The 129,912-nt window shown below is 41.5% G+C and overlaps 2 protein-coding genes and 2 long non-coding RNA genes across 9 annotated transcripts; 3 read left to right on the top strand and 1 right to left on the bottom strand.

Annotated features, from left to right (window-relative positions):
* The first annotated feature begins 11,816 nt into the window (after positions 1-11,816).
* LOC112842054 (uncharacterized) lies at positions 11,817-14,684 on the top strand. Its single transcript, XR_003213646.1, has 4 exons — positions 11,817-12,871; positions 12,995-13,189; positions 13,553-13,641; positions 13,782-14,684. It is a non-coding gene; the product is annotated as an uncharacterized LOC112842054 (long non-coding RNA).
* A 965-nt stretch (positions 14,685-15,649) lies between these two features.
* Positions 15,650-115,958, bottom strand: hspa12a (heat shock protein 12A). Of its 5 annotated transcripts, none has more exons than XM_025897430.1 (12): positions 115,591-115,958; positions 57,979-58,055; positions 57,363-57,490; positions 49,146-49,332; positions 43,633-43,737; positions 43,081-43,197; positions 40,191-40,362; positions 28,335-28,424; positions 26,663-26,767; positions 26,327-26,585; positions 22,712-22,815; positions 15,650-19,754 (listed from the first exon to the last, which is right to left on the bottom strand). In XM_025897430.1, the coding sequence occupies exons 1-12, from the start codon at positions 115,631-115,633 to the stop codon at positions 19,123-19,125; spliced, it is 2,019 nt and encodes a 672-aa protein (XP_025753215.1). In that variant the 5' UTR covers positions 115,634-115,958; the 3' UTR covers positions 15,650-19,122. The 5 variants fall into 5 exon arrangements, with proteins under 5 accessions (XP_025753215.1, XP_005459566.1, XP_003455054.2 ...); XM_005459509.4 differs by having other exon boundaries at positions 57,363-57,487; XM_003455006.5 differs by having other exon boundaries at positions 28,335-28,421; positions 57,363-57,487; positions 115,591-115,957.
* LOC109204836 (transcription factor Adf-1-like) lies at positions 77,382-78,437 on the top strand. The gene is made up of 2 exons (XM_019366843.2): positions 77,382-77,974; positions 78,116-78,437. The coding sequence occupies exons 1-2, from the start codon at positions 77,845-77,847 to the stop codon at positions 78,376-78,378; spliced, it is 393 nt and encodes a 130-aa protein (XP_019222388.1). The 5' UTR covers positions 77,382-77,844; the 3' UTR covers positions 78,379-78,437.
* Positions 88,431-96,105, top strand: LOC106099022 (uncharacterized). 2 transcript variants are annotated; one of them, XR_002064358.2, is made up of 5 exons: positions 88,431-92,441; positions 92,531-93,100; positions 93,606-93,764; positions 94,202-94,297; positions 94,383-96,105. It is a non-coding gene; the product is annotated as an uncharacterized LOC106099022 (long non-coding RNA). The 2 variants fall into 2 exon arrangements; XR_003213452.1 differs by having other exon boundaries at positions 94,202-96,105.
* Positions 115,959-129,912: the final 13,954 nt, after the last annotated feature.

The raw sequence follows: 129,912 nt of genomic DNA, 5'->3' as shown, positions 1-129,912 counted from the left end.
CGAAAATTTCAGAAGAATTTTATGTGTGCCTATGCCGCTGCTAATCAGTGTAGTTTGCCATTCATACGGCTACAGAGAGCAAAACTCAGCAGAGCAGCCATTCTCCACCATGAATTATGATAAAACAAACACCGCTCGCGCCTCACAGATGACAGCTTACAGTTTTGGGTAAAGATGAGTGACTTCGTAGCCGATTGCAGACGCTGTGCACAAGGTTCAGAGCAGAAGTCCCATTGTATCACGCAGACCCCGACAATGTTTCCATGAACATGCTTTGAAGCATTACGTAGACCGACTTTTCACATGGTTGGTGTACCCACACAGGCAGCCGTAGCTTTTCAACTCATAGCCCAACACACACCCAAAAAACAGCCAAGAGAGCACAGACTTTACACCGTGGGTCCACCTCCCCTGCAGCGGCACTGCAGACCACGCCCCGACACACATCAAACACATAAAATAAATATGTATGCACTTTCGCATTCACTTTTTGTTTTTTGTTATTTTTACATAGTGTTCTGAATGATGAACAATGGTCTACAGCAATCTTGTGTATTATTATACAACTTTGGTTGTAAGATCAGATAACTATTTAATAAAGCTAAATATTTTATACAGGGAGTGCAGAATTATAGGCAAATGAGTATTTTGTCACATCATCCTCTTCATGCATGTTGTCTTACTCCAAGCTGTATAGGCTCGAAAGCCTACTACCAATTAAGCATATAGGTGATGTGCATCTCTGTAATAGAAGGGGTATGGTCTAATGACATCAACACCCTATATCAGGTGTGCATAATTATTAGGCAACTTCCTGTCCTTTGGCAAAATGGGTCAAAAGAAGGACTTGACAGGCTCAGAAAAGTCAAAAATAGTGAGATATCTTGCAGAGGGATGCAGCAGTCTTAAAATTGCAAAGCTTCTGAAGCGTGATCATCGAACAATCAAGCGTTTCATTCAAAATAGTCAACAGGGTCGCAAGAAGCGTGTGGAAAAACCAAGGCGCAAAATAACTGCCCATGAACTGAGAAAAGTCAAGCGTGCAGCTGCCAAGATGCCACTTGCCACCAGTTTGGCCATATTTCAGAGCTGCAACATCACTGGAGTGCCCAAAAGCACAAGGTGTGCAATACTCAGAGACACGGCCAAGGTAAGAAAGGCTGAAAGACGACCACCACTGAACAAGACACACAAGCTGAAACGTCAAGACTGGGCCAAGAAATATCTCAAGACTGATTTTTCTAAGGTTTTATGGACTGATGAAATGAGAGTGAGTCTTGATGGGCCAGATGGATGGGCCCGTGGCTGGATTGGTAAAGGCAGAGAGCTCCAGTCCCACTCAGACGCCAGCAAGGTGGAGGTGGAGTACTGGTTTGGGCTGGTATCATCAAAGGTGAGCTTGTGGGGCCTTTTCGGGTTGAGGATGGCGTCAAGCTCAACTCCCAGTCCTACTGCAAGTTTCTGGAAGACACCTTCTTCAAGCAGTGGTACAGGAAAAGTCTGCATCCTTCAAGAAAAACATGATTTTCATGCAGGACAATGCTCCATCACACGCGTCCAAGTACTCCACAGCGTGGCTGGCAAGAAAGGGTTTAAAAGAAGAAAAACTAATGACATGGCCTCCTTGTTCACCTGATCTGAACCCCATTGAGAACCTGTGGTCCATCATCAAATGTGAGATTTACAAGGAGGGAAAACAGTACACCTCTCTGAACAGTGTCTGGGAGGCTGTGGTTGCTGCTGCACGCAATGTTGATGGTGAACAGATCAAAACACTGACAGAATCCATGGATGGCAGGCTTTGAGTGTCCTTGCAAAGAAAGGTGGCTATATTGGTCGCTGATTTGTTTTTGTTTTGTTTTTGAATGTCAGAAATGTATATTTGTGAATGTGGAGATGTTATATTGGTTTCACTGGTAAAAATAAATAATTGAAATGGGTATATATTTGTTTTTTGTTAAGTTGCCTAATAATTATGCACAGTAATAGTCACCTGCACACACAGATATCCCCCTAAAATAGCTAAAACTAAACACAAACTAAAACTACTTCCGAAAACATTCAGCTTTGATATTAATGTGTTTTTTGGGTTCATTGAGAACATGGTTGTTGTTCAATAGTAAAATTATTCCTCAAAAATACAACTTGCCTAATAATTCTGCACTCCCTGTATGAGAGTAAGAAAGAAAAGTATATCTTTGTGTCCACCTTTCTCTGTTAATGCCCTACCTGGCCCCCTGGCAAAAGCTTTGCTAGATCCGCCCCTGCACAGTTACCAGCTGTCAGCTAAATAAAAAAAGGAGCTTGGTGTTTATTTCTCTCAGAAACAGTTCATAACTTCCCTTCAACTCATTCATGTCACCTAAAAAAAAGGTAAACCTGTTTCTCCATCACCAGTTCAGCTCTGATGATTCAGTAAGGTCATCTCCTGGTTTCGACCAGCCGCTTCTACAGCTGTGGCTCCAGCAAACATCAGCTGATACTAGAAATTAAAATCAAATGAATTCTAACAACAGCTGATCAAGCTTAACGTGCTGCTGTTGTATAGCGCGATAAACAAACAAGAGAGAAAAGCCGATCATTGATCAGTTTCATGACTGAAGTTTGAACAGGCGAGAGAATGACAGGGGAGGCTGTCATAAACTCCATCGTGCTAGCTACCACGCAGTACGAGTTATTATAACTGATTGTAAAAAGTCAGCACAACAAAAATAAACTACACCTAAACTCGGTTTATATCTGACCCAAATAGAGTGCAGGTCATAACTTCTTACCTGAAATTCAGTTCACCTCACGCTCCGACCGGCAGCCGCCTGCTTCTCCTGCCTTCGGTTTCCCTGATCCACGATCTACCACCGGTCGATCGGCGGTCGCCTCGCCGCCTTGTTCCCCGCATGTTCTTTCTGACACACACCGGTGGATAGCTGCCCTCGGTTGTAGCTCCGCGTCAGCGACTACCAAACAACTCAGTTATTTTTTCCACATCGACCAGCATCTGGACAATCCACCGCCTTTCACTGTTTGTACCGTTACTAAAAAAAAACCCTCATCGGCTCATAAAAACGAAAAATAAGTCCAGCTATGACCCTGAGTCAAAAAGACAGCCAGCTCGGGTTAGCTAGCTACCTGTCTAGCTCTTTGCAGGCACCGAAAACATCAGAGCTAATATGGGATGTCTTGGTAACACGAGCAGATATTGAAGTTTACATCTGGCCAATCCACCACCTTTCACTGTTTATACCGTTACTAAAATGAATAAATAAATAAATCATCGGTCCATATAAACGAAAAATAAGTCCAGCTAAAACACATACTGTCGGCGAGCGACCGGGTGCTGACACGAGTTTCACCCGCGTCAATATAAGCCAAGCCTGGGTGCTTTTTCACGAAGGGTCGCTAGCGGCGCTAGCTAGCCGGCTATCAGCAACACATAAGAGAATTGTCGCTAATATGGGATGTCCTGATAAAACGAGCAGATATTTGAAGTTTACACACCTACATTCTCGCCTGAAAATATCTTAAAAGTTTATTTTGTGACCTAGAAACACGAAAAAAAGCATTATAGAATCCAAGTGGTGTCCGCCATTGTTTCACTGGCAGAGGCTAGCAGCGCTAGCTAGCTAGCCGGCTATCAACAACACGTAAGAGAATATGGGATGTCTTGATAAAACGAGCAGATATTTGAAGTTTACACACCTACATTCTCGCCTGAAAATGTCGTAAAAGATTATTTTGTGACCTAGAAACACCAAAAAAAGCATTATAGAATCCAAGTGGTGTCCGCCATTGTTTCACTGGCAGAGGCGTGCTATGAATTGTGGATATGGAGTTTTCCGACAAGAATAAAGTTTTAGCCCGTACTACTCCGGTATACCACTAGAGAGAGCCAACACACCACAAATAAAGTCTGTTTCTATGGGGCCAAAAGTCATTTCTTTCTCAGGAGCCTAGAATTGGCCCAAATTTGCACTAAAATCTAAATATTTCAAAAACTATAAACGTTATAAACACCAAAAGTCATACCATACTAGCCCAGCTCCAGCCGCACAAAATGATGTAACATATGTAACCCTATTGTCAAAACTGTTTGGCAGAGGAGCGCGGGAAAATTTTCACTAAAATATTAATATTTAAAAAACTATAATATTCATAAACACCAAAAGTCATAGCACACCATTCCAGATCCAGCCGCACAAAATGAGGTAACATATATGAAGCTTCTCTGAAAACTGCGGGTCGAGATACGCTGCAAAATTTCAGGCGGAAAAAGGAAATAATAATAATAATAATAAGAATAATAAATCCGACGAATAGTAATATGTGTGCCTCTTGGCATAGGCACACATAATAACTAGAAAGGGAAAATTTCAGAAGAAATTTTATGTGTGCCTATGCCGCTGGTAATCAGTGTAGTTTGCCATTCATACAGCTACAGAGAGCAAAACTCAGCAGAGCAGCCATTCTCCACCATGAATTATGATAAAAACAAACACCGCTCGCGCCTCACAGATGACAGCTTACAGTTTTGGGTAAAGATGAAGTGACTTTGTACAGCCCCGATTTGCAGACGCTGTGCACACAGGTTCATGAGCAGAAGTCCCATTGTACCACGGCAGACCCAACAATGTTTGCATGAACACGCTTTGAAGCATTATGTTATGGACCACTTTTCACACATGGTTGGTGTACCCACACAGGCAGCTGTAGCTTTTCAACTCATAGCCCAACACACACCCAAAAAACAGCCAAGAGAGCACAGACTTTACACCCGTGGGTCCACCTCCCCTGCAGCGGCACTGCAGACCACGCCCCGACACACACATCAAACACATAAAATAAATATATATATATGCACTTTTGCATTCACTTTTGTTTTTGTTATTTTTACACAGTGTTCTGAATGATGAACAATGGTCTACAGCCAACCTTGTGTATTATTATACAAACTTTGGTTGTAAGATTCGGATAAGCATTTAATAAAAGCTAAATATTTTATATGAGAGTAAGAAAGAAAAGTATATCTTTATGTCCACCTTTCTCTGTTAATGCCCTACCTGGCCCCCTGGCAAAAGCTTGCTAGATCCGCCCCTGCACAGTTACCAGCTGTCAGCTACACAAAAAAGGAGCTTGGTGTTTACAGGGAGTGCAGAATTATTAGGCAAATGAGTATTTTGTCCACATCATCCTCTTCATGCATGTTGTCTTACTCCAAGCTGTATAGGCTCGAAAGCCTACTACCAATTAAGCATATTAGGTGATGTGCATCTCTGTAATGAGAAGGGGTGTGGTCTAATGACATCAACACCCTATATCAGGTGTGCATAATTATTAGGCAACTTCCTTTCCTTTGGCAAAATGGGTCAAAAGAAGGACTTGACAGGCTCAGAAAAGTCAAAAATAGTGAGATATCTTGCAGAGGGATGCAGCAGTCTTAAAATTGCAAAGCTTCTGAAGCGTGATCATCGAACAATCAAGCGTTTCATTCAAAATAGTCAACAGGGTCGCAAGAAGCGTGTGGAAAAACCAAGGCGCAAAATAACTGCCCATGAACTGAGAAAAGTCAAGCGTGCAGCTGCCAAGATGCCACTTGCCACCAGTTTGGCCATATTTCAGAGCTGCAACATCACTGGAGTGCCCAAAAGCACAAGGTGTGCAATACTCAGAGACACGGCCAAGGTAAGAAAGGCTGAAAGACGACCACCACTGAACAAGACACACAAGCTGAAACGTCAAGACTGGGCCAAGAAATATCTCAAGACTGATTTTTCTAAGGTTTTATGGACTGATGAAATGAGAGTGAGTCTTGATGGGCCAGATGGATGGGCCCGTGGCTGGATTGGTAAAGGGCAGAGAGCTCCAGTCCCACTCAGACGCCAGCAAGGTGGAGGTGGAGTACTGGTTTGGGCTGGTATCATCAAAGGTGAGCTTGTGGGGCCTTTTCGGGTTGAGGATGGCGTCAAGCTCAACTCACAGTGCTACTGCCAGTTTCTGGAAGACACCTTCTTCAAGCAGTGGTACAGGAAGAAGTCTGCATCCTTCAAGAAAAACATGATTTTCATGCAGGACAATGCTCCATCACACGCGTCCAAGTACTCCACAGCGTGGCTGGCAAGAAAGGGTATAAAAGAAGAAAAACTAATGACATGGCCTCCTTGTTCACCTGATCTGAACCCATTGAGAACCTGTGGTCCATCATCAAATGTGAGATTTACAAGGAGGGAAAACAATACACCTCTCTGAACAGTGTCTGGGAGGCTGTGGTTGCTGCTGCATGCAATGTTGATGGTGAACAGATCAAAACACTGACAGAATCCATGGATGGCAGGCTTTTGAGTGTCCTTGCAAAGAAAGGTGGCTATATTGGTCGCTGATTTGCTTTGGTTTTGTTTTTGAATGTCAGAAATGTATATTTGTGAATGTGGAGATGTTATATTGGTTTCACTGGTAAAAATAAATAATTGAAATGGGTATATATTTGTTTTTTGTTAAGTTGCCTAATAATTATGCACAGTAATAGTCACCTGCACACACAGATATCCCCCTAAAATAGCTAAAACTAAACACAAACTAAAAACTACTTCCGAAAACATTCAGCTTTGATATTAATGTGTTTTTTGGGTTCATTGAGAACATGGTTGTTGTTCAATAATAAAATTATTCCTCAAAAATACAACTTGCCTAATAATTCTGCACTCCCTGTATGAGAGTAAGAAAGAAAAGTATATCTTTGTGTCCACCTTTCTCTGTTAATGCCCTACCTGGCCCCCTGGCAAAAGCTTTGCTAGATCCGCCCCTGCACAGTTACCAGCTGTCAGCTAAATAAAAAAAAGGAGCTTGGTGTTTATTTCTCTCAGAAACAGTTCATAACTTCCCTTCAACTCATTCATGTCACCTAAAAAAAAGGTAAACCTGTTTCTCCATCACCAGTTCAGCTCTGATGATTCAGTAAGGTCATCTCCTGGTTTCGACCAGCCGCTTCTACAGCTGTGGCTCCAGCAAACATCAGCTGATACTAGAAATTAAAATCAAATGAATTCTAACAACAGCTGATCAAGCTTAAACGTGCTGCTGTTGTTTAGCGCGATAAACAAACAAGAGAGAAAAGCCGATCATTGATCAGTTTCATGACTGAAGTTTGAACAGGCGAGAGAATGACAGGGGAGGCTGTCATAAAGTTCAACATCAGTAACTTAGCGCGCACACAGCTGTATAGAAACTCCATCGTGCTAGCTACCACGCAGTACGAGTTATTATAACTGATTGTAAAAAGTCAGCACAACGAAAATAAACTCGGTTTATATCTGACCCAAATAGAGTGCAGGTCATAACTTCTTACCTGAAATTCAGTTCACCTCACGCTCCGACCGGCAGCCGCCTGCTTCTCCTGCCTTCGGTTTCCCTGATCCACGATCTACCACCGGTCGATCGGCGGTCGCCTCGCCGCCTCGTTCCCCGCATGTTCTTTCTGACACACACCGGTGGATAGCTGCCCTCGGTTGTAGCTCCGCGTCAGCGACTACCAAACAACTCAGTTATTTTTTCCACATCGACCAGCATCTGGACAATCCACCGCCTTTCACTGTTTGTACCGTTACTAAAAAAAAAACCCTCATCGGCTCATAAAAACGAAAAATAAGTCCAGCTATGACCCTGAGTCAAAAAGACAGCCAGCTCGGGTTAGCTAGCTACCTGTCTAGCTCTTTGCAGGCACCGAAAACATCAGAGCTAATATGGGATGTCTTGGTAACACGAGCAGATATTTGAAGTTTACATCTGGCCAATCCACCACCTTTCACTGTTTATACCGTTACTAAAATGAATAAATAAATAAATCATCGGTCCATATAAACGAAAAATAAGTCCAGCTAAAACACATACTGTCGGCGAGCGACCGGGTGCTGACACGAGTTTCACCCGCCTCAATATAAGCCAAGCCTGGGTGCTTTTTCACGAAGGGTCGCTAGCGGTGCTAGCTAACTATGCTAGCGGCGCTAGCTAGCTAGCCGGCTATCAGCAACACATAAGAGAACTGCTGCTAAATAAACTACACCTAAACTCGGTTTATATCTGACCCAAATAGAGTGCAGGTCATAACTTCTTACCTGAAATTCAGTTCACCTCACGCTCCTGCCTTCGCTTTCCCTGATCCACGATTGACCTCCGCGTTAGCAAACACCGGTCGATCGGCGGTCGCGGCATGTCCTTTCTGTCATACACCGGTGGATAGCTGCCCACTGTTGTAGCTCCGCGTTATAGCACCACCAAACAACTCAGTTATTTTTTCCACATCCAGCTGTAACTCCGATTCTGTGCGAGCATTTGCGAGAGACCGGGGAGGTGAAACGACAGAGAGAGTCCCCTCGCTATCCATTTGCAGCCAAGTGCGGCAGCTAGCTAGGTAGCCGGCTAGCTGTCAGGCAGGACCGACGTCGTCAGAGCACTGTCGCTAAATATGGGATGTCTTGATAAAACAAGCAGATATTTGAAGTTTACACACCTACATTCTCGCCTGAAAATATCTTAAAAGTTTATTTTGTGACCTAGAAACACGAATAAAAGACATATAAAACGAAGTGGTGGCTCCGCCATTGTTCACTCTGTAGAGGCATGCTATGAATTGTGGGATATGGAGTTTTCAACACAAGGATAAAATCTTTTCGGCTGTACTACTCCCGGTATACCACTAGAGAGAGCCAAGACACCACAAATGAAGTCTGTTTCTATGGTGCCAAAAGCAGAATCTTTCTCAGGAGCCTAGAAATTGGCCTAAATTTGCACTAAAATCTAAATATTTCAAAAACTATAAAAGTTATAAACACCAAAAGTCACACCATACTAGCCCAGCGCCAGCCGCACAAAATGATGTAACATATGTACCCCTATTGTCAAAACTGTTTGGCAGAGGAGCGCGGGAAAATTTTCACTAAAATATTAATATTTAAAAAACTATAATATTCATAAACACCAAAAGTCATAGCACACCATTCCAGATCCAGCCGCACAAAATGAGGTAACATATATGAAGCTTGTCCAAAAACTGCGGGTCGAGATACACTGCAAAATTTCAGGCGGAAAAAGGAAAATAATAATAATAATAATAATAATAATAAATCCGAGGAATAGTAATATGTGTGCCTCTTGTCATAGGCACACATAATAAATCCGACGAATAGTAATATGTAAATTTAGGCGGAAGATGGAGAATAATAATAATAAGAATAATAAATCCGACGAATAGTAATATGTGTGCCTCTTGGCATAGGCACACATAATAATTAGTACACTAAGGGGTAGGGGCAAAGCTGGTGGTTGTCCCATTCCTGTACCAAAGGAACCAATCAGGAGTAAAAATGGAAAACATATGGATCAATCATGTTGCTACACTGATGCAAGGTTTCATTGAGGGCAATCTTGGCTTATTGTATACATAACATCAATGAAATGGTAAATGGACTGCTTCTTATGTAGCACTTTTCTACTATGAGCACTTAAAGAGCTTGAAAGAACGAGCAAATTCATTTAAATTAATATGAAACTTCTGCTTTGTGGGATGATTGTGACGGCACTTATGAGGAGGAGAAGATGAGCTCTCAAAATGGTACAAAAAGTCACCTTTTATCCATATTTTGGGGCTTTCTGCATTTTTTATATATATATATATATATATATATTTTAAATATGAGACTGCTGATTCTACACATACATTTGTTACATACCTCCAGACATAGAAATGCAGGCTCTGTCCTCATTCATTGGGTTGAAATTGGGTTCAAAATAAGTGCCTCTGAAAATATTAAGAGCCTCAGAATTTCTGATGATCATGTTGCTAGGCAACAAACAGGGAAAGGCTTTGCAAGAATTGACCAGGTTTGCTAGTACTGGTTCTTATTGAAGAAATATTTTCACTGATTACTGTCAATCAAAACAATAGAGAAGGTTGCAGAATAGAAATAACGTTTACATATTACATGTGTAATAAAATAAGCATGAAAAACCATTTTTACTGATTACTGTCAACCTGAAGTGTAGATAAGTCGTTGAAAAAAATAAATATTATACATTAGATTATTCAAATAAATGTCTTTGTGACACTGTGGAGAATCAATGCATGTGATTATATTAACTGCTTTTAGACTGGAAGGTGCCAGTTTAGCTCAGTGGGCAAGCAGGAAAGTACCTGTGGCATGAAGTAGAGCCCTGCAACCTGCACCCTTTGCTTCCCCTCTCCTCACTTTCCTGTCTGTCTATCCAATAAAGAGCAAGCTAAGAAGACTGCACCCTGTCAGTAGCTTGTTTACAATTTTGACCTATATATGTATCTTGATTTAGTATTTTTATAAATCCAACAGTAATGGGCTTTAGTTCCTAACTATGTGAAATAATTATATATGGGTACATGATGTATGTGCTTTTTCACCTCATCTGTGTTCACCTCTTGTATGTTAATGCCATGACCTGTGGTGCTCTCTAATAGACGATAACACAGTCATTCAGTGAACACCAGCCTGTGTTTGGCTTCCTTTACAGGCGAAAACTTCCTGATAACTTAAGAAGGTTACACAGATATTCCATTAGATTGTTGAACTTAGATTCTGTCTGTTTTTAATAACAGGAACCATTAACGAGCACATGTGTCAAGCTGCCTGTTATTGTCCTGTGATTTCATTGGTTAGTCATATTGCTCTGAACTCTGCCATTAACTGCAAGAGAATGCATAAGTGAGAGGGCAGCTAAGCTGGCAACTAAAAGGCCATTTGGAGAGTTTGGGTCCCTCCACATTGCTGTAGCAACTACTCTGCTTCATTGTTATGTGAGGGAAGTTGGCCACACCTATCAGACTCTCTCACCCTTTCTTTCCAGTGCCCTTCTACTGACCCTGGCACACACACAAACACCATACCCAAGCTAAAAACAACCTTGCCCTGTAAAGGGTCGAGTAGCTCTCTACTTGCACTTGTGTAAGAATAACACACTCTGCATAAATGTATTCTGGTTACTGAATAAGTGGTTGTGTTTAGTTTTATATTCAGCTGGGTGAATCACTGGTGGTGGTGTCTGAAGGGAACTAAAAGAGAAAAAGCTGAATTTAATGGAAAATTGGTTCCTCTATGGAGGTTTTGTAACCTTTAAAGCACAGCAGAAACAACAGCTTGTTTTGTTCTTTCTTGTTTAGCAGTCAGATTTACTTACGACCATGTCTGTCATATTAAAACGGAAAATACACCCATGAGCCTTTATTCAGAGCTCCTCACATCTGTGGATATCGTGTAAATGTCAGTGTAGTCATTTTTGTCAGTACAGAGAAATGTAATGTTTTGGTTCAGATGATTGTATGCAGGTTGAAATGCTTTGGCTAACAAAGTCATGTTTAGGCTGTTAGATTTGGCCCCACATCTTAGCCTCCATGTCCTGTAAGTGCAACACAACATTATTACACTGGACTGGAATAGATTTGCCATATGAAAAGATACAAAGAAATACAATCTTGCCTTGTGGTGACAGTTGTGGTAATTTGGCAATACATGAATAAAATCAAATTGAAATAAACTTAATTTCTAAGACTGTAACATAACAATATCAAAGAATGCACACACACACATATTGAATTCAGTGAATTAATCAAAACGTCATTAGCTTAAACTCAAATTCATCTCTGCTACACTTGATGTTACCTAACTCTGCCCATGAACACAACAGCCACTGTGCAGCAGTGCAATACAGTGCTTTACTGTAAATACACCACAGTACTGCAAGCAAAACTATTTGTCCTGCACTGAACTGCTGAGTGTTTTGAATAACATAGTATATCTCAGTTTGTTTTGCAGGACATTTAACAATATTCGGTAATTGTTTCCATCCACTGCTTCCTCTGTCTTCCTCACAGTCGGTGGCCTCCAGGGTCAGGTCGGAGGGCTGTTCTTGACACCGAATTCACTACGCCTGACACGTCCATACCACCGTAGGCGCGCTTCCCTCACCTTCTTTTCGAATGGAGCAACTATGAGTTGTTCTCAAACAGCTTCATTGGTCACACAATCCAGGTGGGTTAAGCCCACCATCCACCTGAGCATCTTCATCTCCACCGCATTGAGGATCTGCTCATGTTTCTTGGTGGCTGGCCAGCATTCTGCTCCTACAGCTCCACCGGCCATATGACTGCCTTGTAGATCTTAGCTTTGAGGTGTTTGGGCATCCTCTTATAGCACAGGATGCCGGGTGGATTCACGCCATTTAAGCCATGCTGCGTTGACTCATGAGTGCACATCCGGGAGGGTCTCGCTGTCCACCCAGACCAGGGAATTGGGTGGTCTTCTTTAGCTCCTGGCCGTCGATCTGGATCGATCCCAGAGTCTGAGGGCCACATTTTAGATACTCCATTTTCTTGGTGTTCAGGTGCATTCCACTTTCTTCCAGCCGGTCCTTCCATTCCTGCGACTGCTCTTGGAGGGGCAGGTGGTCTGGGTCGGCAAATGCAAAATCGTCTGCGTAAAGGAGGGTCCAGGGTATTCATGATTGTAGGTCGCCCATCGCTGTGTCCATGCAGAGGATGAATGGCAGGGGTGACAGGGCTGAGCTTTGGTGGACGCCGATGGTGATGCTAAACGGTGACGAGGTACCCGCAGGGCATATGACTTCGCTGGTGACATTCTGGCAGAGTAGCTGCATCCATCGCACTTATTCTTCTGGGATGCTATGTGACCTAAGTGCTTTCCAGATAAGGTTGTGTGGGACGCAGCCGAAAGCTTTCTCCAGGTCCAAGAATGCCACATGCACCATCCTGTTCTTCTCCCTGTGCTTTTCCATAAGAAGTCGAGCAGCATGAATGGCGTCCGTGGTGCTGGAGCCCTTAGCAAATCCACATTGGTTTGAGGTAAGCTCAACGATATCACAAAGGTGTTTATTCAGGATTTGCTCTAAGATTTTCATGGCATGACAAAGTAGTCGAATTGGCGCATAGTTGGTGCACTGGCTGACATTCTCCTTGCCTTTCCAGATAGGCATGGTGGTGCTGGTTGTCCAGGCCTGGGAAGGCTTGTTCTCGGCTGCAATACGATTAAGGAGATCCGCTAGGAACGCTGAGCATCTCTGAGCATCTTCCATATTTTGACTGGGATGTCATCTGGTCCGGTTGCCTTTCCATTCTTCATCTTCTTCAGTGCCTTCCGCACTTCCATGGTCATGATCACAGGTACTGGGCCGGGGATGGGTGGGGGACTTTGGATCGGTGGGTGTGGGAATTCCTGATTGGAGATGCCAGCAAAATATTTGGACCAACGTTCTCGGTCGAGAATGACCAATCTAAGATCCTATGAGATTTTAAGATACAGATGGACAAAATGGTGATGGTCAACCAACCGGACATTGGTTAGCTAGAATCAAAATCAGTGACTTTTTGCTTGCCCAACAAATACTTTAAGTATTAGAAGGCTCAGACAAATAAATTAAAGACCCTTTAAAATTAGGAGAGAGTGGGGTGAGTTGTGCCAGTTTTTACTTTACAGTGAGGCCATGACAGTAATGCTTCCAACTAAAACATGTACTTATATTTCAGGATGTTTCAGGATGTTGTGCATCCCTGGGAACAATCACTGTGGATCTGAAACAAAGTGGTCTTGTGGCACACCTTGCCCCCAGTGTGAGGTAAGTTATACAAGCCAGTTGCGCCACATGAGCCCATCAAAAGTAAATTTTCTTAAACAAGGCCTAGTGCCACACGACCACATGTTCAGAACAAAATGAAATTCAAATGAAGATGAAATTAACTGCAATTGTCTTCACAGATTTGGCCTACTTCATAAAATCCCACGTGCTGATGCTACCCACTGCTCCCTTCTGGCTGTACCAAAAGTTTTTGTGATGTGGGTACTGATTTTATGCACATCTTCTCTAGGGATGACTCCATCATCATGTTCTTTGAAAGAGAAGATGGGCTTTCCATTCACAGACCTATTACTACTTGACCTTAAAAACTTTGCACCACTGTCGGCACCATCAACCATCTCAACCAATCCAGCGTAGTTGTAGGATTTGGTTTTGTCTGCAAAGTTCACAGTAACAATCACAACTACTTTCAGATTGAAGCTCTACGCTCTAAATAAGTACCCAACTTTGGTTCTCTGTGAACTATCTGCATTTTGATAACCGATAATGAGCATTTCCTGGGAAAATAATTATTAATGTTCTCTATTACTTTTTCTTAATGAATGCACACTTAACCCAACCTTCTTTTGCCCCTGATATCCCTGCCAGCTGTATCAAAATGGCATTTCTTTGTGCATACTCAAATACCGTGAACTGGCTTTTGAGTATGCACAAAGAAATGAACACATAAAGCCCGCTAGTGCCTTTAACTGATCTGCCAGTTCTTTCTCCATGTTTGTCAAAGACCTGATTGGCAGGTCTAGTTCTTTTATATCTTTATTTCTTTTCCATCTATCTTCTTCTTCTCAGTGTATCATTTTGTCATCCTGAATATGTTCATCTTCCTCTCCACCTGATGAAATGACTCAATCCTTCTCCACCTCATTCACTGTGTCCATGTCCTCTAAAGGAGTGGCAGCCCTGCCTGTCCTCTCTATTATAACTCTATGGCATGATGGTCTATTTCTATTTTTGGCCTGAAATTAAGAATGTCACTGTGAAAAACTGTAAAAGTACAATCTACAATAAAATAATTGTGCCAATGGCACAACTTAACCCAGGCCCCTTGACACAAATCCCCCAACCCCACTAGTTTGAAAAAAAAAAGCATCATCCAGCAGTTTTTAGCTAACATCATGTTGGGTGTATAGACTCATAGTGTTGCTTACCAAAGCACTAAAACATTTGTGAAATGTTTTCAAACTCATCTATAACTGTTCAGACAAAACAATCAAAAAACCTTAATCATAGAAATTTTACTTTGAAAGGCAAACAACACTTTTTGAACTTAAATGTGCTTCATTCTCATGCAATGAGACTCTCTTCTTTGCAGGATGAGTAAAATGGTTGACTCTTCAAAAATGTGCAGTCACATGACCAATTTCCTCTATGGTTTTCTAGGAACAAGGGGTGGTACAGATCATCCCACTTTTCCCTACACTTAAATACAGTCAAGTATTTTTAACTTGTAACTTCCCACTTCTGGTGCAGTGCCCATATCATCTCCTAAATAATTAACTAAATTCACTGAAAATGGAAATTACTTACAGCCATTAAAATGAGGTCTGCAGTGCTTTGAGAACTCATGTCAAAAATAACATGCTAGTCCTACGAGCAAACTTCTTTCTTTTATAAAGGTGGAGTCCTTGACGTTTCACAATAATAATAAAACCAGGGTAGAGCCAGCTCACTCCTCATTAGAGCCACTTGATGGCAGTGTTGCTTCACAAACATGTAGCCATTGTTCTTCAGATTTTGTCAGCTTGGCTCTAACAGACCATTACAGCGTTGGTCGATGTGTTAGGAAATACAAAGGTCTAAATCTACAATTAGATAGCTAATCATACATTTTTAACTCCAGTAACTTGCAGGCTGTGGTTGCACATGTTAGTGTAGATAAACACACTTTGCATAACTTTAACATTTAATTGTTGGTTGCCTTGGCTCTGCCACCAAGACCTATAAAATGACCCCATTTTAACTAAGCCGAAGAAAGTACAGCAAACAATTTGAAATAAACATTTTATTAGTGACAGTGAATATCTGGCATTGGCAAAATAATACACATAGTACTGCATGAAAAATAATAAACATAAAAATGTCTTTGCTTAAACAATAAAGTTTGCTTAGTTTTTGCGTTCCAGAGTGGCTGACGTGATCCTTACTACAAGCTCTGTGATTTTAGCTGTGAATTCCTGGATTTTCTAGAGAGTCTTAAGGAGATGCTTAAAGACAAGCAAGCTGACTAGAGTGCTACTCAAATCACATCCAAATAACCTGAAATCAGACTCATCGACTGAAAATGATGCTTCACACACCAAGAATAAAGTCAGCTAAAGTCAGATAGTCAGCTAAACATGTCTTCTGCTAACCTTGTTATAGCTTTAAGTAAAAAGCTGCTACATAACAGTACCCTGTGCATCACATAACACTCAAAGTTGTACAAAACACATAGCAATCGTCTAATATTAAACAAGAAAACCACGGTGCTATTAGAGCATTACATTTATACTTTGTGAACACAGAGATGTGTAAAATAAAAGGTTATTAGTTCAGTTATCAGTAATGTTTGTTATGAGCTGCCATCGTTTAAGCTCAAATACCAGAGCTCAAAAAGAGGACACTACCAGAGTAATTATGAGTAGTTAAGCGTGGTTGTGTGTATTAGTAATAGCAGTCATTCCTATGCGACACATGCAAAACGTGCATTGCAGAAAGAGCGCTGAAGACAGCAGAGGGCACCGAAGCTTGTGCAGCTTTGTACATTTACACTGAAAGGCGAGACCAGCTTTAATTCACAGTTTAAACAAAGGATCAAAGGAAATCAGTAATAATTCAGACTTATACATAACTCATAACTGCTGCATATATGGTCCATGGCAGTGAAAAAATGAAATTCAAAAAGTGCGATTATATAATCCAACAACCCAAAGGGAGTTTGTTGCAGCTGAGACTTTAATGGTAGAATGTTTGAGTGTTTTTTTCCTCCTAAATCTCAGATCATTGCCCCGTCCTGCTGACTCTGTCAGTGTGGCCCACAGGTGCCACTCTAATGATGGCACCTGTGGGTGCTGATGTATACTGAGTACACATCAAAGTTTTTCTTAAAGTATGTATTTGTAACTTTCCAAAGCATGAAATTTAAACAATAATATGGCCCTAATGCAATGACTGTTAAAGGGCAGACTGCCTCCTACATCTTCGCAACACTGAGACTAGAAAGGCCAACAGTTAAAGTTTGAATCTTACAGACGTTTCAACAAATTAATTTTAAGTCAAAAACAGGCTAAGCGATGAAATCGGGTTTTGCAAGTTCTAATTTGATCTTTTTCTGCTTATTCAAATATGGATCTTCCTCCATTGCAGGGACAAACTGATGTCTTTATGACCTGAGTTGCAGGTGACAGTAAGCACTGTATGTTCTTGGTGGTGACAGAATTTGAACATCACATTTATTCATGCTAGGCACTATCATGATTGAGACTTTTTTGTAGAATAATCTGGAGATTTTACCTGTATGATTATTGCTGACTGTGCATCACACTTTAATGAAGACCCAGCTGGACCGCACACGTTCAGATCATGGAACCATGTAACCCCACAGGCTGAAATATTTTTAAGGACAAAGGTATTCAAGTTTTTTTGTGTGATTGCAAAGTAACAGTAAGGTGATGCATCCAGCCTATGAAGGAACACAACAATCAAAGCCTATAACTCTCATGTTGAAGATGTCCGTGTGACAGAACACGAGCTTTCTTCTCTCCTTCATGTGCACGTACACAAAAACACAGACATATGCACTCTTGGCTTTGAAGCTGCTCATACAATGCTAAAAATCTGTACAATATTTAAATACTGTATTTACAGAAATAAATACACTGTTGTTTGCCTCAACTGGCCTGTTGCACTTTACGTGCAATCAAAGAGATCGAGTGGGCGGGGTCATTCTTTCTACAGCTGATAATCAGAAGCAAAAACTAATAAAGGCCACAGTTAAGCACATTGATGGTTGTTCTTTCTTTAGGATTGATCTTGCAGCACATTTCACATTACTGGAATCAGATATAACACTGGATTACATCAAGGGGCCAAGCTGGTGCTTTTGCATGATTCAGCCTAATGGTTAAAGTGGCTATATACTTTTTTTGGTTTAACATATCAGTAGAAATATAGTTGCAATAGAATCACCACACCTTCAGCCTTTACACGGGTTCCCTTCGTCTGTGTAGTACTGGGTCTAAAGGCCTGATCATGAAACCAAAGCATGAAGAGGACAGCACGTTTTTCCCTGGTAGAAGAAGCTTTCCACTTCAGCGATGGACAAAGGATAGTAAAAGTCAGCAACCTCAGTGAGTAAACCCATATTTCTACAGATGGTACAGTGATTACCATTAGTGCACCATACCCTACACACACGAGGCTGTAAACATAAAGTACGTTGCTAAAGGCGAAGCACAAATGTGATCTGTTATGTATGTAAGTAGATGTAATAATGAAATCTATGTGAAACTGTTTTAAATGAACCTGACAGTGAGAGTCAGCCCAATGCTGGAGGCTCTCAATCTAAAAATATGAACTACTCTCACATCTCCTATTAATGGAAAATGAGCAAAATGACTCAAATTCATATTTTTTCCGTGTGTCCTGGATGTATTAAGAATGATTTAGTGTATATTTTTAAGTTGAGTTTTGGTAAATGATAGCGAGTCAGTGTTGTTTCACTTTTAGCAGCTAACCAAAGATGTCACAGCATTTTTACATAGTAATGCTACTTACTTTTAAGCTTGTAATCTCACAAATGGAAGATGACTGCAAGTTGTCCAGTTGGCAGACTGGCCATATATAAGGAAAATGGTGTGTTTTGCCCTCGAGGGAACCATTCAAAGGGCTGAATATTGCAGCGATTTTATATAGAAGAACATTAACAGTGTGAAGATATTTTTGTGTAGCTCTTCTGAGGATGTATACTGACCTTTTCATAGTCTCAGAACAGAAAAACATTCTGTAGTGAAGCAACTAGACATGGCATGAGCTGACCAACAAACAAAGATGAATTCACTGTATGTGTTCCTCTCTGTGCCAGAGGCAGTAGATCTGCATAACATGTATGAAGAAGCTTCTGTCAGGAGCTTTTTAACCTGACCCCTGTGGCCTCATCACTGGGTTCAGGGGTTTCCTTGGAGGGAATGACCACTAGAAAGCTGCTTATCAGTTAAACGTGACAGATGTGGTGAAGTGACAAACCTAAAACATACTAAGCTCTCATTAGTGCCTCTCTTCTTACCTCGATGATACGCGGATTCTAAAGCTGAATGTCTGCGTTTAAGTTAAGTTTGCACACATCATCACTTTAGTGCTTAAATGAAGAGCGACTGAACCTTCCCAGTACACGCCCCTACAGGTATGTGTTTGTATATATGTGTAAGCTGTTAGTGTCCATCTCCACAGCTCCGGACTGGAGCATGAATTCTCTTTTGATACTTAATGGCTTAGGAAATCAATACTAGCTTTGACAGTGCGTCCGGTAGACACGTCCACTGCCATGGCTCGGATCTCTGTGTCGCCGAACTGCATGAGCGTCTGGATCTCTCGGCGTGCCGCTGTACTTTCCGTTCCGCTCACGTCTAAGCGCAGTGTCCCACACTTCCTGACACCGGGCTCGCTGATGAAGCCCACATTCTCCTTCTCAGAGCAGTAAACATGGATGACAATAACCTGCTGGGAAGGTTTAGCCGGCGTGTAGCTCCGCTTGACCATCTCACCAAGCGCCACAGACTGGTCCGCAGCTATGAAGGTGTCGAAGACATCCGTGCACCAGCGTGTTCCATCTTTAACCAGCAGCTTCTCCGGTGGGTGCTTCCCCTCCACAAAACGATTGAGGACACCAACCCCGTATGTGAGCGGCGAGCGGCGGACTTTAATCACACTGGGGTCCAGGCCAAACAGAACAGCGCCTTTCAGGATGGTTAGGCCAACGTCATGGGGAATGATAATGCGGCTGCGGCCCTGAAGCATGTTCTGAACGGCTTGCTGCAGCAAGGGAGACTCGGCAAAACCTCCCACTAAAAACAGGAACTTGATGTCACTGACTTCTGGCTTCTCGAAGAGCTCAGCTGTAGGAGAAACACAGAAATGCCTGTTATTCATACCCCGTGAGTGCACTGACACACAGCTGTTTATATCTTTTATTGATAAACAGCTGGATTTGAATTTTATGACCACCTTCCTTTCTTGACACCAGTCCCTGAGCCTGGTTCTGAAGGACGCCTTATTCTCCTCCCACTGTTGTCAGAGTGCTTGCTCATATGATTGTTGGGCTTTTCTGTTTATTGCACGGGGTTTACCTTACAATATAAAGCACCTTAAGGCAACTGTTGTTGTGACTTGGCGTTATGTAAATGAATCGAATTGAACCTGTCACGGTTTATGAAGCTTGGCCTTGCTGTTTTACAGATCCTAATCATCTGGCCATAGCAGCTTTCCTCTTGTAAAAGTCTTCATGCTTTCCCATTTCTAGAAAATCCATCCAATCACATAATCAATGTTATTTTCTTTCATCTGTCTGAGTGTTTTCGCTCATCAGTGCGATCTGCCTTCTATTCATACACATAATGATGACAGGAAGCTGTCATGCAAGGCTGAAAATTCCACTGTACCAGTACTTACTCATTTTAAATTGGTTCTGACACTAGAGCAAGAAATACAATTACAAATTTTGGTGTTTAAATTTCATTAAAGTTTTGTGTCCTTCGATTTCTTTCTTGAGATAATGTATGGATATTAGGCAGTTTGTTTATTAGATTCCTCACTTTGGGGCTTAATGAACTGACAGAGAGCAGATTTCTCCCATGTTAGCTTCTCTTCTTTGGCTTCCTGTTAAATCCAGAATTGAATTCAAACTCCTCACATACAAGGGTTTGAGTAATTGGGTAATTGGGCCCCGTCTTAAAGACCTCATGGTACTGTGCCCTCTCTGCAGAGCATCTACCATCGCAGAGTCCAGAGGAGAGCTGCCTCCATCCTCAAAGACCCCACACACCCCCAACACGGACTGTTCACACTTCTGCCCTCGGGGCGAAGGTTCAGAAGTGTGAAATCCAGAACATCCAGGTTACGTCCACATTAATGTGTTTTTGTTTGAAAACGCATCGTTTTCTCTCCGTTTTGGCCTCCCGTCCACACTGAGACGACGTTTTCCCCAAGGAAAAACGCAGCGTTTTGAAAACGCATACATTTCAAAACAGAGCTGTCCCGTCACTGTCTGGACACTCGAAAACGCAGACTTTCGAAAACGATGATGCATGTTGGTCATGTGATGCAGTCTTGTGACCACTTAAACCAAGATGGCAGACGCATCGGACAGCAGTTGTTTTGTTTGCTCAAAATTTTGGTAGTAGAGTCATCTTGTGTTTCACGCATGCGCAGAACTGCAACGTCAGTGTTTTCGGCCGTTTTAGTGTGGACGCACAACTCTTTCAACACGACTGAAAACGCTAGTGTGGATGCGGAGCATTTTCAGACGAAAACGCCGTTTTCAAATCTATCCGGGCTCGTGTGGACGTAGCCCCAGACTCAACAACTCCTTCTTCCCCACTGCCATCAGACTCTTGAACAGCTGACCTATTTTTGAACAGTAATAATAATTTTTTTTTCACATCAGGTCATCTTACATATTAAGCCAGCACATTAAGCTATAGCTCTTTTGCCCACATCTCTGTTTCAAGTCTCTATATTTTGTCTCCTTTTCTGTCTTCATTTATTTATTTGTATTTATATGTTCTATTTCTATTGTATATATTAATCAGCATCTGTGGGTGGACAGCAAAGAAAGAATTTCATTGCACAGAGAAATGCCTTTTCTCTTGTGACACATGACAATAAACACTTTGAACCTTGAATGTTGAATCAATAAATGGCCTGGTAAATGGCCTGTATTTGTATAGCGCTTTTACTAGTCCCTAAGGACCCCAAAGCGCTTTACACAACCAGTCATCCACCTATTCACACACACATTCACACACTGTGAATATAGGCCCCAATAGGCCCCTTCACTTTTGGGCTGCAGGCTGAATTTGGGTTCCCAGGGTATTTAAAAGCAGAATGGGACGCTCTAAGGCCGTCTTTTTTGGAACCAGCTCCCAGTTTGGATTTGGGAGACACACACCCTGTCTCCTTTTAATACTAGGATTAAAACTTTTAGGGCTGGTGACCCTGATCCTTACTTAGTGACACAGCAGTAGGTCTAGGCTGCTGGTGGATTCCCATGATGCACTGCAGCATTTATTCTTACTTCTTTTGATTCAGTCATTATTAATCTCTGGCTTCACTGCGTGGACAGGTCAGAGCAGATGGCCCCGCCCCTTGGTTCTGCTGGAGGTTTCTTCCTGTTTAAAGGATGTGTTTCCTTCCCACTGACGCCAAATGCTTGCTCATGGAGGATTGTCTAACTGCTGGGGTTTCTCTCCACTACTGTAAGGTATTTACCATTTGAGGCAGCTGTTGATGTGAGATAATACTTCATAAATAAATTGAATTAAATTCAATTGTAGCACTGTCTTTACAGTGTTTTAAAATTACAAATGTCACAGAAAAACAGCTGTGGGAGGATGCTACAAGGGTTTTATTTTATTTATGTTATGCTAAATTGCTATAATCACTATCTGTACTGAATCAGGTGCATCCATCCTTAAGAAATGCGACCTACTTTCATGTGGTTGAGGAAACTGTGGATTATCTAGGTTGTCTGGAGTTAGGGAGTGTCATTTTGAAACTGAGCAACAAAAACACATTGAACAGAATGTTACTGAGCCCAGTGAAGGTTTTTAATACTCATTGTTCAATACTTATATGATATATTGTACATGTAATGGCCATTTTTCCCATTAGTTACTTGAGAGTAGTGGCGCAATGACTAGAGGGTGTCTTAAAAGTTGCATTGCAGTTTTACTGCAAAACAAAAAAAAGTCAAATGTTTTATTATTAGCAATACAAATACTATTATTTACTTTGCAACTTGCTTGACTCTAAGGTGAGCGATACATGTTTATCCAGCTGTTATAATGTAGCTTACTGAGATGTTGGATGATGTGGTCTATGGTGGGCTTAAAGAGGGAGTTCATAGCATCTGGACTCATCCGCAGCATCCCCTGAGACGACCACTTAACAAAGTCCACACTGGAAAGGAGAGGAGAACATCTGTTACATACACTGTATTCATTTCAGTTCACAGGCAGATCATTAGTTAGTTGCAAGAAATGATCAAATCAAAACATCACTGAAGTGTCAAATTTCACAAAATGGTAAAGAATCATATTTATAAATGACAGCACAAAATGTAATTAATGATACCACGGAACTGTTGTTCACTTCTGTCATTTTATTCTAATCCAGACACAACATGTTTGTTACAAATGGGACCAAAAATGCAAGAGGCTGTTTATTAATGCAAGTCAGAAATAGAAATCAAAAAAAGACTTTTGCTTCAGGTGATGGTCCAGAAAATTAAAGCATTTCTTAGCCTGTTAACATGTTAGCACAGCCTAGTATAAAAACCGTCTTACAAAGCCACTAGCTACAGCGGTATGAAAAAGTAATTTCATACCGCTGAGTAAGTCCTTCGAAAGAAGTGTACTTAGAGCTACACTGTGGAACAGCAATCGCGTCAGCGAGCTGTCCCAGCGGTTCCTGGTTTTAGTTAGCGAGGTAGCCAACGTTGTGTAACTCGGGCTAACGCGTTACAGCGAGCTGTTCGTTCAGTGTCCGGCTAGCATTAACTTGTTAGTCGACCTAGGGTTCGGTTAGCATTAAGTTGCTAACGATATTGGCTAGCGGAGTGCAGCTAACGTGTCACGATGAGCTGACTCCCGTGGCGACTAGCTCGGATTTAACTCCCGCATCTAGTCCTAGCTACATACGGGCTAACATGTTGCGACGTGTAGCCTAGTCTCACCCCTTTCCGCTAACCATGTTTACGGCTCCTAGCCACGCCAAAAGGTCGGAACCGAAGGCCAAAGAGGCTGTATCCCGCCCGTGCCCCCCATCATGCGGTGCCACCATCTCGGGCAGGGACCCTCATCCAATGTGCATTGTCTGTATGGGTTCCAAGCATGCTCAGGCTTCACTGGGGGACCCTCAGGGATACCCACACTGTGCGCTGATGCCAGAGAAAGTCCTGGAAAGGAGGCTGAGAGTAGCAGTAACGAACAGTCAGGACCCCTGCCTGTCGGCCGCTGCTGCTACGAGTAATATCCATCATCCGTGAACCTCCACAAGCTGGGCGGATATGATGGAAGAAGAGTCCCCGCTCATGCCCCCATTGTTCGAGGACCTCCTCGATCAAAACGTGGGTGAGCCGGGTGGCGAGGACGCGGAGGGTGATGCCAACTCCGACCTCCTCGACCTAGAGGATATGGATGAGGAACAGGAGGATGACTCTACCTTTCCTCCCCAGCAGTCCAGGCCACTGAGTGGGGCACCCCCGGTGGACAGCAATTTCTACGAGGTCTGCAAACGGGCTGCTGCCAAGCTAGGCATCCCATGGCATAGCTTGATGGCAAGAGGCTCCCACCAGCCTTGCCGCCATCGAAGCAGCTTCTGCCAGCAGTCCTGGCCTGCATGAAAGAAATGAGTCGCTATTGGTCAAGTCCTTTTAAAAGCAAGGGCTGCTCTAAGCTTGAAATCCAGGGGATGGGTGAACTGGGGCTGACCGAACCCCCAGCAGTGGAGCCTTCAGTGGCGTATCACCTTCACCCTAACCGCAGGGCAATCTCAGCTTCTTCTAGCATTTCTTTGCCCAACAAGATGGATCGCCTCACGGCATCTATTTATCAAAGGATGTACAAATATGCTGCACAGTCAGTATGCTCGCTTAATGCAGTCACACTGCTATCAGCATATCAGGCAGAAATTCTGGAAGACATGGGCCATCAGCTTGACTCGGGTTCCCTGAACCCAGCCCTCTGGGATGAAATCTGCGTGGTTAATGATCTTATTCTTCGCTCCTTCAGGGGAGCAGTCCAAGGGTGTGGCCGTGTTATGGGCCTTGCAGTCTCGGGTGAGAGAGCCTTGTGGCTAAACCTGTCAGCCCTAGGCGATGCTCAGAAGGCTGAGGTCATGGACGCAGCCTATGACCCAACCAACGGTCTCTCTGGCCCAGCCCTGGAGAGAATGAGAGAGACAAGCACCCGCAGAAAGCAGGAGGGAGAAGCATTCATCCTCTGCTTACCCAGAAAACCTAACCCTCAGCCCCAGCAGGTGCCAAGAGCTGGTTTTGCAGCAACAGCAGCAGCTATGAGAGGGAGACAGAGTGGGGTCAGAATGCAGAGAGGAGCAGGAGGCCCGCAGTCTGCCCACCAGGCCGAAATAGAGAACCAAAGACCTTGGGGCAAGCATTCCTTTGCAGCAGATGCTGCAAAGAACAAGCCGTCACACCCCGGAGAGGGGAAGAAGAAGCGGTCAGCCTAGCACACCTGCAACATTCTGTGTCACCCCTCTCTTCTCCCCCAAAGAGAAGGAAGGTGTTAGAAGGGGTAACCAAATCACTCCAGGGTTCAGGGTTTCCGGAAGTTTCCAGTTCACCAGGAGCACCCTCTCAGTCTCCTCCTCCAGTTCAGGGAGGACAGACTTGTGGACAAATGGCGCAGTGTCACCAAGCACTAATAATAAAACGTGCATTACTGCAGCCAGGCAGTTTGCCAAGGGCAGAATGTCCCCCCAGTTTCAAAATAAAAACAAAAGAAAATCACTGCCATTTGTCTTTGTCCCCAGCGTAGGGTACGAGTTTCAAACTATCCCATTCGAGCTATCCTTAGCCCCATGAGTGTTCAGCAAATGTGTGGAAGCAGCGCTGTCTCCGTTGAGGAACAGCGGCATCAGAATATTCTCTTACATAGACGATTATCTAATATGCTCACGATCGCGCGAGCAGGCGATCAAAGACTCGAGGTGGTAGTGGATAACCTCACGGAGCTCGGTTTCACAATCAACCTGGAAAAGAGCCACTTGGAACCCGCACAGTATACAGAGTATCTGGGGCTCAGAATAGACTCTATCTCTTATCGTATCGCACTTTCAGAGCGGAGGACCGCATCCTTCACTCACTGTCTTTCCCGCTTTCAGCTGGGGAAAGTCGTGCGGTTCCAACTCTGTCTCCGCCTCCTCGGCCTCATGGCCTCGGTGATATCACTGGTACATTTGGGGCTTATGATGAGAGATTTCCAGCGGAATCAGGATTACTGAAGTTAAAAAAACTACTATGTGCAGAATCTGTCTTGATGGATGCTCAATCATCCAGGTCAGTAAATCCCAAAAGGTTGATTCTGTTCTTCTGGACGTAGCATTTAGTACTGAGGAACTGACCTCCCAGCCTATTGCTCATCAGTGGGCTGGTTTCAGTCATTGTGCAGATGTACTGTTTATAGAATTGGAAACCTGCAGTCAGCTGAGACTGAAGAAGTCACCTGATAATGATGAAACGTTTCTGAAAACGTCCAGATGAACAGAATCAACCTTTTGGGTCATGTACAGAATCATATGCATGTGATCAAGAAATATTGCAACTGGAAATCACAGAGTCAATATAATTCAGATTAAATCTGAATCAAAAGCAAACAAGCGTATCTTTTTGGTGTCAGGATTATATAGACGCTCATGTCAGTTCAGGATTGGGCTTTCTGTTTATACTCACTTGCTTTTGCGCAGAGCATGTTCCACACTGTGGCCCCTGAACTTCTTGTAGTAGTCAATGAAGGAGAAGGGCAGGTTAATATTGAGAGGATTGGTTCTGTCAGGGGCTGCGGCTCTCTTTCGAGACTCAAATGCAATCATCAGATCCACCCACGCAGCTGGCCTCTTTATCTTAAATTGGTCAATGAAATCCTGGCCAAAGATCTTACACAGCAGCTTCTCAAATTCATAGTCAATCCCAATGGACCCATAGGGGCCACCTGAGAAAACAGACAGCTGTGAGTCACATGAAAATGGACCGATGCTTTAGCAAAGTGTTACGCTACACGTCTTTTACCCGAAGCCTTGTAGAGCTCTTTTAGATGTCCTTCTGGAAGACGGATCTGATGGACAGTCAGGTCAACTGTTCCCCCACCACAGTCCACCACCACATATCGGTCACCTGTACAGAGAAGTGAGCAGGCGAGAGGCATGGCATAAGACAAATAAAGTGCGTGCACTGTGTGGTTTACAGGAACATGACTTTGTCTGGCACTACTGCTTCTGGAGCGACGCCACAGAGAGTAGTGCTGAACTAAATCCTTGTAAACTCAGTTCTGACGCAGTGTAGAAGGAAGCAAACCACTCAGGATAGGTGGAGCTAACAGTTTTATTAGCCTCTCTATTAACCCAGTAACACCCAACCCATCAAAAAATAGCCAGAAAATTCAGATTTTTTTAGAACTGAGATGTTTATTAATCCTTATGACAAAATCCACAAAATGTGTTTTTTGCTTTATCATGTTGTGTTTGATATGTTTTTATTATATATTTATTATGTATTTTTTGTATCGCATTTGATACATTGAGCGTTTTTGGCAACTTTTTGATAACAACAGTGTTAACTTTAGACAAAAAAAGAGTTTTGTCCATAACATTTTGAAATTATGGCAAATATTGATCATGTTGATGAGATAGAGGTCTCAGAAACTCATGTATCAAATATGATACAAAAAGTTAATATGTATCCATGTTGCAAGCAATAATTATAATCTTTGTATTAAAGTCAGTCTTCAATTTTTAGTAAGAACTTTTGAAGATGAAGGGTGTGTAACAGCACAGCCACTCGGCTGTGACATGGGAACAACACAGAAACCAAAGCTCCCGTGGTTATTAAAGCTCGCTAGCAGGACGGCGTTTAGCAGACTGATACTGTCAGCTGCAGGTAAGCATTTGTCCAGTGTTCAACAGCAGAGATGCTAATGAGCTATCAAGCCTGTAAAGCAGGTTTTCCAGTGGTTTGTGCTGTGATTGGTTATTTGCTAACCAGTCAAATGGTTTATGTGTTAATTTAGCTCCTCATGTGCTGCTGATGGGTATCCTGAATAAGCCTTAAAACCTCTGAAATGTGAGGGTTTCAGCTGGGCTCTTTTTCCACCTAAAAGGAAAGGTTTGTAAAAAATGAGCTCAGTTTAAAGTAGCTCTAAAACCACATGTGTGTGTTGAAGGGACAGACCAAACCTCTATAGAAGCTAATTTTACAGGGAGGCTGTAACATACTGTCAGGTGACTGTTTATTCTGATATGACCAACAACATAACAATCAACTACAGCAATGCGTGCCTCTGGCTGATCCAGCCTTTCCCAGTTAGTGGAATCAAATGAACTTATTTAGCAAACTGCATCAGTGTTTGGTGGCTCCATGCTGGACACAGATCCCCGCTGTGGTTGTGTCAGAAGGGTAAGAAACTGCCAAATCAAATGTGTGGACCTACCTTCTGCAAAGGCAGCAGCTGAATGATGCTTAAACTATGTCAGTGTTTGACATTTGTATCTGTAACTGTACACTTGACTTTTTCATTTCTTTATAAGTTTGGTGCCAATTCTCTAAATGTTAGGTTTATGATGCTGATTTCTTAATCAGCATCATAATTTCTTAATCTATGACAGGATGACAGTACATGAAACAGCAAAAGGAGGTAGCCTAAAGGAAAAGAGAACAGATGAGTAAAAGAAGAGAGAGACTCTACCTTCTTCCAGCTCCGACCAAAGCTCCCCTATGACATTTTCCACCAAAAACGTGCGACTCTGCCGGTTGCGCCGTACATGCTCCTTAGCTGCTTGTTAACAGAAAGAGAGTGTTCTGGTGAGTCTGATAAAGGCAGGAAGCGTTGCTATGAGAAGTTGTGGGGCTCATATAAAGTGGAGTGTGAGACAAGCAGCAGGCTGAGATGATACTCATCCATACTATGAGCAGGACTGTTCTATAGTGTAATCTCTATAGAGATCTTTTCAGGAACAGTTTAATTAAAATGACTATTAAATGCTTGGCCACTAAGTGCATACATACATACAGTCACTTCAGAGTGGATTCAGTCCTACTTAAGATAAAATATACAACGTCATGCACAGAATCTAAGTGGAAAATGGATCTATTCAGTCTTATATATATAGTGGCGAATCACAACAACAGTCACCTCAGGACACTTTAGCTTGTAAGTTAAAGACCCAACAAGAGTACAGAGAAAACCCAAACAATTGGACGACGTTCCACGAGCAAGAACTTTGGCGACAGTGGGATGGAAAAACTCCCTTTTAACAGGAAGAAACCTCCAGCAGAACCAGACTCAGGGAGGGGCGGGGCCATCTGCCATGCATGTTTGGGGGTGAGCAAGGGAGAGAGGACAAAAGACACGATGTGGAGAGAGCCAGAGTTCAAGAATAACTATTAAATGCAGAGGTGCACAGTGAGTGAAAACGGTGAGTAAAGAAGAAACACTCAGTGCATCAGGGGAAGCCCCCAGCAGCCCAGGCCCAGTGCAGGGGAACTAAGGGAGAATTCAGGGTCACCTGGTAGAGCCATAACTGTTGAAGAAAAGGTTTGAGCCTAATCTACCTCCCAAATCCATCCTGGGACCTCAGTAATATGGTACTGTATGTGATGATAAGGCCTGTATTTCAATTCTGATTTAACAGGGAGCCAATGAACAGAAGCCAGTACAGGAGAAACCTGCTCTCTCTTTCTAGTCCCTGACAGTACAGAGTGGGGGTCTCTGTTTTTTTAATATCTCTCCCTTAACTTTAGGAAACACCCGAAACACAAATAAATAGAAGGACAGAAAAGGTTCGCATTAGAAATAAAATAAGCAATAGTCACATTTATGCAGCTCAGAGTTGTATAAATGTCTGCTTTGTCCCGTATCTCTCTGAAATAAAGCTCATTATAACCTGACAAAACTCAACCGTCTTAACCAGTCACTCCCCTGTGATGCACCCTGATGCAGGCACAAGGAAGAAAGTCATAAGGACTGCAGCATGTATTCAGCATGTTATTCTAACTATACTGTAGATGAATAAACATTACTAAATATTATTTCAATTATTTAATTATGGCTGCATACATTATCATTTAAGTCTTATGAATGTTTCACATTTTCTCATTGTTATAAGCCTTTATTATAAATAAAGCTGAAATCACTCAATGTTAAGTGACAGTGATGTGGAACTTCAGTCTGGCAACAGTAATAATCTCTTAAAAATGCCCTGAGCCTGAGACTACAAACTGACACAATCATACGCTCGTGTCTTCAGCAATGCAATGTGCCAGGTTACAAATATGAAGGGGTGACTGGCCAAAGCTCTGGAAATAAGATGGTGCCGGTCAAAGGTTGTGACATCAAACACAACGTGCAACAGGGGCTGCACGGCAAGCATAAAAATACCATAAGACATGCAGAAAAGGTTCTTTCATCTTATGAACCACGCTCTGTGTCAGCTAACGTGACACATGGTGGTGGATGGATCAAGCATGGAGGTGTTTCCCAGCTGCCGTGGCAGGAACACTGTCAGAATTAACCTTAGAGAAAAGGATTTGACCTTAATGACAAAAAATGCTATAAAATATTATATAGTAATAATTTTTTCCACTTTAAACAACTCAGTCCTTTAAAAGTACTTCAGTCTGAAATATACATATCAAATATTAATTATACTTTAAAGTCCAGCTCAGGTGGAGCAGAAGCTGCAAATGGACAGATTGTGGTCTTTGCATTGAACTTGCCACATATGCAGCTGCAGCTCCTCTCTGTCGGTTTACTGTCCTTACATTTACTGATGACAGGTGCCTGCAGAGTTGAGTTGATTTATGTTTTTAATCTGTAAACAGTGAGCATCCCTACACAAGCCTACTGCTCCTCTGTTTCCATATTTCGCCATTGAGCATCTTCAATGCAGGCTTGTTATGGCCACAGTTTGCTGCAGGAGTTCATCTGTCAGTGACAGTTCAAAGCTAGGGGCAGAGTGCAAAGGTCCTGGGATCAAACTGCGACACAGCAGAGTGTCACAGTCTCTTTGGGGGACCAAAATATGAGGGTGGAGAAGTCCATCCCATCTTCAGATAAGACCTCCTCATGTCAGCCTCAGAATCCTTGTTGGAGGATGAGGAGCCATCTTCGCACTCTCATGGTCACAGTCTCAGACTGCAGGTTTTAGATCTCACCCTGGGCCAACACACCTGAATCAAATGATTAGTTCATTATCAGGCCTCTGGAGAACTTCAAGACATGTTGAGGAGGTCATTTAGCCATTTAAATCACCTGTGATGGATCAGGGATACATCTAAAACCTGCAGGACACCGGCCCTCGAGGCCTGGAGTTGGACACCACCGGTGTAGATGCTTCTTTGTGGTGGGTACACACATCACACAAGTTCTATAATATTCAGTCCTGTGAGACTCATTTAGGCTCTGTGCTGCCTGCACACATTTATCTCTGGCCACTCAAAGATATTTGTAGTGATTTATTTTAGTATTTAATATTTAATACGGAACTGTAAATTTGGTCTTTTCCAGTGTTTTATTTCAGTTCATATTCTTACATCTCACAGCACTGCATACACACAAGCAGGTTTACTTGGTGATTAATACTGTAGTGTAACCTTGTAGTTGACTAAACTGTGCTGTGAATATTAAAAATGATTTAGATGAGAGCTAGTTTATGTCATTTATTCTGGCCCAATACGTTTGGTAGTGACATTTACAGCTCAACAGCTCAGCATTCTCATGAGTTTCTACTGTCTACAGTTGAACTCTGTTTATGTATTTTCCATTATCACCACAGACGGTCTGTAGTGTGTTGGTGATGTCACCAACCCTGAACTACAGGTGCTGCATACCAATGGTTTTTGCATAATGGGGACCTTAGGTCTTATCAACCAATCAACATTTGCAGTCGCACACTTGATCCACTGCCAGCGACATGCAGTTGGGATCTGAAGTCCCACAGATGTGTCCATCCACACACGTTTAGTTTGGAATGAGCCGGAAGGACGATCAAAGAATAAAGCATGAAAATGCAGACTGTGATTTTTAACTCTCGCTTTCACTCCAGCTTTTTGTATGTTATAACCAACAACAGCACAAGTAAGAGTGGCAAACCAGCAGTAACACATGCTTTGTCCACTGCTTCCAAATGACAACAGAAGGCGGGGCCTGGAGCAGGGCAGCCACCTGAGCACTCTCTCTGCTAGACCATATATTTAGTTTTAGCCTGATGGTGCAAACCGACTCCGTTACAGGGGCCTCTTCTGTGTTGTGTCACCTACTTAGCTTAGACCATTCAGTTTCCCTGATGTATAATTCATGGCAATCATCCAGGCACTTCACCATGTATACTATATTACTCTGTGCCGGGTCCCGATCCGTCATGTCTGGACCAGTTTTGATGCACCGTGTTATGGGGTTCGAACAGTGATTAGAGAAAACGTCACAGCTGTTCCGATAGTCCCACTAAAGATTTTTCTGTGGGTGAACATCCTCTTTTGGTGGAATCTGTTTACCTGAACTTTAATTGTTTGCTGTTTTAGCTGTGTTTCAATTTTCACTTCAATTCAATTCAATTTTATTTATATAGCGCCAAATCACAACAAAAGTCGCCTCAAGGCGTTTCATGGTTGTTGAAATGGTTTTGTGGGATTTCAGCTGAGATTCTGATGTTTCTATGGATACCACACATCCATGTTTAAATAACAGATCTGATGGAACATCCTGTTAAACCAGCTGTTCTCCCTTTTGCCTCCGGTACCAAGGGGAACGGAGGTTCAACAAGTTAATTGTTTATTGCTTAATTACTTTGTGTAGAACTGTAAAACTTTAGAAAATATAGTTTAAGGTCCAAAGTTTATGCTTGTGCTTGTTTGTGGTGAGAGGCCAATCAAAGTTAAGTCTGTTAAGCTGAGGTTTAAGGCCTGGACAATTGTCAAACCTTTTGTTCTCCATGATGGAACATTGCTGACAATAAAAACGGTTATGACTTTAGCTAACTCCTGATTTGATAAATTCTGCACTCAGCGTTGAAGTCTCCAACGTCACTGAAATGCAGACAGATGCCACTCACTTTATGTTTTCGCTCATCGCCTTTTTCTGCCTTTTTCACTACACCTGCTGTCTTGGAATATCTGCCCCCCTTCCTTCTTTCACACAACGGTATGATTACAGTCTGTTTTTGCATGTGATTGGCTGCATGATATGTCCATCAAAGTCTCACCCTAACCTGCATGGGTTCTCAGCAGGGCTGAAGATTCAGCTCACACATAATAAATGTATCGCGTGAAACCCCTGACCTAGAGCAATATTTAGGTGCCTTCCCAGCTCTGACAAATGGTTAGGAGGAAAGCCTGGCCACCACACCTGACATCCATCACACTTCCCTATTTCAGAAGGTGGCGGGGCCTGGAAGAGAGAGATGTGCAGCTGAAAAGCTGCTATAAAGAAAGACTATGTAAAAAAAATCACTCATCTTGCAACACTGTGTGGATGGGTCCTTTCTGTGCTACAAATGGGAAGAAACAGGATCAAGCTCAGGAATTAGGCTCATTTGACACAACCAGCTGGGGAAGAGGGGCGAGGTCAAAAGACAAACTCTGAAACAGAGCCAGAGATTGGACAGTAATATAAATGTATGCTACGTCTTCTAATGATGCTGCCTAAGAGAAGCGTGTATAATGTAAACAGAATTGGTCCTAGCACTGAACCCTGTGGAACACCATAATTAACCTCAGTGTGTGAAGAGGACTCTCCATTTACATAAACAAATTGGAGTCTATTAGATAGATATGATACAAACCACTGCAGCGTAGTACCTGCAGCAACTTCCCTAATAAAATGTTATTGTGAGTAGTAACAAACACTGAGGTCTAACAGGAAGCTTAGACATTGTTCTATGATTAGCTGAGATAGCTAATGATGCTTTTTAAGTAAAGGTTTAATTCCTGCCACCTCCTGTGGTACTTAAGCCGTTAATAGAGAGACTCAGTGCTATCCGAGTTCATCTTTCTAAAAACATTTAGTCTAAACTCAATATTCAAAGACTAACATTTAAATTTTAGTTTTAACATTTATTTCTGTTAACTACACAAACACTTTTGGCTTTTAGTTTATTTTTAGTGACATAAAAAAAAAGTCTGTATTGCACAGCCCTGCCTGCTACACCCAGGAAGCCTCAACCAACTGGGATCCAGTGTCTATGTGTGAAAGGCCAATTTAAGACCAGTAACTCAGGTAGAAACCTTTTCAGTTCTCTTACAACAAGTCTTTTTATTTTACTGAAGCCACTGAACCTCAGGCTGACTGGCAAACAGCAGGCACAGGTGTCTGGCCCTCTTACACAGGGCAAATGATGCAGAGAGGGATGGACAATCAGTAGTTATGTACAAGAATCTCAATCTAAATAATACCTAAAAGATCAATCCAAACTGATCAATATAGAAATAGCATAAACATTACAAAACATGTCTTACAGATGTGTCATGTGGACTAAACCATGTGAGGAAGAATATGCTTCAGTGGGAATGCACATCCAAAGGAAACTGCAGAAGTCATGTTAAAGTTCCAATATTCTTTAATATTCTGACAGCTTATTTATTATGGACTCGTGTCTGTACTTTGAGATGAGATGCATGCACTTGGCTTTTCACAGGGATCCTCCACAATAGAGTGTTTGACTAATGGACTCTCCTCTCTCCAAGGAAAGCTCAGAAAATGACAGAACTGACACCCAAGTCTTTAAATCATCTTTAAACTATTGTTTCTAATAATACTACTCTGCTCCTCAGGAGCCTGAGACTTATTCACTGAGGAGTGACAGTCACCACTCACAGGACACTTTGTTAGGTCAGCCATTCTCATGGCAGCATCTGATTGCATTTAGGCATATTAATAGGGTTAATATTATTATTGTTATCATTATTATTTATTATTGTTGTTTGTACTGGGGACCATTTCCAAGGCATCCAGTTACAGCTAGAAATATGTTCTCCAAATGCAGTGACACTTGTTTTCTGTATGAACGATGTATTCATTGTCACTTGAATTTTACAGTCTGTTGCAAAAACGCAAATTTCAAAAGTCACTTTTCAATTGCTCTGAATCTTTGAAGCCCTGAGTGCTTTCTGCTTGAATATGACAAAACCAATGAATGATTTCTCTACGATTTCTCTACGAACTCATGGTACCGGGTCATTTGACCCAGCCTTTTGTGTTTATTATTATTATGATATATATCTTGTGTTCTAGTTCGTTCAGATTATGTTTTCGGGTTTAGACTTTTTAGTTCTCAGGGTTTTGGTTCTGTGTTCCCTCTGCTTTCTGTCTGTACCGAGTCTCTGAGTCCAGTCTGTGCATTTCCTGTTTTACTTTTAAGGTCTGTGTCTTATGTCTGTGTGTTCAGTTTTGTGCTCTCCTTGTCTCGTCTGTGTAATCAGTGTCAGCCGTGCCTCCCAGCTGTTTACCTCTTGTATTTAGGCCGTTTCTCAATGCTCAAGTACGCGAGTACGTACTCGCGTTCTCGGTGAGTACGTACCCGCCCAGAACGCACGGGAGTACGTACCCGCCGAGAACGCGAGCACGGACTCGCGATATGTACAATTGGAACACCTGCGTACGTGATGATGTCACAGGTCCAGAGTTTTTACTGCCGTCCCCTCTTAATTTAACTGTGAGTAACATGTTATGAAGCTTAACTGTAATCACAGCCAAACCGGTTTACTCAGGAACAAATAAAACACTGAAATAAACCAAACATTAACATTTAGAAGTGATCTAAGTGACTTATATATCATTTTTAACCTCAGTAGTGAAACCTCTATTAATAAAAATAGTGTACATGTACATACGTGTACATACCTTAATAAAAACAAGCAGGTGAGATGTTAGAACGCTTTTATTTCTATTCTAGTGGACACTCAATACTATAGACAGCTGCTGGGGTTTCTTTAACCTGGGGTGGGGGGGGTGTTTAAACCGATGTGCCGGGAGTCCGCTGTTGAGTTTTGGACGAAATGCATTCTGGGATATTTAGCTGTACCAAGTCCACACCGATGCATGCTCGATAAAAGGGGCGGAGCGAGAACACATCCGGGACTTTTTCGCGTTGTCAGCTTGATGCGTACTTCGAATTGGAACAGTACTTGGTCTCCGACTGATGACGTATCACGAGTACACGAGAACGCAAGTACGCACAAGTACGCATATTGAGAAACGACCTTAGTGTCTGCGTCTTCACCTGCTCGCTGTCGCGTCGTCCCTCATTCTACTCTGTGTTCTGTTTGCCTGCCTTTAGTTAGTTTTCTGTTCAGTCTGCAATCTCCCAATAAAGCCGGGTGTTTTGAGTTCACATTTTCCTCCGTGAGTCCAGCTTTCGGGTTCACTATTCCCTCCTGCCTTCACACAGCTATGACACAAACTCTGTGATTTTTCTATTCATTTCTGGGTTTTATAGCATGCCTGCCTGCAGCCTAGGTCTGAGCTGCAGGCAGTGCCAGCACTCACACTCTTCTATTCTGAACTCATGCTTGTGCTGTTTAGCATTAACCCTAGAAACTGAATGGAACATATGTTACTCTAAAGCTTTGATTATGCCTTCCATACATGCAAGTGACCTGTTACACAGGCACTAATGCAGCTTCATAGCAGCAGAGATGCAGCCTTTTGACCTGAGCGCTGATGATGAACATTTGCCCGTCTTTATCCCCAGAATCTCTGCCTCCCAAAGATGTTTGGGAGATGTTACTGACTGGTTAACAGTTAACCTAAGTAACTGCAAAATCCAATTCTCTGTGTTGCTGACCCAGACATGCTGCTGCCATCAATTTTAAAATCAGCTAATATTTTTCATTAAATAGTAAAATGTCTCATAGTATAGTAAAATGTTTACTATGCTCTAATATCAATAAACATTAGTTTATGGGATTTGGAAATCACTGCGTTCTGTTTTTACTTTACAGCTTTTTAGGAAGTGAGGTGTTAGAGTGATATGATGATGCGTGCTCGATCATCCAGGTGAGGAAATCCCACAACGCTGATATTGCTCTTCTGGACGTCTTCAGTGTCAGAAACATTTCATCACACATCCAAGACTGAGACTGAGACTCAGCTAGATTCAGGTTTCCCCCCATTATACACAATAAAATAGCACTATTTACTTCATGATGAACAATGGCTTCAATTTTATAATGATTGGTAGGCAAACTGTCACCATTGAAACTGCCATCTTCAGATAAACAGAATTGGTTTTCTGGTACTGTGATGCATGCAGTTTACATGCAGTATATTTGGTCTTGTGCACGTGTATAAAAGTGTTCTGCAAAGGTGTACAACAAGAGCAAACTCATTTGTGGCTCCACAAAAGAACCAACAACGCAAATGGAAACAGCAAGGCCAAAATGATTCTTTGAATCTGGAGTTTTTCTTTATGCAGACTAACGATAAGACTGATAAAACTTGTAAGTCTTCTGTTTTGGTTGTGGTGATGAACACATGCTTTGCACCAAATAAAACTTGAAGATGTGAGAAAGAAAGCACAGAGAGCTCACTGCTGTTGCTCCTTTTTGTTTAGATCAGTGAAGGTTTAACATTTTCACTTTGCACCATTGGCACACTGCTTGATTGACTAGAAATGATTCTGTTCTGATTTCTACAGGGAGTGCAGAATTATTAGGCAAATGAGTATTTTGTCCACATCATCCTCTTCATGCATGTTGTCTTACTCCAAGCTGTATAGGCTCGAAAGCCTACTACCAATTAAGCATATTAGGTGATGTGCATCTCTGTAATGAGAAGGGGTGTGGTCTAATGACATCAACACCCTATATCAGGTGTGCATAATTATTAGGCAACTTCCTTTCCTTTGGCAAAATGGGTCAAAAGAAGGACTTGACAGGCTCAGAAAAGTCAAAAATAGTGAGATATCTTGCAGAGGGATGCAGCAGTCTTAAAATTGCAAAGCTTCTGAAGCGTGATCATCGAACAATCAAGCGTTTCATTCAAAATAGTCAACAGGGTCGCAAGAAGCGTGTGGAAAAACCAAGGCGCAAAATAACTGCCCATGAACTGAGAAAAGTCAAGCGTGCAGCTGCCAAGATGCCACTTGCCACCAGTTTGGCCATATTTCAGAGCTGCAACATCACTGGAGTGCCCAAAAGCACAAGGTGTGCAATACTCAGAGACATGGCCAAGGTAAGAAAGGCTGAAAGACGACCACCACTGAACAAGACACACAAGCTGAAACGTCAAGACTGGGCCAAGAAATATCTCAAGACTGATTTTTCTAAGGTTTTATGGACTGATGAAATGAGAGTGAGTCTTGATGGGCCAGATGGATGGGCCCGTGGCTGGATTGGTAAAGGGCAGAGAGCTCCAGTCCAACTCAGATGCCAGCAAGGTGGAGGTGGAGTACTGGTTTGGGCTGGTATCATCAAAGATGAGCTTGTGGGGCCTTTTCGGGTTGAGGATGGAGTCAAGCTCAACTCCCAGTCCTACTGCCAGTTTCTGGAAGACACCTTCTTCAAGCAGTGGTACAGGAAGAAGTCTGCATCCTTCAAGAAAAACATGATTTTCATGCAGGACAATGCTCCATCACACGCGTCCAAGTACTCCACAGCGTGGCTGGCAAGAAAGGGTATAAAAGAAGAAAAACTAATGACATGGCCTCCTTGTTCACCTGATCTGAACCCCATTGAGAACCTGTGGTCCATCATCAAATGTGAGATTTACAAGGAGGGAAAACAGTACACCTCTCTGAACAGTGTCTGGGAGGCTGTGGTTGCTGCTGCACGCAATGTTGATGGTGAACAGATCAAAACACTGACAGGATCCATGGATGGCAGGCTTTTGAGTGTCCTTGCAAAGAAAGGTGGCTATATTGGTCGCTGATTTGTTTTTGTTTTGTTTTTGAATGTCAGAAATGTATATTTGTGAATGTGGAGATGTTATATTGGTTTCACTGGTAAAAATAAATCATTGAAATGGGTATATATTTGGTTTTTGTTAAGTTGCCTAATAATTATGCACAGTAATAGTCACCTGCACACACAGATATCCCCCTAAAATAGCTAAAACTAAAAACAAACTAAAAACTACTTCCAAAAACATTCAGCTTTGATATTAATGAGTTTTTTGGGTTCATTGAGAACATGGTTGTTGTTCAATAAAAAAATTATTCCTCAAAAATACAACTTGCCTAATAATTCTGCACTCCCTGTAATGTGGAAGTATAGAAAACATGCCACATGTTTAATTAGTTTACATTTTTCAGGCCTAATGAAACCATAACATTATTAAAGTAATTTTGCTGAGATAGGAGGTTAAAATTTCATGTAATTTCAACCCTAATTACTATTGCACAGATTTCAATTGCAAATGACATTCCTATATTTTGGGTTGGTGGGCGGCAACATGAGCAAGCATTTGGTGGTCTGGCCTTTGGTGGCCCGGCCGCAGTGGCCCGCCCGCGGGTCCCAGTCCCAGCCACGCTCAGCCCAAACGAGCCACATGGTTGTAGCCCTTCACACAGGAGGGGCTGTAGGGGACCAGTGCACTGTGGACCAGGCAGCAGCTGAAGGTGGACGTATTGGTGGTCCAACCCTCAGTTGCTGAAACTGGTTTTAGATATATGTGACATCAACTTTGTGGTGAGAGAGAGCCAACACTGGTGTTTGTGGGCGAGAGACACTGGCCCCACCTGATGACTCGACTGTCTTACTGGGAAACTTTAACACTAATGTGGAGGGGATGTGACTGCAAGGACTGACATGCTCAGCTGTGAAGCAGAGTGTTTTCTATCTAACATCCAACATTCACCCTGACTTTCCCAACTTTCTGTTGCAGTTTGCATGGCTGACATGCATCTGCAACACTGCAAGGTCACTGCCTCTGGATTAGCTGACCCTCTTCAAGAGGGGGTACCTGAGAGTGTGTTCCAACTTTTGGGACTCAAGCTTCTCAGCCCCCTGGGAAGATATGTGCCAGAGAACTGGAGCAGATCTATTAGTCAAACCTCAGATTCGAAAAGGAAAGGAGCCATTTCAGGCATCTAACCAGGATGCCTCCTGAGCACATCCTAGGTGAGATTTGCTGGGCATGTCCCACCAGGATGAGGCCTGGGAGCAAGCCCAGGTCAGACTGGAACAATTACATCTCCTGGCTGGCTTTTGAACACCTTGGTGTCCCCCAGAGGAGCTAGAAAAGATGGTGGGGAGAGGGAGGTTCTGGGCTCTGTTTAGACTGTTGCCCCCGTGACCTAGATACGTGGCAGCAAATGTACGGATCGATGGATAATAAATCCAAAGAAGCTGAATAGTACAACACAATTCTCAGAGAAGAAGCAAAAATAAAAGAAATGAGTTGGTATGCATTTGAATCGTTTTTGAAAAGTTGTGTAATAATTACCTGGTGACGCTATGAAGAAAACAACATAAGGGAAAACGTTATGTTATTATGCCAGTAACAATGTTGCCATCGGAAATCAAACACTGAACATGACTGTGTGTATGTATGAATGAAAACATGCTTGTGGTTTCAGAATAATCTGTTATATCTGTTAATGAGACATACCTTGGCTCATCCCACTGCCCACATTGTCAGAGGGGCTGAAGCCATTCTGTGTGGTCTGGGTGCCCAGGTCCACCATCTGGTGGAGGCGGAGCTTGCGGCAATAGATTGATGCTGCTTCAGGTTCTAAGGCAATGATCAGCTGCTCAGGGTTTTCCCGGGATACCAGACCAGACTAGACAAGAGCAGAATATGAACAACACATAACGCTTCAGCTTTAAAGGACAAGAAAATGTTTCTTTTGTCTTTTCAACTAACTTCTTCTACTGTGTCCACATGTAGTAAACACTGAGGTACCCTGTGTTTGCTGAATTATTAGTCACAACTGTACCTCACCTTTGACCCTGTGACAGGTGGGATCGCTTACAGCCCCCTGAGAAAATGGGTGGAACGACTGCTTTTCTTTTTCTTTTTAAATCTACAAGCTCCTCAGGTCTCTTATGCTTTGTCACAACTAAAATATTTACATTTAAAACCTTCCTCTTTTTAGTCTCACACTTTAACTGTTTCACAATATAGCGTATTTAGAAGTTTTTCTTCTGCTTATTCGTACATCACTACATCACTCCTGGAGAGAGCTGCCACAATTAAAAATCCACTGATCCCTAATAAAGCCTTTACAGACTGGTGTAAGTCACTAGACAAGCACATGGATTTTTAAAATAAAAACAAACCATCAAGAATAAAAGTTTAAAAACTCTACAAAAGCCAGATCACAAAGCTGGTCCAAGAACAAACACTCTGTGGAAACGTAACACTCTCTGATTTGCCTTTCATTAGCTTTAGCAGTAAGCACTGTAACTGGAATAAAGGTTTAGCATAAACACACCTCTCTGACAGACTCAGCTAACACCAACTTAGAACAATATATTGGCCAGAAAAAGAAAATACAGCCGCCCACCCCCACTAAGTAATGCAACTGATCAGTGGGGACCAGAGAGAAACAAAGTCATTGGTTTTTTGAAGAGGCAGAAGTTTCCTCCTGACTAATTTGATCACGCAGTAAATTTCTATATACATTGACACATAAGCAGTTTTTTGGTTTTCAGTTCATCAGAACAGTTTTCTTGGCAATGTATAAGGAAGTAAGGAGTATAAATGATGTATTTGCTTCCATATCTAACAAAGACATCATTTTAAATTGATTTCTCTTTCTAGTCCCTAAGAGGCACTGCTGGGTGAGGCTCTCCCTCAGTCTGGTTCTACTGGTGTTTTGTTCTTCTTATAGGGGAGTTTTCCTTCCCACTGTTGTTAAACACTGACTAATAGGTGTTTTGCACATGGTTTGATTATCTCTCTAACAATATGCCAAACTTTAAATACAGAGTTCATTGAGGTGCCTTGTGTTGTGAATCAGTACTGTAAGAATAAAACCGAACTGAAAATAAATCTTCAGACTACAGCTGTCCCAATTTAAATACAATAAAGTTCAATTAACAACTTTTTCTAATCACGGGATGCAACAGGCCAAGGAATGCAATGAATGCATAATATGGTGACTATACGACTATACTGCATTCAAGAGTCAAGAATGTGCTGTAACTAATGCAACACATTAGCTGTGATATAAAGCAGTGATTAAGAACTGCTGGTGAGGAATGACACTTGCAGTGTAACCACAGAACAGAAAATTGCAGCTGTTATAAATCACAGTCCACCAAAACAAAGATGAAAGTGATAAGAACGACTGTATCTCACATTTGTGTCATTATTCACATTTCTTTTAGTTTTCTTTCCTTACTTTATCTCATGGCTACTTTAAATGTACAAAATCAGCAGCTCTGCTTTAAACAGAAAGTCCAAAGAAGCTGCACTGAAGCAGTTAGAGAAGAAAGCCCAACAGCTTCAGTAGCTGATGAATTCTTTCTGATTCTCGTTCATTAACAGCAGGCCATATTCTCCTTTTCCTCGTCCATAGTCGAGCAGTAATTCTTTACTAGAAAGCAGTAATACTTTGAGCAGTAATAGAGTACTTTGAGTTAAAAAAAACCCTTTAAAGATAGTTTTAGGCTGATGCAAAAACTAGTACCTACTTGGATCGACTGAGCACGGTTTTCAGGGTTTCCATTAGGTCACAGTACCTGGTAGCAGCTACTAAAAAAGTACCTGGTACCAGGTACTTTTTTAGTACCAGGTTGGCTGGGGTTTCAAGCAATCCGAGCAGGTACTAAAATGTGACGTAGTTAGAGTGCATGCCACTGATTGGCTGGTCAGCTGTGTCACTAGATGAATCATGAGAGCGTCTCGTTCACAAAAATCAAAAACGCCATTTTTGAAACGCAGCAATGGGAGGAATGGTCCCTGAGTCTGACGACCGCGCAGCAGGTATATTCTTGCCTTGATGTCCACCTTTTTTGTGGCGTTTGTGTCACATATGAATTACATTGGAGGGTCACTCACTCACTCCTGAGAATCTACCCCTGGTTTGGTGCCAGGGTGGGGCCTCTGTATCCCTGTCCCAGGCAGGGTAAACTGGTCCTCTGATTTTGTCATCAAAGGAGGATTCTGACTGCTCTTAGTCAGGCCCTCACACAGGACCTGAGGTGTGAATTTTCTTAGACATCTTCTAAGTGAGGTGTTTTTGCCATGTCCAGCTGGCAGGATATAGATTCGGGACATGTTAGAGTGATTATATCTCTATGGTGACCTCAGTGTACCCCCAAGAAAAACTCCAGGAAGTGGCCAAGCAGAGAGAGGTCTGGGTATCTGTGATTAGATTCTAGCCCTTGTGACTGGGAACCCAGATAAGCAACAGAACATGGATGGCTAGATTTACAGGTATGAACAGAACGACACTCTACAGTACTTCTACTTAATGTTAAAATCACCATGAGATCCTATCTTCTTTCTCTAGTATGAAACACATTTGTGGGTGAGTGGGGTAGGAGTCTACCTTGTAGGCAGCTTCCCTCATGAACTGCTTTGCAGGCATTTTCCAGATGGCAGGAACTGTGATCACCCATCTAACATCACTGTTGTCAAACTCGCCGCCTGTCTGATCACTCAGCTCCTGTTGAAAGAACATTTAAACACGCCATTTAATCCTTATGCATTTCAGGTTTAACTGTGAGTTCATGCCATCAGTCAGAACCTCTGAGCTCAGAAGCAGTCATCTCTCTCTGATTGGTCCACTGTGCATGCTTTATCACTGTAGTACCCTTTAATTCACAATGTCACAAGTTTGTGAATTGTTTATGAATGGGCTTCAGGCTAAAGCTCAGTGTGTGCCCAACAGAATTACTAACATATTTCCATAAAAGCTGGGACACTACAATGCATAAAATTCAGAGTGAGATAATAAAATAGACCTGAAAGGATTTGCTAATCAATGGATTTTGGTTTGATTTAAATTCCACACATCTCCCAATGTTTGTCAGCAGAAGCTTAATCAAAGGAGAAAATATTACTTTGCATGAGTAAGAGAACAGAAAACATAATGCATTACCTTCAGTGCTTGTTCCTTAAAGAAAGCCAAAGCATAGGCAAAGATGTCCAGAGCTTTGACACGCTTCCCATTAGCTGCATGGAGGTCAGTGTTGATGGACAGGTTCTGATTGCAGAGAGAAGACATCACAGTCAATATATCACTGTTAGTATTTATTTCTATTCTCTTTGTGGATTGTCCACACACGTGTACTACCACACCACACCGTACAATCTACTCTGTCGAGTCAACGTGTCTCAATATGGAAATGGGCTGGCAACCATACATTCATAACGATCTGTCATCCATGACCAATTTAGACTCATCAGTTATTGTAACATGCATGAGTCACGGGGAAACATCCAAATTTGACAGCTGTGGTAAAAATCAGCAAGTGTCTGTCTGTGAAGTGACACCAAATATTCTGACACTGAAGGAATCACAGCCATTAGATGCACTCAGTTTCATAATGTATGTAAAAAAAAGGTCTCTATCGGATGCAACAAGATGTTTCAAGTAGCCACATATTTAAGCTCATGGTTGGCCGAATGCTAGTGGTCTTTTTTTTTCTATTTTTAAACTTCACATGGCTCACTTCTGTACCTGTACTTGCTGGGAAAAAAACAAACAGAAAGTGAAACATTTCTACATATCCCTATAAAGGGCCTATAACTCAGAAAACTCCTCATTATAAGAATATTGTAAAAAAAAAAATCAAGCTGATTATGAGAGACTCAGATGGAGAGACTCCCTGAATTTCCATGTAATGATCCCTTTACTTCAGTAACTGTTGACTGTGGTAGAAAAGTGTGTTGTAATTATGAGCAGTAACGGGCTCTGAGCCAAAAGCCATTGGCAGAAATACAGTGCACAGAAAAAAATATTTGCCCCCTGGTTATTTCTTTATTTTTTGCATTTCTCACACGTAATATTAGACAAAGTTGAACCAAGTTAATGCAAAATGGAATTTTTAAATAAGTTAAATAGAAGCTGTCTGAGAAAGTGAAGGAGGCTAAAGATTTTTCAGATATTTCAGTTATTGGCAGTTACTTCAGTTCATTCAAAATAAAATAAAGAATTTCATTCTGGAGTTTTTCAGTTTGTTAGTTCATTCCCCATCATCAAAAATGAACTAGAGTGTGATTAAAGTGGTGGGTGGGTTCTTTTACATTTTGAGAGAAGCCAATTGAGTCTAATAACAGATTAAATGCCATGTTGAGGCTGTCAATTTTAGCGTCTACATGGATGTTAAAATCACCCACAATAATGATTTTATCTGAGCTGAGCACTAAATCAGATAAAAAGTCTGAGAAATCAGAGAGAAACTCTGTGTAAGGCCCAGGTGGACGATAGATGATAACAAGTAAGACTGGTTTCTGAGTTTTACAGCTGGGGTGGACGAGGCTAAGCATCAGGCTTTCAAATGAATTAAAAGTCTGTCTTGGTCTTTGGTTGATTATTAGGCTGGAGTGAAAAATTGCTGCCACACCGCCCCCTCGGCCTGTGCTTCGAGGTTTCTGGTAGTTAGAATGACTCGGGGGTGTTGATTCATTTAAACTAACATAATCATCCTGCTGCAACCAGGTTTCTGTAAGGCAGAGTAAATCGATTTGTTGATCAATTATTAAGTCATGTACTAACAGAGACTTGGAGGAGAGAGACCTAATATTATTAAATATTTCACTGTTTTACTCTTTGGTTCAGATGTGGATGCTGTATTGTTCTTTCTTTGTGATTTTTTTATGTTTAAGTTGTTTATTGCTGGTTTTTAGTTTGTTTTTTGTCTGTTTGGGAGCTGACACAGTCTCAATGGAGATGGGTTTTTGGGGGGGTAGCAGGAGGAGAGAAGCTGCAGAGAGGCGTGTAAGACTGCAACTCTGCTTCCTGGTCCCAACTCTGGATAGTCATATTTTGGGGGGTTTAATAAATTGGTCCATATTTCTAGAAATGAGAGCTGCTCCATCCAAAGTGGGATGGATGCCGTCTCTCCTAACAAGACCAGGTTTCCTCCAGAAGGTTTGCCAATTATCTACGAAGCCCACATCGTTTCTGGGACACCACTCAGACAGCCAGCAATTTAAGGAGAACATGCGGCTAAACATGTCACTCCTGGTCTGATTGGGGAGGGGACCAGAGAAAACTACAGAGTCCGACATTGTTTTGGCAAAGTTACACACCGATTCAATATTGATTTTAGTGACCTCCGATTGGCGTAACCGGGTGTCATTACTGCTGATGTGAATTATGCTACAGGGGCCTGGCTAGCTATGGGTTTTCAAGGGTGCGAAGCCGAGTCTCCAATTCAGTAATCCTGGCCTCTAGAGCTGCAAATAGGCTACATTTGTTACAGGTATCATTACTGCTAAAGGAGGCAGAGGAGTAACTAAACATCTAACACAATGAGCAGGAAAGTGCCTGGGGGACAGGTGAAGAGGCCATGCTGCTAGCGAGTCGGCTACCAGCTAAACTAAGGTAGCGAAAGCCTAAAGAAACAGTAAGTGAATACTGTGGCTATAAATTAGTGTGTGAACACACAGAGTGTGCTTCAGAATTTGGATTTCCTCTACTATCACCGCCTTTCACCTGCCGAACCACTCACTCGGGTTAACGACTCTTCCCAATGGGAAAAAATGCTTATATGGGGTTTGGTTGAAGGGGCAGCAGCCTACACAGAGAAGCCCAGACCTGCCTCTCCACAGCCTATACAGGAGAACACTGACGCATTCGGACATATGCTCGGGTCCTCATTCTGTTGGCACATCTCACCCACTAGGTGCTCAGGTGACATTCTTATGAGATGCCCAAACCATCTCAACTGCTTCCTTTTGATGTGGAGAAGTAGCAGTATTACTCTAAGTCCTCTTGAATGACTAAGGAAGCCATCGACCCTTTGGAGAAAGCGCATTCCCACCACTTGTATCCACAGTCTCATCCTTTCCGTCACTACTCAAAGCTAATGACCAGGGTGAGGGTAAGGCTTCACCAACCGGGAGTGAGCACACCAACATTTTCTTGCTGAGGACCCATAGCCTCGGATTTGGAGGGGCTGATTCTCATTCCTACCATTTCACACTCCACTATGAACCAGTGCAAGCTAGAACCACATCATCTATAAAAATCACAGATGAGATTCTAAGGCCATCAAAGTGAAAGCCTTTAAAAATACTGGTGGTCGCCTGTTGATACACCTATGGCAGGGGTCGGCAACTGTGGGCACGCGTGCAGGTTAACTGATGGCACAACCATAGCTGGACTGGCCATCGGCCCACCGGGCAAATGGTGATTTTTCATTTTTACGGGTCGAAATTTTTTTTTTTTTTTTTGTAATGGTATAAACAATGAAAGGTGGTGGATTGTCCAGATGCTGGTCGATGTGTAAAAATAACTCAGTTGTTTGGTGGTGGCTGTGGCGGAGCTTCCACAGAGGCCAGCAGGTGGATGAGGGAAGGGGAGGCAGGAGGAGGAGAGACCCGAGGCGGCCGCCGGTCCGAGTGTCAGGTGAACTGAACTTCAGGTAAGAAGTTATGACCTGCAGTCTATCTGGGTCAGATATAAACCAAGTTTAGGTGGAGTTTATTTTCGTTGTGCTGACTTTTTACCATCAGTTACAATAACTCGTACTGCGTGCTAGCTAGCTTGATGGAGTTTCTATACTGCTGGGTGGGTGCTGTGATGTTACTAGTAGTGAACTTTATTTTATTCATAAGGTTAGTTAGTAGAGTTTCCAACCATCGTCCCGGAATTGTCCCGTATTCAGAGAAAATATGACGCGTTTCGTATTGAGCTGCAAAGGAACAGTTTGTCCCGTACTTCAGGTAGGATGGAAAAAGACACAAAGCTGGAGTTATTCTGTCTTTACGCTGCAGTTGTTTCTTCTCCTCTCATTCTCTCCCCTCCCTCTCCTGTTGCTACTTCAATCATGAAACGATCAATGATCAGCTGATCAGCTTTTCTCTCTTGTTTATTTATCGCCCACTTTGCGCCAGAAAGAGGAAACCAGCGGATGTCGCGCTAAACAACAGCAGCACGTTTAAGCTTGATCACCTGTTGTTAGAATTTATTTAATAATAATTTCTAGTATCAGCTGATGTTTGCTGGAGCCACAGCTGTAAAGCTGCTGGTCATGATGTCGGTTTGGTTATCTGGTGAGAGGGAAACATGAAGATGAAACCAGGAGATGTCCTTACTGAATCATCAGAGCTGAACAGCTGATGGAGAAACAGGTTTACCTTTTAGGTGACATGAATGAGTTGAAGGGAAGTTATGAACTGTTTCTGAGAGACAAATAACACCAGGATCCTTTTCTACATAGCTGACAGCTGGTAACTGTGCAGGGGCGGATCTAGCAAAGTTTAGCCAGGGGGGCCGATAGGGCATGAACAGGGAAAAGGGGGCACAAAGAAATACTTTTCTTTCTTATTCTCATTTAAAATGTCTAGCTTTTAATAAATAATTATCTGAATCTTACACCCAAAGTTTTAATCTGATGGATCTGAAAATGTATAGTCCATTATAAGTCCATTACTGTATATAGTAACTGTTAAGTCTAATATACCCTAGTAAGCTATAGTACTTTTTCCTTTGGGAAGGTACCATCTGTGCAGTCTGCAATTCTGTAGAAGAAAGATGTTGAATCTATTTAATTATTCTTGAAAAATTATTTATTTATTTTATTTATTATTATTATAATTTATTTCTGTGCATTTTCTTTTTCACACTGCATCAAATTAAAGTTGATTACGTCGATTAAGCATCATGAAGTGGAGGGTGGTTCCCTATTTTTTTTTTTGCTGGGAGTTTGCAACCATATTAGTGAGGTTAAGTACTGTAAAATACCAGAATAGGAAGGATGGAGTTTTTAAGTTTATTAGATTGATCAGTGTTGCTGAACTATGAAATATTTTGGGTGCAGTGTGTTTTTTACATACAGGTATAACAGAATAGTTTCAGTGTTGTTGTTTATTTAGACTGGAGTATGAACTTATACAAAATGCAGCAAGATATTAAAAAAACAGTTTTATTGATTAAAACACACACTATATCGGATTCATACCGGTATCGGCAAATATCCAAATTTATGATATCGGTATCGGTATCGGACATAAAAAAGTGGTATCGTGCCATCTCTAATCAAGACGGGGGAAAATGCTCATCACTGCACTGTACCTCCCACACTGGCAAGAAACAGAAACCCTCAGGAGCATGCTGCAATATTAACTTGCCCAAACAGCAGGACCGTCACATTTTCCATCAGCTGAGACAGTCACTGACTGATGATGATGGAGTGTGCCTGTGCAGATCCTGCCCGGAAGACAAGTGACCTAACAAGCTGCTATACTCATGATGTAATGTGTGTATATACTATGTGCTGGGCAAAATGCTGAACAATGAATTACTCTGAATTCCTCTGTTTTTGAATATTAGTGTGTGATTTTGTATGCATAGAATAATGCTAAAGACTAGCTATCCTTACTGTGAAGCAGTATGAGTGGTCAGAAAGACTAGAAAGTAAAATTTAATGTCAATATCCTTACTGCAGTGGTGTGGAGCTTCATCTTGAATTTTTCAAGGTAAAGCCAGTGTTTGGATTCGCTGGGGTCCAGGTCGTGGTAGAAGTCACGAGCCGCATAACCAAAACTGTGGAATTTTCTGTCTGGAGTGAGAAGGATGGTGGTCGGTGTCTTCTGATTGGATACACCGGGGTCCCCACCCTCCCAACGCCTGGAAAGAAAGACAGTTATCAATACATGTGCAATAAATCTATCTGCTTTTAAGTGAATAAAGTAGCTAAACTTTTTAACGATTGTCACAAATGTTGGGTAAGGATTGATTATTCAGGAAGAATTAAGCATCATTCCACAGTTCATGGTAAACTTGTAAACAAACCTTTGAAATTCAAACCATTCTTTAAGTTCTCTGAGAAAGGCCTTATGAACCCACTGGCTCACTAAATTGCCCCAGCACTTATGGAAAAACAGAGGACTTCTATTATTAGGGCCCTATTGTTCCTGCTCCTCTAAACCTTAAAGTGTGAAGGTCCTATTGTAATCACTCTGTTTTATTTTCTGTCTTTAATTGCCTTTTTGAAGGATTTAACATACTGACAAACTCATTAAATTTTGCACATGCCTCACACCTGTTCAAAGTTTTTTTATTATAAATTACGATTTTGCCATTACCAGTCATTGTACTTTTGCGAAGGGATTTTATCGGATCAGCTTCATACTTGGTCAGTCTAAAGCACAGCCCCTGAACACATTTCAACTGATTTATTTGACAGAAGGCACAGAGCCACCTAGTGGGAACAATAAATGCCATGTTTTACACTTTGGGGCACAGTTTTGAGGTGGTTGACCCCAGCACCTTGAAAATTGTCCAGGAAAGCCTTAAGGAGTTGGTCTTTGGTCACAAATTTTCATCAGAGGGCATGACTTATCCTCCGAGGTTGAGCCCATCCACCTCAAAATCACTCAGAATCACCCAAATCAATCAGAATGGGAACGCTTATCATTTCCACAATTGCTATATTTAGTATTTTTAGACCTCTTTCCCTGTTTCAGTAAAGCCCTCACCAGTGACTCTGGTCTCTCCCCTGGTCCTGTGATTAAGTCTCCTGAGAAAAAGATTAAATAAACCTTGCATTCCTTCCCATCTGTTCAGTCTGCTTTTGGGTCCACCTTTTCCCCTTTGACCTTCGGACATATCCAAGCTAAATGCATACAAGTGTTTTCATTTTCCTTTATATATTCTTTCTGCAGCGACTGGTTCTACTGGGGGACCAGCAGAATTTGGGTACAAGTACAGATCACACTTTTTTCTGCTGTTTGTAAATGCCAACAGGCAACGTTGGTGCAGCTTGGAAAAATAAATGTAATCCCTGGTGGCGACTAGTCTAGTCAAAGTGCTGTTCAGCTGTTACGGCTCTCGTAATACATGCATACAGTTTTAAACACAGTAATTATTGTGTCTCTAAGTCAAGGACCTTAGAGGTTTAATGGTCATTCCAACACATGTACTCAAAGTTGAAAAGTGCTTGGTTTTTTTATTTATTTATTTTTAGTTTTCACAAAATGTATTTTATTGGTGTTTTCATACGATTTTTAGGTGCCAGGAAAAAAATGCCAATCTTTTTGTATCTCTTTGTGTAATAAGCAAAGTTGTGGTTACAACTCTATAGAAATAGATTCATAGTAGCCTATTTAAATCCTTTTTAGCCAGACCACCAACAACAAGCCTGCCCATACTCATTTGAGCCTGCCCTCACATGATGGTAATGTCACGTGTGATTAGGGATGGGTATCGAAACCCGGTTCTTGTTGAGAACCGGTTCCCACTGTTTCAATTCCTTGGAATTGTTTGCCATTTTTGCAAACGATTCCCTTATCGATTCCAGTCCCCCCGAATGACATCACCACGTTGCGGAGCGTCATTTACCTGGCAGGGCGCCTAAGCGGCTCAAACGCTCAAAAGTTTGGTTATACTTTACGAGAACGGATGACAACAGGGCAACTTAGTATTTTAAATCTGTTGTTACAAACCTGGGTTTTAAGATGGACAGTGATTTTAAATTAGACAGTCAAATTAGGGCTACTGTCAAGTCCAGTTTTTATCATTTAAGGCGCTTGGCAAAGATAAGACCTATTTTATCCAGGCCGCATCTTGAAACGGTAATCCATACTTTTATTTCATGTCGTCTAGATTACTGTAATGCACTGTATTGTGGAGTTAGTCAGCATCTTCTCTCTCGTCTGCAGTTGGTCCAGAATTCTGCTGCACGACTTTTAACCAAAACTCGTAAAAGAGAGCACATAACTCCCATCCTGGCTTCACTCCATTGGCTGCCTGTATATCTTAGAGTTCATTTTAAAATCCTCATGTTTGTGTTTAAATGTTTAAACGGTCTTGCCCCAACTTACCTCTCTGAGCTTCTGCATCCTTACTCACCCCCCAGGTTTCTCAGGTCAGCTGACAAGCTGCTCCTGGAGGTACCCAGGTCCAAGAGGAAGCTCAGAGGGGACAGGGCCTTCTCTATTGCTGCTCCTAATCTGTGGAACAATCTGCCCCAGCACATTAGAGAGGCCCCTTCACTGTCCACTTTTAAAACACATCTTAAAACCCATTTTCACTCCTTGGCATGTGACACAGTCTGACCCTGATTTGATTGATTTTATTGTTTTGATCTGATGTGCTGATTTTATTGTTTTAACTGTAATTCTCATCATCATTTTTTATACTATTTTATTATTGTCTTTGCTATTTGTGCTAATTTTATTTATTTTAATGTCATTTTAATAATCATTTTTATATATATATTTTATTTATTTTATATTATTATTATTCTTATTTTTTAACATGTTTAATGTATCATTTTGGCATGTCAAGTGTACAGCACTTTGTGTTCAGCTGGGGGCTGATCTGAAAGTGCTATATAAATAAATTGCTTGCTTGCTTGCAACTTGCAATACTTGCAAAGTAGATATTTCATTTAAGGGAGGAAACACTACGAATATGCAAAAGCATTTGCTCACAAAACACACGATGACCTTAAATGAATGTCGTGTTTATAATTCCGCTCCGGACTCGTGAATCTCAACCCAGCAGCAGCGGTAACGTTTGCACGTCCTCTCCCTTTAATGCGGCAGGTAAATAATGTGGGGATCAGGGAAATATTTTACTGATGTTTAGGCATATTGGCACCCAATTAGCCTGTATTACAGGTGCAGTTATAACCACTTTAAACTGTTGAGTTGACCTTATAATCTTAAATGCTTTTGAATGCTTTTTATAATCTTAAATGTTTATGTGCAGATTACATTACTTATAAAAGAAAGGCCTAACTCTGAGTACACTCTGTGCCAAAGTAGACAGGAAGTGCAGGCTTTTGAGCGTACTTGTGAAAGTGAAACTAAAGCAGAATCTAAGTGTAAGTTACTTTGAGGAGCTGTTTGGATGATGCTATTTGAATAACTAGGTTATTCATTATTGTCTTCTATTAACATTTATTCAACAGATTACATATACATAGTTTCAGTTAGGTTATTACACATATGAGAGTGGCTTCTGTCTCTCTGTTTGGTAAAAGGTTATGGGCAGAGGTGCGAGGTGAGACAAAGTGCAGCTGAGGTCGAGACATACACACACAGACACACACAGTAGATAGACTCACTTATAGGTGAAAGTTTAATCATATTCTGCTTGTGACTGCAAAATTGTGCCTGCAAAAGAACAGTTTGTTGCAGAATGTGCGTCTGCTGTTCCAGACATAAGCGAAAGTGGGTAGTTCGACAGGAAGCATCTGCCGTCGAGATGGAGACAATGTTCTTTTTAATTGTGTCACAAGTTGTCAACAGAACATTTGTGGTTTTAACTTGCATGTATTGTATCGGATGACGTATGAGGGGGCATCGGTAAATATACCCTGATGTTATAAAACCATTCCTGTGTAGTTATTGGGCGGAGATCCACAGCTGAGATTGTGCAGTGTACATCTCCCCATGCGTGTTCATTAAAAATCATCGTTTGACTCCACCCGGCCGGATCAGTGTTGTTATTTGGATTTCCTCCTATATCCCTCCTTAATATTTGAACCCTAACAATAATCAGCTAACAGTGTATATTATGTTAGCGCGATCTGCCTTATTACAAAACCTGCCATTACTGTGCATTTAGGTGACCATGATGAGACAGACAGAGTCTGGCTGGCAGTTCTCGCTGCAGTCTACCGGTAGCGTCTCCTTTCAGGCCAGGATAGACGAATGTCACCGAGCAGTGACTAAGTTTGTGGTCAAAGGCTTGCACCCATTTGCCCCGATTTTCGGTAAGTGAATGTGTTTAATTGTAGGCAGGGACATTACTGGATATTCTTGTGTAATTGCTACAGAATAATTTATGTTATACTTTGTTATTGCTACAGAAGAATATTTATTTTATTATTTTACATTTACAATTTTTCCCTGGGGACCCTGTGACACCCCATTGAAGAGCCGTAGGCTGTGGATCTCTTAAGATCTCACTGTTGGGTTTGTAAGGCCATGTTACTTCTAAATTTCTATCTTGTTCAAAGAGAAGATATAAAACAGTTCTAAGCTAATCGACCTTAGTGTTCTCCTTTTTTAAAAAATAAGAATCAATAAAGAATCGAATTGTTAAACAGAATCGAAAATGGAATCGAAATCGTGAAAATCTTATCAATACCCATCCCTACGTGTGATATAGGATTTCTTCAAAGGTCCGTACTGTTTTGTTTGACTTCTGTGTATTCAGTAACACATATAGAATTATGTGGTAAACAAGCTAAAATATGTTTTGTATCTGATTCTTAAAAGTAATCATTGTTTCCAGTTTACCTCATTAAAAGGGAATTTCTTGTCTTCTGGCTGCGTCTTCTCTGTTTAATTCAATTTTCTTGTGCTAGGGTAGTGTTTGTATATAACAAATAGCCCTATTCAAATAATAATTACTTAGTACTTAGTAATATTATTTACTTATAGAACAACTCCACCAAATTAAACAGAAATTAAACAGAAATCACAGGTTACATCTACCCAAGGACAAGATCAGTAAGTCCAGAAAAGTTCAAGAGCTGTGAAAAAAAATCCATTCAGGCTAAAAGATGCAGAAGATATTCAACATTTCAAAATGAATTTAATATATCAAAATGTTAAAGACTTGGTGAATGTTTTATCTGAACTTTTAACTGTGTTTGTTTATCAAGTTTTGTGATTTATTCTCTTTCACGCATAGCTCTCTGTTTCTTTTTTGGGGGTAAGTACGTATGTAATTTTGAGGGACATTCAACATCTTCTATAAACCTTTGTATTAAACTGAAGACATTTCACTGTGTTGTTGTGGAGTTACGACCTGACCATCATCATAATAAAACTCCTTGTATTGTTACTTTTAATATTTCATTAACACATAATGAAATGCACGAATTTATTATGTCTTAGTTTTACACGGCTTTGCTTCAAAGCTGACAATCCAGTATCCAGAAATATTTATAACTTTCTAATATGAAGTTGTGCTTCCAAAAATTCTGGAGTCTGCCAGTGCCAAGCTTTAAGCGTCCTAAAAGATGCACGTATAGAATCATTTGACAATCGGAGGTGACTTCCTGCTTGAGCTTTCACATTCACAAGATTTTCAGAAAACATAACCTCTGACCTTGACCTTGAGTACAAGACTCACCCGAGACCTGGTAGCGTCTCCCCAACAAAAATTGGTCCTGGGTAAGAGGTTTTCATAGGAAGCTGGAAGTCACTCATCCAAGGGACTTCCAGTGTTCCTCTCTCTCCAGGATGTGTACATCCTTATCACTAAAAGACTGGCCACTAAAGAAGTCACTTTGATGAGCAACGAAACATTTCTCCCAGATGCAGAGAACTGAGCATGCATCAAGACACCTGGTGGTGCATTGGATCAGGTAGCTGGGGAGAGTCCTGGACAGACCAAGCATAGCATACCTAAACGTATAGTGATGGTATCATAAGGAGATCTGGAGTGGTGTCTCTGGACTGACAGACTGGGGTGACAGTTCCTATCTTTGAATAAGGGCCTGGAGTATGTGCTCCAACTACAGGGGACCACACTCTAAGGCTCTCTGAGAAAGTCTATGCCAAGGTGCTGGAAAGAAGAGTTTGTCAGACCTTGGATACAAGAGGAACAATCCAGTTTTCATTCTGGTTGTGGAACACTGGACCAGTTCAAAAGGATAATCGAGGTAGATTGCCCAACTCTCTACATGTGTTTTGTTAATATGGAGAAGGCACTCGACAACATCCCTCAGAGTATCCTGATGGGGTGTTTTGGGAGTATGGGATGGCCAGCACGTTGCTACGATCTCTGTACAATGTTCCCACTGGATGTTGGACTTCACCAGGGCTGCCCATTGTCACTGATTTTTCATGACGGATTTCTAGGCATAGCAAGTTGGTGGAAGGGTTCCACTTTGGTAGCCTCAGAATCTCATCTCTACTCTTTGCAGATGATGTGGTTCTGTTGTCTGCATCAGGTGGTTGACTCCAGCTCACTTTGGAGCACTTCACAGCCGAGTGTGAAACAAAAGGAATAACAATCAGCATCAAATAATTCCAAGACTATGGTCCTCACTATGGTCCTATGGTCCTATGCCCACTCCAGGTCAGGGACGAATTGCTGCGCCAAGTGGAGGAGGTCTTCTTCACAAGGGGTGAGGGGATAAGGAGACTGACAGATGGATTGGGATGGATGTACCAGTCTGTCTTGGTGAGGGGGGCACAAAAAGTAAGCTGTTGATTACAGAGCTCAAGCATTCGAGCTTTGTATAGTGACTGAAAGACCGAGATCATGGATACAAGCAGCAGAAACAAAGTTTCTCTGAAGGGTGGCTGGATTCTCCCTTAGAGATAGAGTGAGGGGTTCAGGCGATTGAGAGGGGCTCAGAGGTGCACCTCCACATGAAAAGGAGTCAGTTCAGGTGGTTTGGGCATCTGATTAGGATGTGTGCCTCCTTGGTGAGATGTTCGTGGCATGTCTCAGTGGAAGGAGGCTTCAGGGCAGACCCAGGACATGCTGAGGGGATCTCCCAGTTGTCCTGGTCTTCTCCCAGATAAGCTATGGAAGGTGGCTGGGGAGAGGGAGGTCTGGGCTTCTGGTTTAGGCTGCTGCCCCACAACCTGGCCCCGATAGGTGGAAGAAAATGGATGGCACCTACGGTACCAACATGAAAATCCTAGGTGACTTCCTTTTTAAGTTATCACCTCTAGGTCAGACATACATATATACATATACATCTATATATTAGGAATGTGCGTTACTAGTCGACTAGCCAACTAATCGGCATAATTGTCACTAGTCGATACAAGACTTACTAGTCATTTAATCTAATTGTTAAAATTTTAATTGATGCCCAATGCCAGTAAATTATTGTGTCTGGTGCCTTCTGCCCCAGATGGTGCATCATTGTTGAGAAACACCATAAATCTGTTTATCTGGGCTTGATCTTTTTGTTAACACTATTAGAATGAGATTGTGGATACAAATGGAGGAAGCTAGCTTTCTCCGAGAGGTGAATAGGCTGTCCCTTAGAGATATGATGAAGAGTTCAGTCATTCAGGGGCTTAGAGTAGAGCCTTTGTTGTCTGAAGTATAATGTTGATAATACATGATGTGCGGTACCCCATGAGACATTATTGAAGAATTGTGATAAATGGTTAAAAGAATCCTTTTTTGACACTCAATATTGCATTCACCAGTATTCAGTGTAACAGCATTTTGTTGAATTGCCTGTTGATTATTTTTCATTAATGATGATTTTACTAGCAATGAATTGGAAAGTAGCAATGCTATTCAAATTGCTAGTTGTAATGACTACAGCCATTAGAGACAGACGACCTATGTGCGCACAGTCTCACTGATTAAACTCCAACAGGCAAACAAAAGCAATGTTTTTACCTTTAAGCTGGATGTTCATCATGAAAAGAATCTCTTAAGAAATTCTGTGCACAATCGATTTAACATTAAAAAGTAACTTCAAGTTTATATTCTTCCTCCTTTTGTCCGTGTTTTGCTGACACTTTTCTGTGTCACGTGTCCAATTAGCTAAATTTAGTCAAAACTCAGCTTGTGTTTTCATTTGCCTACCAGAACATCTTGCTTCAGCCTTGGTGATAAAAGATGGTTTTTTAATTTTTGTTCACAATCAGCCGAACTGATGAAACACCACCAGCCCACCATCACATTCCACCTCAGTTTCCGTTGCAGTGTCAGCCTACCTCATGGTGTGAATGCACTCTGGTTCCTTAGCAAAGGCATAAGCATAACCGCTAGACGTGGTGCCAAAGTCAATGGCAACTACGACCACAAAGGAGGGCCCTGACGGTACCTGGTCTGTATCATTCTGCTGTGCACAAAGAGGAACAGACAGTTTGATGGTGTTAGGACATATGATGAGTTCAAAACAACCAATCAATATGTGTAAATAAAAAATAATAACATAAAAATGGTAAAGACATATCACAGGTTAGTAAATATCTGCAGGATGTTCAGTGTTCACTTTGAATGGCACAATGATGATGGAGACTGCAGTTTTATTTCTGCATTTACTCAGTCTTGGTATCCTGCTGTTATGTAACATATATGAGTGAAGACATAAATGAAGAGCAGACTGGCCAGACTGTCTTTACCTAACAGTTTGTAAGGACTTTGCTGTTACTGCTGTAGAATACATTAAATAGACCATGACTCTCCAAAGCCAGGTGTTGTGGTACAAAGGTAATCAGATTACCAGAATGACAAGAACAATTTGAGAAACAGGAGAACAAATGTGTCAGATCACACTTGTCCTGTAGGAACAATAATTACAAACATGAACACATGACAGAGAGTCACCTGAGTGTGTGAAGGAGAGAGAGGTGTAATTCCAGGGTCGCCCATGCTCTTTGCTGGAGAAGGATCAGCCATTGCATCTGTACATGAAGACAGTAAAATATTTATTATGTAGTCCTACGGTGCAGTTCATTTTCTATTGATTTTTTATTTAAAGTGACACGTTGTCGTGTCATTTTTAAAGCATGTCTTTAACATTAGTTGAACATCAGTAGGAAATGTATTCCTTTTATAGAGAAGCATTTTGTCATTTTATGCACCTTGTTTTTATGCCGTGCATTTGTGCAGCTGTAAGCTTTTGCTACTGTGTAGTGACCAAGGACTACAGATCTGCAGGTCATCATTTATACATCTATATGCAGTGTTGGGGAATAACGGAATACATGTATCGGTGTTACGTATTAAAAATACAAAATATGAGTAACTGTATTCTGTTAAAGTTACCGTTTAAAATGGTGGTATTCAGTGCCTGTATCTCAATCTTGTGCCCCATGTCACCTCTACTTGCAGCCCGCATAATGACGTGAAGAAATATTTTGTAAAGTATAATTCAAAAAATTATTTAATATGAAGGCAATAGGCAGAGTGTTACAGGCATAGCATGTATGAAGCATGTAAATATAATAATAACCACTGCAGCCAAGAAGAGTGCCTGATGAGCCCAGCTGTAAGTAAGCTGTTAAGACTCGACTGTACACTGTGTTCGTGTTTTCCTCCGGAAAAATAAGTTCCGTTGGAGCCTTTCAACGCCTCTCTCTGTCTCTCGCTAGCAAAGTTGACCCAGACAACAAAGTAAAGCTAGTTTTCGTCTACGAGCCCGACACGAACCCGACGTATTAGCCAGAGGTCCCTTTACTACAATTCGGAGCCGCAGACCTGTTTTATATACGGGTGGAATAGTTTTCTATACGAGAACGTGCAGCCTTACCTAATGTCCACCTGTTACTCATTTTATATTAAGATTTAAAAATCTAGCTGGTATTGGTATGGCGAGTAGCCTTCAGTAATAGTAATAAATCACACAGCAATAGTACATCCATGTAGTTGTAAAAAGCTTGATAATAAGCTTGATAAGTAATTCAAAGTATTCAGAATGCGTTACAAAATACATTTTGGGGCATGTAATCTGTAATCTGTAGTAGAATACATTTTAAAAGTAACCTTCCCAACACTGTCTATATCATATAGAGCTAGTTTAAATGAACATTTTTATGATAAGTGTTCCCTTTCTTCCCTGCTCATCTTTTTTTATCCCAAACTAAAACATTTAATCTATCTTCTTGTATCTTCTGACCTTTCAAATTACCCACAAACGAGCCTCCAAGGCTGAGGCCATAAGCACTCTTTTTTAAACGTTACATTCTTGGAGACAACCATTCATTCATCTACAAAAATAACATGCACACCATGCTTCCTGCATCAGTCGACTCCTGGCTGACTGATACAAGACGTTCAAATCTGCGATGCAGCCATGCTCCTGTTATGGTACAACTTTTAGATATTATTTTATTTAAAAATGACAGACTTATATTTACTTAGTAATTAATACTTAATTAAACCTGAAAATAAACTTCCTGTTCCACTATTAGCGGGGGTGTCTTTAATCCTGATCTCAGTGCATCCAGATGGCACCATAATTCAAAGGGCAATGCTAACAGAAACCTAGCTTAAGCACTACCTTAAATTAGCTCCACACTTTAAGCACAATACTGCGATAAACAGAACAAATTGTTATCAAGGTCAGCTGACTAAAGATGCCCATGGTCACACTGACTGTTTTTCTTGAACACATGTACAGATGATAAGGCTCTGAAACTAAGACATGCTGCTTGCATAGTTGGTAATGGCAGCACCAAAAAATGACCCAGAACACCAAAGAAAACCATGTTCCTCCGCAGGCTGCTGACCATGAACTCTGTAAATGGCCCAGAAGTGAAAGGATGCTGCTTTGTGGGTGTCAAGCAGCCAAATGACAACATTTTCTGTGTGGAAAGTGCAGAAAATGTCTGTTACACCTGTCTTCAAAACAAAATGACATTTCAGTAGAATAGGAGATTGTCTACCCATTTGCTTCCATCATTTTCATTAGTCTGGCTTAATAACCTTCAGTGAAAGTGTTCTTTGAATGCATACAATAATAATACTCCCCAGACATATTGTAAGTGTCTGGCAGAATTGTCTCACGGCGGGACATCGTGTTATCCATCCTATTTTTCCAGCTCATTCACCCTTTTCTCTTCTCATCCCCTACAGAGTGGATGAGTGGTCTGAAGACCAATAATACACTTTGCCAGGCAATTACAGTGCAGAATTACAGACCACCTGTGGCTAGACTCCATCTAGCCACAGTCCACTCCCCAAAATCACTTTACAACCTGGACTTTTATTCCCAACAAAAGGTTGAAAAATCTGATCACAATTAGCAAAGTAAAGTAACGGTAATCTTATAATAAATAATATTTCAATTGCCATTCTTTGTGTACCAGCAGAGTGTTCACTTGTCTTCGATGATTCATTTAATGTCTAAGGCATGTTTACACTGAAAATTCTAATTCTTACCTCCACCATTCATCTGTTCTCTCATCCATAACAATCACACAATAATTTAAGTCATCCTGCGGCACACCGTGTGTCTTCCTTACAGTGATAACACTGCTGGGTTTGTCCAACCAAATCATCAGTTCTGTGTTTTTTCCCCCATTAATCACATTTCCATACTATCTATATGAACACTATTGATTGAAAATATTTGAGACAAACAAACATGATGGACTGTTAGTGCACAATAAATTAAACTGCATTCAATCTCAATCCACTAAAAATAATTAAAGTTCATTGAACTTTTTATAGAGTTCATCTCGCTGAACTTTAATTCACAAATCTATCAATTTTAAGGCAAAATAGAAACTAAACTTTAAAGCTAAAAACAAAAAGTCTAATTTATTACATTTACTCTATATGATGTTCAAACCTAAGATTTCATTTTCCAAAGTAAAGGTTAAACTATTAGTCAAGCCCTGCCCTCATATTTCCAAATGATCAAACAAGAAAATGCAAAAAGTAACATTTAATCCTTCATCCTCCTCCTAAACAAACAGACAAAAGTCTGGTAAATTAGTATGAAGAGTCCACACAGAGTCAAGTTGTAGTGGATGACTGGGTCAAACAAGTGACAGGGGACTGAGATCCACAGATTAGAAATATGTTTTTAATCATTTCATTTTCATTTTCTTAGTTTCCTGCTACAGTTTGCTTAGGTGCCATTCAGGAAAGACTGTGGTCAGGGTTAGACCTGTTCAGAACAGTAAATGTGCATCTGGCAGAAAACCCTCCAGATGACCATGCTTTATTCAAGCCTGTCATTCAAGCCAATGACAATGAACAAGACACATCAAGTTAAGTACAATGCAGGTCGGAGTGTTCCTGCTTTTCCCACACACTTTTTTATGCCATTGCCCTTTTTGGTAAAATAAAAGCACAAGAGCAGAGTCTATATCTTTATTGTTCTCAGGGAATACAAGCTCAATTATTTGTTTGTCATAATGCCAGGCGTTCTGTAAACAAGCTTTCATTGTCATAAATTTGTTTAGTACATATTTCTGGATTGTGAGAGTTGAGACAGTATGAGCACGATTATCCACCACACAAAGGAAAGATGTTTAAGTTTGGTAAATGAGAAGCTACCAAGTAGGTGTGCAAGTATCAAATATATGTTTATCATAGTTATCTATACATGCCCCTGAAAAGAAAGCCGCATGTAACATGGCTTAAAATGTTACTAACTTGTCGCAGTTTTGCATTAATGTGTAACACAGTTCCTGTATCACTATCACCGAAACAAATTTCCATAAAAACAGGTGAATATGGAGAAAACAATATAGCTAATCATTTATCAGATGACAGAAAATAAGACAATGAAAACACATCAGATCTCAATGAGAAATAATCATGCTGGATATCTTCACTGCTATGGATTGAATAATGTGTGAAGCACGCCACATCATTTGATGGAAATGATAAGTATCAGGCTACAAAGGGCTGAATTCAAATATGTTTCAGAAACAGAAATTCAAAATGGTACTCTGGTCAGTTTTAATGGAGGGATTGGCCGATTACGTCCGAGTCGAGATGGCTGGATGTGAGGCTCCTGAGACTGAATGAGACAGTAGATCTGATATACCAACGAGTTATGTGACGACCTTGAAGGGTTCACTTCTGCTTCCAGAGAGCTACAGCTGCACCGCCTCTCGCTTCCGGCTTAAGGTAACGTTTCACCTGAAACATAAACAGTTCTCTCTCAAGGCTCTCCGAAACACAGGGCAGCTGAAAACTCCACTGACCAAAATCTAGCTTCTGTTAACCCCGGTCGGCCGTTTCACTCCTGTCACTTGAGCTGAGTGTGTTACACTGAGTGAGAGCTGAGTGTGTTACAGTGAGTGAGAGCTGAGTGTGTTACAGTGAGTGAGAGCTGAGTGTGTTACACTGAGTGAGAGCTGAGTGTGTTACAGTGAGTGACAGCTGAGTGTGTTACAGTGAGTGAGAGCTGAGTGTGTTACACTGAGTGAGAGCTGAGTGTGTTACACTGAGTGACAGCTGAGTGCGTTACACTGAGTGACAGCTGAGTGTGTTACACTGAGTGACAGCTGAGTGCGTTACAGTGAGTGAGAGCTGAGTGCGTTACACTGAGTGACAGCTGAGTGTGTTACAGTGAGTGACAGCTGAGTGCGTTACAGTGAGTGAGAGCTGAGTGCGTTACAGTGAGTGACAGCTGAGTGCGTTACACTGAGTGACAGCTGAGTGCGTTACAGTGAGTGAGAGCTGAGTGTGTTACAGTGAGTGAGAGCTGAGTGTGTTACAGTGAGTGAGAGCTGAGTGTGTTACACTGAGTGACAGCTGAGTGTGTTACAGTGAGTGACAGCTGAGTGCGTTACAGTGAGTGACAGCTGGGTGCGTTACAGTGAGTGAGAGCTGAGTGCGTTACAGTGAGTGACAGCTGAGTGTGTTACAGTGAGTGAGAGCTGAGTGCGTTACAGTGAGTGACAGCTGAGTGTGTTACAGTGAGTGAGAGCTGAGTGTGTTACACTGAGTGAGAGCTGAGTGTGTTACAGTGAGTGACAGCTGAGTGCGTTACAGTGAGTGACAGCTGAGTGAGTTACAGTGATTGAGAGCTGAGTGTGTTACAGTGAGTGACAGCTGAGTGCGTTACAGTGAGTGACAGCTGAGTGCGTTACAGTGAGTGAGAGCTGAGTGTGTTACAGTGAGTGAGAGCTGAGTGTGTTACACTGAGTGAGAGCTGAGTGTGTTACAGTGAGTGACAGCTGAGTGCGTTACAGTGAGTGACAGCTGAGTGCGTTACAGTGAGTGAGAGCTGAGTGTGTTACACTGAGTGAGAGCTGAGTGCGTTACAGTGAGTGACAGCTGAGTGTGTTACAGTGAGTGAGAGCTGAGTGCGTTACAGTGAGTGACAGCTGAGTGCGTTACAGTGAGTGACAGCTGAGTGCGTTACAGTGAGTGAGAGCTGAGTGTGTTACACTGAGTGAGAGCTGAGTGCGTTACAGTGAGTGACAGCTGAGTGCGTTACAGTGAGTGACAGCTGAGTGCGTTACAGTGAGTGACAGCTGAGTGCGTTACAGTGAGTGACAGCTGAGTGCGTTACAGTGAGTGACAGCTGAGTGTGCAGTCTAGCTCACTTTAAACCTTCTCAGGAAGAACAGTCTCCATTGTGCTTTTCTTAGTGTGATACATTCAATGACCATGTGAGATCATTGGTAATGTAAGCACCTTTGATGTTATGCACACTCTCCACCCTCTTCATTGTTTTTGCGAAGTGTGGATTTTTTAAACTTCATCTTCATTGAAGTGTAATATTCTACAAGCAGCATAAAAGAAAAAAGTTACAACATTCAGAATACAAAGTTACATTTGATTCTACAGTTCCACCTTTTTATCACCATGCCTGAGTCAGGATAAGAAGTGTGCCTTTGACAAAAGAAAAAAAGGAAAAAAATGGGGGATAAAACTGTCTTCAGGTGGAACTGTCTTGTATCCAAAGAGAAACCATAAAACAAATACATTTAAAAAACAGAATAAATCATGAAGCATCCATCTAATAATGTTACAATTGCTAATTGTTACCATTAAGTTTATTGCATCAGTAACATTATTGCTGGTTCCCAACGTTTATCAAACACACTAATTTGAAGTTTTCCATTTGTTACAGTTCCAAACTTTTTGTATCTACATATTATAGGATAGAGGCTCTGACCATTCAGCTGTTATGCATTTACACTGATAGTTGACCTTGGTTGGTCCCTCTGGTGTCTGGTGTGACACCCATCTGTGCTAACCTGGGCTCTGGTGGTATGTTAACTTTAAACACACCATTTGGGGCCATTGTTTTTGAGTCCAAGGCATAATTAAAAGCTTGTAATGATATAGGGGCTCTAGCAGGTCTTTGAAGCATTTATAAAGCCATCAGTACCAGGACTTTCATTGTTTTTAAATGTTGCCTGCTTTATCGCAGACTCTTTAATTGTGCTTCCAGTTGTTTAGCAGATGGTTCTTTCAGTTACTTATATTTGACTGAGGAAGTTTAAAAATGTTGTCTCACTGGAAAAAGTGTTTATATCTCAAGATGGCGGCGTGAGCAGTCGCAGCGGCCCGGTGCTCTCCTCAACTTAGCGGTTTTCTTTTTATTTTGTGTATTTTTGCTTCACTTTTACTCTGATATGCAGGAGCACATATGCAGTACAGTAAAACTGAACTGCTTGTGGTTCTAAACCACAAAAACCTGCACACCTTCACTGACAATGACTGGGACTCAATTCCCCTGAGATCCGGAGGGTCTCTCCAGACCGACTCTAATTTCACCATACCACCGCTGAAGTGGCGTAGGCGACGGAGGCACAGGAAACAGAAGAGAGGGAAGAGAGCGGGGCTGAAGGCTAGGCTACGTGCTAACCCACACGGACCGGCTATTCCGAGTCTCTTCCTCACCAACTCACAGTCACTAAATAACAAGATGGATGAGCTACGACTGTGGATCACCTCACGCTGTTTGGATTACTGTGTTATGATCATCACAGAGACTTGGCTGGACTCTTTTACCCCAGACACTGCGATTGAGCTAGCGGGCCATGCTACGTTCAGAGCGGACAGGAACAAAGAGTCCGGTAAGAAACGCGGGGGAGGTCTGCTAGTGTTTGTAAACAATAACTGGTGCACCAACAACACAGTTAAAGTCGTTCACTGCTGCCCAGACATAGAATACATGATGGTTCAGTGTAGACCCTTCTACTTGCCGAGAGAGCTCACAGCGATCACAATAATAGCAGTTTATGTGCCGCTGCAAGCTAATGCTAAGTCAGCCATGGAGCTACTCCAGCGCTCCATTAATAAACAGCTAACAACGCACCCGGACTGCGCTGTGATCGTGGCAGGAGATTTTAACCACACAAACCTGAAATCTGTCCTGCCTGGATTCTTTAAAGACGTGAGCTTTCCGACGAGGGAAAACAACACAATAGACCAGGTCTACACTCAGCTTACAAGGCCACCCCCCTGCCTCATCTCGGACTCTCTGATCATCTCTCTCTGTCCCTGATCCCTGCTTATAAACCTCTAATTCAAAGACAAAAACCATCTGAAAAATCAGTAAGAGTGTGGACCGCGGAAGCCACCACGGCCCTACAAGACTGTTTTGATAACACGAATTGGAGTGTATTTGCAGAAGGATCAGACTTGGAGGGCCACACATCTGCCGTACTCTCATACATCAGCTTCTGTACTGAGAGCGTAACAACAACAAAGACTGTTAAAGTATTCCCAAACCAGAAGCCATGGCTCAACAGTGAGGTGAGAGCCCTACTAAGAGCACGTGACAGCGCCTTCAAATCAGGAGACCAACAAGTCTACAAAGAGGCACGCCAATCTCTGGTTAAAGGCATAAAAGAAGCCAAGCGCAAATACAAACAGCGCATCGAGGAACACTTTAACACAAAGAACTCCAGAAACATGTGGCAGGGGATCAAGACACTCACTGGCTACAAAGACAGTCGCACACAAACCAACTCCCCAGACATCACCTTACCTGACACCCTAAACCATTTCTTCACCCGCTTTGACCAAGAAAACAGGGACACCATCACCCATCCTGCTGTTACAGAGAGGGACGACGCTCCCATCCAGCTGGAGCAGCACCAGGTCAGAGCCACACTGCGCAGAGTCAACGCGAGGAAAGCAGCTGGTCCTGACGGTGCAGCCGGTAGAGTGCTTAAAGCATGTGCAGACCAACTAGCAGAGGTTTTCACCACCATCTTCAACCTCTCACTGCTACAGTCTGTAGTACCATCCTGCCTTAAGTCAGCCACCATCGTTCCAGTGCCCAAGAAGAACACAGTGAGCTGCTTGAATGACTATCGTCCAGTTGCTTTAACACCCATAATTGCCAAATGTTTTGAACAGGTCATCATGTCACACATTAAAGCTGCCATCCCTGCAAACCTCGATCCATACCAGTTTGCATACAGGGCAAACAGGTCGACAGAGGATGCCATAATAACAGCTCTTCACACAGCCCTCACACACCTGGACTGTAGTATCACCTATGTGAGAATGCTATTTGTGGACTTCAGCTCTGCCTTCAATACAGTTCAACCCCACAAACTGGTTAATAAACTAAGCAACTTAGGACTCAGCAGCTCACTGTGCAGCTGGATACTGGACTTCCTGAGCAACAGACCCCAGAACGTCAGAATGGGAGAGCACACCTCCTCCACCCTCATTCTGAATGTGGCTGTTCCACAGGGGTGTGTCCTCAGTCCCCTCTTATACTCACTTTTCACCCATGACTGTTCACCAATCCACACCAGTAACACCATTATAAAATTTGCTGATGACACCACTGTCATAGGACTGATCGACAACAACGATGATTCAGCCTACAGAGAGGAGGTTCAGCATCTGAAGCAATGGTGTGACGACAACAACCTGCATCTGAACACAGCCAAGACCAAGGAGATGGTGATCGACTTCAGAAGAACAAAGCAATCCGAGCACTCTACCCTCTACATTGAGGGGGAGGAGGTAGAAAGGGTAGAAAGTTCCTCGGAGTCCACATCTCGGCCGACCTTACCTGGTCCACAAACATCTCCCACCAGGTAGGGAAAGCACAACAAAGGCTGTACTTCCTCAGGAAACTACGTCAGGCCCAATTACCCCAAAGACTGCTAGTAAACTTCTACCGCTCCACCATTGAGAGCCTTCTGACTTACTGCTGCACACTCTGGTTCAACTGCTGCACCGCGGAGGACAAGAGGAAACTGCAGCGGGTGGTGAGGGCAGCAGAGCGGGCAATCGGCACTTCACTAACAGAGACATCTATACTGGCAGACTTCAGCAGAAAGCCAGCATCATCATTAAAGACCCCTCGCACCCTGGACACTCACTTTTCCCCCCTTCCCTCTGGTAAACGCTACAGGTCCATCAGGTCGAAGACAAACAGACTCAACAGAAGTTTTTACCCACAGGCTGTCATACATGCCCTACCTCCACCCTGATTGGAGGATAACTGCACCGCCAACACTCATGGACATTACACCTTATTTATAAATCATATTTCTGTTTATACTTCAATGCAACCAACACCCCTACCTCTTTAAACTGTATTTATTATAACCTTATTTAGTATAGTTCCAACAGCACCCCCCCCCACTCAATGTGCAATATCACTGATCACACTGCACCTCTCAATGCACCTGATGGCATGTATGTGTATGTATATAGATGTAAGCGTGTATGTTGAAATATGTGTGTGTATGTATGTACGGATGCAAATATGTATATATACATATATGTATGTATGTGCGTGTATGTTTGCAGGTGTATGTATAACTTGTACATATCTTTCTTGTGTAAATGTAAATTTGTCATTGTGTAAATACTTACGCTATTGTGTACTTCACACACATGGAGAGATGCCAAACTGCCTTTCACTGTTCTTGTAACAGTGACAATAAAAAGCTATTCTATTCTATTCTATTCTATATTCCATATAGAATAGAATAGGTTTTTGTAGAATTTTGTGAAGGAATTCCTTTTGTGACGAAAGAGTCTTGGACTTTTATTGTTTGTATTGTGTTAGTTTTGTTGTTTTCTTAGTGTATATGCTAATAATCTGCTTGCTTTGTCTCCATATTTGTAATATCTTTGCTTAGTAAGTCTTAAATTCCCCTCTATTCTTCACTTAAACCAGCCTTTAAGTGATGACATATGAACTTTCCTTTGGGTCCAAACTGCTCTGCATTTATTAAGGCTGTGGTGTTCCCATATGGAAAAGTGATATATAAATCTTATTAAGTTTGTATCTGTCTTGTGTGAAACTTGTATGAAAAGCATACAAGAGTGAAAACAGATATAAGATCCCTTGAAAAATTATATAAATGAAACTTGTATGTTTTGTATACTTACTAAAACAATATATGAAAGTAATGAGAAAGTGGCCACTTTCATGAGTAAATCATATAAGCCTTATATGATTCACTATATGAAGTAGGCCACATCTTATGCAAGTCTTTTAAGTTTTTACTATTTCTTTTCCATATGGGTTTTTAAGATGTTTTAATGCTTTTTATCTTCTTTTCTTTAATCTGAACAAGACCCTAAAAAAGTGGCCTTACGATTTAACTACAGCCCAGCCCATGCAGAAGTATATTAACGACTAACCTGGTATTGTGGATGGATTATCTCAGTTGTTCTCCTGACTGAAGTTTGGTTCATTTGTCGCATCATGCCACGCAATTGCATTTGTCCCTAACCATCGGGAACCCTCATGTTAACTTTTGAGTGGAAAAAAAGTTAGCGTTCATCCTCCAGCTTCACTGTTTATGTTATGCTAACATAGCTGTGTAAGTAAGTAAGTCAGTAAAGTTTATTTATATAGCACCTTTCACAGACGTGTCACAAAGTGCTTTTGTAGCCCAGTGGCAAACAGATGCAATTAGAGACTGTTTATTGTAATTATTATTAAAGGTGTTTTATTCTGTTCAGTTAAAAACACTCATAATTGGAGAGAGACTCTAAAGGAAAAATCCAAATTATTTTGTATGGAATTGTATTATTTATGTTATTTATTTATTTATTTTTTGTCAAAGATTATTTTTTGACCTGGATGCAAATGCGGTTCAACCAATGGGATTGTTTGTCCCACGCGCCATAGCTGTACGTGTGGGGAAAACGTGGTAGCTGTTGGTGTCTGCTTGATTAGCCGCCAGATTTGGATAGCCGAAGCTAGTTTTATGAATACGAAGTGCTTTGCACTGGTGAGTAACCGAACTATTATAGCCGCTGATCGGCATCCTGAAATGTTAACGTTGTTCGCTTCAAAAACAAACGCTAATGGTGACGGTACTATGCAAGTAGCTAGCGGGTACTAGCTAAACTCACACTCCCGTTGTTAAGTGTTGTCTATCTGTTGTATTGAAATGTTTTATTGTGTTACTTTTATTCATCACTGTTGTTACTTGACAGTGAGCAGAGTATATTGAGTTTGCTGCTTTTAATGAGCAGTGTCAGTTGCTTTAATGATTGGTGATGGCTACATTGCCATGTAATGAAAACCCTTTTGAATTTGATTAGTTGTACAACATTAGAAATAGGACTTGAATTTGAAACAGATTTTGTTCATGCTTTATACCTTAAACAGAAGTGTTGTTAGTTAAGTGTGAACAATGTTCATCTGAAGTAATTCTGACCTCACTCTTAGGTCAGGTTTTTTGAGTTGCAGAAAGGAGCCGAGACTCCCCGGAGAACTTTGGATTACAGACTTTGTGGAAATCAGCAGAAGAGGAATAATTTTCCATTGCAATGGATGGCGAGCCACAGCCCATTTGGAACTGAATCTTGAAGTCTGGTTGCCTGAACTGTGGTAGGACAAAACTGTGCAAACCATACATCGATTGTGGACTGAACTCACACCAATAAATCACCAGATCACCAAACAGGCCTGATCTGCATCCTATTGACACTTTAAAAGACCCGGGTCTAACATTCGTTTCTTTTTTTATTTTGGGTATCTGTGCGAGCACACACAATTTTGGTTATTATTGTAAATGCAATACACTGCACAAATTTCAAATACAGTTGAACCATTGCTTCATCATTTGCGGTTGTGTTTTCATTGTGGTTACCCATCCTCTGGGCTCCTGTCGTTCCCGAAGTCTTCTGATTTGCCCATTGTTTATATATTTTTGTTACATACTGGTTACACTTTACAATGTAAAAACACAATACAGTCATAAATACATCTTAAAAACCCTGGTCTAATTGAAAGCTTTTTGAAATAAAAATGTCTTTATTTTTTGAAGGTCTCCACCGAGTCCAAGCACCGTAGAAATAGGGGAAGTGCATTCCACAGTCTGGGTGCAACAGCTTGGAAAGATTGGTCCCCTCGGGTTTTAAAACGAGTGTGGGGGACCACTAAAAGGTTTTGGTTTGATGACCTCAGGTTACGAGAAGAGTTTTGTGTACGAATCAAATCGGCAGTATGGGGGGGGGGGGCTGTCCCTGTAATGCTCTAAAAGTTAAAACTAGAATTTTAAAATGGAACCTAAATCTGATTGGTAGCCATTGCAGCAACTTTAACACGGGGTCATATGAGCTCCCTTCTTCGAGCGGGTCAGTAGCCTCGTTGCAGAGTTTTGAACAACCTATAGACGAGCTAGCCCTTTCTTGTTTCGACAAGTAAACAGGCTGTTACAGTAGTCGAGTCTTGTAGAGACAAAGGCATGTATTATCATCTTGAGTTCACTTGTAGACACATGGATCTAAGTTTTGAAATGTTCCTCAAGTGAAAAAAGCAGGTTCTTATAATCTGATTTAAATGTCCCTCCAAAGAAAAAGCTTCATCAAAAATAACACCCAGGTTTCTAAGGTTATGTTTCTGTGAGGAACCTAGATTCTGACATGATCTGGTTTGCAGACACACTAAAATTCCTTTCAGATATATTAGATGAAAACCAGTCTAGAACAGAGCCAGACATCTCAACCAGGTCTCTGTCTGTTTATCAGGATGGTATGATTGACTGTATATCAAAGGCTGCGGTAAGGTCTAACAAGACTAGGACTGTGTATTCTCCGGAGTCTGCTGACATCATAATATCATTAGTGACTTTCAGTAGTGCTGTCTCAGTGGAATGCAATTTTCTCAGTGGAATGCAATTACGGAACCCAGATTGGAAATGGTCATAGATGTTGTGTTTTTCCAAGTATGCTGTAAGGTGGACAGCAGCTGCCTTCTCAAAGAGTTTTGACATAAATGGGAGTTTGGAGAGATAGGTCTTAAATGTTGAAGTAATGTTGGATCCAGGTTGGGGTTTTTGAGCCTTGGTTCCACAATGGCATTATTAAACCCCAATCCTTTTGTCCCCATGATAGAACAGAGAAAACCGACTCATAGTGTGTTAAAACATTTCTTTTTATTCAATCATCTTCCGGAAGAGAGAGACTCCTGCACAGCTCAAACACCAGTTGCAAGAGCTCTAACATTGGAATCATAAACTGTGCCTCATATAGGTGTTATTTTGGTACTTTACACATCACACAGTCTCAAACATTGCTTATATGGAAAGTTCCTCTTTTCTGTGTCTTATCTATTAATATGCCTGTGCACTAAAACTTCCTGTTTTTCAGTCTGGCTGAGCACTTAGTTTGTGAGTTAAAAGTGGCCTTCATTATTAAAGTACATAAAACAATATATTAGGAAAATAAGGATACTAAGGATATTGATTTCCTGACAGCATGTTTTAAAAAGCTGGGGAACACCCCAGTCTGAAGAGAAACATTAAAAGGGTTCACAACCCAAGGACCAATGGTGTCAAAAGCATTGATGAAAAGCTTAGTGGGGATAAAATCTGAGCGGCTTGAGGATGGCTTCATTTTGTCCACCAGGGCTGCTATTTCATCATATATTACAGTTGTAAAAGTTGACCAGGAGTACAAAGGGAGTGCCTCACTCGGAGAACAAGAAAGCTTTGGGGAGATTTTAGCATTGATTTCTTTGATCTTATCAACAAAAAATTGGAGGAGTTTATTACTATCTACTTTAGAGTGTACATCTAAAGGTACCACATCTGGGGATACAATAGCACTGATTTTGTCAAAAAGTTGGGATTTCTCTTGTTTTTTGATATGAGTCTAGAAAAATATTCTGATCTAACAGTTTTCACCGTATCATTTAAGGAGAGCATGAGACCTCGAAGATGGAGCCTGTGTACTTCAAGTTTGGTTTTCTTCCATAGTCGTTCCGTTTTGCTGCATATTCTCCTTAAGTTTAAGATAGACTAATTTATCCAAGGGCATGTCTTCTTTTGTAAAGCCGAGCTTGTTTTAAGAGGTGCCACTTGATCCAAAATGGATGTGCATTACCTACTAAAGGACTGAATAAGAGTATTTGCATTGTTTCCAGTAAAAAGTAGAGAACTGTCAAACATGACGGAGAACCTCTCAGCAGTAGTCTCAGTTATTATGCGTCTATATTATGCGTCAGGTGTTTGTTTAGAGCTAAAATTGAGTTCAACAAAGACACAATTATGATCACTCAAATGTAAATCCTCAACAAACACATTGCCAATGTTGAGGCCCATGGAAAAGACAAGGTCCAAGGTATGGCTTTTTAGATGGGTTGGACCAGAGACATGTTGGACAAGTAGGAGCAGCCTTCAGGACGCAGTTCGTTTAGGTGAATAAACTCGCCATCCCTCTGCCATGTTTCAGTGAGAAACAGAAAATCAAGAGTGAGTATACTTGGGGAGTATGATTGTGTGTACAGTGTCTATTTATGTCTGTCTCCATGTTGGGTGAGTGTGGAGTAATTGCATATGAGAGCATGAGGGTGGGAATGGATGTTTGTATCTGTGTGTGCCTGTTTGTCTGTGTCTATATGTCAGGTTGGGTATCAGACACCACCTCTCTGGGGACATCTCAGGCCCTCCAAGGTATGGAGGCCTATCTCCCCCACCACTCCCCCTGCCAGTGGCAGACGCCCTCAGACATCGGTGCATTGGTGGTTCTTTGTGTCCGGGGATGGGCGTCCAGGTACACACCGGCTCACTCCTGGTGGCTGCTTGTCGGGGCCTGGGGCCTGGAGCCTGGGGCCTGGAGCCTGGGGCTCGCTCGGGCCCCTTCAGGGGTGGGGTGCCCTCGGCCTCTCGGTCTGGAGCTCGGTCACTCTGACACAGCTGGCTGCTGGCGGAGCTCACAGGCACATCACTGCAACCCCCCTGGCTTCTGCTCCGCGGCTGCTGAGTGACCCCTCATCTGGGGCTCTCCTGAGCTCTTTCCGGGAGAGTGTCGCGGCTGCCCCTCCGTTGGTCTTCCTTGGTCTCTTGTGCTCTGGGGGTCTCTGGATGTCTGGAGCCTGGATCTCCTCCATACCTGCTTCATGCCCTGGAGGACGGGGCTATGGCTCCCCACACCCTCTAGCAGATCATTACATGAAGGAACCTTTTAAATACAATAAAGGTTTTGGGGCCTTTATTGTTCTTAATATATCTTCTCCCCCTCCAGCATATAATGGGCTCTTTTGAGGACATTTCTTATCACTGTTATGCTGATGATATTCAGTTGTACATCTCTTTTAAGCCCCAGGATTTATCTAAGCTTCAGCTTTTAAATGACTGCTTAGATTCTATTAAACGCTGGATGGCTGTAAATTTCCTCCAACTCAACGAGGGGAAAACTGTCGTATGTGCTCTGGACAGATTTGTATCCCAGATAGTGAAAGCCCTTGGTCCTCTTTCTGTGTATGTTAAATCCTCTATCAGGAATTTAGGTGTCACTTTTGACTCGACCTTTACATTGGATGGGCATGTGAATTCTCTGGTTCGGTCTTGTTTTTAACATTTAAGAAATGTGGCTAAGTTAAGCCCTATTTTATCTCGCCCTGAACTGGAGATAGCTATACATGCATTTATTTCCTCACGCTTGGACTATTGTAACTCACTGTTTATGTGTCTAAGCAAAGGTTCTCTGGATCGTCTGCAGGTTGTGCAAAACGCTGCAGCTAGGCTTTCAAGTATTCTCATGTGACACCATTGCTGTTTCACCAAAAGCTGAATCTGTTCATCTGGACGTAGCGTTTTGTGGGAGAAACGTTTCGTCACTCATCCAAGTGACTTCTTCAGTCATTGCTATTTCAGCTACACTGGCTTCCTGTTGAATTTAGAGTACATTTTAAGATCCTGGTCTTGACATTTAGAGCCTTGCATGGACCGGCACCTCCCTACATCTCCGATCTGCTACAGCCCTATGTCCCTAGCAGGTCCCTGAGGTCATCTGATCAGGGCTTACTTGCTATAAAGCAGACTAAAATGAGAACTAAGGGTGACAGAGCTTTTGCCACCGTGGCCCCGAGACTGTGGAACTCTCTCCCTCATACATTAAGAACTGTGGACTCGGTAGTTGTTTTAAAAAAACAACTCAAAACTCACCTTTTTAAAACTGTTTTTGGTTAAATTTCTGCCTGTTTTATATTGTCTGTTTTTACCCTTTTATTATTTGTTATCTTATGTGCAGCACTTTGTGATTCTGTCTAGAAAGGTGCTATATAAATAAAATTTTATTTATTTATTATTTATTTTTAAATACAAGCGAGCTCATGCACACAGGTGTACACACGGGTGCTCACAGACACAAACTACACCCTTTTTGGCTCCTACCTCAAAGCACACTGTGCGCTGTCGATCCAATGTGCGGCACAATAATATTCAATATTTAGTATTTACTGTTATATTCACATAGATCATCGCAATGATGTTGTTTATTATATTGCTCTGTTTTTTTGCTTGTTGTCTCTTTTTTCTTTCTCAACAGGTGATCCAGGTGATTGATATATGTATTTTTTGTCTGTTTGTTTTGTTGGTTTTTGGGGGGGTTTTGCCCTTTATCACCGTCCCTCTTCCCCGCTGTTTTTCTTTCCCTCTTTCTTTCTCCCTTTTCTTTCCCCCAGTCATGTCAGTGTGTAGCAAGCAAAAATAAAATAAAATAAACAATAAAAGCAAAGGTGAATCAAATAGACCAATACGGCAAGGCTGGGATGGTCCATTTGGTAAAGTAAATCCGTTGGGCATCTTTCTTTGCCTTTAGACAATAATTCTGATGGCAAAAGAACCAAACGGTACAGGTGAAAAAAAAACAAAAAAAAACTTTATAATTGCTCTTATAGCACTTCTGATTAGATGCAAACTGTATTTCGTTACACTGTATTTATACATGTGTAATGACAATAAAGTTGAATCCTAATCCTAAAGATACCACACATAAACAAATTCAAGTTATGTTGTTTATTGAACTTTAAGGTGGTTAAAATCCTCCTCTTTCACATAGTTCTGCCACCATTAAATCTCTCTGATTACACTGATGACACTGAACACCAGTGTTGGTCAAGTTACTTGAAAAAAGTAATCAGTAACTAATTACTGATTACTTCCCCCAAAAAGTAATCCCGTTACTTTACTGATTACTTATTTTCAAAAGTAATTAATTACTTAGTTACTTTTTAAAAACACAATTTACAGCCTGAATAGATAAAGCGATAGATCTTTCAGCCCAATTCTACTTTTTCTGCATAATCCATCATACAAAATGTAATCAAATGGAAAAGTCTCTTTTTAAAACTTTAAACTTTAAATCTTTTAACTTTATGCATCAAGGAAAAATTTAATTATATGCAACAAACAACGCAGGCTTCCTGTCACAGTCAGCTGATCGGAGCAGCTCAAGGAGCGATCACGTAGCACATCATTAGATACCAGCTAGCCCAGCTTCAGTAACCCTACAAACGTCACTGCTGTTTATTTTTCTGTCTTCATTTATGCTGAAAGTGATAACAGAGCTGTACGTTTGAATTTATTTCACAAATCTCTCAGTCAGAACATGCTATATCATGTTTAGGTGGAAACTAGCGAGCTAACTTCCTGCTAACTTCTAACTCTGTTAAATGTAATAAATTCTGTTTTGATTGATTGATTGATTGATTGATTGATTGATTGATTGATTGATCATACTTTATTCATCCCGAGGGAAATTGGGTTAAGGCTGCCAGCCGTGCCAGCGCCGTCTTACCCATCCGACCATACATACATTACACAAACATCACATGGGGAAGACAGGTCAGAGAGGTATAACATGGAAAAGCACAACATGAGGAAAGATAAGGAGAAAAAAATAACTCCTCCCAGACTGAGCTCCAACAGGGAGATCAGTTTGAGAACAGAAAAAAACACCTCTGCACATGAAAAAACTCTTAATACACCAAAGAAACACATGACAAGCAACAGGGGTGGGTAAAGGGTGAGAGACAGCCAGTGTAGACAGTACATCCGGGCCTGCAGCCTATGTGCTGGTCTCCATGATCCACCATCAGCATCGGAAGGGAATAAGCGTCGAAGGCGTTTGGAGGGGGGAGGGGGGATGAGTGTATGTCTGCATGTGTATATATGTCTGTGTGCATGTGTGTGTGTGTGTGTGTGTGTGTATGTGTGTGTGTGTCCAGAGTTCAGCTGAGACAGTGTCCTTCGCCCTGCCAGGCTAAGTAAACAGTCTTCCAGCCAATCCAGGTGGCCTTGCATAGAATGGGAAGAACAGTCTAAACACAGTCATTATCAGGGTGTTGTTGTTCAGCTCCAGCCTTGAGACCGCAGCTGGCGCCAAAGGGGTCTCCGCATGAAATGATGATGGTTTTTACTTTAGTGCGAACAGCTCATATGAATTTCCAAGCAGTTCTACAGTCCGACACTGGTCTCTCAATCTCCCGTTGGAGAGCTGTGAGCTTCGCCATGATGTTATCAAACTTACGTTCCGTGATGTTGTCATTCTTGTGCTCAAAGAGCCGATTCTGAGAACTCACGAACGCGGTGCGCTTCCCAAGATGTGATCCAGTTTGCGCTCAGAGGTCTTGTTCTGAGTATTCACGGCAGCCGTGCGTTTCTCCAAGATCTTATCCGTGCTGCACTCAATGAGCCCATTTTGAGAAACTCACGCCTCGTCCCATCGTTTCAATCCCAGCGGGCAGCCTTGTGGGGGTTTGAACAGCCGGTTCCGCTTCCTTAATTCTTCGATAAGCCAGGGCCAAGCCAGCTCCGATCAGCAAGAACCCTGTTATCATGGTTCCGAATAGGTAGATATCTTCAGCACTCAGGCTCACCCGAGCCCAGACTTCCCATTGAAGGGGTGTCAATTGCATTCAGAGACCAGTTGATCAAATCCATAATTCCTCTTTCAGGTTTTAGAGAACAGACTGTGAGAGAGTGTTCCAGGGAAAAGTAATACAGAAAACACGAGACTAGACAAGGACACAAGAGGCTAAGCAGGGAAGCTAAGGGAGAGGAGGAGGAGGAGAAAAGTGTGACCGCCTTCGTCAAGAGCTAGAGAAGGATGCCTGGATGTTAAACGTAATTGTTACACCTCGTAAAGCAGCAAATTTAGACAGTTTTTAACTCTCACGGTGTGTTCACACCGAACGCGATAGACGCGACCAAGAGCGTCAGGTTTATATGTAAAGTCAATGAAGAAGCGCGATGACGCTTGACTGGGGGTCCTGCGAAAATTCAGAAGCAGATTTGCGTCACGAAAACACGTCAGTCACGCGTCCAAGTAGTGTGACTGACACGTTTGACATGCGAATAAAAATACGAGCGTCAGTTTGTGTGGTGCATTTTGTGCATTCACGCGTATCGCGTCTACCGCTTGAGTTGGAAAAATCTGAACTCCAGCGTCAAGTCGCGCCACGACAACCAATCAGGAGCCTGGTGACATGCCCCTCTGACCTAGTTCAGAGGGGCAGGTCCAGCCAAAGCCCTTCATTCTTTATTCAATATGGAGGAAAGGCTCATCAACGCGGTTGCTAACCACCCGGAGCTTTACGATGCCAGCTCCTTTCTGTACCGAGACAGGAATAAAAAGGACCTAGCTTGGAGGAACATAAGTGATAAGCTCGGGCAACCTGGTAAGTTCATTCATTTCTCTTTTGAATCTTTTGACTGACCCGATGAAGCCGCGCAAAAGCTAGCAAGCCCGCCTACTGTCCCGCTATTTTCCCACTGATGTACAAATACCTTTCCGCTAACAAGATAATGTGTTTATTCAGAGGACATCTGCAGGAGAAAGTGGAAGAGCCTCAGGGACACATATAATAAGGAGAAGAGGACAGAGAAGGAGAAGAGGAGTCTGCAGCAGGATCGGGGAGGAGATGGAAGTTCTTCGCGGTCATGGGGTTTCTGGACCCCTTCCTCACCCCGCGGGAGACTAGCGGCAATATGGTGGGGACCGTGGAGAACATCCCCCCCGAGGACCAGGGACAGCCCGGAGAGGCAGCAGGGGAGTGTCAGTCAGAAGGTATGTTTACAATGAATTAATGTAGGCAGTTAATTTATGCGTGTTGTCATATAGGAATATATTTTGTTTAATAATAAACAGTATACAGTGGTCCCGCTGTTCATCCGTCACTGCCTCGCTTTTTCGCAGTTTTTTATTACACAACAATGCGTGTTGCATGCTGCAGCCTGATTGACAAATCTCCTCAGTGTCGTGTCTCCTGCGCTTGCCAAACTTATCATGTTTGGTTTTGATAATCATCATGTCCAATAGAAAAAACAGCAGAAAAAACACCCACATCTGCACTGGGAGGGAAAAGGCGCTCAAAAGTGGTGCGCAGACGAAGAAAAAAACGCGTCATAATAATACTTTTACGTTTTGAAATCTACAAAGGTTTGCACTTTGAGAATCAACTTGTGAGAACTGTGAGTAATGCTCGTGTGTGTGACAAAAAGTGTACAAAGTGTGTGGCGAGGGGCTAGTTATTCTGAGAACCCCTGCTGCAATAAATGAGGGACCACTGTATATACTTTCTCTATGACTATTGTTTAAAACCTGTTAACATTCAATATTGTCTTGACAGAACCAACTGATTCTGCAGCAGAGCATCCCTTGTTGCTTCTCCTGGCTCCCCAGTCCCTCCACTCCTGCTGCTGCACCCACAGGTATGTACATCAAGCACTGATAGCTTTTTACTCGCTTGGATTCCCCTGTGATCACCTTTACTAAATATCTACAACCAATCTGTTTATATCCTGTTTTTTTCAATTTTGAAAATCAATTATCAGCCTTCTCATTTCTTTGTGTTGTTTTGTGCTGTGTTTTACAGGCCCACAGAGGAGGACAGCTCAAAGGCGGTCGAGGGACGGGTCCCAGGACGGTCCATCGGCGGTGGAGCTGGCCGTCCTGGAGTCCCTGAAGAGGCCACGCCAGTCTCCAACGGAGCATTTCCTCCTCGGCCTTGTTCCTGCTCTGGAGAGCATGCTGCCTCACACGAGAGAATTTGTCAAATTTCAAATGTATAAATTAGTTTTTGAAAACAGCACACCTGTGTTAAATTTGGAAACATTGGACCCTAATGATCAGTAGTTTTCTGATGAGGCAGCAGCTCTCCAGGGCAGAAACAATGTTGTTATTTTTCTCCTCCTTCTCCCTGAGGCTCTTCCACTCCAAGCTGGGTCCTTTTTATTCCTGTCTCTCTGTAAATAGTTACATTTTATATATTTATGTTTAATGTTATTCTGTTTGAGAATTTTAATATTATTTCAAATAAATTTTTGTAATGACTAATGTCTCAGTTCTACTACACAGCAAATATTGGCACACAACTTGACGTATGTAGAATTTATTTCATATTATACTAATGACAAAATATACTAATATATAGGAACACAGTGCAGACCAATTATTTAAGAGAATAAAGAGAGGTTAGTTTATTTTGGAGTAGAGCTCCATTTATTAAGAAAATTTTAAAAAGGCAGGTTTGTGGGTGGCTCAGAGCCGTTGTGGGGAAGTCACTGGGTCTTCAAACAGGCTTTTCTTTTGGCTGTCAAGACGCTGCTCCCTCCGCCGAGAAGTGGGCCATGAACTTCTCCCTCACCAGGACAGCCTCTCTGGAGGAGTTGTTGGCTGCTACACAACCCAGGCCTTTTTTGAAAATTAACCTGTGATAAGACAGCATATCAAGATAGAATTGTTATTATAATATAACTATTTTATCTAGCTCTCAGTTTTAAAAAAGGCTGGTGACCCCTGTTATAGACTCTGACAGCTGCAGAGATTATATACAAATATTCAACTGGTTCTATACCAAAATTAAACCAGGTCTAAAAAAAAAAAGGACTCTATAAGATAGACCTTCTGAGTATCACTACAAAGATTAACCCACAGTGGTCCTCATACCACAGTTTGATATCAGCAAACACTGAGAGCATACATTGATAGACACCACAGCCATGCTATCATTGCTAACACTGATAACAGCATAAATTGAATTAAATCAGGACTTGATGAGAACTGTCGAGTATCACTAGAAATATTATAAACAGTCGTCTCCATACCACAGTTTGCTATCAGTAAACACCGACGGCATTCAATGATAGCATACCACAGCCATGTTAGCAGTGTATAAACGATAGTTTAGCATATATTAGCACAGGTATCAATAAAGGACTACCGTATTAAACACTTTTACTAACCTCAGGCAGATGGACAGGCGCTCTGCAGGTGGGATTGAGCGCTTGTAGTTGGTGTCTAGGCGGGCGATTCTGGGACCGACGCGGGACAGCAGGTCCTCAAACTGGGCGAGTGAAAGACGGTGATATCGCTGAAAGCGGCCGTCATCCAGGCGCAGCTCCTCGAGCAAATGGTTAAACTCACCAAACTGCTCACGCCTCTGGAGGACCTGATGGACCCAGGTACGGCGAGGACGTCCTTACCGCCGCTGCTCTGCTCTCCACAGTAAATAGAGGAGGGAGACTCTCTCTTCAAACGCTAGCTCGACAGCTGCCATCTAGCAAAGATACCGTCTGGCACAACTTCCTCCCACATTTACGCTTCATGCGCATCAAAATTGCATATTTTGAGGCGAGAATAATTCGCGTTGGACACGCATCGAGGTGCGAATGTGCACGCGTCAAGCTAGGGGCGTCTGGCGCTTTTTGGTCGCGTCTATCGCATTCAGTGTGAACACAACGTTACAGACCGTTTAAGTTACTGAGTTCTCTATGTGCTGTACTCAGTTCCTTCAGAATATTCGTTGAGCCCAGCTGTTTATGTGCATGATCAAGTTTCTTTCCTTGTTTTCCAATTCTTTTTGTTTGGCTTGTATACGGTATGATTCGTTCTTGAAGGTATGTTTTTGCACAATCCCAAATCATAAGGGGAGGCATTTGAATTTGAGCTCTGAATTTGAGCTGAAAAATAAGTGGATTCTGCAGGATCCGTGTCTACTTGAGTAAAACATGAAATCCCTTCTTTTAGGAAACAGAGCTCCAGACGTCCACTAGGCCTGCCTCTGTACTTTGATTTTCAAGCATTCTCCTCCTCTGTGATAAGGAAGCCCCTCCTCAGATCAATGCAGACCATCCAAAAGAAACATCTTACCACTGTGCTAACCAGCAAGGGTTTCTCCACCATGTGCTAAGTTGTGTTTTGAATTTTGAAATACTTAAAAAAAATCATTTATAACTTTCATGTAATGCATTTTTTCTGGATTTGTGGTTCCATCTCTCCACCATACTACATACCATAAAGAAATTAAAGAGTCTTTATTTCTTTGTAAGTGACCGAACTTAAGTTTCCCCCACTCTATATCTACATTCCTCATCATATTAGCTAGTTCTTTCAATTTTAAAATAGTAGTTCACAGTCCCTACAGGTAAAGTCACTAATGCCACTCTCCTGCCGTCTCATACTATTCCTCATTTGTCAAAAGGACAACAGTCTTCTGTGTGACCTAGCTTGGCAGGAAGGCTCGACAGCCAATCTTACCAACAACCTAACCTGACCATATTATGTGTGTTAGTTCACTTTTCACTGTCATAAACTCAAAAACAAATTAAAGTTTGCACTAAACAGAAACAGAAGATTCTTGATGGAAAATAGCAGCATATTAAAATGCAAAGATGAGACACACACAAAGCATGGCAGCCATTACAATAGCAGAAGGGGGACCTCATTAAATTCACTGAAGCAAACCAGAGGCCAAAAACACAAAACAAATCAGCTATCAAAGAGCCACATTCATCAGGGGCAACAACAAAATGAGCATGAGGAGAGAATGTGCTGTTTCTTCCACCATCTGAGCACACATTCATAGAAGCTATGCAGAGACCCCCACGCAGAGCCTTCCTGGTCATGCCGAAACAGCTTTTCAGCAATTACAGCCACTGCATGCTTCTACATACATGCTTCTACAATCATGTCCCCTTCCTGATTTCCTTTTTATATGTTTGTAACACTTAAATGTTTGAGATCGTCAAACAAGTTTAAATATTAGACAAAGATAACACCAACCACATTTCACTGTTGATATGATGTTCCTTTTCTCAATGTTTTTCAAACACGGATTGTGTGTGTGTGTGTGTACGTGAGCGTGTGTGTGTGTGTGTGTTTGCGTGCGTGCGTGTGTGTGTGTGTGTGCGCGTGCGTGCGTGTGTGCGTGCATAAGGGTTCATACTATCCTGGTGGGGACCAAAATCTGACATTTACTATACTGGTGGGGACTTTCTGCACCGTGGGGACCAAAATCCAGGTCCCCTCGGGGTTGAAGGCAATTTTCACACTCAAAATGTGGTTTTAGTGTCAGGGTTACAATTAGGTTATGGTTAGGTTTAGGGTAAGGGTTAGGGTTAGGCATTCATTTTTGATGGTTAGGGTTAGGGTAAGCGGCTAGGGAAAGCATCATGTCAATGGGATGTCCCCACGACGATAGCAAACCAGACATGTGTGTGCGTGTGTGCGTGCACGTGTGTGCGTGTGTGTGCGTGCGCTCGTGTGCGCGTATGTGTGTGTGTGTGTGTGTGTGTGTGTGCGTGTGTGGGTGAAGGTGTATTGAGTAAACTGTGAGTGACAAAGTTTTAAAGAGAAAAAGAAAATATTTCTATATAACTGGATTGAAAGGGATTGTATTGGCTCACAAAGACTAACTGATTAGCTCAGAGTAGGTTCATTAGATAAGTACACTTCTATGGAACGCCAGGACTGCCATAATGAATTAATTAAATGCACCGTTAAATAATTAACTAAATGTGGCAATAATTAATTAAAATTGGAAATAATTAACTACATAAATATTTATGACACGTAATTAATTATTGACACATTTAATTAATTAATAACACATTTAAATAATTATTGACAGTTTTAATTAATTATTTAATGATTTATTTAATTCATTCATTTTGGCACTTTTGTCCCCTTCATCTCAGTCCTTGAAATAATTTTATCTGTCAGCCTCACCCATCAAACTAAGTGGGCGGGGTTAACGCTGCCCATGCAGCTTCTCTAATATTTGATTGGTTGCCGTGCAAAGTAAGTCAAGACAGGTCGATCCTAGATAATCGATTGCTTGTGTGGACTTGGGGCAGCTGTTCCAGCTTGTGGCGGGGGGGGGGGGGGTGTTACGTTAACCGGTTTCTTTACATATTCCACTCTCCGTGTTCCACATGTTGCATTCGCAGATTCTCGTTTGCACCGAACGATCGTCTCTTCCCGCCTGGTCTTGTGTCTCTGTGCTTCTGTAACATAAAGAACGAGCTGACATTTTTCTAATGACACCAGCGATCAGCTCAACAGGCCCTCAGTTTACCTGCATGCATCCTCCTCCTCACCTGTCAGCTGTTTAACACCTGCTGCTAATTCAAGAAACACGCCCACGTTACCTGGTGATAGTCACAGTTTAACTGGGCAGCCGGTGCTCGATATAACGCAATGTCGGCGCATTTTTCTGCACAAGATAAGTAAATATAGTTTTTTTCCTGAGCGCAGAGCTGCTGGAGCTTGTTTCCCTACAGAGCATTTTATAGGCGAACCAGCTTTATCAGCGGCTGATGTCCAATCACCGGCACACAGCTTTGAAACCTCACCTGAGTTTTAGCTCTCAGTGGTTAAACACTGGACTTAATTCACTCAGGTTTTGTCTGTCGGGTCACGTTTACTTCGCTGTTTTATTTACAACTAAGCAAATCGGTTTGGCTGAGGTTAAAGTTACGTTTCAGAACTGCATAGTTTTACTGAAGCTTAATGGTTCACTGTGTTAGACTGAAACATTCGCTTTTCTTTATCTGGTGTGTTTTGGATTTGACAGTCAATTTTGAGATTAAACTGACTTTTAAAATGTTTTATACAAAGAGGAAAGAGAAGGCGCATTTCCACCGAGAGGAGCAGAGTTTGCAACAGCGTGTTCATCATGAAGACTGCAACCTGGACAGAAATATTACATCATCTGTTTTTTAATAGTTATTCAACTGTATTCTAAGCACCAGCTGTCTGTTAGAATTTTTAGAGTTTACTTAACTAAAACTAAATGAGGTTAACATATAATTTGTGGGTTTTTTTTCTTTTCTTTTTTCTTTTTTTGCTTTTTCGGTCATGTTATGTTTAACTGTCAAAGGCTTGTTACAAACTCTGAAACACATTGTGCAGACTTCTGGATGTTAGAAGAAAACTAATACTTAGGGATGCACCGATCCCGATACTGGTATTGGGTATCGGGGCCGATACTGTAAAATGTGTGCGTACTCGTACTCGTAAAAGTTAACCGATACCATGAACCGATACTTATGTAGCCCGGATGGGAATTTGGGAGTAGATAATCATAATTCCCATGGACTTGAACGCCACATAAGGTGTTCACAGTTCACAGAAGAGAACGGCATGGAGAGATGCACGAGGTTAGCTGAACCAAAGTGAGAGACTCGGCTAGTTTTACTGAGGTTAACTTGCACAAAAGAGTGTGTGACTAGAAAGCTAACCGTGTGAGAGCTTCGCAACAGAGTGTGGGTGAAGTGACTTTTTGTTTCAACGGTCGCACCACCGTGGAAAACTGTGTTTCCAGCCATGACCGCCGAGGCTAAAGGCTAGCCCGGACTGCTTGGCTGCGCCACGGAGGCAGCTGCTATGGACTGTCGGAGAGCTGGACAGTGACTCGCTAACGTGCTGTAGCAGAGACAGCATCGGGTCCGCAGGGAGTGGATTTAGTGTGGGACTGGTGAACGGTGACCTACCGAGCAACGGAACTGTAAGTCAGACTTTTGTGCTCTTACTGGGGAGAAGAGGATTTTTCTCCATCGTCCGGCGTGAACAGCAAACAGGCCTGCAACAAGTGTGAATGTGAGTGTGTGTGGGGCCCATGTGTGAATATTGTATGTTTAGTGGATTTATATAATGTGTTTTGGAGTGTATATTAGTGAGTCACTTACCAAAAGGTGATAACATAAGTTGGGTTGTTTAATATAATTTGAAAGGGAATTATTTCATTTATACAGTGTATTTCATTTGGTTAAGGAATTGGAATATCAATATCATAAAAAAGGGATGTGTTGTACAGTATTTGTCTCTGCCCTTACGTTCAGTAAACGTTTCGTTTGTGTTAAAGAGTTGTGTGGGGTCGTTTCTTTACTACCGGTTAAGTTTAACTTGTGTGTGGCAGAAGTATCGGTTTTTGTACTCGGTATCGGCAAGTACTCAGATCCAAGTATCGGTATCGGATCGGTTTGAAAAAATTGGTATCGTTGCATCCCTACTAATACTGCTCATGAATGAGACTAAAGGCAGGAAGGTGTCCTTTAAAACTAAACATGTTAGTAGGACCTCCCTATTTATATCATAGTTTATGATACAGCACGTGTATTTCAGTAATAGCCTACTGATTTCAGTGTAGTGGTGAACAGTCACACAGCTCCGTGGGCGTTATCTGTGATACTCCTTAACTATAATTTATCCAAGTTAACTTCAGTTAACCATTCAAACAATTCTTTTGCAATGACAAACATAAACAGCTGTGCCAGCTGTTTCAATTACAGCTGCTTATGCAGTAACCATGGTAACCACGGACTCTGAGCGGCTGGATCGACGCAGGTCAGACAACAATTTTACATATATGATCTTAAAACAGGACACAGCCACTGTACGTGCTGGCCTCATATCAAATGTGAACGCAGACTGAGTCTATGTTTGACGTTTGCTTTCTATCTAATCTTCCTCTCAAACATTTAAACAGCAGCGAGTCTGCAGCTGAGGGAACACAAACTCAAACTGTCGGAACAGGTTTGCTCGTTTCTTGCGTGTATTAATTTAGTGATTTATTAAATCACCAAAATGTTATTCTAATCTGCCGCTGAGTCTCTTACGCTGATAAAAACGCAGATAACACAGATCACGAACACCTGTTCAACCAATCACTTTCATTCCACTTTGATCTGCGACAAACTGACGGTTCATCTCTGTTACAGTGTTGCTAGACTGCTGTTTTTTTGTTCTTTATGCTGTAGATTTTCACATCTCTGGAATAGTTGACAGTAATAAGGATGATTTTCTGTAAAATCATATTGATATGACCTGTGAATTATTCATAGATCACAGTTTGATTAGTCAGCTGGGAAACTGGGTTAACTTAGAGAGCTGAAGATATCATGGATATGCTGACCTCGCTCCGTGGTGTACAGGGCCGTTTACCCTCATGATTAATATTCACAATTAAAATATTAGCCAAACATCATGAAGTCTGTATGTGTTTCATAGTGTCGAACCACCTTTGTACAGTTAAAGCCAGCAGTTACTACATGACGGAAACACCAACGTTTTCTCTTTTATGCGTTTATACGCAGGTCACGCTGATTACTGAACAAAATCCCAAAGATCAGCTGTTAATCGAATTGATTTGCTCTCTCTCCTCCTTAAACATGTTTTTAATGTTAGTTATAATTCAGAATTGGCGACTGAAACACGTAGGACACATACGAACATCAGGAAATAAAAACCTGATAAATATAACCTCAGTAAAAGAAGTCAGTGTCAGCGGGGGCTATTACAGCTGTGTACCGGGGCCTGCGCTTTGTCGGTGGTAATAACAGCTGGAATGCTTGCGAGGCGAGCGGGTCTGTCCCACGCTTTGCCGTGCAGCACTGTAAAAAATCAAACTTGCAGTTGTTGAGCTTACAGTCATTTCTTTCACAATTCAACAATAAAAGTTGAGTTGCCCCATAAACTCAAATACATTAAGGGTTTCAACTAATCCTTTAACGTTTTGGAGCAAAAGTTGGTCTCAGATGAAATTTATTGCTGTCAAAATGAATGAATTCAAGTTTTACATGAGTTGAAGCTGTTGGCGCCTTTCTGTGCCTGAGCACACATGCGCATCTCATATTTTTGGATACTACAGGGTCTACTTTGCGCTTTTGCAAGGACTGAAAGCCACCTGGCCATCTGCCTTAATGAGAACGTGAGGCTTTTTATACCAGGAGCTGGATAGATCGTTCATCTCAACTTTCTAAAGGCAAGTAATGTTTCTTTTATTATATCAGACAGTATATGTTTGAACAGTCTCAATTTGTCTTTTAGAAATATCACAACTGAAGTTCTTCGTATTTTTCCAAAGCTTGGCATAGCATTACTTTCTAGGCTAAGAAGCCTTGTGGCTTATGGGTATGTGTTTACTATATCATTTAAGATTCCATGCCACAAACTACGTCACATGTCACAAAACAATGAAAATCCGACAAACATCGCTACTAAAGAGGCGCGCTCATATCTGACAAGCCTCCGCGACACCCCCTATGTATATTTCATGAAGTGCAGTCTGTGGCCGCCATACCACCGAACGAAACAAAATAGGCTGTCTCGCTCATGACCAACGGGCCCCCCCCCGCTATTTAAAAATAAATTTTGGGGGCGCCCGCTGCCATGTCGTTTAATTTGTTCGAATCACTTTTAGCCAATAAAATGTGTGCTTTAGTTTCTGTGTGAACGGGGTGGTGAAGTCCTCACGGCCAGCGAGCTCCACCAAACACACAAACAGGAGGGAGAGGAAGATCAGAGAAGCAGCTACAGAGCAGTAAATATGGGGGTATTTTAAATACGAAGGCCTACTAGAGTCTGCAAGAGTCATATCAAACAGACTTTAAATAACTTAAAAAACACAGATGCATCTGAACTATGCATCCAGTAATGAAGCTGGAACAAAACAGATGAACAAGTGATATCGAGTTTCTAAATATATTGATATATTTTTATACGAGATATGAGATGTAACAATATCATTATAATGGGGTGACCGTGGCTCAGGGGGTTGGGAAGCGCACCTGTAACCGGAAGGTCGCCGGTTCGATCCCCAGCCTTTCTGTCCTGGTCGTTGTGTCCTTGGGCAAGACACTTTACCCTACCACCTACTGGTGTTGGCCAGAGGGGCCGATGGCGCGATATGGCAGCCTCGCCTCTGTCAGTCTGCCCCAGGGCAGCTGTGGCTACAACTGTAGCTGCCTCCGCCAGTGTGTGAATGTGAGCGTGAATGAATAATGGCATTGTAAAGCGCTTTGGGTGCCTTGAAAAGCACTATATAAATCCAATCCATTATTATTATAATTATACTTGTGGAGCCGCAAGTTTGCCTCTCTTTCGTCCACTTTTGTCTCTACGCCGCGTTACTCCGCTTCGGCTCTCTCCTTCACTGACACAACTCCCCCTCCCCCATCGCTTCACCTGCAGGCAACAAGATGGACACGGCAGCTATCAAAGAGGAGCTGGTCAGTAAAAAGAAAACATTTGAAGATTACTATTTTAGTGCTGTCAGCGTAAAGTTAATGCCATAACTGAATTAACGGGGCAAATCTCCGTTAACTAGTTACCGTGGATCACCGCGTGCGTGGAGCTGGGTGGCTCTAACGAGCTAACTGGGCTAACGCCTTGACACACGGCCTAAAATCCTTTCATTTTCTCAAAAATCGACAGTGCGCCTTATGTATGAATTCTGGTTGTGCTTACTGACCCCGAACCAATTTTATGTGATACACAGCTTAAAAAAATCTGTCAAAAAATGTTTTGGTACGACTTTGCTAAGCTATGAAGCTGCACTGCTTGATTGATTGTTGGATTATTACGGCTACCGAGGAGCCTCGCAGAGTGATACGTACTCTGCTTCAACGTAATATTACCGTATTATGTGTATAAGGACCATAAATGGCTCCTGTAAGACACACGGTTACAAAGAGGATTTCAAACTCCAGGCTGTCAGTCACGCAGTAGAACTTTGTCTTTGTTAATATGCTCAGCATCTTTTATTTTACATTTTGACTGCACAATTGTGAGCTTTTTGTTATGCACAAAACAACATTGTTTTGGTTTATTTATGGAGCATCATTAATAAATGCTCCGATAATTTAAACAGATGCTTCAGGAGTTTTATCCCACTCATACTCTCAATCCAATGTTTGTCATTCTAAGTTGTAAAACCAATCACACAAAATTATCCTTGGCATACATAATAGATCCGAGTACATTGTTGGTGCATTCCATGTAGAATACAATTTGTTAATAATAAATTAAATAAATTAAACATTTGATGTAATGTATGTTTTGTAAATTATTTGTTTTACTCTGTTTTACATGGCATTTTACAAGGCAGAATCAGCTCACTTTAGTGAGCCAAAACAATTAGGACAGGAGAAAAACATTCTTAAGTAATGTCAGGAAGCTGGAATTTTATTTTAAAACTAATTGCTATTTTTATTTATTTAGAGAATTAAAAGCCAACTCCAGACCACTGCTTGCTTGTCCTGATTTGTGAGGGATTGATGAAGAGTTGGTAAGGAGAGGAATCAGAACAGGAGCGCCTCCCTCTGCCCCCAAACACATAATCAGGTAATGTAACTTTGGTAATTTGAGATTAATTCAGGTTTCTTTTGAATTGTTGACACTGTCCTCTCCTCTCTTCTCATTATAGTTTTTGTATGCAGTGCCAGTTCTGCCAAGTTCAAGCCAAGAAGTACTCTTAAGACATCACCAGCTACGACATAGAAGAGGATTTCATTTGCCCTGTGTTTACAGTGACTGCGTCTGTTCGTTTAGGACACGAGGGGCGTTGAAGTCTCACCTCAGCAGATCACACAACAGGGCTAAGAAAAGGCAGGAGAGCTCAACATTTTTTTGTGATTTTTGTGAATTTAAGGAAAACTGTTCACAGCATACATTTATTTCACATATTTTAAGGCACTTAAAAAACCATCAGACTGTATCCTGTCCTTTCCAAAAATGTGACTATGATACCAACAATTTATCAACCTTTACGTCACACACAAGCAGAAAGCACAAAAACTCAAAAGATATAAAAAAAACTGTATTAGACTGATTTCTCATGCTGATGCATGTCCTAGTGAAAGTAGCTCCCCTGATGAATCCTTAAATACCTCTCAGGAGCCAGAGACATTACCAAGTGGTTCAGGTGTAGCATCCAGTGATAAACAGGACAATGAGTTGGTAGATTACCAATGTCTTGAACATAAAATAGCTAGACTTTTTCTATGCATGCAAACATTGTTACATGTTTCTAAAAGTGCTTTGCAGAGAATTATTGAGGAAATTAGTGACATTTTAAAATTTTCTCAGGTTCATTCATTTCAAAGAATCAAAGAGGTGCTTGCTGAACAGAACATTGAGGCAGATGATGATGTAATTAAAAATATAAATGATGCACTTTTCAAAACCAACCCATTAATTATCTCAACAGAACCAAAAGGTGCATTATCTACTGATTACAAGAGAAATTTTTATTTCAAGAATAATTTTCATGTAATTCAGCCTACAGAGTACACCTACAAAGCGAGAACTAGAAATACATTTGTTTATGTCTCAGTAAACCAGGTCTTGGAGAACTTATTGAAAGAGAAAAGTTTCTTTGAAAAGTTAGCATTTGATAAAGAAATTAGTGAAGGTTACAGATCATTTAGAGATGGGCAGTATTTCAAAAACAACAAGCTTTTAGGATTGCAAGATACTTGCATTAGTTTGGCTTTGTATATTGACGACTTTGAAATATGCAACCCTTTAGGAACATCTCGAAAAATTCATAAAATAACTGCCGTTTATTGGGTTGTACTCAACTTATCTGCAAGGTTTCGTTCCACATTGCCCTCAATACAGCTTGCTCTTCTTGGTAAAAGTGTAGACGTTAAACAGTTTGGGTATGATGCTTTTCTTTATCCACTCATTGAGGATTTAAAAGGTCTTGAAAGCACAGGGGTGTACGTTGAATCTTTAAATAGTTTTTTGAAGGGAACTGTATTTTGTGTCTGTGCAGATAACCTTGGGGCTCACAGCCTTGCAGGCTTTTTGGAGTCCTTTAATGTCGACAAGTTTTGTCGACTTTGTAGTATTGATAAACATCAGATTGCAACTCTTGATCCTACAGAATTTCCATTAAGAACTGTGGAAGAGCATAACATTTTTCTAGAAGAGCTTGAGGCTGGTCAAAGACAAAGTGTGTGTGGTGTCAAAGGTTCCTGTGCCTTAAGTGCGTTGTCCTATTTTCATCCAGTCACTGGATTTCCTCCAGATATATTACATGATTTCTTTGAAGGTGTTGTCCCTGTGGAATTGTGTTTGTGTCTTCAAGATTTAATCAGAAAGGGTTTTATCACATTTGAAGGACTAAACAAACGTATAAAATCATTTCCATATAAATTCTCTGATAAGCTCAACAAGCCACAACAAATTACGAAAGCCAGTTTTGGAACAGGAAGAGTGAGTGGCAATGGACATGAAAACTGGACACTTTTGCGTTTGCTGCCTTTTATCATTGGGACCCGTATACCAGAACATGAGCCATCATGGGAAATATTGATGGACCTTAAGGAGCTTGTTGAGATTGTTGTCTCAACAACTCTATCAGAAGAAATATTGTCATACTTGGACACCAAAATATTGGATCATCGACGACTACTGACAGAGACTTTTCCTGATTTTAATTTGAAGCCAAAACACCACTATATTGAGCATTATAGTCATCTTGTGCGTTGTTTTGGTCCCTTAGTTGATTTGTGGACTATTCGATTTGAATCTAAGCACAACTTTTTCAAGAAAACTGTGCATGATGTCCAATGCTTTAAGAATATACTACTAACACTTTCTTCAAAGCATCAACAAATGATGGCATACTTCTTAGATGGTCACAGTCTTTTTAAACCAAGTCTGCATGTTGATAATGTTGACACAGTTGACATCTGTTTCTTGAATGAAACTCTTCAGAAGTGCTTGAAACTGAAACATCCACAGGTAAAAGCTGTGTCATTTGCTAAATGTGTTTATCTGTATGGGACCCAGTATGTTAAAGGCATGATCATTTCATCAGGACAACTGAGTGGTCTGCCTGAGTTCTACAAGATACTGAACATTTTGGTAGACTCTGGGAAAGTGTCATTTGTTGCTACAAAGCTCTCCTCTTGGTTTATGGAACATTACAGATCATATCGGCTTGACAGCAGCTACAAAGATCTGGAAATACTTGACCCAGAAGATTTGAATGATTACCACCCTTTAGCTGAATACTGCGTAGCTGGACAACTGATGGTGACACCTGTTACGTGCCTCCTGCATTGAAAGTGATGGTATGTATTGTTCTTAAATAGTTTTCAGTTGATTACTTGATTTTGTTAATTATTTAGAATTGCGCCCTTTTTTTGGTTTGTCTTCACAGGCCCTGTTACTGCGAGTCCACGTCAGTCCAAAACTTACCAGAAAAATCCAACTGTCCACTGTTCCAGAATCTGTGAAGCAGCTTCAAGATGAACTACAAGCAAAGCTTGGACTTGAAGGTGACTTTGCAATACAATATGAAGACCCAGATTTTGGGAACGCACTTTGCAACCTGATGGATATTAATGAGCTACCTGCTGGACGGGCAGTGTTGCACCTCATTTGGGAGGAAAATGCATCAGCCTCGCCACCACAGACTCCATCTGATCATAGCGCCATCTCATCTGTTGATACAGCCATTGTGAGTTCAGCATCTTCTTTCAGCCCATCCTCATCCACCCAGACCTACATGCGTAGCACTTCACAGTGGCCAAATCCATTTCCTATCCCAACCTTTTCCTATGATGTAGAGTTAAAACTTCGCAAGGGCAACGAAGTATATGAGAAAGCAGGGGCAAATTTAAGTGTAACAAGAGACATCAAGATGGAAGTTCTAGACAAGATTGTGGAGATGCAGCCCTTGGTCAAGGAAATGCAGCTCAGATGGCCAGCTCTCTTCTTGAAAGAACAGGTTAGATAATCTCTTAAATATTTGAAGGAAAACTTCCATATTTTTTTCAGTGTGGTCTTATTTCTAGAATGGAAAAAGTTCATTTACTCACCCAGACAAATTTCAAGGCATTTGGAGTTGTTAGAAAGAAATTTTAATCCCAATGTTACGAGTTAGTCGTTTTGCAGGAGAGAGCTGAGCCACGGTTATGGGGAAAGGATTCACTGAGACAACTACAACAGTTGAAACCATTATTTTGTCTAATCAGCATTTGATTAGGTATTCTATATACTTAATGTAAAATCTGCTGATCAGATTTTTCTTGTTTCTTTTTTTTTTTAATGCGTCAGAATTTGTACTACCACTAAAACAGAAAAAAAGATCCAATCAAGACCTGACCAATAGATCAACCGAGACTAACTAAATGTTTTGAAATTAAGCTGTTTTAACCAAATTTGAAAACAATGTCATTTTTATATAATGTACCTTTAAAAGTTTTCTTCTATATTTTTTTGTTGCTTTGTAGATTTGTGCGGAATTCTCACGCATTACCACCAAGGATCTCATGGGGACCTTCATGACTGCCCTCGACACTTACTCACTTCGGCTGATTAAGCTGTATCGAATTAGAAAAGCTGCTTTCCGCAATGACATGGATTCCCTGTTGCAGAAGTTTGATGAACAGGTAATATATGAAAATGTATTTGTGTCTGGTTTATGAGGAACCTGAAGTTCCCACTGTAACGAAAGATATATTAACAATTTTTACATCAATTTAGTAAATATTTAATAGTTTTCAGAAAGTGTGTCCTGAATGGGATTATAAGCTAACAAGCAGCGCTGTGTGTTTGGCAGATGCCAGGTCATGACAGACAGTTGAACTCTCATCCCACTCATGGCACTTTTTGTTATACATGTTGTAATAAGTGTGCTACATTTCTTGCACATCAAAATTACTTTAAAAAAAAAAACTGACAAAACCATGAGCAATTATCTGGAATATCTAATTTCAACATCTTATTTCTTAAGGCTGTATTTTTAGCAACAAAACTTAATGTGTTTTAAAAACAAAATGGTAGGTTTATAAATGAGACTGAGTCTTATTTGATTTCCTTGTTTTAGGTCTCAAACATAGTCCAGCATCGACGAACCATCAGTTTGGAAGGGTTACCGAGATTTGTTCGCGACGACGAGACCAAACTCTTCTTAACATGTCTGGTGAGCATGCAAATCTACTCAATCTTCAGTTTTGGTTTTCAGAGACTTATATGTACTGTTGTTGTTTTTTTTAAATTTTGCATAGGATACAGATCCAGTTGAGAGGGCAACCCGAGGTGTTACGGTGGGCATCCTCACTGTTCTGGAGGACTACGTGGGACCCAACTCGCAGTCCACAGTGGTCAATACTGCCATTGTTTTGGAAGAGGACATTATTCTTGATGATCTGCCAGACCTTCCCACTGCCTTTGCCTACCTGTTTGGCCTACTTTATGGGCTCAACATGGAGTTTCCCAAAGAACTCAAGTACACATTTGAAGCTGTGCAACACATTTTTATGGAGTTGACATCTACCTGTTCCCAGAGGATAAGAAGCTTCAAAACCAAGCTCTTAACCAAAGTCTAACCTATTTGACAACATGTTCAACTCAAATGCAACTTGTGTAAAAGAGAATGCAGCAATTTGCTTTGATTTACAGTTTTTGGGTTTTGTGGTAAGTTGCTCTGAAAATAGTAAATTTCTGGCTTTAAGAAAATGGTAAGGTGCAGAAAATTTGAATCAATCTCTTCTGTTCTAACTTTACTTAATGTAGCTTGCATGACTGATTGCAGATTTCATGTATAACAAGTTTTTATAAAATGTTTTAAGTCTTTATTCTAACTTGAACTGTTTTAAAGAATTTTTATAATCTGGTTTTAGGTACATTTATACTAGTTTTATAACAAATGTGGCGCAATACTGAACTTCAGAGGAAATTAGTATTGATACCATTACTATTAAAAGACAAGTGGTGGAAAAAATTGTTTGAAAGTTGTTCGCTGTATGGAAACCAGATAGAAGTTGTTCACATCCTGCCATCTGATGTTTTGAATCTGTTTGTTAGTGACTATCTATCAAGATAGGTTTGAGATTCTGCCTGACAATACCACACCTTTAAAATAATGAGTAACATTTGTTACAAAAATTTGACTTTTTTGTGTTTTTGGATAGACTTTATTTGTGGCTGAATGTTGTCAGTATGTTAAAAATGGCTCATCTCAAAAGTCAACATTGTCAGTGGTGCAGTTGTGTTTGCACACAAAGTTATTTGAAAATCAACTCTGTAAACATTCATTGGTACAACAGGGAGCACCTCATGGAAACTATAAAAGATACTTTTTCTAAACTTTAGGAAATCGATTGGCAAAACAAAACAAAAAAAATATGTTGTGTAAACTTTAGGAAATACGTTGCCAAAACAATAAAATATGAGTTAAGAAAAAGCACAATTATTAATTTTGTAAACACAAAAACATTAGCTGAAGCAACTTTGCTCCTAAACTTGAAATTATAAGTTATCCATCAGAACCTAAAAACATAAATGCAGTGGGTTGCCTTGAGTTTTTAAGTTTTTGCAACGTTTTTTTTTTTTTTTTTTTTTTTTCACACAGTGTGGGCTGGGCAGACGTCTCCGAAATCATCGAAGCACTTTTGCAAAGAGGCTGTATCTTGACAAACCGACCAGACATCTGAAGATTAAACCACTACATTCTCGGCTAAAAAAATACTAAAACGGTATTTGGTGACACACAAACAGGGTTTTTCCAAAGTTCAGTTCTGTTAGTTTCAACATGCCGGTTGTTGTGTGCTAAAAACAATGGCCACCAGGCCAAAGCAATGGTTTTGACTCGATCAGCGTTAACTCCGCCCCCCTGGGTTTGATGGGTGAGGTTGACAGATAAAATTATTTCATGGTGAGACCTGAAGGACTCAAGTGTGCCAAAATGAATTAATTAAATACACCATTAAATAATTAGTTAAATGTGTCAATAATTAATTAAATGTGTAAAAAAAAAAATTTAATTATTTCCAATTTTAATTAATTATTGCCACATTTAATTAATTATTTAATGGTGTATTTAATTAATTCATTATGGCAGTCCTGGCGTTCCATACCACTTCAGGGGATTTAATCATTATTTTGTGACTATATGTCCCATCCTCTACACCCTGCAGACCCACGGTGTGTCGCCTCCAACAGGGATAACACCATACCGAAGTTCGCGGACGACACTGCAGTGACCGGTCGCATCACTGGAATGGACGAAGCATCTTATAGGAGAGAGGTGGCTGCATCTACCATCGCAGTATCCAGAGGAAAGCTGCCTCCATCCTCAAGACCCCACACACCCCCAACACGGACTGTTCACACTTTAGAAGTGTGAAATCCAGAACATCTCGTCTCAACAACTCCTTCTTCCGACTGTCAGACTCTTGAACAGCTGACCTATTTTAACAGTAATAATAATTTTTGCACATCAGGTCATCTCACATATTAAACCAGCATATTGAGCTCATAGCTCTTTTGCACACACATCTATTTAACACTTCAATATCTGTCACCACTTATTTATTTACACTATTTGTATTTTATCTGTTCTAGTTCTATTTGCACATATTAACCGGCATCTGTGTGTGGACAGCAGAGAAAGACTTATAGTACTCATAGTACTGAGAAAATCTTTCTTTGTACAGATGACAATAAACACTTTGAATCTTGAATTATTTGATTCTGCTTTTGCTAAATTTGCTAAATTACTTTAATAAATATCCTTCAATTAAAATCTAATCTGTGGACACTCCCTCCTGAACCCTTTGTATAACAGTAAAGGTAAAAACAGTATTAAAGGTATTAATCCTCATTAGTATAAAAGGTTAGTCCAGCACTTTAAAAGTAACAAGTTCTAACTCAGTTCTAATAACTATATTCATGTGCAACTGTTACGTTGTCTTCTCTTTTGAATTTTGCATCTTCATCTGATGATAATGTTGTAACGTTGAGGTCCTAGTCGTCCCTTTGTGGATTCCTGCTCACCGTGATTAAACAATTGAACATGTGGCTTTGAAGCAGAACGACTGTGAAAGACTGTAGTTGTCCCTCGTGACGGGGTGTGGCTCATCAGGAGAAAGTGCCTGTGTGATTGGGTGCATGAGGCAGGTCGTATAAAGTGCTGTGAGCGATCAGGTCGAGCAGAAAAGCGTTATATAAGAACCAGTCAATGAACCATCTCACAAATCATAACAAAGGCATTATTAGGTCTGTCCTCTCAGCTTGTAATGTATTTCTCTATCACTCAGTAAATAAGATGATGAACATGAGATTGAACATATCCAGATCTCCTGTGATGATGATCCTCAGGGCCCTGAGTCATACTACATGACATCATTATTAATGGGAATGATGAAACGAGCAACATGAGAGATTTCAGCTCCCATCTTCTCTTAGCAGCATGTCTCCATCCCTCACAGCTCCCTGAGTTTAGTTCCTTCCCATTTTAAACATCCCATGACTAATTTACTAAACAAACTAATCTGTTTGGTTCACGCTCACGCTCCTCTTTAAAATCTGTTTCTTTTTCCCATTTTTGTCTCATCTAAGGAACACTTAGAAAATAAGGTCTAGCTGGCAGAAGTGGAAACAAGTGATTCTCACATTTGTGTCATTGTGCTTTTTGTTTGGCTTGTTTGCTGGCTTGGAGAAATTCTCCTTCACACAGTGTTGCTACACTGCGCTCAGCCAGGCTGCAGAGGAGAACACAGGGGTGACATTCGCATAGATTTTAATGCTTCTCCTGCATCAGTGAGAAATGTGGCTTTTGTGCCAAAAACAAGGCCGGGATGATTGTGATGGAGAGCAGGTCAATAAATAACTTTAATGTACTGTTATTTTCTGTACTAAAATGAAACTATCATAAAAAAGAAACTGTTCCCTTTTTTGTAAATGAAATGCAAGTTAACAATATTTGATTTGATAAACTTTGAATAACTTCTGCTGCTGTTTTTAAAAAGCAGACTGACGTGCTTTGTTTTAGGACTGCTGCTGCACAGAGTCAGGAGAGACTGAGGACAACTGATGGGACAGGGACTGTCCATCTGATAATACTAGAGATGGACCGATCCGATATTACGTATCAGTATCGGCCCAATACTGACCTAAATTACTGGATCAGATAACGGAGAGAAATTAAAAATGTAATCCGATCCATTAAATATCAAAAAAGCACCTCACAAAACTTGCAACATGGCGTAACTCGGCTCATAACCGTAGCACGTCAGAGCAGTATGCATGACGTGATAGAGCGGCTGTGTGTATTTGTAGCCTCACTACCAAACCAGCATTTCATCTCCGAGGAAGTTATCCCAGAGAGAAGTAAAGCAAGTGTGTAAGTTCATATCTGCATGTTTGTAAAGCGTTCCCATGTTAAGCTTAACAACCGATATATGGAGCGACTGCCTCTCTCTCTCCCTCTCCTGCTGCTACTTCAATCGTGAAACTGATCAATGATCAGCTGATCGGCTTTTCTGTCGCGAGTCCGTCTCTCTTCTTTGTTTTTGGCCCACTTTGCACCAGAAAGAGGAAACCAGCGGCTGAACAACAGCAGCACGTTTAAGCTTGATAAGCTGTTGTTAGAATGTATTTAATATTACTTTCTACACCAGGATCCTTTTCTACGTAGCTGACGGCTGGTAACTGTGCAGGGGCGGATCTAGCAAAGTGTAGCCAGGGGGGCCGATAGGGCATGAACAGGGAAAAGGGGGGCACAAAGACATACTTTTCTTTCTTATTGACATGCAGGGGTGGACTGGGCATCTGTGGATTCTGGAGAATCACAGAACGTCTGGTACTCCAGGAAGGCTGGCGGTCCGGCCCACCACTCTCCACGCATGAATCAACACCTGTTTTTTTCCCCCACTAATCTCTTTCACACTCCAGTACTCTAGGGGGCAGCACTGCAACTCTAAGTTGGATGCCAGCTGCATTGGCTGTGGCTGCCAGGCAAGGAGAAGAAAAAGTCGAGTTGGAGGCAAAGACGGTGGAAAGAAACGATGCAAAACGCGGCTTCAAGTAAAACAAGGAAAGAAAAGGGTGGGGCTGAGAAGGCAAGAGAAAAATATTGCAGGCATTAGATGCTGAAGATGTCAGACTAACTGACATATTTAGCAGCACAGCCAGCAGCAACCATACATACAGATACAGGTACCTCCTTACTCTGCCTGTGACACAGGTAGCATGTGAGAGAAGTTTCTCTGTTCTCAAACACATAAAAAGCAGAATAAGAAGCACACAGTCGCAAGAACACCTGGAAGCATTCATGCTTATGACTACAGAGAAAGACATCCTCATGTCCCTTGACAATGACTTGGTCATAGACAGAGTTGCAGAAAAAAGCAAACTGTTGAAGAAAATACTTATCCTCCAACATTGAGTAAGGTGAGTATTCAAGTTAACCTGCATACTAAAACCTCTTTACTTTGTGATTTATCATAACTCCTACAGTACTATGTGTTATGTGTTTCAGATAACTGTTTTGTATTGGTTCAGCCAGAGGAACTGCAGTATGTTGAGACCTCCATTTCTATGTGAGTATTCAAGTTAATCTACTGTAGAATAATATACTTTTAATACAACATCTAGTCAACATCAGCACTGTTGCTATAATTTTGATGGTTTGATAGCATAAGCCACAATTAAAGTCTTGTAACACTCATGCCAAGCATTATTGTTGCCGGGTTTCCGCACGCCGATTACTTTGGGCCAGGCCCAGTCAAAGTCCAGGGCTGTTTTTTAGTCCCAGTCCATCCCTGTTGTCATGTCTAGCTTTTAATAAATAATTATCTGAATCTTACAACCAAAGTTTTTATCTGATGTATATAAATCCATTACTGTATAGCGATTGAAAATGTGACGTCATTCCGGGGTAAAACCGCAAAGGATTCTGGGAACGCGTGGCAAGCGGTACTAGTGCACGCAGGCTTTCACATGAAAACAGTCACACAGCGATAAAAAGAAACACAAAGAATGGCAAGAAGCTGTTGTATTATTAACTGCAATAGCCGGTCGCATGACAGCCACGGGAAGCCGACGGGTAAAGAGATCGGTTTTTATCGGATTACGTCGTGGAAGAAAAATTGTTCAAGCCATGTTTCCGAAGTAACAAAGAGGCGACGGATGACCTGGATTGCAGCCATTCGAAGACCAAATATAACGTCCCAGAACACTCCAGCTCACATGTTAGTCTGCTCCAAGCATTTCCACAAAGGTAAGTCTTCTGTTGTAGTTATTACGTAATTTATCATAACACAATTGTTGATGTAGGTTACAAATAAGTCTTATATTGATTTGAATTGAATTAGTTGCGCTATGCTGCTTTGTTCACTGTGGCTTTGCAGGCTAATGTTTGTTGTGTTTTGTAGGAAAACCAGCCTACAAAATGCTGGAATACAATCCAGACCGGGCACCTCTATCAGCCTGGGTCAGACCGAGTTTAAAGCTGCTACCACAGCCAGATTTGATCGGTTAAGAGAGAGAGCGACATCAAAACAGCCACGAAACGTCCCGCATATATGTGCCCAAGGGTTGTATTGAAGCAATCAAGTGATGAATAACTGTTTTCCAGTATGTTGTTTTGCAATGTTTTTTTTTTTTTTGGTTGCATTGTTGATTTGTTTTTTACCGAAGCAGCTAATAAAGCATAATGGATTTTTACAATTTTGCCTCTTTCTTGTAAGATTCTATAATAGAATGAAACAATAATGCCAGTTATAAATAAAGACAATAAACTGAATGAATTATGAAACACTCACTTTATTTCTATTAGATCTGAAAATGTTGTGTAATACTACAACCTAGATTGCGTTGGCCTGTACAGGAGATAAAGGAAAAAAATGTAACAACAGCTGTGAAATGGAATAGTCCAAATCACCAAAGTAAACTGGACCTGGGCTTGTTGCAGGGATCTGAAGTTACTAAACATCTTGTGAGTGTATGCACTCACACTTAGGTCCATATAATGATAAATATGTCCGTGATGAAAGTTGAGCAGCACGCTAACGTCCTTACTCCACTCTGTATGCTCGTATGGGTCTAACCCAGGGGTCAGCAACCTTTTACACCCAAAGAGCCACTTGGACCCGGTTTCCACGCAAAAGAAAACACTGGGAGCCGCAAATACTTTTTGACATCTGAAATGAAGATAACACTGTATATATTGTTTTTTATCTTTATGCTTTGTGTGAACAACTAAAGTAAGTAAGTAAAGTTTATTTATTAAGCGCTTTTCACAGACAGGCAGTCACAAAGCGCTGTACACAAATATTAAAATAAACAATACAATCAATAGACATTATACACAATGTAAAAGATCAAATGTAAATAATGTAAAGAATATAAAATACGTAGATCAACAAAAGGCTTGTTTGAACAGAAAAGTTTCACTGCTTTTTAAAAGAATCCACAGAGAAACTAAGGTGTGTTGCTTATAAAATCCATGAAGTGCTACAGAGAAAATTACATTTTATTTAATTTAAACTATTAAAGAAATATAACAAAAGGAAAGACACCCAGCTGAACTAAAATGATCCATGTAGCAAACAAAAACTGTTGTCAGCCGCCACCCTTATATCGCCTTTGGGCTGTTGGAGCCTTGACCTGACTCTTAAAAAAGTAATTGGAAAAAAAGCACTATGCTGCTGAAAAAAATAGATATTTGCAAAATTCTGCCTAAATATGTGTTTTACCTGGTTAATGTGTGTGGTGGGGCGTGGTCTGCAGTGCCGCTGCAGGGGAGGCGGACGCACCTGAGCGACACCCGCAATCACGCCTCGCCGCCTTAAAGTCTGTGCTCTCTCTGCTGTTGTGTTGTCGGGCTGTGAGCTGAAAAGCTACAGCCGGCTGTATGCGTACAGCAACCGTGTGTGAAAAGGGGTCAATAAAGAGATGCTGAAAAGCATGTTCATGCAAACATCGTCGGGTCTGCCGTGATATGTTTACAATGAGACTTCTGGTCCTGAACCTCTGCGCACAGCGTCTGCAAATCGGGGCTTTCATCTTTACGCAGGACTGTAAGCTGTCATCTGTGAGGCGGGAGCGTGTTTGTTTTTAACATAGTTCACGGTGGAGAACAGCTGCCGACATAATGTGGATCCGAAGATCCATAATTGGCCTACCTGGGGTCGAAAGTCTCGATAAATGCACGGCGTTTCGGCGGGTACACCGGCTTCCGCGAGTGTGACGCTTATTTTGAGCGATGAAAAAAATAATAAGATATCATTTTATTTTTACATTTGAAAATCACAATAATCTTCCAATTTAGAACTACAAGTTAAAAAAAGAACTAACATAAATAAAATACACTTCAGCTAAATACTTCTAATTTATTTTCCCAAACCACCTGGAGCCACAAAATAAAGACTAAAGAGCCGCGGGTTGCCGACCCCTGGTCTGACCCTTTCACTCCTTTGATTTTTTCCTCGTCCTTTTTTTTTTTTTGCCTTTTCATCAACTCTGTCTTTGTACGGACCTGCCGTGTTCTCCGTCGTTTTGTACATAACTGTTTTGGGGCAAATAAAATGCAAGTAGGGATTAAAACCGCAGAATTAATGGATTACCGGTGCTGGAAATACTAGCGCTTGATGCAGTGTTTTGATTTTGTTGCCACGGGTACCCACAAAGCAATGCGCGAAAGTCACGTGGTCTGTCAATCTCTATATAGGAACTATTAAGTGTAATTTATAACCTAGTCAGCTATAGTACTTTTTCCTTTGGGAACCATCTGTGCAGTCTGCAATTCTGTTGAAGAAATATGTTGAATCTTTTTAATTATTGTAGAAAAATAATTTATTTCTGTGCATTTTTTTTTTTTTTTTACACCTGCATCAAATTAAAGTTGATTACATCAATTAAGCATCATGAGGTGGAGGGTGGGGGGTGGTTCCCTATTTCTTTTGCTGGGAGTTTGCAACCCTATTAGTTAGGTTGCTTAATATTTCTGCTAAGTACTCTTTAAAATACCAGAATAGGGAGGATGGAGCAGGTTTAAGTTTATTAGATTGATCAGTGTTGCTGAACTATGAAATATTTTGGGTGCAGTGTGTTTTTTACATACAGCTATAACAGAATAGCTTTAGTGTTGTTGTTTATTTAGACTGGAGTATGAACTTATACAAAATGCAGCAAGATATTAAAAAAACAGTTTTATTGATTATAAAATACGTTATATCGGATTCATATCGGTATCGGCAGACATCCAAAGTTATGATATCGGTATCGGTACTGGACATAAAAAAGTGGTATCGTGCCATCTCTAGATAATACCACAGGGAATTTACCAATGTGTGAGGAAGAGGAGGAGGAAGAGCATCCAGGGAGCACCAACTGAGACATGGAGGACACGGGGAGTACAGACAGTTGTTCTCTGTAGTTCAAGGACTGGTGGAAACAGTTGCTTAAATATTTGTTTCCTCTGTTTCCTCCACAACTGACACTTTAATTAAAGGATATTTATTAAAGCAATTTAATAAAGCAAAAGCCAAATGAATGGAGCTACACTGATGTAATTAATCTACTCTGAGCTAATGCTGATTATTTTCTTGTTCTTTGAAGGAGAAAGGCTGGAGCAGGTCCAGGCCTGACGGTGCACCGATCTTATTAAATCTATAATCTAACACAACAAAGGTGAGCAGAAAAAGAGCGAAAACACACAAACACATCATCATTGTCCTCTCTCCATCTAGCTGAATTTTTCCTCATACATGATTTCAAATAAATACTGAAGTCAATTCATTACATTTTCTTCTCTTTTCTAAACACACACATTCCATCTCATCTGAACATTCAACCACATATGGATATAATTCACTTCATGTTTCATTTAGTTTGTGTCTTTACCACTTTTCACATTAAGATTCATTTTAACATAATCCCACACACAGACACGCACACACACAGACACACACACACAGAAACGCACACACACAGACACGCACACACAGAAACGCACACACAGACACGCACACACAGAGACACACACAGCTTCCACAGATGTTTCTAGAAAGGCTCCAGAGAGGCTGTTAGAATCATTTCATAGATCATATTTTCTTATTTATTATTTGGGTTAAACTTAATTATTTTTAATATACCTGATTATATTCTGATCAGTATTAAGCGTAATTAACTATGAGCAAAATCACATATGAAACATGGGATTCCTGCAATCACACACAATCTGCCAAAGCTGGATCGCATCCACACACACAAATGTCCGACACTAATCTTTTTAACGATTCTGTTTTAGACTCTGATTATTTTTAACACATAAGGCTGGATGTGAAGACCCTTTAACCCTGTCAGATGTGATGACAGGGGAAAGCCGGGGGACTTCCAGTCTCTCTGTGGCCCACCTCTCTTGACAACCTTCATTATTAGAGCACAAACTCAAAGCTGACATTGAATGTTTTTTTCAAGAAGCCATATTATATGAAAGGGTATGGAGAGAGAGCTGTACAACAGACTTTTTATCTTTTCAATACGACGCCCAGTGACATGACACTGTTACCACAACAGCCATGACACAGGCGGTCTGAGGGCTTCTTCATAGTGAGGAATCACACTGGTATTGGATCAGGTATTAGCAGATATGGCTATACTATCACACCTGAACAGGAAAAAGTTCATCCCTGTACCACTGCGTTTGGTATGATGACCCTTTACACTAGGGCTGCTCAATTAATCGAATTTTAATCTAAATTACGATCTGAGCTTTCAACGATCATTAAAAATGACTGAGCCGATTATTAGCACCTCCCTCGTGCTTTACTCTCGCGCTGCTCCATGTGGCAAATCGAGCGCACCACTCTGCGTTTCGAACACGCGTCACAACATTTAAGAGGACCCGAGGGAAGCTCGGAAAGCTAAGCAGAAGTTATTTGGAGAGGAGAGGATAATGGCTGCTGAAGAAAGAATGCCGCTGGTTGAAAAGAGGTAAAACGACTTCAGTGGTGTGGAAACATTATGGGTTCGCGGAGTCAGATGTGGGTCAAGTAGACATAGTGTGTAAACTTTGCTACAGTGTCGTAGCTGATCATGTCAATAGGCTGGTGTTTTTGGCTAAAAACCTTTGAGAGGTTGCAGGAACCATGTTTTGTTGAGCCATTTTGAGATTGTATGGGACTCGGGCATACTAGTTTTTATTTATTTCTTATAAAAGTTACTACTTTCAGTGTTTCATTTTATTTTTGTTCAGGCAGCAACTTCGTTGACATACCTCAATGTCACTTTGATGCAATTGTGCATTGTGCGGCTACACAGCTTGCCTTGATATTTGGTTATTTGTATGCATAAATATTGTGCAGTATTTTGAAGTTCACTAAACATAGATGTTTACATTTTTCATTTATTTTTTATATTGCAAACATTTGCACTGTTATCAGTATTTGCACACTATGTTATATTATTTTTTGACATCTTTAAAGCCATTATTCAATACATTGTTATTGTTAAATAAATATCGTCAAATAATCGAGATCTCAATTTCAGTGAAAATAATCGTGATTATCATTTTTGCCATAATCGAGCAGCCCTACTTTACACTGCATCGGCGATCATGTTTAGTAGGGCTGGCACCAACATCTCTAACTGATATGACTCATACCACCGGACCAAAGCACCCTCTAAGGCAGCGGTGTCGTGTAGGTCTGTGTCTCTGTGCCTTTAGTCTGGAGCAAATCCTCATATCCAACACCCACTTGCTTCCTAAGCCCTCCTGGCCTTAGCCCCTCTTAGCCTTTCACATTTTTAATTTTAACGTTTAAGTTTTCAGGTGACGTCCAAGAACATTTGGATCTGAATTCTTTTTACCAGGAACTTTAGCACCACCTGCTCAGTGGTCACAGTAATATGATTACAGACTGCCAACTACCCTTTACATTTCTTTTCTTACACCAAGTACCTTCAAACTTGATTCACATTTTAAAACTTAAAGTAGACACACACATCATAACCTTTAGTGTAATATTTAGATTTAAGAAACCTAAATTGTTGCACATTAGAATAAAGACTTCTAGAAGTAACAACATAGAAAGATGGCAGACAGAAAGAACGCAGCCTCCTGAAGAGGTCACACTAAGGAAATGCCTTCAAACTCTCTGCAGAACAATGGCTTTCCTTCCTGCCTGTCTGTAAGGGAAAAACTGAAGACAAAAAAAGCTGCACGCAGAAATATGGGCTGAACACTGAACATAATTCCCTACACCCAGGTTAGATAAAAATAGACTGCTGCTGTGCTGATATCCATTTCATCATTACCTGGAGTTATTTTTGACTCCATCAAACCTGCATTAGCAGGAGCCTGTTCATAGTTAGCATGTCTGGAGTTCTCTTATTGTATCACATGCATGTTTTTCAGATTCTGCAGCCCCGCGTTTCCTGGAATGTGTGCATATTGAAACACAGCATGAATTATTTAAGACTGAGGAAATATTCGTAACTAGGCAACGAGGCTTCACATTTTTGGGATAGATACGCAACGGCTGTTAGCTAGAGTAGTGTTAATGTAAAGCTGACAATATTTGTTGGTGCTCTGCTGTACTACAGAACCAAGAAAACACATAAACCCATAGCCACTGATTCTGTAACAATAACAATAGCTTAGTACACACGATGTTAAATGTATCCAACAGTCCACATAGACTAGAACCCGGGGCAGCATAAACATGTGATACCTGTGAGCTAAATGGTTACCCTAACCTGCTGATTAGTCTAAAGTATAGCCTGTATAGTTCTGAAAAACTTGTTATAGTATTAACATGAACAGTAGCTGCATGTGTAAAGATTATTTTCTGATGCGCCATATATCTACTGACAATTAAATGTTCTGTTCTAAAATGTAAAAATTTACAAAGCAATTTACAAAACTTGTTATTTTAGAGTTTATATATACACTACCTGTCAAAAGTTTCAGAACAGCCCAATTCTTCCAGTTGTTTATTGCAATTCAAGTTGTTCAGGTCCAATCAACAGCTTGAAATGGTACAAAGGTGAGTGGTGAACTGCCAGAGGTTTAAAAAAAACAGCTAAGGTTACCCCAAACTGAAAAATAATGTACATTTCAGAATTATACAAAAGACCTTTTTTGAACACATCATGGGTTAACTATTTAAAGCTGTTCTGCAGCAGTGGAGGTTGATCAAGTCTTGAAAGCTGCTGCTACTAATTCCTACAGCTATTCCAACTTTTCTGGATTACTTACACCCCCTCTGTCTGCATAAAAGCAGTGTTGGAACACACTGTGGTACCATACCCTTGTCAGCATCAGTTGAACAGTATTGTACTGCAGAAAGTAGTGTGACAAACATGGTGAGAAAAGGACAATTAACAATGGAAGAGAAACAGACCATCATAACACTTATAAATGTCGGTCTGTCCTACAGAGAGACTGCAAAGAAAGTCACGGTGTCAGTGAGCACAGTTTCCTTCACCATCCAAAGGCTCAGAAACAAACTGTGACAGGAAGAGGTCTGCAGACCCAAAGACACGACTGGATCAGAGGACAAGTTTCTGAGAGTTAACAGCTTGTGTGATCGGCGGCTCACAGGACAACAGCTTCAAGCAGCTTAATAGTGGTCGTAGTAAGAAAGTCTCAGTTTCTACTGTGAAGAGAAGACTTCGTGCTGCAGGTCTGACAGGACGAGCTGCAGCAAGAAAGCCAGACGTCAGAAAAAAGGATTGTCTGGGCCATGAAACACCAGCATTGGACTACTGAAGACTGGAAGAAGGTATTATGGACTGATGGATCAACATTTGAAATCTCCAGTTCATCAATTCATTTGTGCGCCATCGAGTAGGTGAAAGGATGGTTCCACAACAGTAAACCAACATTTACTGGACAGTGCTGGATAGATGCTTGACAACATGATACTTCAAACTGGTTTTTCTTAGAGGTTATCTACTATTAAAACATAATAGTGAAAGTATTACTATTAGTAAGGTTGGTGGTTCAATCTCTGGCTGCTCTAGTCTGCATCCCAAATATCCTTGAGCAAGACACTAACCCAAACTGCTCTCTGATTGGAGTGTGAATGTGTGAATGTTAGACAGACAAGAAAAAGGTGCCTGTATGAATGAGGCACGTTGTAGAAAGTGCTGCGAGTGCTCAGGGAGAGTAGAAAAGCGCGATATAAGAACTAACAAACTGATGATTTTTAGACATCAACAGGATATGAAACAACACATGAAACTGTGCATTTAATGTTGTATAGTTTGTAGAATCACTGTTTAACTGGACAGTGCAAAAGAAGACAGCAGAATGTTAGGATACATGTAAGAATACGGCACAATGCAGACTTCCTAACAATGTTATGTTTCCAAATGAGCGCTGTTTCCGCACTTCCTCCCGAAAAGTTACTATCTGACTGCCTGACAGAAGCCCCTCCCCCATCCTGTGACCCGCTCCGCTGCAGATGAGCCCCTCCCTCAACACATGGATTATGTCAGAGACTGAATCCTGGAAACAGCCTCTGGCTCCCATTTACTCTCCAACATTCCACGGCACATATTTATGGGAGTGGGATGATTCTCCTTCTCCCTCCTTTTGTTGTATTGCCCAGGCAGGGCGGTGATTGATTAACAAATGTCTTTATATGTATTGTGAGGTTAAGTTCCACAAAGCCCCTTCTAACTCAGTCCATATCACCGCTACATCCTCTCTCCATAGGGTGTGGCCTGCATTGGTCGACTGCAGGTAACACACTGGCTCTGAAAGCTTCCACACACATCCATCCATGCTTAGGAATGACTTATAACCGAGTGAACACTTTACCAAGTTATGGTTGACAGTTAAACATGAGAGAGAAAGGTGTAGTGTTTCTGACAATGTTTTCCACAAGCAGTAGCTCCCAGTGAGGACCAACTGCTTTTAAGTAAGATAAGTGATTTTTTTTCCATGTGAGAGTGAATATAGTTTTGTGTTTGTATCTTTAGGTGTGGCTATGGCTCCGGTTGTAGGGCCGTCTGACCCCTGGGTCTCCACACCTACATGTCAAAGTAACCTTGGGCAAGATACCCACAACACCCCGATGCATGTGTGTGATGCAGTTTGTTCCTACTATGTTCTTCATTTTTGGATTTGTTCTTAGTTTCACTTTGTTTCCAGAGTGAGTTTGCTTGTTTTAGTTCAGCTTTAAAAGTTTCAGTGTTGATTTTAGTCCTTTTAATTATTGTATGGATGGCAAATGCCTGGATTTAGGAAAAATATAGGTATTACAATAAAAACACAAAACTGTTTCAAAGCAGCTGACTCCCAGTCGGGTAACACCTAAAGTCTCAATAAAGATCAAAGCCACGGCTTCAAAATCACATCAGTTTGATTTCAGTTAACTAAAACGTTATTTGCACATCTAATTTTAGCTTTTACTTTATTTTTGGTTAACTATAATAACCTTGGTCCATGCAGTACAAAGGAACTTATTTGATTATAACATCTACAGGACCACGCGTCCATGTTGTAGCCGTGTAATGTCACCTGAGGGATGGTGGCAAAAATATTATATGTTCACAGGGGGCGTCTGATTTTGGGGGGTTTCTCCGTATTGTTGTAGGTCTTTACCTTACAATATAAACCATCATAAGGTGACTGTTGTTGTGATTTGGCACTAAATAAACAGAACTGACTTGAATAAACAGGTCAGCTGTGCTCAACTGGTATCATGGTCACTGTTAGGTTATGACGATATTAACAGGCCTGTGTTTTCTTACTCCTGACTGACAGCTGAAGGTTCGGGTGTGTCTCAGTGCTGACTGTAACAGTCTCATGTTTGTACTTTCTGTGAATAACACAGGGCCCTGGATTAGTAACTTTCTTCATCACATTCAGATGATACATACATTTCACACATGCACTGCACCTTTTTCAGACACTTCCAAATAGAAGTGATGAGGTGTGGGAACAGAAATGTCACAAATGAAGCATCATTGTTGAGAAATCTGTGAATCTAGGCCGGATCTTCCTGTTAACGCTATCATTATTATTAGTTGTTGAAAAATGAGGTTGTCTGTGTGTGTGTGTGTGTGTGTGTGTGTTTGTAAAAGTCACCGTCTGATGACTAATAATTTACCTTCCAGATGAAAAATACTGTTACAGTACAATGCATTATGGGATTTCATTGTGCTGGTGGACACTTCATTCAAAATGTTAGCACTGCAGCACAGTGATATATTACAAATATGTATATGTGCATCTAAATCCCAGACAGAAAACTGAATGTTGTTCAACGAGCAGCTCCTTTAGACTCGACACTAATTTAAAACAGACACACGTTCATCAACTGCACGTGTGAAACACATCCAACTCTGCTGACAGCCAACTACCTACATCTGCAGAAACCTACATGCATGTCTGATGCATCCACCAGACAGAGAACAGTGTAAATGGCAACACCAGTTATCCCAGCAGTTCTGGCCTGGCTTGAGTGAGTTTCCTTTATCTTCCTGTCTGACTGCTGATTCTGCTGTGAAGCTCTGTAAAGCCTACGATGTAACCAGCAGCATTAGAGCTGATATGTGCTGTTTAACATTCTGTAAAGCTGGGTAGGTCTACATGTGTGAGGTGCTTCTCTCTCTCCCTTCGCTCTCTCCAGGACCGACCTATCCCCACTAGTTATCCCTACTCGTTATCCTCACTCAGCACTGTCATAACAAACAGCCCACAGTGACCCCCACTGCACAGAGCTCAGAAAACTGATGAAATACCAAAAGGCCCACAGGGGGAAAGCGCTCTCTCAGCGATACCTCACTGTGTTGTGGGGCCAGTGAGAAAATGAAACAGTTCTGGGAGCAAAATGTATATGTGATCACTCAATGAATCAGACAGTTGTTTTGTAAAGATGGTCCTGCAGACTGACAGAAACACGATCAAGCTGAACTTCCATGTACAGATGTGTGTAATAACTGCACAGCGTTACCTCAGCCAACCTTCCACGGCATCAGCAGCAGATAGGCATAAGAGCCTTCATGGCAGAAACCCCTGTTTATTAATTCACACAGTGAGTCCAGGCCAGTGCTAGGCTGCGCATTAGCAAGTTGTTTTTTTGTCTAGTACATCGAGCCAAGACCCCACCCCAATATCATGAGGGAGCCACAAGGCAGCGTACTTTTAGTATTGCTCCTAAACCCAGCATGGGTTGTACCAGGAAGGGCATCCAGCATCTCTGACAAATCAAACGTGCAGATAATCGATAACATTTCCACGCTGGATCAGTCGAGGCCTGGGTCAACAATGACCAACATGGTGGAAACTGTGCTACTTTGAGCCAAAGACAAAGGAAGAGAGAGAGGGGAGGAGAAAAAGGAAATGCAGAGGGTTGGGGTGACAGCAGAGGATCCTAAACTATGGTGATATGGAGGCAGATAATCCAGTCCAAATTTACCATCATATGCATAAACATATTTCTGAAAATGTTCAACTCTGTCTTTAAAGTACACAGTCTATACTGTTTAGGGAAGTAAAATTGTAGTTAGTATGCCTGACGTGCCTGGGTGTGATGTCATGAGAACATTACCAACAGATAGCGCTGAGAAGGAGCTCCGATTTGTGCCTAATTTAGCTCCTGAAACTGAAAGTGCTACAAACAGCGGGAACAACGTCATAAATGCTGTCGAGACTGCTCTCTTATTCACCAGGAGTCACCACAGCAGGTAGTGCCACATGTTAAGGTTTTTTATGCCATATTCCTTGAATCGTAGCCCAAAGGGATTTGTGTCTCTTCCCTTTTTAGGTCAATCTGTAAACTACTGACTGAAATGACAAAAATCTTTATGTTCTTAGCAGGCTAGTGTTGTCTTTTTGATTCAGACACTTTACAAAGTGTTGTTTTCTTCCTTCTATCTTCTAGAGGAGCAAATAAGGCATCATTCAGCTGCAAACTATCATGGCTGAGTGAGACATGAAGAAGTGTTTGTATCTTTGGCATCCTTTCCATTTATTTTGAACTGTGCGAACCCACGAAAGTTCATCCAGTACAGCATCGTGAACCAAAGTGTTGCTGTGAAGATGTAAGATAAACACATGTTGGGCTAATGATGGACCAGGAACTGATTTCAAACATGAAGACTTTGCCAACTGCCTCTTATCCCACAGATACAAATCAACTCTCAGTTTACGCCATTTATGAAAGTCTTCCTTTACAAACAGCTCACACAGCTATTAACCCCTCTGTTTGCCATGATTTAAGTATGACTTTATTACCTCACAAGTTAGGAGATTAACTTTCACAAGAAGTAAGTTTTAGCTGTCAGAGTCCAAGCCAAACAAAGCTCTGATCCCTGTGAGACATCATCAGGGTGGAGTCTCTATGGCATTCATTCAGTGACGTTACATAAGTCTGGAGAGCTGCCAAGTCTGCACAAAGACGGTCCAGGCTTTTTTATTTTCTTTTGTTTTTGTGAGGAAAGAGCTTCTGCAGACGTCTAACCAGCCGAGCTCTGGAATTTCTGCCTAATTTAAACTCTTCACAACACAAACAGCACAACGTCAGCTAGAATTTCATATATAATATTAAAGCTGCAAGCAGCGATATGAGGGCCCTCGCACCCCCGGCGCGTCGAGCCAAGCCCAACACCTAAAACCAGCGCTTCCGATCTGATGTCACATTGATGGAATTCATGCATTTAACCACCAGCTAAAATTTCATCTCATTCAACCATTATTATAGTCGTCCCACTAGGTGGCGCTCTAACCATTGCTGACAAATGGCATAACAAACATTTCCGAGCTCGAGTCTCATCACGCCTGCGAACTTTGGGAGAGATTGGACATTGTGTTTTTGAGCGACAGCAGGTTACTGGTTTTTGGCGAGTGAGTGAAACTCCACGTGCCGCCATGACCACCCCGTTTCCCTGAACGTAAAAAGCTTCGCAATTTAACATCACAAAGGTCTTTAGATTCCACACACAGGAGATCGCGTAAATCTAATGAAATCCCTTGGAGGAGTTCGTCAAAGTATGAGGCCTGAAAAGAGGGGAAAATGTCGCCAAATTTACACATTAATTTTAAAATGGCTGACTTCCTGTTGGATTTGGGATATTGCTCCAAGAGACTTTTTTGTACATCTTGATATCTCCAATAAGCTTGCCAGGTTTCAAACTCATACATAAAACACAGAGCAGGGGCTGTTGTTTTGAAATTTTGTAGGGGGCGCTGTGGAGCCATTTTGCGCTCTTCAAGGAAAATGAACATATAAAAAGAAATCCCTCATCACATTAGAGGTGTGCGCCAAATTTCAAGACTTTTTAAACTTTTCAAGCCCCTCAAAAGCCACTTCATCTTTCATGGTGAACTGCGCTGCCACCAGGGTGCGCCGTTCAGTTTATAGTCACAATTTTCTCACTGAAGCATCAAGAGGGACTGATGGTGATATTCACCGCTTTTGAGGTGGCCACGATGAACCTGTGAAAATCAGTACAACAAAATGAAAGACATGACATTTCCTGGTGCCACTAGGTGGCGCTCTACGTATTCCTGACAATGGGCATATCAATCTGTTCAGGGCGGGTCTGACATCATCCCTGTAAAATGTGGTACTGATCAGATTGGATTTCATTGAGTTACACTAATTTGTTTCTTCATGGCGAGACCTCAATGTTCGCCATGCTGCTGGGGTCACACCCTTCAGCGAAAACTCACAGTTTTCTCTGTAACCCAAGACCAACTCCTTAAGGCTTTCCTGGAGAAATTTGAGGCTGCAGATGTCACCCATTACAATACTGTACCCCAAAGTGTAAAACATGACATTTCCTGTTCCCACTAGGTGGCGCTGTCCCTGGTGTCAAATATGGCAGTTGAAATATGTTCAGGGGTGGAGCCTTATCATATGTGTCCACTTTGGTCAAGGTCGGACAATGTATGACAGAACGAGAGGCAATAAGATTTTCATGGCGAGTCATCGAAATTCGCCGTGGCGCCACGGCCTCACAGTAACCCGAAAACTCAAAAGCTCCGCAATTTAACATGGCCCAGGTGTGTAGTTGACACTGACCAAATATGAAGCTTGTACGATGAAATTCCAATGAGGAGTTCGCAAAAGTTCGAGGCATGGAAATGGCAAAATTAGAGCCAAAATGTCACCTTCACTTCCAAATGGCGGACTTCCTGTTGGGTTTAGGACATGGCCATAATAGACTTTTATGTGCGCCTCCGAACGCTAGATATGTGTTCCGAGTTTTATACATGTAGGTCATACCCATCTCGGGGGCTCGCGTTTCTCATTTTTCTAGGTGGCGCTACTGAGCCAATTTTCCCTGGACATGTCTACGGACATTAAAATACGTAAATTTTCACCAGACCTGACGCGTCTGCAAAATTTCATGAGTTTTCGAGCATGTTTAGGCCCTCAAAAGGCCGATTCATTTGCCGAAATAATAATAATAATAATAATAATAATAATAATAATAATAATAATAATAATAATAATAATAATAATAAGAAACAGAGCAGATACAATAGGGCCTTCGCACTTTTGTGCTCGGGCCCTAACAAGAAATCATTAAAATGCTATAGGTACAGGACTGCTGGTGTGGGGGGGTACATCGTATAAAATGGTGCCGGATGACCCTACAGGTTGAAACTGTCAAAATAAAAGTCTTTCTTATATTTGTAAATCTGTAACATATTGTATTGTTAAATAGTCTATTCTGTTTCTGTTACTATAGTGGAGCAACTGTAACCCACATAATGTCCTTAGGGATTAATAAAGTGTGCTGATTCTGATAAATGTTGGTTGGTATGCTTAAATGTACATCTGGAGTGCAAAAGACAGAACTGTTGGCAATTATGTTATTTCAGCAAGCAATAATAAAATGACAGATTTCCCAATGCAAGCCACTGATACCAACTTTAACACAGCAGACTCTGTGCAGGCCGCTGACGTGAAACACAGCTCAGGACTCCAGCTCCATCACACGCCGTACCAGCTCCGACTGGGCGGGGATGAGCAGTACCTGAGGATGTGGTGCAGACTTCTTTTTTTGCTGCATTGAGTCACAGCTCCGGTGGGATGGGCCACGTGACCGAACCCCGCACCGTTATGGAGGACAGACCTGGTCTGTGTCTGCGGGAACGACCTGCCACATCGAGCTCGGTCGGAAAACACGAGCCAGAGAAAGCGAGAACTTTTAACATCGCCATGTTCTTACATGTTCCTGCTCGGTGCAAGTCAGCGGGCGAGGTCCCGCACAACACGAGTGTCCTTGGAAACCCAGGGAGGGTTTCATAGCTCACACAGCCTCTCTGCACTGCAGCAAAGGTGTCGCATACGCTTTTTGGCCAGAACTAGATCGAAGCGCAAAGTGCCACAGTCGGGCAAATATCAGAGTTCCGCGTCTGACAGGCGACTACACCGAAAAGCTGCTGCGTAACTGCTATCAGAGTACCGCAGCTTGTACCGACAAAGGTGTTTGTAGACGTTACGGGATATGCTAACTCACCTGTGATTATCTTCTCTGTCGATGCGTCTTTCTCGGTCATCATGTCCCGCAGTTTCACCTCCTCTCGAGCCTTCTCTCCGATACAGCTACACCAAGCAATTTTCCTGGTTGCTGAGGCACACCGGGCCAAAGTGGGGAAAAATCAAACAAAATGTGGTTTTCGTCACTAACGCGGTGCCACCCCGAGCTTCGCTTTACCGCCTATCGTTGTGTGCATAAGACCTGGAAATATTCGTGGACAGGGCTGAGGTTCGTGAGGGTCTAGAAGCAGAAGAGGTGCAGAAAAGCTTCAGCACAGAGGATGTTGGACCCCAGATTTGCTGCTGCTGCTCTGCCCGCCCCTCCCATCACATTCATGGCTGTCCTGACCAGGAATGCTGCCCCTGTCCGGTCTGACGCAGCTTTGCTCGGTGCAGCCGCAAAAGATGCAGTACTACCCACTGTACCCCACTACCGCTGTACCCCCCACTACCCACTGTACCAGCATTCAGACTAGTTTAACTGAAACCTCATGAAAAAGTTACCAAACGAGCGAATACGTGAAATACATTCAGGTTAGATTCATACAAGTCGATCATTTCCCCCCTCCAATTTAATACAAAAAAAAAGTATTTGCATGTCTGTTGTCATGGTCCCGAGTCTGCTGATTATTACTGTGTTTTGGGCTCTTCAGGAGGCCTGGGGAAGACCCGGGACACATCTCTCGGCTGGCCTGGGAATGCCTCAGTGTTCCCCAGACAAGCTGGAGGAGGTGGCTGTGGAGAGAGAGGTCTGGGCTTCTCTGCTTAGGTTGCTGCCCCTGAGACCCGGCCCGGATAAGATGGATGGATACTTCTGTTTTACTGTCTTTAGGTTTTGTTATTATTCTACGTGTGTGTGGTTCTCTTTGGTCCAGTTCACAAAACACAATCTGCATACCCCATGCAGATTGTGACAGTCTGTGTGAAATGGTATATAAGGGGGTTTAACATTATAATACAGGTGGGAAGTAAGGAAGTCCAAATACGTTGTTACTGCAGGTACGTTATTTTCATAGCTGTCTGTACTCGAGTATTTATTTTTCTCATGTTTTTCTACATCCTAGATTTTAACACAAATATCTATACTTTCTACTTTTTCAAACCAGCCTTAATACTTTGGGTTTCAAACATTTGAAGAGAGCGCTGTGTGCGGGTGGGGTGGGGTGGGGTGGGGTGAAGGGGCACAACACCGGAACGAGTGCAGATGTCCAAAAGTTCTAGTCGCAGTACTTCAGCATCTAGCTAGCCCTACAGAAGAGAAGGAGTAATGCTTCTTAAGTGGCAACATGTTGACATGACATTTCTTGTTTCCAGCAGGTGGCGCTCTAAATTATGCTGACAGTGGGCATATCAGTGTGTTCACGGCAGGACTGTCATCATGACTGTAAAGTTTGGACTAGATTTCTGTGTGTTATAGAAATATCGCTCTTCGTGCCGCCAGGGTCATGCCTTTTGCATAAAAGCTCACAGTTTACAGTGTAACACAAGTCCAACTTTTAATGCTTTTCTGGACAAATTTGTGGTTTCCGGGGGCGCCCACCTTCAAACTGTACCCCAACATGCAAAACGTGACATTTCCTGTTCCCGCTACATGGCACTGTGGCCATTGTCAAATACTGCAATTGAATTGTGTTGAGGGGGAGGACATTACCATGCATGTTTGATCAAGCTTGGACAATGTATCTGTGAGAGGCGTTAGTCTTTGCCATGGCATCCCGTCGCAAAGACTGAATTCAGTACAGCCCAAGTTTATTTTTATTGATCAAAGGTTCAGTTTACCAGCAAACATGGCAGCTCTGAGAGCACCAGTGGCCTCTTCGAGCAGCAAACAAAGAACCCCTTCTGCATCTGTTTGCAGGATGATTGGTTGTCAAAGTCAGGGCTGTGGAGAACAGGCTGGGGGTTTATGGCTTCTCTCACATTCCTCTGTTCAGTGTACCTTGTTAGGGCCCAATTTCTTGCTCAGGTCAGTCAACCCAACTTACTCTCTCTGCAAATCGGGACACAAATTCTTCTATACCATCCAACCAGGCCTCTCAGTAGTGGGAACAGGAAATGATTGGGTGGTGTCCGCATATCCTTTATCCAAACAGTCACCAGTTCTAGGATGAAAGTTAGAAAAGGCATTTATTTACCAGAAACCAATACAAAAATCTTTCTGTTTGTCGGAACAGTGCGGATGCACCACCAACTACTGGGAACTTTAGTTATTCCCAGCTCCAGCACTTTCTGCGGCACTGGTACCAAACTTTTCAGGTGAACTGGGGCATCCTCCTTAATCTGTATCTTGAACTGGAAGTGGTGCATTTGAGTGAACAGAAGACTATAAGTGATGGAAATTAACTTACATTTATTATTAAGATAACTATATGCATTTGTGTATAAACATTTACTGCACACTAACAATGACACTATGTTCTTGACTGCCCAAGAATTCTAATGTTTTATTATTAAGCCACATAATTATAGCTGATTAATTTTATGACTTTTAAGAGTTTTATTGGTTAAATGATTCAAAGTTATGGTTTTAGACATGCGGGAGTCTTACAGATCCTTACTGTGCAGCATTTATTATATATTTCCTTGTATTTTAACAGCTTTACATACTGTAACTACTAGTTGACCTGCTTATTTATGCTACCAAAGACAGTCAATTAAGGATTATAAGACACTACACACTGTGTCATTTGAGGAAAGTATTATGTCTTATTAGAGTATGGATGCACGTTTTACCAGGAAATACATTAATATGGTTACAGTGGGTGTGGTGTTTGTTTGTTTGATTTAGTCAGTGAGAAGGAAGGATGTAGAGGAGTGATTTCAGGTATTCTCATTGGGGAAAATCTTGAGGAAATGAGGAAAATGACCAAAGGAGGAGAGATCACTGGAATAAAAAGACTGAAAGCTTTTAGAAATGGAGGAAAAGTGGATGGTCTGTCAGTGCTGCATGAGTTTAAGTAACAGCCTACCAGAGAAAGTCGTGGTGGAATACATGAGTTTTAGTGTTCGTGTTTATGTTTTCACTTTTCAGGTGTTATAAGTGTCTGAGGTTTGGTCACATAGCCAGTGTGTGCAAAGGAAAAGTGAGATGTGGAGGAGAACATGCGTATGGTGAATGTGGCAGTAATCAGGTTAAATGTTGCATCTGTGGAGGGGCTCGTACAGCAGCATATGGTGGCTGCACGGTAACGAAGCAGAGGAAAGAGTATCTTATGTAGAAGCTTTGAAGAAGGTAAATAACAAGGAAAGAAGATCAGACAAAGAACAAGGAACAGACAGAGGGACAGATGGAAAAAGCAGTTTGTCCAAACGGTCAAACTTGTCATTAACGGTTCAGAACGAGCCAAAACAAAAACAGAAAAGATCAGTTCTCCAATATGAAGGATCTGTCCTGGGATCTTAGTCATCCAGAATGTTCATCACACTCCCAAGTTATACCTTAATGTTAATCCTTCAATAGAACGCCAGGAGCTTAACTGCAAACGGACAGGAGCTTCAGGGCATAGATGTGTGCATTACATTCAAACCCATCATATGTCATATCATGTGTACACAAGAAACATGGTTTAAACTAATTCTAGATTTTGTTGTCGAAGGATACTCAAAGACAGAGTTGGTGGAAATGGACGAGGATGTGCAATGTTTATTGAGTTAAGTATAATCAACTAACCACTGAAGTAGAATTAGAAGTAATGATTGTGGAGGTATGGTCTAAGCAAGGAAGCATCAAAGTAATCCATTTTTAAAATCCATGTAAAAAGTTAAAGAAGGGAGAAATGGAATGAATTGTCAGAGATTGGAGGGAGAACAGTTTGGTGTGGTGACTTTAACTCACACAGCACTTTATGGGGGCATCATAATGACAACATGGAAATGGAAGATGTTGATTTTGATCAACCAATTAATCAGTTAAACTTTAAAGTCTATCCTAGGGTCTATCCCAAAGAAAAGAGGTAATAAAAAGGAAAGGTTAATGTGTTACATTCTTGTGTGTGTGTTGGACACAAGAATGTAAAGCCATAATTACCACTAGGAATAAAGCATTTAAAACACTGATAATAATAATTATGTGTTAAACATGTAATGCTCTAAAAGGAAACAGGCAGAAGTTAGAAGAATAATTAAAACAGGAATAAGAGGGAATATTGGAATCAAATACTGTAACACCTTGGAGAGAGTCTGGACAACTAATAAATATATGTCTGTCTACAGAAAAGAATATGGTTATCCAACAATTAAAGATAATGAAAGATAAATAGTTGATAACAAAAGTAAAGCTGAAATATTGGCAGGAACATTTGCAAAGTTCACAGCATAGAAAGTTTAAATAATGCAGAAACACAAAGGAAACATTTGGAGGCCCGACAAGACTGATAACTGTCATGTTTTCAATAGCAGAGTTACATAATGCTTTAAAGAAAGTAATACAGCTCCAGCACCAGATCTAATTAGTTATTGCATGATTAAAAACCTTGGTAATTTTGGTAAGAGTATAATAGTAGAATTATTTAACAAAATGTGGGAAGAAAGTAAAAAAACTCAGTGAGAAAAGGCTGTTTTGTTACATCTGTAAACCAGGAAAGGATCTGAGCTTAGCTGAAAGTTACAGGCCGATAACTTTAACATCTCATTTGGAGAAAATAATGGAAACAATGGTGAATGAAAGATTATTTCTTAGAAACTAATGGTAAGATCAAATATCCTCAGAGTGGTTTTAGGAAAGAAGAAGCAAGATGGATCCAGCTCTGTGTCTACAACATGAAGTAAGGCAAGGAGAGTTTTTAGACACTGAGAAGACTTATGATAGGATGTGGAAAGAAGGACTCCTGGTCAAGCTGCATCAGATTGATATTAAAGGAAAAATGTAGAAATGGATCAGGAATTTTTGAACGAGTAGGAAAAGAGTTCAGTACAGGTTATGAGGTACAGATTGGTACTCCACAAAGAAGTATTGTTAGTCCAATAATATGTTCCATATTGATTAATGAGGTATTTAATAATATAGATCAATCAATGGGAGTTTCATTGTTTGCAGATGATGGAGTCATTTGGAAGAGAGGAAGAAATATAAGGTTCATCATGACTGAAGTACAGCAAGAACTACAAAAAGAGGAGGATTGGGCTCTGGGATGAGGATTTAGGTTCTCTGTTACAAACACAAAGTGGATTATTTTGACATATAAGAGATTAGCAGCTTAATGTCAAATTCTATGGAAATGAAACAGAAAAGGTTGATTTTTTAATGCTTAGGTATCTGGTGTAATAAAAGGCTTACATGGAAAACACATATTGGAGACATAACTGAGAAATGTAAAAAGGTTTTGAATATTTGAAGATGTTTAAAGGGCAGCGAGTGGGGTGCAGAGGGGACAGCATTAAAGGCTTTATATAAAGGTCTCATTAGATCAGTTCTGGTTTATGGTTCAGTGGCTAAAACATTGTTAAATGACTGTAAAATAAAATTTTGTATCAGGCGCTGAGGCTGTGCTATGGGGCCATTCAAACTACACCAGTGTCCACACTGTGAGTTTAAAATAGGTGAACAACTGCTAGAAACCAGAAGACACCAAACTGCTTTGAATTACTTGGTAAAGTTAAAAGGACATAGCATATATAGCACAGAGTATAAATATACCTAGTCAAGAAGAAGAAAGTGGACAAATAAACAGTTCTGGTTGGATTATAAGGGAAAAATAAATGAGAGACGAATTAGTAACAAAAATATTAGTCCAGCAGTATCATTCTCAGCTTTGCTGCCATGGCTATATGACCAAACAACTCCTGATTTTCATTTACTGCATACGGAAGAGGGCTGAATAAAAACCAGGTATATGATCATATAAGGGGAAAGTATTCAGAGCATGTGGAAATATATACTGATGCATCCAAATTTTTAGATGAAAAAGTGGATGTTGTGTTTGTTATTCCAGAAAGAAGCTTTGCAATGAATAAAAGGATTACCGATGGCAATTTTGTAATATGTGTTTAGAAGACAAGATATTGTTTTTGATATAATTCATTAAATACATAGAATACATAGAACAGACGGATTGGTGCTGCGGCTGCAGTGATGCGGACGCTGCACCGGTCCGTCGTGGTGAAGAGGGAGCTGAGTGTAAAAGCGAAGCTCTCAATTTACCGGTCGATCTACGTCCCTACCCTCACCTATGGCCACGAGCTGTGGGTAGTGACCGAAAGAATGAGATCGCGGATACAAGCGGCAGAAATGAGCTTCCTCCGAAGGGTGGCTGGCCTCTCCCTTAGAGATAGGGTGAGAAGTTCGGCCATCCGGGAGGGGCTCAGAGTAGAGCCGCTGCTCCTCCACATCGAAAGGAGCCAGTTGAGGTGGTTCGGGCATCTGACAAGGATGCCTCCTGGGCGCCTCCTGGGTGAGGTGTTCCGGGCATGTCCCACCGGGAGGAGGCCCCGGGGCAGACCCAGGACACGCTGGAGAGATTATATCTCTCGGCTGGCCTGGGAACGCCTTGGTATTCCCCCGGATAAGCTGGAGGAGGTGGCTGGGGAGAGGGAGGTCTGGGCTTCTCTGCTTAGGCTGCTGCCCCCGCGACCCGGCCTCGGATAAAGCGGATGAAGATGGATGGATGGATGGATGGATACATAGAATCAAACATAGAGGAATAGAAATACATTTTTTATGGATTCCTGAACGTACTGTATCTGTGTAGATGGAAATGAACAGGCCGATAAGTTTGCAAAAGTGCAATGAGAAGTAGTCATTTAGATATAAATATAAAGGTGAAGAAAAAGTGGCAGGCCCAATGGGACAGAGGAAGAAAAGGTATTCAATTCAATTCAGTTTTATTTATATAGCACCAAATCACAACAACAGTCACCTCAAGGCGCTTTATATTATAAGTTAGACCCTACAATAATACAGAGAAAAACCCAACAATCATATGACCCCCTATGAGCAAGCACTCTGGCGACAGTGGGAAGGAAAAACTCCCTTTTAACAGGAAGAAACCTCCAGCAGAACCAGGCTCAGGGAGGGGCGGGGCCATCTGCTGTGACTGGTTGGGGTGAGAGAAGGAAAATAGGATAAAGACATGCTGTGGAAGAGAGACAGAGATTAATAACAAGTATGATTCGATGCAGAGAGGTCTATTAACACATAGTGAGTGAGAAAGGTGACTGGAAGGGAAAAACTCAATGCATCATGGGAATCCCCGGCAGCCTACGTCTATTGCAGCATAACTAAGGGAGGATTCAGGGTCACCTGGTCCAGCCCTAACTATATGCTTTAGCAAAAAGGAAAGTTTGAAGCCTAATCTTGAAAGTAGAGATAGTGTCTGTCTCCTGAATCCAAACTGGAAGCTGGTTCCACAGAAGAGGGGCCTGAAAACTGAAGGCTCTGCCTCCCATTCTACTTTTAAATACTCTAGGAACAACAAGTAGGCCTGCAGTGTGAGAGCGAAGTGCTCTAATAGGGTGATATGGTACTACAAGGTCATTAAGATAAGATGGGGCCTGATTATTTAAGACCTTGTATGTGAGGAGCAGGATTTTGAATTCTGGATTTAACAGGAAGCCAATGAAGGGAAGCCAAAACAGGAGAAATCTGCTCTCTCTTTCTAGTCCCTGTCAGGACTCTTGCTGCAGCATTTTGGATCAGCTGAAGGCTTTTCAGCGAGTTTTTAGGACATCCTGATAATAATGAATTACAGTAGTCCAGCCTGGAAGTAATAAATGCATGAACTAGTTTTTCAGCATCACTCTGAGACAGGATATTTCTAACTTTAGAGATGTTGCACAAATGGAAGAAAGCAGTCTTACATATTTGTTTAATATGTGCATTGAAGGACATGTCCTGGTCAAAAATGACTCCAAGGTTCCTCACAGCATTACTGGAGGCCAAGGTAATGCTATCCAGAGTAAGAATCTGCTTAGATACCATATTTCTAAGATTTTCAGGGCCGAGTACAATAACCTCAGTTTGGTCTGAATTAAGAAGCAGAAAGTTAGCGGCCATCCAGGTCTTTATGTCTTTAAGACATTCCTGCAGTTTAACTAATTGGTGTGTGTTACCTGGCTTCACCTGTAATACCTACAGCGTGCTCTAATCGCTCTAATAGGATATTATGGTCAACAGTATCGAACGCTGCACTGAGGTCTAGCAGGACAAGCACAGAGATGAGTCCACTGTCAGAGGCCATAAGAAGATCATTTGTAACCTTCACTAATGACACGGTTTTGCCGACAGACTTACGCGCAGACGAGGAATCCTTTGCAAAAGTTGACAGGGTGTTTATTTACAGTGATTACACCAGGTGATAATATATACAAAGTGTTAGAAAAAAGGGTCTGGGGCTCCAGGGTCCAAGGGAAGAGCAAAAGGTCCAAAACACACTCCACTACCTCAGCAAAGTCCAACTCCTTTCCTCTCTCACTCACTCGCTCGTTCAATAATACACGGATGGGTCCAGGGAAGATCTACACACACACAGAAAATCCAATTAGTAATAAATCACACGGAGACTTACAGATTCTGATTTGCCGATTGGAGAATGACTGACGCTAATGCCTCAAGGATGCAGCGAAGAGTAGCGTAGGTCTCCCATCTTAAGAAGCTCTCCTGATTACTGGAATCAGCGACAGGTGCGATGATGAGCACAGGTGCGTGGGCCAGGGGTGGGAGCCCACAATGAGCACCGCCGCGGCAGGGGAGAGAGAGCGAGAGAGAGAGAGCACAAAAACAAAACGTGTTGCCTAAGTCGGAGTCAGCCGGCAAGGCACGGGGACCATGACAGTAACCACACCCCCTCAACCCCCTCCCGGTGACCCACCAGACTTATTGGGATGCAGACGGTGGAACTCCCGCAGCATGTGCCTGTCCAGGTTGGCCGCACGCGTTCCGCTATTCGGTAGCCCTCCCAATCGACCAGGTACTGACAGCCACGCTCCTGGTGTCGCGAATCCATAATGCAAGTGACTGAACTGGCAGGCAGGCCATCCATGAGCCGGGCGGGAGGACGGGGTCTGGAAGGAGGGCACAGAGGGCTGGACCGGACAGGTTTAAGTTGAGATACATGAAAAATGTTGTGAATCTTCATATTGCGTGGCAACTTGAGTCTTCCAGAAATCGGGTGGACCAGGGCTGAAAACTCAAACGGACCAATGTAGTTACGAGTGAGCTTTATGGATTCCGCCCTGAGGGGAACAAAACATGTGGAAAGCCATACCTTCTGTCCCACGGCATATTCAGGTGCTGGAGTCCATTTCAGTCAGCGTCAGAGTTAGAAAAACTTTATTTATGCCCAAGGGGAAATTAAGATAGATGATACCTTGCCGACCGTACATGCACAAACATCACATTGGGGAGACAGGTCAGGCTAGGTAGCACTGGTTGGTCGACCACACGAGCAGCGACCCGAACCAAAACAATGGAAAATGCACAACAGTGTAGGTCTGTGTCAGTGTACTTGCGTATGTGTGTGTGGGTGTTCCATGTTCAGCCGAGAGAAAGTGTGCCCTCCCCAATCAGTCTGGTCCCCTCCCCAATCAGACCAGGAGTGACATGTTTAGCCACATGTTCTCCTTAAATTGCTGGCTGTCTGAGTGGTGTCCAAAATACGATGTGGGCTTCATAGATAATTGGCAAACCTTCTGGAGGAAACCTGGTCTTGTTAGGAGAGACGGCATCCATCCCACTTTGGATGGAGCAGCTCTCATTTCTAGAAATATGGACCAATTTATTAAACCCCCCAAAATATGACTATCCAGAGTTGGGACCAGGAAGCAGAGTTGCAGTCTTACACGCCTCTCTGCAGCTTCTCTCCTCCTGCTACCCCCCCAAAAACCCATCTCCATAGAGACTGTGTCAGCTCCCAAAAAGACAAAAAACAAACTAAAAACCAGCAACAAACAACTTAAACATAAAAAAATCACAAAGAAAGAACAATACAGTATCCACATCTGAACCAAAGAGTAAAACAGTGAAATGTGGATTATTAAATATTAGGTCTCTCTCCTCCAAGTCTCTGTTAGTACATGACTTAATAATTGATCAACAAATCGATTTACTCTGCCTTACAGAAACCTGGTTGCAGCAGGATGATTATGTTAGTTTAAATGAATCAACACCCCCGAGTCATTCTAACTATCAGAAACCTCAAAGCACAGGCCGAGTGGGCGGTGTGGCAGCAATTTTTCACACCAGCCTATTAATCAACCAAAGACCAAGACAGACTTTTAATTCATTTGAAAGCCAGAAACCAGTCTTACTTGTTACCATCTATCGTCCACCTGGGCCTTACAGAGAGTTTCTGTCTGATTTCTCAGACTTTTTATCTGATTTAGTGCTCAGCTCAGATAAAATAATTATTGTGGGTGATTTTAACATCCATGTAGATGCTAAAAATGACAGCCTCAACATTGCATTTAATCTGTTATTAGACTCAATTGGCTTCTCTCAAAATGTAAAAGAACCCACCCACCACTTTAATCACACTCTAGATCTTGTTTTAACATATGGCATAGAAACTGAACATTTAACAGTGTTTCCTGAAAACCCTCTGCTGTCTGATCATTTCCTGATAACATTTACATTTACAATAATTGATTACACAGCAGTGGAGAGTAGACTTTATCACAGTAGATGTCTTTCTGAAAACACTGTAACTAAGTTTAAGAATATAATCCACCCACTGTTATCATCTTCAATGCCCTGTACCAACATAGAGCAGAGCAGCTACCTGAACGCTACTCCAACAGAGGTCGATTATCTTGTTAATAATTTTACCTCCTCACTACGTACGACTCTGGATACTGTAGCTCCTGTGAAAACTAAGGCCTCAAATCAGAAGTACCTGACTCCGTGGTATAATTCTCAAACACGTAGCCTAAAGCAGATAACTCGTAAGCTGGAGAGGAAATGGCGTGTCACAAATTTAGAGGATCATCATTTAGCCTGGAGAAATAGTTTATTGCTTTATAAGAAAGCCCTCCGCAAAGCCAGAACATCTTACTATTCATCACTGATTGAAGAAAATAAGAACAACCCCAGGTTTCTCTTCAGCACTGTAGCCAGGCTGACAAACAGTCAGAGCTCTACTGAGCCAACAATCCCTTTAACGTTAACTAGTAATGACTTCATGAACTTCTTCACAAATAAAATTTTAACCATTAGAGAAAAAATTACTCATAATATGTGATATTATCTACAGCTACTTTCAGTACCATTGATATTCATTTAGTCTTTTTCTCTAATTGCTCTTTCTGAGTTAACTTCAATAATTACTTCCTCCAAACCATCAACGTGTCTTTTAGACCCCATTCCTACAAAACTGCTCAAAGAAGTCCTGCCATTAATTAATGCTTCAATCTTAAATATGATCAACCTATCTCTAATAATCGGCTATGTACCACAGGCCTTCAAGCTGGCTGTAGTTAAACCTTTACTTTAAAAGCCATCTCTAGACCCAGCACTGTAGTCAGGCTGACAAAAAGTCAGAGCGCTGTTGAGCCAATCATCCCTTTAAATTTAACTAGTAATGACTCCATGAACTTCTTCACAAATAAAATTTTAGACAAAAAATGACTCATAATCATCTCACAGATGTAACATTATCTATGGCTACTTTCAGTACCATTGATATTCATATAGACTCTTTTTCTCCAATTGATCTTTCTGAGTTATCTCTAATAATCGGCTATGTACCACAGGCCTTCAAGCTGGCTGTAGTTATACCTTTATTTAAAAAGCCATCTCTAGACCCAGCTGTCTTAGCTAATTATAGGCCAATGGTTAATGGTAAATGGCCTGTATTTGTATAGCACTTTACTCAGTCCCTAAGGACTCCAAAGCGCTTTACATGTTCAGTCATCCACCCATTCACACACACATTCACACACTGGTGATGGCAAGCTACATTGTAGCCACAGCCGCCCTGGGGCGCACTGACAGAGGCGAGGCTGCCGGACACTGGCGCCACCGGGCGCCAATCTCCAACCTTCCTTTCATATCAAACATTCTTGAAAGAGTAGGCTTATTTGAAGAGTTTCAGTCAGCTTTCAGAGCTCATCAAAGAACTCTGTTATCATGGTTCCAAATAGGTAGATGTCTTCGATGTCCTCAATCAACAGTCCCGCCACCCATTTATCATGCATCCGGCAGGGAATGTCCCTCCAGGACAGTTGGGCTCTCCAAAACCCCAGACTCCTCATTGAGAAGAGAGTGTCAACTGCATTGAAGGACCAGTTGATCAAATCCATAATTCTTCTTTAGGTTTTACAAAACAGGACTGAGAGGTTCTTATGGGGGTTAGAGATCGACAAGACGAGACAGAAGACATGAGAAGCCAAGCAGGAAAGATAAGGGAGAGGAGAAAAGATGCAACCAGCTCCGTCAGAGCTGAAAGAACTGAAATGACATCCTCAACACAGCATTTAATCTGTTATTAGACTCAATTGGCTTCTCTCAAAATGTAAAAGAACCCACCCACCACTTTAATCACACTCTAGATCTTGTGTTAACATATGGCATAGAAACTGAACATTTACCAGTGTTTCCTGAAAACCCTCTGCTGTCTGATCATTTCCTGATAACATTTACATTTACAATAATTGATTACACAGCAGTGGGGAGTAGACTTCATCGCAGTAGATGTCTTTCTGAAAGTGCTGTAACTAAGTTTAAGAATATAATCCACCCACTGTTATCATCTTCAATGCCCTGTACCAACATAGAGCAGAGCAGTTATCTAAACGCTACTCGAACAGAGGTTGATTATCTTGTTGATAATTTTACCTCCTCACTACATACAATTCTGGATACTGTAGCTCCTGTGAAAATTAACGCCGCAAACCAGAAGTACTTGACTCCATGGTATAATTCTGAAACACGTAGCCTAAAACAGATAACTCGTAAGCTGGAGGGGAAATGGCGTGTCACAAATTTAGAAGATCATCATTTAGCCTGGAGAAATAGTTTGTTGCTTTACAACATCCAGAGCCTTCAGGAACTCAGTACAAATCTCATCCAACGCAGGGCCCCTGTCACCAATAAGGTTTAACTGCCTCAATGACCTTGCCAGTGATGCATGAGTCATCCGCATCATTGTCAGACTCTGTTTCCCATACGGAAGACATGTCAGTTGGATTAAGGACATCCTTGAAGTATTCCTTTGACTGCCTGACAATATCATCAGTTAAAGTCAGCAGCACTCCACTCCGCCCCCACTGTACACAGAGTCGGCAGACCTGACTCACCTCACGGTTTGCCAGAATCACTTTGAGACTGTCCAAAGTCTTTTTCCATGGCCTCACCGAACTCCTCCCACACCAGAGTTTTTGCTTCAGTCACCGCCTGAGCCACGTTCTGCTTGGCCTGCCATTACCCATCAGTTGCCGCCAAAGTCCCACAGGCCAACCAAGTGTGATAGGACTCCTTCACCCTGATGACTGCCTTCTCATCTGCTGTCCACTAACTGGATTGGGGATTACCACCAAAATAGGCACCAACCACTTTGCAGCCACAGTTCAATGCAGGTCCATTCAGACTCAATATCCCCAATCTTTCTCAGAAAGCTGCAGAAGCTCTGCCAGAGGTAAGAGTTGAACATCTAGCAGACCGGGGCTTCTGCTGACATTCCCACCATACCCTCACTATACGTTTGGGTGCAGCAGGCCTGTCCAGCGTCCTCCCTCACCACCTGATCCAATTCACCACCAGATTGAGGTTGAAAGCTCACCCCTCTATTCACCCTAGTGTCAAGAAAGGCCACAGATCTGTTAACAAAATTGATCATCGACCTCTGGCATAGGGTGTCCTGGTATGGAGGACCACAAGAGCCGCATACATTGAAATAAAGAATTTTGTGCTTAAATAATGAATTGTATAATAAATTATGCATTCGTAAACTCATTTACAAATTCATTTTTTTAATTCTTTTATTTATTCAAAAATTTATGAAGTAATTTTTCATTTAATAATTTAATTTAAAATACAAACACTACTTGTAAATCAATATTTCCTAACATATTTAATCAGTATTTCCTTATTGATCCATAAATAAATACTTCAAATCAAAAATCAATTTCCCAAAAAAAGAATTAACCCAGAACCGTGACAGAATCAGTATGCCTATGACTGGTCAAAGATTACAAAAAACCAATTAGAAAATAAATGGACCTATTCTTAAACGACTGAGTTAAGGCTAACATTCCTGTAACATTTTGGCATTTGGTTGCCAACAATCTAAAGGATTTTATTTGTATGGACTAATGTCCTGACTAGACAAAATATTAAATGTCTATTGTGTCTGTAATGTGTTCAGAGTCCAAA

Source organism: Oreochromis niloticus, linkage group LG13, assembly GCF_001858045.2.
Source record: "Oreochromis niloticus isolate F11D_XX linkage group LG13, O_niloticus_UMD_NMBU, whole genome shotgun sequence".
Taxonomy (NCBI): domain Eukaryota; kingdom Metazoa; phylum Chordata; class Actinopteri; order Cichliformes; family Cichlidae; genus Oreochromis; species Oreochromis niloticus.
Note: the sequence above shows the minus strand (reverse complement) of the source record. Positions and strands in the feature narration are given on the sequence as shown.

Excerpts from the sequence above, each read along its gene's own strand:
- LOC109204836 (XM_019366843.2), top strand. The coding sequence starts at position 77,845 with ATGGAGGAAAGGCTCATCAACGCGGTTGCTAACCACCCGGAGCTTTAC. Across the intron at positions 77,975-78,115 it reads TGATAAGCTCGGGCAACCTG|AGGACATCTGCAGGAGAAAG; the intron begins GTAAGTTCATTC and ends GTGTTTATTCAG.
- hspa12a (XM_025897430.1), bottom strand. The coding sequence starts at position 115,633 with ATGATGACCGAGAAAGACGCATCGACAGAGAAGATAATCACAG. Across the intron at positions 58,056-115,590 it reads GACAGAGAAGATAATCACAG|ATGCAATGGCTGATCCTTCT; the intron begins GTGAGTTAGCAT and ends CTTCATGTACAG. Across the intron at positions 28,425-40,190 it reads GGGCAGTGGGATGAGCCAAG|CAGCTAAGGAGCATGTACGG; the intron begins GTATGTCTCATT and ends TCTGTTAACAAG.